Source organism: Epinephelus moara, chromosome 18 (genome assembly GCF_006386435.1).
Source record: "Epinephelus moara isolate mb chromosome 18, YSFRI_EMoa_1.0, whole genome shotgun sequence".
NCBI classification, from domain to species: Eukaryota; Metazoa; Chordata; class Actinopteri; order Perciformes; family Serranidae; genus Epinephelus; species Epinephelus moara.
Window position 1 is genome coordinate 22,876,579 of NC_065523.1, and position 130,516 is coordinate 23,007,094.

The 130,516-nt window shown below is 41.4% G+C and overlaps 4 protein-coding genes across 7 annotated transcripts; 3 read left to right on the forward strand and 1 right to left on the reverse strand.

Annotated features, from left to right (window-relative positions):
• Positions 1-1,890: 1,890 nt before the first annotated feature.
• LOC126405781 (guanine nucleotide-binding protein G(o) subunit alpha-like) lies at positions 1,891-15,604 on the forward strand. Its single transcript, XM_050069708.1, has 10 exons — positions 1,891-1,975; positions 2,923-3,058; positions 3,148-3,239; positions 3,343-3,435; positions 3,724-3,884; positions 8,045-8,173; positions 12,955-13,081; positions 13,203-13,274; positions 14,448-14,535; positions 15,236-15,604. Exons 1-10 carry the CDS (start codon positions 1,937-1,939, stop codon positions 15,424-15,426), a joined length of 1,128 nt encoding a protein of 375 aa, XP_049925665.1. The 5' UTR covers positions 1,891-1,936; the 3' UTR covers positions 15,427-15,604.
• A 306-nt stretch (positions 15,605-15,910) lies between these two features.
• LOC126405785 (neuropeptide B-like) lies at positions 15,911-17,602 on the reverse strand. The gene is made up of 2 exons (XM_050069714.1): positions 17,259-17,602; positions 15,911-16,296 (listed from the first exon to the last, which is right to left on the reverse strand). The coding sequence occupies exons 1-2, from the start codon at positions 17,514-17,516 to the stop codon at positions 16,168-16,170; spliced, it is 387 nt and encodes a 128-aa protein (XP_049925671.1). The 5' UTR covers positions 17,517-17,602; the 3' UTR covers positions 15,911-16,167.
• Positions 17,603-19,857: 2,255 nt separating this feature from the next.
• Positions 19,858-25,968, forward strand: LOC126405779 (B-cell receptor CD22-like). The gene is made up of 10 exons (XM_050069704.1): positions 19,858-19,978; positions 20,057-20,407; positions 20,495-20,752; positions 20,891-21,145; positions 21,478-21,565; positions 24,753-24,810; positions 25,090-25,214; positions 25,302-25,352; positions 25,433-25,483; positions 25,667-25,968. Exons 1-9 carry the CDS (start codon positions 19,924-19,926, stop codon positions 25,470-25,472), a joined length of 1,281 nt encoding a protein of 426 aa, XP_049925661.1. The 5' UTR covers positions 19,858-19,923; the 3' UTR covers positions 25,473-25,483; positions 25,667-25,968.
• Positions 25,969-38,287: 12,319 nt separating this feature from the next.
• On the forward strand, positions 38,288-73,309 carry rnf213a (ring finger protein 213a). Of its 4 annotated transcripts, none has more exons than XM_050069699.1 (69): positions 38,288-38,422; positions 40,441-40,559; positions 41,518-41,672; positions 42,339-42,998; positions 43,134-43,340; positions 43,461-43,685; positions 43,772-43,950; positions 44,048-44,215; positions 45,368-45,573; positions 45,690-45,979; positions 46,066-46,325; positions 46,421-46,633; positions 46,738-46,930; positions 47,022-47,077; positions 47,636-47,810; positions 47,893-48,054; positions 48,160-48,258; positions 48,347-48,469; positions 48,652-48,835; positions 49,015-49,188; positions 49,338-49,490; positions 49,578-50,197; positions 50,348-50,507; positions 50,599-50,816; positions 50,966-51,103; positions 51,213-51,377; positions 51,790-53,077; positions 53,176-53,357; positions 53,465-53,620; positions 53,716-57,330; positions 57,426-57,550; positions 57,945-58,061; positions 58,142-58,266; positions 58,345-58,467; positions 58,557-58,624; positions 58,856-59,009; positions 59,094-59,235; positions 59,331-59,522; positions 59,629-59,759; positions 59,842-59,999; positions 60,100-60,306; positions 60,549-60,736; positions 60,880-61,000; positions 61,122-61,222; positions 61,304-61,486; positions 61,585-61,751; positions 61,893-61,995; positions 62,093-62,207; positions 63,027-63,234; positions 63,842-64,032; positions 64,149-64,271; positions 64,382-64,492; positions 65,515-65,757; positions 65,847-65,922; positions 66,017-66,051; positions 66,151-66,251; positions 66,360-66,516; positions 66,711-66,882; positions 67,415-67,509; positions 67,652-67,903; positions 68,745-68,877; positions 69,210-69,293; positions 69,379-69,559; positions 69,799-70,000; positions 70,087-70,164; positions 70,250-70,447; positions 70,703-70,792; positions 70,880-71,058; positions 72,435-73,309. In XM_050069699.1, the coding sequence occupies exons 2-69, from the start codon at positions 40,460-40,462 to the stop codon at positions 72,589-72,591; spliced, it is 16,110 nt and encodes a 5,369-aa protein (XP_049925656.1). In that variant the 5' UTR covers positions 38,288-38,422; positions 40,441-40,459; the 3' UTR covers positions 72,592-73,309. The 4 variants fall into 4 exon arrangements, with proteins under 4 accessions (XP_049925656.1, XP_049925658.1, XP_049925659.1 ...); XM_050069701.1 differs by having other exon boundaries at positions 63,845-64,032; XM_050069700.1 differs by having other exon boundaries at positions 38,420-38,557.
• The last annotated feature ends 57,207 nt before the right edge of the window (positions 73,310-130,516 follow it).

The window sequence follows — 130,516 nt, forward strand, 5'->3', positions numbered from 1 at the left end:
GCCGTATGTTAATAAAACAAAGCATGCGTAATTCATTAACATATTCAAAAAATTTAAGGTCACTTAAAGGTGCTTTTAGGGACATTTGAAGTGGTCATAATGAATTTTTGGCAATCCCCATGCACTGTATCATGCAGGCAGTGTGGTGACAGAAGTATTGTCATTTTAAAAAGTAGCACGGTACAATAAATCAATACTCCATTAAGAGAAAGGCCCTGCATTCAAAATCTTACATCTTATCTTAAAGTCTTAAAAGTGAAAGTATTAATTTTGCAAAAGATATATGGATATATTTAAATATTATCACTGATTCATTAACATGTAGGCCCGCATGTAACCAGCATTTTAATGTTTCCAAGGTAGCAAGGGTGTGAGTTTCAACATATGCGTAAAACTTCAGTTAATAGCCTGTGCTATTATTTGCTTAAATCACTACAATCAACCGGCCTGTATATGGGACAGGCCTTTAATTCCTTTCACACAAAACTGTTGCTCTGCAAAGATTAGGAAATTTAATCAAATTGTTTGTTTAAACCAGTATGAATATTACTTGTTTAAAAAAGCTTCAGATAATATATCAATTATGAATCATTCATCTGATCTAGCTCTGACAGACAGCACATCAGAGAGGGAGTGAGTTATGGCACCCAACATACTGACACAACACCACTTTATCCTGTTCAAACAACACTCACAACTTGGATTAATTTTTTATGAAAAACCTTTTTTATCTGAGGACCCTTATGCACTAAAGGAATATGAATAACATACAGGATAATGGAGGAATGGACACATAATTTGAGGTACCTAACAACCCAGTTTTATACATGTGAAGAACTTTTATAAAAATTAACTGCTTGGCAACCAGACAGGTGCCTAATCGAGACAGGCCTGTATTTGTCAAAATGTGTAGCCACACCTGGCTAATAAAAGGGACTGGACGTTTAATTGAAGTTTTACAGTCTTAAAAGGGTAATTTGGTGGTCCTCCCCTAGAAACTTTTGTGCATCATATACTTAGTTTTCTGCATTCTGGTGAATTTTTATGCACCAAATTATGGTGTAAATGTCTTTCATTTTGTCAAAATTAAAGTCCTTTGCTTCTTTCTTGTTTCACTGGGAAAGACAAAAGCACATATAGCCTATATATACATATATATATATATGAAGGGAGACATGTCCCCTAAGACCTCTCACCTCTTATCTAAACCTATGCAAGACAGAGTAATTAGAAGCTTGTTATACTGTAGTAGGTGAATCTATAACAATATAGATTTTATAAAGTGAAGTATGTATGAAATTGTTTTGAAAAGTAAGCTGTCAGATTAAATGTCATGTGGTAAAAAGAACCTTTCTCTGAAAGGCAGTTCAGAAGAAGCATGAAGTATTATTGTAACAGACTGTTCTGTATTGTTTGTCCCTCTTGCGTTGCCGTAGGGCAAAAAAAGGTTTTGGGGTGACGGTCCATTGTTTTAAGCATGGTTTTAAGGGGCTCATACCTGTGTAAAAGTGTTGGCCGTGAAGGAGACGGTGTAAGAGCTCCAACAGCAACCGCTGCCTATTCTTTTCCTTCACACCCAAAACTCTCACACAAGCACAGCCCATTAAAACCTACTGCCCTACGGCAACTCAAGAGGGTCAAGCAATATGTTACATTATAAAATGCAATGATTCAACTGTTGTGCTAAGTAAGTTAAATAACATCTTAATACGGTACTGTAGGCCTACTTGTTGAGTGAAATTGTGGCCTTAATTTAAAACAAAAATACATTTCCCAGCGTCCTCTCTGCATCAAACTGAGAGCAAAGACCGGTGTACAGGTAATGAGCACGTGCGCCTAATTAAGCTAATTAGCACTTCCGTTGGTCGCTAACTTTGTTTGCTAACAGTTCAGACTGAGACTCAACGACACCAGCGTGCAGAGCAGGAGCAGAGACATGTTTTGCTGCCTTCATTTACTGCCAGTCCCACTGCAGGTACAACATTCATTCAGTTGGTGTTATAGTCACATAAAAATGAGAATTTTGTCTCAAAATAATGTTATGAGAAAGGGTTGTGTAAGGGAAGTGCATATTTATTTTGTAACACTGGGTGTACACTCCTCAAAACATACTTTTATAGAAAGGCTTTTTTAACTAATTCTGTTGTGTCCAATTTCTGTCCTTATTTTATCAAATTTATACTTTATTTATTTTAATTATACACTTTGTTTTTTCTGGTCTTAGCCCATGCTCAAAGTTTCATTGCTCTTTTTATCTTGATGGTGTATACTTTTTTATTTGTCTCATAAAGCACTTTGTAACTGTTTTGAAAAGTGCTATACAAAAATAAAGTAAAGCAAAATTACTTATTTATTTAAATGGGTGGTAAATAGACTGGGGATTGTTGTATATTGGTTGTAAATAAATTTGGGAATTTGTTGAAATAATATGAGGTAAAAGAAGAAATGTAAGAAAGGGCAAGGGACAAAAGTTTTACTTCTACCTACTCCTTTTCGGACACTTATCTTTGTCTTGTTTGTTATTCTTTTTTTCTTTTCTTTTTTGTAAGTTTTATGACATTTTAGATTACAAAATTGGTGAAATTAACCCACCATTATGGGTGAAAAATAGACAACATAGTTTCTTATAAGCCAATCATCAAATATTGACATTAAAATTACATTTCTGTATGCTATTTAGTTTTAAATTACTCCTCTATGCTATATTTGAGTGCTGAAGATATTATTTTGATGCTTAGGGAAATGAGGAATGTCGTCTACTGCATTTTTAGTCAGTGTTGCTTTTTAAAACTCTCAGTAAACATCCTAATCATTTATGAAATGTTAATATTAGCAACGTAGCAATAATTAGCCATATTTTTTTGCGGCCAGTGCTTTACAATAGTACTTATGCCTCCCTGTGAAAATTGAATCCTTCCTCAGATCTGCTTGGGAATGTGCCTGCACCAGGATATCACAGAAGAGGGTAAAAAGGCTAAACTCCAGAGCTCTAAAATAGAGCAAGACCTCTGTGAACAGGCCAAGACTGAGACGAATGTGGTGAAAATCCTCATGCTTGGTAAGTTTAAAGGCACTGACATGTCTGTAGTTTCAGGTTTCACTGAAGTGATTTTAAAGTGAAGCATCTCTCTTGTTTGTGTGTGCCAGGGGCTGCAGAGAGTGGAAAGAGCACCCTGATCAAACAGATAAAGATAATCCACAGTCACGGCTTCTCCAAACAAGAGCTCAGTAGTTTCAAGGTATTGGACTGCAGCGAAACAAATGGAGGATTTGTTTTAATGACCTGAAATATTAAAGTTATGAGTCAATGGGACAAAAGGTTGACTACCATTCCCTCTGCAGCCTGCAGTACTAGACAACCTGCTGACCTCTATGAAGTTTGTTCTCCGAGGAATGGGGATGCTGAGGATTAACCTCGCTAACAAGAAGAACAAGGTGAGAAGGGATGATGCGCTTTTAGATTAGGTTTCATTAAATCTGCTTTGTGGTAGCCCAGTTTTCATGCAGCTCCTCACTGTCACACTAGATGTCAGTCTTCATCTGTAGACAGTACACATTGTCAGTAGAGATGACTGATAGAGATTGGTGATCATTATGTTGGAAGGCACGACATATTTGTACCTTCAGACAGTGCATCACCTGTACTTTTGTACTTTTTACTTTGAGTATAAAGATGTATATGTATATATAATGTCCTGTCCTGGTTTGGTCCATTTACTGCAGACGCACGCCCGCTCCATCCTGTCCTGCAACCAGTGTTTAGGGGACGACCAGGAGCTGCTTCCTTTTGTAGCTCATGCCGTCTGTGCACTTTGGGCCGACCAAGGGGTGCGAGCAGCTGCAGCCAGAGGTTACGAGTTTGAGCTGAATGACTCTGCACTCTAGTGAGTAGAATGACCTCAAGTGATCTATCAATGCTGCCCAATTATGATAGACAGTGGAAATGTCAAGGGAAATTGCCCAGTAAGATGCGTGTCGTCACAGTTTATCAATACAGAGCAACGGTGAAACAAGTGCTGAGAAAAAACTTGTCTTCAGGAAATGATTCATGTGACATTTGTTTAATGGGAGGCTTAATTGGGTCCAAATTTAAAAAGCACTGTTTGCAGATATCCAGGAAGGTGGGAGTTAGGGTGGAGCAGATGAAACAGACTTGGTTAAGGAGTCAGTTTTCTTGTTGACTGAGTAAGAAGTCAAACAGCATCATGTGAGGAGCAGGGAGAATTGTGACAGAGGTTTTGATGAATCTGTAGCATTAGTTTTTATTTAAAACTTTTAATGTAACTGTCATTTATCACAGTACATCTCCCTGTCCGATTATGTCCACTTATTATCAATCAGAAGTTATTGAAATACAGCCAGCATGTTTTTCCCAATTTTATCTTTATGTGGGCAGAACTGTGTTTTTTCCAATTGCTGTCCTTCAGCAGTGTGCTCTTTGAATTGGTCATCCTAAAAAATGAAAAACCCAAACAAGCAAAAACACCCATCATGCACATTGTCATGAAATCCTACCCCACTTCTCCGCATGGATCCTTTGTGAGTGTGGGTTGTATCATTGGCTGAAGTGTGGATCATTAACTTGAGTGTGGAATACATTTGGTAAATGGCAGTATTATTGTTCTGCTCTCTCAGTTTCAGGCCAACTATAAAGTGTGATTATTTGTTTAAAAACTCAACCTCTAACACACTTTACAGTTCACGTGTAAAATAACTGAATTTAGAGATGTTTATGTTTGCACCAGTCAGTGTTTCATATTGCAGCAAAATCAAAAAGAGTGTGTGACTTCCACTTTCTCTATTCATTAAAGCTTAATTCATGGTCCATGGACAGTTTTGAGGGCCATTCTGGGAAATGTAGGAAATCACAAGACATAATTTGGCACCTTTTTTAAAGGTCCAGTGTGTAGCGGTGAGGTTGCAGAACTGAAACTTCTCCAGTGTGCCAAGCGTGTAGGCAAACTACAGTGGCCGACACAAATAGGCAAATGGCTGTATTTAGAGCCACTGTTTGATTTATCCAATCTGGGCTACTGTAGAACAACATGGTGGACTCTGTGGAAGAGGACGGCCTCTGTATGTAGATAAAAACGGCTCATGCTTAGGTAACGAAAACACATTTCTTATATTCAGGCGATAATGAAAACATAGTTATGACTATTACATAGCATTTCTGCTAATAGATGCCCCTAAATCCTACACACTGGACCTTTTAATGGGAAGCAGTTTATCTCGCAATAATCAGTGAAGACACTGAATGAACAGAGAATTCACACAGCAGCTGTGTACCCCATTAATACTGATCTATGCCTTAGTAAGCTGCAGTATTTCCCTTTTGAGGGTTATCGTCATTCAAGGTATCTGCTACTTATTCGATTGACTGAATGACCCACTTATGTTGCTCATATTTAGATGTCTTCTGTAATTTAGCTGATGCTTAAATTGCTGGTGCATCGCTTACAAACTACAGCACAAAATTCTGTTTTGTGACTTATCGTGGTGGTTGCATACAGTCTTTGAAATGAAATAAAGGTTGACTAATTTATCTTTTAAATAAACTTTGAATAAATAGACTGAGGACAAGGTCTTATCTCCGAGGCAACAGGGAGGAGGTCTGCCGAGTTAAAAGGTACTCTAGCTGGCCAGACTGAGAAAGATGATGTGACAGCTTCATTATCGGAACTCGATAAGTTTGGGAGCAGGAGGATGATATGAAACTCAACTGACTGCCTTACAGTATTCTCACTCTGCCGGACCCCACATTGATTTCTCCCTCCAGTAATATTGGATTAGACTGTGTCGTGACACACTTGACTTCCCCGGGACCTGAGGGCACCTCAACGTGTAAAATGACTTCTCGGACATTAGCTTAGACACGAACTGAACTGTTAATGTAGCTAGAAAGAAATGTGAAGTTAGAGGAAGTTAACTATTGTTGTAAAATGTGTGTTTTAGAAATCCATTCTAATCAACATGAGCTTTATTAGGTTGAAGTCACAGCTGTTGAGAAATGGACATTGTGGTTTGGAAACCAGCATGAAGAATGACATGAATCCAGTCAATTAGTGTTTGTGTTTTTAAACGAATCAGGGGTAGCTGTGGGATTTTTTAATCGTGACCCTATTTTCCCACATTTTTTGTTCAAGTGACTAATAAGAGCAACAATATTTGAAATTGCACCAGTTTGAGCAAGAGCGCTGCAGCCAACAGCAGCAAAACGGACAGCAATATAACCATTCGAGGCGTGTGCACAATCTACATTTACGTTCACTAAAAGTGGAAGTGAGTCTCACAACATCATGGAAGGGATCCCTAGTGAGCTTTTTTGTTCAAGAGTAAGCAACAGCCCCCAAAATCGACATCACTTCAGTAGTCTCCACTATGGTTTGTCAGCCAAAACAAACAGTATATCCAGAAGTCAGCTGCTCGTCTTCTCACACACTCCCGCACCCGTGACCACATTACCTTCATCCTTCATAACCTCCACTGGCTCCCCATCCACCAGCGTATCCAATTCAAACTCCTCATCACTTACAAAGCTCTCCACAAACTTGCTCCTCCTTCCTGTCTGAGCTCCTCCACCGCTATATGAATCCAATGTAATCTTACTATTCAAAGAATTAATATCACCAAACCACCAGGCTCCATTTGAATGACACTAATTTTAGTTTGTACAGAGACAGCATATTTTTAACATGTAACATGTGAGTTTAATGTTTCTGTCAGCTTTGAATGAAGTATTTTTTTTTATGATAGAATTACTGTTTCTTTAAATTGAGGATGGTGGGTTAGGCGATAGCAATTTCGGGGCTGTTTCTGGTTAATCAAAAAGGATCTTACTCTTTGACAGAAAGGTCTGTTTCTGTAGGGATCCTTTCCATGATGTTGTCAGACACTCAGAATAACAATTTGAGCCTGCAGTGGCAAAAACAAGCACTTTTAGTGAAGGTAAAATGACATTGCAGCCTGTTTCGCAGCTGCTGGCTACAGCCCTCTCACTCAGTATCAAAAACTTTTAGACACAAAACTCTCATTAATAGGGACCAGGTTAGAAGATACTGTATCAGTATCAACCGTATCACTGACATAAAATCATTGTTGGGAATCGTTTGTGTAGTCTACAACAACACAAGTCACACACAACAGACCTGCAGCCAGTAAAGTAGGCAAAGATATTTTCTAATCTGTAGGTCACGTAATGGCACATACTATACTTTATATACACTCTCATCACATTGTCAGACTCATGATGGACAGTCCAAAAGAAAATAAAAAAATCCATGCAGTAGAACGAGATCCTATTCTTTAGTTGCTAATGTAGTCTTCACCCATTTGCCTCGAGCAGAGATGAGGCGCAGACTACAGGGGCTTGCAAAATGACCAGCGCTCACTCAAGTGACATCTCTTGACACTTCCTCACACAGCTCCCTGTGGAGACACAATACTTTATACAACTTCTTTCCCCATATGCAGCAGTACCCCCTAACACCTATAAACAGACTTTGATGTGTAAAATCTGTGCAATTCCTCTTTAACTTCAGTGTTTCTTCTCGACTGTAATGGAAGTTATATCGATCAGGGAGACTATATATTAGAAACGCCTCTCAGTTTAACACATTACAATTCAACAGTCTCCAAAATTAAGTAAAATCAACACATCTGCAGTAAGTCACAAAACCCACCAAATCAGTTTCAACAAAAAACGAACATTTTGCCCTCCATGGAGGTGGAATTTGGTGCAAGGCTGTTGTCTTAGAAATTAGTTTTCACTTGTGGCAACTGGGTGTAGAAGTAGCTGAGTAATAGCTTGAATCAAAAAGAAAGAAAGCTTGTGCAGGTGAGAAGTTACTTTTTACTGCCCAGTTTCATTAAACTAGCTCTCAAAGCCCAAAGCCTCTATATGAAAACCTCAAGCATTTGCTGTCTTAGTGTGATATTAAAAGGAAATCTGACAAAAGCAAAATCTGGATGCGTATCTTCTCATAATAGACTTTCGATAATGTTGGTCTGATGCTTCTTCTTCTCCTTCCTATTCCCTCTCCAGTTTCTTCGAGAACATGAGTCGAATCATCGCTCCCAAATACGTCCCCACCGAGACAGATGTTCTGAGAGTGCGAGTGAGGACCTGTGGAATCATTGAGACGCAGTTTCAACTTAATGAAATGATCTTTCGGTAAGACTTATTAAACTGGCAGTGTGAATTCAGCAGTGGTTGCAACATGATATAGTGCCAATGCCGTATATTGAGTTAATAAAGGTAAAGGTTTTATTAAGTCACACTGGGTTCTCAAAAAGCATATTATACAAAAATACATTGCTGAATATGCACTGTTAATATTAACACAATATTTCACCTGCCTTCACTTTCAAAGGACGGTTGAACTCTTTGCTTTTTATACTTAAAAATGAACAGTAATTATAAACTAGATATTAAGTCTAAAAGCAACATTTAATGCAAACTTGGGTGGTATAGACATCACTGCACGCACAGTCAATGTGTATACATGGCAACCACGTGTACACATGCAGTTTAACACAAGCATGCTGTTACACACACACACACACACACACACACACACACACACACACACACAACACTCGATGTCAGACTGTAGGCTTTACATTGCATACTAAGTGTGTTTCAATATGTATCTGTAGACGAATAACAAATCAGTTTTGGTCAGGGATGCTTCAGTCTTTCTGATACTTTATTGATTGCCTTATTGATTCTTGATCAGTTTTCTGTTTGGGGAAAAAAGTTTTCAGCATCAACGCATCAATTTTGTTTTGCCTTCACACAGGCAATAGCTGTGGCTGGAGGCATATTTTCAGGTTGTCCGCCCGGCGGCCAACAGTGAACTGTTTAGAATTTGGGGGTCGAAGATCAAGGTCACTGTGACCTTGCGTATGTCTAATTTTGTGAACATTTTGTGTCAAGAGCGCCTTGAGGGAATTTTTTTCAAATTTGGCACAAATGTCCACATGGACTGATAAGAATTTGAGGATTGAAGGTCAATCCTCAAGATCAAGGTCACTGTGACCTCACAAAACATGTTTTTGGCCATAACTTAGGAATTTATTTGCGAATTTTCACACAAATGTCTAATAGGATAAAATAATGACGTGATGACATTTCTATCTGACAGGTTAAAAGTCAGCTTCATAGTGACATTATGTTTGGCAAAAACACTTTTCTGGCCATTATTCAACGTCATAACTGAGAAGCAGAAGGGGAGACATTTTGTCAGATACTGAATCTGTGACACTGATGTTGGGTGTCCATCTTAAAACTGTGCTAATGGTATAGATCTTCTGTGCAGCTGGGGGGAAGATGGGTGTGAAGCTTCCATGTTTTTCACAGACATTGATGTAAACTGTAATTGCAACTTGCCAAGTTCGTGGAGGCATACAACCAATAATTGTAATTCTAATTATCTCTGAGTCTGAACATAGTGTTGATGAAATGAGAATATTTGTACAGCCTTCAAATTCAGTGAGTATTTCTTAGTCAAATGAAAAACGTGCCAAGACTGTCTTGATGGTGCTAATGCTATTGTAACACAGGATATTGACCCTTGGTAATGGACATGCTGCGCAGTTGGTAAGCAGTGTCACATGTGCATAGAGTGTCAGATACAAAGCATTTGTGGAATTTATAGTGTTTTTTCCCCCACCCTTACTTGAAATGATAATTTTATAGAAATTACCACCAGCACTGATGCCATCTTTGTTTGTGAAATGAAGCCATGCTTTGAACCATTTCTTCCTCTGTGTCGCAACTCCTTGTTGCAGGTTTCCAGTTTATGCGCATGAGCTTGATGTCATTGTTTGGCAGAAAAACATGCCAGCATCAGTAAAAGCAATTGCTAAGCTAAGATTCCAATGGATCAGACAATTTAATACCGGTTCTCAACTGGAACCAGTTCCCTATTTTTTTGGTTGTTTAGCAGATTTGTGCCTTGCACCGCTGCCTTTAAAAGGTTTTGATTATGTTAGTAATTAGCTTGCTTGGTAATGAGGAGCAGCCTGTAATAAAGATGGCTTTGGAGCTGTTAGGTGTAGTTGCTCAGTTATTTTTATGGTTATTGTTCTGCATGTTCGTCCTTTTATTGGACAGTTGACAGCATACAGACAGTCAAGAAACAGCAGGAGAGAGATTTTATAATTCATAAGCCTGTAGCACAAAATATCGTAACTTCAAATTTTAAATAAGTACATTTGATTAAATGTTGGCTGTAGTGACAACAACCACATTTTACCACTCTCTAAGTAGATTTTCAGTAAAACTTGTGATGACTGAGAGGCTATGGAACTGATCAACAATAAATAACTTTGGGAAGTGGGTGTCAATAATGTCAGTATGCTCAATTTCCAATCAATGGGTTAAACACAAAACCTATTCTATGGTGCATTGAGGACTTGGACTTAAATTTATTTTCCATCAGAGTTACTGCTCATGGAGTTGTCATACACTCTTTAAGATGCTGTCCTAGAAAGCAGTTTGTTGAGCCTCCAGAGACTCGGCCTCACCACCAACTCTTGAAGGGTCCCTGATTGAAGCTGAACTCTTCTGAGCTGCAGGAAGCAGCTGCCTGGGCATGGCTCAGACATGAAATATTGATGGCTTGACTCCACCTGGTTATTCCAGGAATAATAACACAAATATGGAGGAAGCGTACAGAGTAAGCAGTCATTCTTGATTCCACCTGTGCCTTGTGCTACGACTGCATTCAGTGTGTGGGTCATTATAAGAAATAGAATCCATACAGACCAGGACATCATTAATATTGTAAACACTGTAGCTTCTTCAACGTTAGACCTGCTTCAAAGTTAGGACTGCACAATGAATCAAATTATTATCAGAATCTTAATATGGGCAAGTTCAGTATCCAAATTTCAGGACCTGCATTTTTTTGATAAAGGTTAAATGTGTTGGAGCATCCATGACCTCCAGCATGCACTGGGGCAGTTTGCAGCCGAGTGTAAGCGGCAGGGATAAAGGTCAGCACCTCCAAATCTGAGGCCATAGTTCTCTGCCGGAAACTGGTGGATTGCCCTCTCCAGGTTGGAAGAGAGTTACTGCCTCCAGCGAAGGAGTTCAAGTATCTTTGAGTCCTGTTCATGCCTGAGGGTAGAATGGAGTGTAAGATTGATCAGAGATTTGGTGCAGCTTCTGCAGTGTTGCAGGCGCTGCACTGGTCTGTCATGGTGAAGAGGGAGCTGAGCCGGACAGTGAAGCTTTTGATTTACTGCCTCATCTACGTCCCAACCTTCACCTATGGTCATGAGCTCTGGGTAGTACCCGAAAGAATGAGATCGCGGATACAAGCAGCTGAAATGAGTTTCCTCCGTGGAGTGGCTGGGCTCAGCCTTAGCGATAGGGTAAGGAGCTCGGACATCAGGAGGGAGCTCAGAGTAGAGCTGCTGCTCCTTCGCGTCGAAAGGGATGAGCTGAGGTGGTTCGGGCATCTGATCAGGATGCCTCCTGGGTGTCCCACTGGTAGGAGGCCCCGGGGCAGACCCAGAACATGCTGGAGGGATTGCATATTTCATCTGGCCTGGGAACCCTTGGAGTCCCCCTGGAGGAGCTGGAAAGCGTTGCTGGGGAGAGGGAAGTACAAAGTACTTTGCTTGGCCTGCTGCCCCCGCAACTCGGCCCTGGATAAGCGGATAAAAATGTAATGGTGTTGCAACATACCATTATAAATGAAGCATTGTGGGGCTACAGAAATGCTCCTGGTGAAATGCTAAACTTTCATTAAAGGACATTTCATCATATGATATTCTAGATGTTCAAAAGGCATTTGGGAAAACAACTGCAGTGTACTTAAAGCATTTTTTATCACCTTTGCCAATTTTCAAAGCCGGAACTGCACAGAAATATTTGATACCTCATAACCTACCAAAGTGTAAAGTTGTGTTTTTATTGCTTATTGTAGTGGTGCAACGTCTTTTTGTTTTACTTTCATGCTGAATACAGTCAGGGTGTAGGTGGTTCAAGGTCATCAAGCAACATTTCCATTCAGATACCACAGAACAATAAGCCAGCCAAAATTGCGCAACATTGAAGACCATGTAAATATTATAACTGTCCATATGCAGTCTGTTATTATGTTCCCTGCAGCACTTATAATACTATAATACTAACAGACATGTTACATAGAAGCAGTTTATGTGGCTTTGCTTTCCATCTCCTTATTGAATTATAGGCATATGATTTTAATATGTTCTCACGCAATTGTCATACGCATGGCTAAAACAGCATCAGACTGAGTCAGTCTCATATGTCTTGAGCTGATTTCACTAAATACCTAAATTCAATAACGTTATTTCCTCAGGTCTTGTGAGGTGTATCAGGTTACAGGTCTGATCTTGCTCTTCCACTAAATCTGAAAAACCATAAAAGCCTTCTTACGGTCATGAGTGATGGTTTTCTTTTCTGCAGCTCAGAAACTACAGCCGTCAAACACCACAGTTAAGGCTTATTGTCCCCCGGCTTGTTAAATCTGACTCTTGACCCAGGGGATAAACGCTTCATTGCCTCTGACATGAGTACTGCAATCATGCACCTGGAGACTGTCTGGCCCAAATGGGAACTCATTACCTGTGTCACCAAGACCCTCGACTGCACTATCGTGCCGCACCATAATTTGAAGTGGATTGCCCCAATATTTGAACTGGGTTTGAATTAATATCATTATTCAATATAAAGGATATCACCCTAGACTGAAACAGTTTTCTGATATTTCTAATAAACTCATGTGACCAGTCTCTGGAGAGTTTAGCACACACAAGCGCTCCATCATGTCTTTATAGATTAAGAGTGATTTAAGGTGTAAAACACACAGTGAATCATACTTTTCTCTCTCCTTTGACGTACGGTCTATGTGAGCTGTTGTAAGCAACTCACTGGATGAATAAAGCATGACTGGATTGCTTTTTGCTTACTGACAGGTTGTATGATGTCGGGGGCCAGCGCAGTGAGAGGAGGAAGTGGCTCAGCTGCTTTGACTGTATTCAGGCCGTGTTGTTTGTCGTGGCCCTCAGCAGCTATGATATACAGACGGAGGAGCCTTCAGGGGTATGGTAATTTTTGTGATGGTATAAATCAAATTTGATACTGTGTGTTATTACTTGGCAGGAAAGTCACTGATTTTAGCTGAATGTGTTGCCCTCTGCACCTCTACTTCATTTTCCTTCAGAATCGCCTGCAAGAAAGTCTCAAACTTTTTACATCCGTCTGCACCAACGCAGTTTTCAGCAGCGCCTCACTGGTAAGTTTATTCACACCCTGGCCTTCTTACAAGGGCTCTATGCAAAATTCAGAGCACATGAGTTGTCTTCTCAACATGAAGGTGGCTGAGCTGGTGGTGAGAAGCTATCGATGCTAACTCAATAAACAGGAAACAGACGTATGAACCAGACTGGCTTACCACAGCCAACCACAGAGAAGTGTGCCTTTATTCTCAGCTCTTGTTGCCCCGTCTGTTTCAAAGCTCATCTAAATGTGTGGAGGTGACGAAGGCACTGAGGGGCTTTTTCGGTAATCATTCATGCCAAGCAGACGTGACACAAACTGGGTATGATTGCGTCTGACAGACATAATTAGCATACAAAGTCTAGCTGAGATGTAGGGCAGGTGATGTGTGTTTAGTAAGTTGGCTGTGAGCACTGTTTAACACCTGGTGTAGTGACTTTTATTTATTTCATATTGTGAGTTTCTCGGGCTCTTTGTATCGGCATGAATACCTCACGTGTTGGTCAGTAGCATTTATATATCTGTGCTTGATTAACTCGAGGCATTTAGGGGCAAGGGTTATCTTACAGATATTCTCTTGCATCATTTTTAAAAATGTTAATTGTGTTTCCAATGCTGGACAGTGTATTTTGCTTCTCTATTAGCAGTGTGAAGAGATTTGCTTTAAATAGAGATTACGCATTATTATGCATTCAAGGCAAGGCTACTGAAAACCAAAATATATTTGTAGGTATTTGTAGGATTTTCGTTTTTCACCGAGTGTGGTTCATTTTTGTGTAAAGTGCCAGTAGTGTGTGTTTTCATGGACTAGTCTGATACACACGTTGTGCATTAGTGTGTTTTGGCTCTAGAGGTGCAGTTTCAGCCGATGGCTCAGTGTAGAGCAGGACGCTTGTATGTATGGAGGGTATTTATTCCCTTGTGAGTTAGGAGATCCACCGTGTCCTCATTACAGAGGATGTCAGGATGCTCTGTGTGTGATATACAGCAGTATGGAGATAATATTTTATTCATGAGGCTCATGCAGTCTTTTCATAATTTTAAACTGTTACTTAAATGTTGTGAATGTGATACATGAGTTATGTTGTGAAATTGTACCCAAAGTCATCGACTAGAGGGTTATTTGACTGTTGTCACTGTGGATTTTCTTTTTTAAATTTACAATTCTGGTGCTCTATCTCTCCTACAGATTCTGTTTATGAACAAAACCGACCTTTTCCAAGACAAGATCCTACACTCTGGAAGACACTTGAGATTTTACCTGCCTAGTTACAAAGGTACTTTAGAGAGGATTGTTTTACGTTTTATGACGCAGGTAGAGCTGTCAAATATCTGTGCGATTTTGAGTATGGCATACTTTTGCCTTTCTGTTTTGGGCAAACCAAGACAGTTCAAATAGTTATTTAAACAAAGATGATAGATTTTAAACATATTTAGTTATCTTAGTATCTTAATAGTAATCTTGGGAATCTCACATTTACATTGCAACTGCCCCAGTGTTCTGACCCCAAACTTGAGGAACTGCTGACATATGCTATCAGCTGTGTGCAACTCTGGAGTTCACAACTTGTAACTCAGAGGTATATTTTAAAATTCTTAATACCTCATGGAATTGGTTGTGTGTGTCTGTGTCTGTTTTTGCTGGGTGGTCGCTGCATCCTCTGTGTCCGTTGGGTAATCAGAATTCCTTCTGGCCAGAGAGCATCAGAGTATTCACATACAGTCCTCTGTTTGTGTGTATATCATTAATTCTGGCCAGATCATTGTCATACATATTTCACACTCATTCACAACAACTGAGTACTGAACTCTGTGTCATGTTTTATTTGTGTGTTTGAGGATTGAGGAGGAAAACTTGTGTTGAGTTTCTCACCGGAAGACCGTGTCTTGCTTATCAATATTTAATCAATGAATCAGACCGACTGTGTGCAGTTTGGACTGTCCTTAACACTGACTCCTCACTTCACTGAAATCCAGGAGTCGATGGTGACGTGGACGCTGCAGCCCACCACATCGCTGCCATGTTCTCGTCATGCAACAGCCGCCTGGACAAGCCCGTCTACCACCACTTCACCACTGCCACAGACACCGCTAACATACAGGTTGTCTTCCACATGGTCATAGATCAGGTTATGAGTGAGAATCTAGCGGCTGTGCAGCTGCTGTAAACATCTCCTGAGGGCTGTTAGGATTGTGAAGTTGTGTTTTTAGTCATCCAGCGCTGGACTTTTAGTTTTATCACGATTGGTTTCACCATTTTAAAATAACTTATTTAAGCAGATGATGATGTTCTGTTAAGATGCACTTTCCCAAATTTATTTTAAAACATTTTAAATAAAATATTTATTGATAAAGCTGCCTAGTCCTTTTAGTGCCATTTGTTATATCTTCCATTTCAAAGACGATATCCATGCAGGAGTTTTTATTTATGAGCTGTTTAATGCATGAATGTTAACTGTAACTTGGAAACTGCACCAATTTTTAGTTATGTTTTTAAGGTTGGATTCATATACATTTAAATCATCCAGAACTGAATTAATCCCCAAAAGGATTGTTCAAGTACTGATTACGACATATTAGCTTGCAAAAGGTGCAGTGTGTTTTATCAGTATATGAGGAAAAGTTTTTCATTCAGTAATTTCAACAAGAGGCTGCAATGTGATTAATTTATTAATGAAAACTCATAAAATATGTACAGTCATACATTACTTTTACAGCTTAAAGATTTAAGACACGTTTTTTCTTAAAATCAATAAATAACCTGGTGAAATGGTAATGAAAAGTATCATATCTTCCATCTAGTGCAACATTAACATTGAGGTTGAAGTCTGAGAAATGTACAGTCATTAAAAATGGCACACTTTCAAGAAGTAGGCTTCATCATCCAGCCCAGCTGTCGGCTTCACTGCTCAGTCTGCTGCACAGTCTGCGGAGTCCAGAGTGAGGAAGATGTCCGCTTTGCACTTAAATGAACCCTTCGTTGCCTGGAAGAGTTCACAGCTCTGCAGGTTTGGTGTGATGTCTTTGATGCAAACAGGCTGTTTGGAGAGAGACAGACAAATGATTTTGTTACCTTAGGAAAAACGTAACCTTTTAAATTCTGTACGCTTAAATCAGACAAACTGTGATGTGTGATATGTGACAACCAAATTCATTTACTACCATAGTTTCCATCCTACATTTCAGAGAGAAATACTGCACTTTGTACTTGAGACAGTTTTGTATTTACTAGTAGTTTGGTAGATTAAGGTTTTAAAATACAAAACATGAAGTGAGTTTATAAAATTGGATGCACCAAGAAGGATTAAACTGCCCAAAATTAACCAGCTACATTATTTTTCAGTAATAATACATCAATATAACACATTATTTTTGATATGGAACAAAAACCAAGAAGGTCTTGCTGTTTGTAGAAAATGCAGACAATCAAGGAAAAAATGCTGAGGCACTCCGTCTTCAGGTAAAAATATATAAAGTAACTTTAACATTATTTTTGATATCCTAAGTACATTCTAAATCATCTAACATCTAAATCTTCAACGTTCAGTGGTGCTGACTGGACAGCTCCTTCTGACTGGAGTGACCATGAGTCCAGGAGGAGGATTTAAAAATAAAAATAAAACGCAAAAAATAAAAGAATATATAATATAAATATAAGTAATATTATAATTTTATATATATTATATAAAAAATATATAGCGCTAGAAAGAGGGGATTCACTGCAAAAATAAAACAAATGGTATTACAAACTAGCCCGAGTTTATGCCAAACTCATGAGCATAAAAGTTCAAAATCTGACATTTCAAAAGCAAAATCCTTCAGTAACTTCACCTGTTTACAGTCTGTGTTCAAGACAACCAAATGTTGTTTTGTACTTTTAAGGAAAATTGGATTTTCAGGTTAAACAAATCATATTAAACTCGGATAATGCGCTTTTACGCTGCGTAATGGCACTCCCATCCAACCCATAACGCCTTGATAAAACACAGTGATCACTGACCATCGTCTTCAGGATGTAACTCTGCGCAGTGAACTCAGGAAACACGTTGTTAGTCGCCAGCTCTTCGCCGTCTGACGGCTGCGGCTCGGCTCTCCTGATGTACGGTGACCTCCGGATTCCGGACAGCAAGCCGGACGCCCTGCCCACTGAGTAGTAGCTCGGACCGGCCATCTGCTTGTACCACGCCTCCGTCGGACTGCAAGCCACCAGCACGGAGATCACCACGATGGGGAACACGAGTTTAGCGGGCATGTCCATGTCGAGCACTGAGGCTAGGTCCTGTGCAACTCTGACTGACTGGTCCTCCTCTCTGTCACCGCGCACTGCTCCGGTCTTTATATGGACCCGTGATCAACGTAAACTGACCCAGAGTGTGTGTTTCACACACACCCACACACACCTCAGAGAAATTCACTCCTCCTGGCCAATGCTTTTGGTTTATCTGTCTATCATCAACATTTTAAATAAAAAGTTGAACTTAAATGCATCAAATTTGTGAAAGCACTTGTGAAATATTCCAGTTAAAGTCTGATAAATCTTTATGCATTTAACCTGAGTTAAAGGAGCAGTGTGTAAGAGGGGGATTTGGTGGCACCTAGTGGTGAGGATTGCAGATTGCAGCCAGCTGAAACTTGTGGTTAGGATTTCTTCAGTGTTCATTGTTTAGAGCAGCGGCCAACTGGTGGGGGTCGTGGGTCCTTTCTAAATTGATCACAAGTGACTGCAAAAGTTTGGAAAAAAAAAAAACACACTTTATTTTTAAGTACAGTGGATTTCCGACACAAAGCTTTTACTTTGAAGTGCTGTTTCCTGCAGTAGAGTGAGTGAAAAAGCTATTAAACATACAGAGCAAACTAGCTCAATGACATGGCTAAACGCAAGTGTGACGCTGAATATATTAAACTGTTTGGACCTTGAACTAATGACTAAGGAGAAATCTGGAACCTGTGGCTGGACTGGTTGGGAACCACTGGTTTAGAGGGTTTTTGATGGAAGCTGTATTAACTGCGGAGGTGGTGATGCAACATGGTGATCTCCGCAGACGAGGACCTGCTCATGATTCAGATATAAATGGCTCATTCTACGGTATTGAAAGCACAGCAATTCTTTTTTTCAGGTGATGACACACTGAAAAAAACAATATACTGTGTTCCATTTCTGCCAATATATCCTGCTAGCACAACCTATTAAGTCTAAATTAGGTCTAAATGAGCATCCACCATTCATTAAAATGTTGTACCAGAAGGTGGCTACTCTGCAGTGGGCTATTTATGATTATTTGGTGGCACGGTGGTGCACGGCTCCTGGTTTGAACCCAGGGTGGTGGAGCCCCTCTGTATGGAGCTTGCATGTTCTCCCCGTGTCAGCGTGGGTTTTCTCCGGGTACTCCGGCTTCCTCCCACAGTCCAAAGACATGAAGGTGAATTGGTGACTCTAAATTGTCTGTAGGTGTGAATGTGAGCGTGAATGGTTGTCTGTCTCTATGTGTCAGCCCTACAATAGTCTGGCGACCTGTCCAGGGTGTCTCGCCCAGTTTTCTCCGGCTACTCCGGCTTCCTCCCGCAATCCAAAGACATGCAGGTTAATTGGTGACTCTAACTTGCCCGTAGGTGTGAATGTGAGCGTGAATGGTTGTCTGTCTCTATGTGTCAGCCTTGTGATAGTCTGGTGACCTGTCCAGGGTGTACCCCGCCTCGTAGTTTAACTTTGTAATGTTGGCAGTGAAAGCAAATGAATTAGTTGGCGATTAAATTCTCTATTAGAGAGCTAGGGAGACAAGCCCCCTCCCCATTGAGGTCCAGCAAAATTCAGAGGAAATCGATGTATGAATCGATGCACCTTTTTTTTTCTATTTGGTGTATAGGCTACACATTTTTACGATTGGAGAATTTAAGAATCACTTTAGGTCTACAACATAGACAAATGTTATTTTTATTTTCTATTGTTTTACTTTGTCAGAGCCATAGGAAGCCATTGGAGAGGGGCTATTGAGCTGCATGTGGCTCCAGAGCCGCAGGTTGCCCCCCTCCCCGCCCTAAATCCTACACCCCGGACCTTTAAAGCAGAACAAAGCAGGAACTACTGGAATAAAACATGAGACACTTTTCATTTGAAATAAACTTAAAGAACACCTAATGTTGCCGTTAAAGTTCTCAAACATGAACCAGTCAGTCTAAAGCTAATTCTGAATTCACAGTATTCTTGTTTGTCTTGTTGGACGGTGTCATTTTTTGACTACAAAATGGAAAATATATTTAAAAAAATGCCCAAACACTTTTGACAGTAACAGTAACAATTGGTTGTGCGTTTTTCTAATGTGACTGTGCTGTGACCACAACAAAGCAACAAAAGACTTCCAGGCATGTACACAAGACATATGTTTTCTCTACACAGGGGGACTGGTTTCACACATTCAAACAGCAAAATCTGAAACAGCGCACTGAGTCTCTGATGCATGACCTCATTTCCACCTTGTATGGGCAACTCAGCACCTTATTTTTTCCATCACAGGAAGCTGTGTCAATAGTACGTAGATTAAGAAACAGATGAAGACAAGACAATGCTCTTTCACTGTGTATTTTGAAAGACCATCAATGATCCCAGTGAAGCTTTTTACACACGTTTAACAATTAATTGAGGATTAACTTGATTTGTGACTGGAAACATGCACGTTGAACCCAGGAACTTGATGTGGACATTGATGCCACTTTTTCTGGCTGGTAAGTACTTACATCTCATTTAATGTTTTATTAAAATGACACAATCTTAAAGGGTGTTAATAAATCCATCTCTTTCAGGTGCTCTTTGCAGTCAGTGGAAAGTGGTGTATCAGCAGCAGCATATCTGTGCAGTGAGAGGCTCGTCTGTTGTCATTCTTTGTTCATTTTACTATGCTGACGAGCTGAGAGGGAAGAGATTCATGTGGGGTATTGTAAAGTCTCATCTTCTCAGTGGTCGCTTCATTTCTGGCAGGAACCTGGGAAAATTCAGCTCAAGATTTCAGTATATTGGTGACAAACGTCACAATTGTTCTTTAAAGATACACCAAGTGGAGCATAATGATGCAGGAAAATATGCTTTCACATTTATAACAAACTCCAAAGAAAGCAAATGGCCTGGTCCATCTGGCTCAACATTAAAGGTTGTTGGTGAGTTTTCTTTCTCATATAGTTGTCAATCTGCTCCACAATTCAGTCTGTGGAGTTTGAAACTGACGCAGCCCTTTGCTCTTCTAGATTTGAACATTTTGGTGACTAAGCCTGATGGGAACAGAAGAACAAAGGAAGGCGACTCTGTGAATCTGACCTGCATAAACAGCTGCGATGGTGGTAACCTTTCGTCTGCTTTCACCTGGTTTAAGAATGGAGAACTCATAAATGAAGGACCTGTACTTTATTTAAGCAACATGTCCACTGCTACCTCCGGAAGCTACACTTGTTCTCTAGAAGCACACACAGGAACAGCTTCAGGAGTCGTAAATATTGATGTTGAATGTGAGTATTGGACTCAAAATCAACACTTTATAGAATGAGAAAGAAATGAATACAATAAAATTTAGATAACAGAAATTAAATCTGCCATTTTGAGGGTGTGCCACATGATTTTTCTGACAGTAAACAGTCTTCCTTCAGATGGCCCTAAGAACACTTCAGTGTCTGCTAGACCATTGACGGAGGTGTGCGCTGGCAGTAACATCACCCTCGTCTGCAGCAGCCATGCAAACCCTCCAGTGAAGATCTATACTTGGTTTAAAAGAAATAATGATGATATAATGGATGTCGAACACAAGCCTGTGTTCCTCCCTGGTGCTGGTGGTCAGTATTTCTGCAGTGCCACCAACAAACATGGAAGTCAAAACTCCTCTGTTGTGACTGTGACGATCAAACGTAAGTAGATTGCTACTGTTTATTACCAGTTGTTTAGTGAATGCAAAATAAACCATGTGTTATATAGAATATACAGAATATTTTTGTCTGTTAAAAACTAATTGACAAGGACATGTATGGATTAGGGATGTTATGTGAATTAGATCCCAGAGAGGTCAAACAGGAAGTTAGACCTCTTATCAACAGTTTTAAAAGAAGTAGTCAGAACATTAAGATTAATTGAATTAATCGCCTTTTTTATGTCACATTGATTTAACACAAAAACAATCAAACAAGAAAAACAAAAAATCAAGGTATTAAAACTGCTCTAACACGCTGCCTTTGTTTCACAGCATGTTGGATAAGATTTACCAGAGATGCACTTATCATTGCTGCTTTTGCTCTGCTTCTGATTGGGACCACTGTTATCGCCATCAAAAGGTAAGCTGTAAGAACCATTTAGACGCTTAACTTAAGTAAAAATATTAGTATTAAGTCCTGCTTTTACATTCTACTTAAGATAAATTAAGATAATCCTTTATTCATCCCACAACGGGGAAATTTGCAACATTACAGCAGCAACGGGAGAGTGCAAACAGGAAGCGTCAGTAGAAAAAAAAAAAAAATACAAAGCAATATATAAATAGGTAAAGTAAGTAAACTGTACAAAAACAAAGAGCAGAACAAGCAAACAGTATAAAACACAAAGCAATATCATAAGGAAGCATCAGAAAGAAGCAGAATATGATAAAGAGACAGACTGACTGACTGAGCCAGTATAGATATTGCACAGTTTAACAATACTGATATCGAACCTGAGTCATTGTCGGAAGTGAAAAATAAAAGCAAGCTATTAAAATAAATAGGCTGAGTGGCAGAATTTATTTTATTGCACTTATAGCTATTTCACAGTTGCTATACAGATACAGATATTGCACGAGTGATGACTGATTGTCCGTAGATTTAGTATGTGTGGTCTGAATAGTCTGACAGCAGCAGGAAGGAAGGACATGCAGTATCTCTCCTTGAAACAATGTGGGTGAAGCAGCCTGTCACTGAAGGTATAGTGACCCACTTACTAAAGATGAGTAAAAGTATACAAGTATAAAGTATCTAAGTATTATCAGAGAAATGTATTATGAATAATAAAAAGTAAGTTATTGATTTGTTATTTCTGATAGATGTATTAGCAGCATTTAAATGTTAAATGTTTTTGTGTAAGTTGTCGAGCGTCAGCCACAGAAAGGTCTGCCTTCTAAGTCTGCCTTCTCTACTGCATGAGTAGATTGTTTATATCTATTAATGGATGAGAGGCTTGTGCTCATGACAGTGCGAGATATAAAAGCGTCCTCTTCAGCTGAGCTGTAATGTAAGCTAGCTCAGTGGTGCTAGGTGAGCTAGCAGTAGATGCACACTTCTTCTGCACGGTGATACAGTTGTCAGGTGGAGACTGGTGGAGAGAAAATAGCTCCTGCATGAAGCAACAAGGTCTGTGGATTACCTTTAGTAAGTAGGTCATGATTTCTGAAAAACAGTTTTTCAAATGTGTTTTTTGGTGCCATATAGTTAAATTAAGTACAGTACTTGAATCAGAGGTGTAAATATAGACAGTGCAGGCAGTATGGTTGCACCAGGGCCGGTGAGGTGGGGGAGGCTGTAGAAAGAGTGGGCCCTCCAACAATGTGGTTCTCATGAGTGATTGCCACCTAAACATTTGCATGTGCTCAAAGAATTCTCATTAAGATTAAGAACATTTGCTATATATGCCCTTAAAAAAAAGGCAAACCTGACTTTGTCATGTTTTTTTTGATTGCAAAATATCCAATACCATCTATAACAAAATGATATGTCTATTCCAAATAAACTAATAACCTGTTAAAAATTAATTTTTGTTATTTTCTTTGGTTTTTTGTCATATACAGATATGCAGTGATGATTGTTGGGTAGTCTGTATGTTGATGTTATCCAATGACAAGTCTCTGATCATGTGACAAGACGATATGTGCACAATAGCGTGCACTATGGCCTGTCGCAACTACCTTACACCACTGACTTATAATATAATGAGAAATATAATGAGTTACTTTCCACCACTGCACCCATCTATCTTAATATTACGGCAGTTTAACATGTCGGTTTCAGATCAGGACCACACTATAGCCCCTTTTACACTACCAGATTTTCCGCGAATGTTGGGCCGTTTTGCCGGCAAGCTGCAAGCGTTTAGACACACAGAGCTGGATTGGCGAGTTGGTCCGAGGTGCCCAGTTTTCCGCTTCGTATGGTATACATATTGGCGGAACCCTTTTAGTTTAAACAGACCAAAGTGGCCTTCCGCAACGGGAGGGGCTGTTGAAGACTTGTGGGAGGAGCTGTTGATGACACCACACGTGCGACCCACTGGCGGTGGATAAACAGGAAACAGCTGATAGCAGGAATTAGCGAGCAGCTAGTAGCAAGAGGGAAACGCACACCTGACAGACACTGTAAAGATGAGCAACTGGGGAGACAAGGAATTGCGCACCCTCCTTGCCCTCGCAAATGAAGACACGTTTTGTTACTTGCTCATGCCCCCCATTGCCCCGAAAAAGGCGCATTCTGTATAAACAAAAGGAGGCAGGCGGCATTTTGCCACACTCCCCGATTTTGTTCTTATACTGCCAATGCTGAAAGAAGACTGATTGGGCTTTCCTGCAAATTTGCACAATTCCTATCTAAAAAGGGGTAATAGCTGTGTCTCAGTTCAGGAGCTGCAGCCTTCGAAGGCTGCATTTGAAGACCAATTGCGTCTCATCAGCGTGACCATGACTGTCCCATTTCATAGGCTCCTTCAAATGCAGCTGAGAAATGCAGCCATCTTTCACAGAATTTGGAGGGGGCCACTGATGAATCCTTCATGGCCCAGCCTACCCCAAGATGCATTGGTGACGATTACATATTAAGTTAACTAACTAGCTAACAGTTAACTGTTGTTAGCATTACTATTAGCTAAAAGCACACAGTTTAAACAATCCTAATTTTATAATTTAACCTGAAAACAGTCCTCCATCAGCCTGAAATACATCAAACAGCTGCGACTCCGGCGGTTAATCATGTCCTCAAGTATTACATTTAAGAAAATATATATAACAACAACTTCTGGGTCCATGATTTAGGGCTAGCTGACTTACTAGCTTACTCCTTCTTGCGTCAAGCATAGCTGGTTGCTATGTAACAGTAATGTGAATCGGTCGGGGCAAGAACAAGTGGTGATGCACCCAGGATATCCTCCACAGACCAGACCGACTCATTTCGGAGACTGTTTGGTTTGGCTGATGCGGTCTTCAAAGGACGTGGCCGATGTGGACTGCGAAGGCCGCATCCTTCATTGGCTGCAGCCCCTGAATTGAGACGCAGCTATTGCCCTCAGATTAACTCACGTCCTTGTTACAGCCCACTGGTGTCATATGAGTCCTGTCAGCAAAACACACTGTGGATCAAAAGCATCTTCTTGCTTTCGCTAAACATGCTCTGATGTGGCAGATTTTATCACAAACCACAAATACAATCCTTGTAATCATTCACTGCTCATGAGTCCATTAATTGTCTTATCCCAATGATCATGTCATGATTCTACTTATTATTTCAGACTCCACAAAAAAAGGACATGGACACCAAATACAGACTGTGAGGAGGAAGACACTGAGGTGACCTTTTCGTGCCATACATTTTATACAGAACTCTGTAGTCTATATCACAATTAGAGCTGCCAGTTGCACAGAGGTTGCCTACAACTGATTAAAGCAGGTGAAAGGCAAATCAAACCCACATCCGTAAGTTCCTGCTGACTGACAGATACCATGATGGGCGTCAGATAAGAGAAGACAGGCTGTTTTTGTTGTGCGAGTGAAACAGGAACTCACAATAGGCACATAAAGGCACAATCTGATGTTAATCTTGTGTTGTTTCTTCACAATGGTATGCAGGATGCAGACTACGTCAACTGGCTCAACTGTGACAGTCAGTCACAAGAGGGAAATCAGCGTGAGGGACAAACAACAGAAGTCGTCTATACAGCTGTATACTTCAACAAGAAAAGAAAGTCAAACATGTAAGATATTTTTACACTTCACGTCATCCATTGTGTCACACATGTTGCATTTGAGGCACATGTACCGATTGACTGTATCACTTGCAGGGAGCAGCAGATGGACGACCCTAATGATGTCATTTACATCACAGTGTGCAGGTAAAGCTCAGGAAAGACTTGCAGATTGAAAGAATGATTACTCACATCTCAAGTGCAAACTTTTTGCCTCTCTTTTTCAGGAACCAACCGCCAAACCCTTCATATGTTGAGCCTCCCTAATGAAGCTCAGCGTAAGTTCAATCAGGAATATCCATTAACAATTCTCTCTCTATCCCACTGCCACCAATTCCTCCAATCAGCTGACTATGGGCCTTCCCTCGCCTAGTTAGCCAATCAAACTTCCACAATCTCCGTCAGTCATTCATATTGCTGCTGCCAAACTTTAACTCTGTTCTCCTCTCTGCTCCTGTCAGCTGTCATTTTAGGCAGAATCATCACACCCTCCTCCACCCCATTCACCTCCAGTCACCTTATCCAGAGCCCAGGATGAGCTCATCAACAGCCCGCTCCTCTTCACATCCAGATCCTCAGCTCCATCTTCATCTCATCTCACTATTACCACCACCAGCGTCTAGAATCCACATGGGGGGGTTCCCTAATCTACTACGTCTTTACCGCCCTCCTGGAATATACGTCATCACAATGGGGTCTAATCGCCAAAGACATTTCACATTTCTCATACTTATTTGCACATGTAAATAAATATTCTTGTCTCTTAGAATGAGTCTCTGCTGATTGAAATGAGTGTGTCATAGTGTCTCAGCCCGTTCTCGTTCCCACGTCATCAAATTCTGAGTCTTTGTCATGCTCTTTTAATTGTAATTCAGGAGGTGTTAGTTGTTGAGGACTGGTGAATGGATGTCTTCTGCTAGGTTGATCTGGGAGGATGTACTGGAAATCGCACAGAGTGAGACTCACCCGAGGTGATGACAGGCCCCCCAGATGGTACCTAGAGTGAGATATGGGAGAGGTATGCATCAGATTGAATAAGAAAAGATGTGGGGAGAGGGGAAGAGAGGATGAAGGAATGTTGGCAGGGATGAGGTTGGGAGGATGATGGATGAAGGAAAGGGAAAGGGAGGGTGGGTCAAGAAATCTACAGCAAGCAGAGCATGATGGGTTGACCAGGTATACGTAGGTGTGGCAGGTAATTAGAGGTGTGGTTGAGGCGTGGCCCTGCTCCAAAACCTAAGGTAACAAACTAACTTCATTTGTGGTCTCGTGGGTGACAGTCTTGTTTCGTTTGACCCATCCACCTCCCTTACCTACTGTCCTACATGCACTTTCATGCTCTTTTGCTACGTCTGTTGCTTTCAACGTCAAGATGGGTTTACATAAGAGGGAGTTGAAAGCCTGGTGTGTCCCATAAAGAAGCTAAAGGGTGTTCTGACATTGATTTCTCACACCAAGGGGCTGACAAAGCATCCATATTTGATGACCGATGGATGAGATTGAGCTGAGTGTTTTGAGGGTATTTGGTTAAATATTTCCTTACATTTTACAAATGTGTGAGATGTAATGCACATGCATTGCAGTAAATATAAATATTTCAATCTAGACAACAAGACAATGACACACTGGGACACTTAAACTTTTTAACTAAAAAGAAAAGACACCACCAAGAGTCATTAACCAAAACAGAGTTCAACATAATCTCATTTGCAATATATGCATAAGAGACGCCTATAGAGGGTACACATTCACAAAAAGCTTTAAGAGAATTTAATTAAGAAAAGAAATTGGCTTTTGGACAGTAAGTCTGACATCAGCCTCTACTCTTGTACTGTTATGTTAGCTGAGTGTGTAAGAGGGATGCATGTCTTGGCATCAAAAGGTAATCCAATGGGAAATTTAGATAAACACGCTGGAAAGGGAATAAGTGTTTTGTGCATCATTTTGCTGCAGTGATTTTGTTGTTGGCTGTGTGTGTGAGAGTTGATGAAACTTCTTCAGGGACTTATTCCTAGTTCAATACAAAGGAACGACTGTGAGCCTGAGACATGATGCCGTTTGTTGTCTCTTTGTTTCCCTCAGTGTTACAGGAGGGTGACGTCTGCCGGCAAACAAAATGACTATCAAATGATCAAACATACATCAAGGTTTCATCAAAGGGGAAAAAATGATTTGTCTTTACTGCATTTTGTTGTAATTCTTTCACCATGCCTCTGGGTGTGCACGCTCACACGAGCTGTTAAGTTGCCTACTGGTGCTGAGTGTTTTATAAATCACATAAACTTCTTTTTTGTGCTTTTGGCACTGAATGTTCATTTAATGTCTGTAGTCTTTAGTTCCTGAGCTTCTCAAGAGTCTAAAATTGTGTTCCCAGCTGTAAACATACTGACAACTACAATAAGTTACACAGGTTGTAAAAACTGGAAATATGTGAAAGAAATAATTAGGTGAGAAACTAAGTGTTATATTGGACAAATGAGAGCATAACAGAAACATTGTTCAGGGAAACGGTAAAACATATTTGCTTGCAGCGGTTTAGTGGTATTTCTTTTAATTGATGCACGAGATACCAGGTCTGCTCACTGCATACAGTAATACACAGAGTGATGCATCTAAGTCTTCACTGCATAATGTTTAAACCCTTAAGTATTCTTCGGCAAGTATTCTTCACCAAGAAAATGAGGTGACTTCACTTGTTTGTAGTAATCCTTTAGATAACTGAAAGAAAACTGCACTGCTTTAGTGTCACACTCCTATAACATTGTCGGTTTCATGATGGACAGTATTTAAAAAAGGAGCAAAATCAGTTCAGCAGAATCAAAGATGTTTTTTTTTTTATTTTTCCCACGCATTCTTCATCTGTTTTAAAACCTTGCACCTACATTACCCACAATGCAACTTGACCACTGACAGTTTAATTGGAAATTTGGGTTTGTTATTGTAGATAAAGGTAGCCTCTAGCACGCTATAGCATGGAGCTGCTAGCCTCCAGCAGAGATGAGGAACAGGCTACAGAGGGCTGGTAAACTCACTTCTTCCTAACTCCACAACACCAGAATTCTCTCATGTTTAAACTTGTATTGATTGATTGGTTAATTGATTAATTGATCACTTGCATGTGCCCAACCCTCATGGGTTTACAAGACACCTTTACAATGATGTTGCAGTAACAATCTAAAGTACATGCTATTTTTACACTCCAGTCTAGAAACGGAATACTCTGCCTTCTATCCTGGTGCTGGCAAGAAAAACTCCACAAAAAAGGTTCCCTTTCTTAGACAAAACAATTTTTTTTCATGATCATCCAGCCAAAACAAATCAACATAAATAGAGGTCACTTTACTGAAAAGTACATTCCGTGTGTCTTCATATACAGGACAGCAAAACAAGAAATGAACCTCATTCTCTTCACCTAAATTACACAACAAACAAATTCTGTCCTCCTCCAGTCTCTAAGGCTAATGGTAACGTTGCCGAGTGCAGCTGTGCACATAGGGATCTTTGTCTTTTGTTTAGATTGTACTTCACATAAGATTCTACACTACGCATTCTTCAGCCTCAACAGAGTGCTGCAAGGATGACGTTTTTTTTGGTGGGCTGACTAGGAAGTTAGCGTTGCCAATGTTGCTTCAACAAAAAGCCAATGGGATTTTTCCATTTTGGATTATTGTAGAAATCAACTCTGTGGCAAACAAAAGTTCATGATACTTACATGTTATATTCAGTGTGATAATCTTCACAAGTAAACCCTACTTTTATGATTTTTGAAGCATAAATACAATTACCAGAATTAACGTTAGGCAATAAACAAACTACAGTACGGTTGCATGACTTCGGCATCGCCACAACAAGACTGTAAAGCTGTGTTTGGTGTAATGACGTTCTGCACTCTCATTTACCAACTTGACATCAGCCCCCATTTTTAAGAATTCAGTGGTGGGGAATTTACTGATGTAGGCTACTTTGTATTGTGGAACAAAATGTGAAAATATCTTAAGCTTGTGTTAATCATGGACAGTGGTTTGGAGGGTACACACAGGTATACGGGGTATACCCATCTCTTTTTCTGGCTGGTTACAATGTACCCACTTATCAGCCAGAAAGCCAGTGGAATATATGGGAGAGTGAACCAACTTTTTCCTCAATAACCTGCACATTTACCTGGTAGTCAGTGGTGGAATTGTTCATTTTTAACGAGGGGGATGCAATGTAGCTTTGATTTTTTTGCGTGCACACATGATCAAATATGACAGCACAGATGTGCAAAATTAATCAAGATAAAGAAAAATGGCATGACCTATACCTGCTGCCTTTACAAAGACAAATAATGCAGTAGTATTGCTATTGCAATACAGACAAAAACATTTTAGAGTATAAATAAGAGTAGTTCTGAAATAGCTGTGAAAATTAATCTTAGAGTCACTCTTATCCTATAGACATTTCCTTCACCAGTTATAATTTCTCCTTACCTGTGAAGCCTTGGGCTGATAATTTGTGTTGCTGTCAGGTCCCTGTCCTGATACCTGCCTGGTTTCTCCCTGTCCCTCTTCTATCTATTGCAATAATATAGATAATAAATGTGCAAAGCAAAATTTATAATAGAATTAAGAATAGTAGTGGTGACATAGCTGTGGAAATTAATCACACACTTGGTCACTTTTATGCTATAGATATTTTCTCTCAGCCAGTTATAATCTCTCCTCACCTGTGACGATCCTGCATGTCATCATCATCCTTGCTGGTCTCTGGTCCACTGTCTCCTCCCTGACCCTGCTCTTTCTATTGTAGCAATAAAGATTAAAAAAATATGTGCAAAGCAATAGTGAGCAGAAGTTCTGCGCAGAAATTAAGGAGGAGTGGGTTTAAAACACGTTATCACATGTTAAAAACGAATTGAACGGTTGTAACAGCTATAAAAAGTGCAGGTGACAGAGGGCACAAATACGGGAAGTGCGGGGGACGTGTTCCCTGTGCTCCCCCCCTCAAAATACGTCCGTGCCTGCACACAAAGATTCTAGATTAACAAGGGGGATGCTTTTTGGTCAATTTTCTAACAAAGGGGATGGCATCCCCCCTCACCCCCCCTCAATTCGACCACTGCTGGTAGTACACCCACCTCATCAACTACCACTACACCACTCTATGACCAAATCACAGCCATGCTGATATATAGTACAACAGCACTCCCTCTTGTGTGATATTGCTTAATTAAAAACCCACTGACTTCATGACAATAAAGCCAGAGGTGCAAAAATGCTCAGTCAGTTCTGCATTTTAGGACTCATTCCTTCACCACTTTGCTAACGCTGACTGAATCATCACTTTAGGCAGTTTATCAGACTTTGTTCAGCTTCTTCTGGAGCCAAAAAAACGCTTCATATAACTTTTTTTCACATATGCAGGAGTTTTCCTAAAGACTTAAATGTGTAAAAGTGGTGGACATAGCTAATGTCTTGTGATGTAGATGTACACAGATATTACAATTTGGTTTTAAGCTCTAAGTTACCAAACGTAAACATGGGAAATTAACAAAACAAACAATTTAGTGCAGTCATTAGTGCAGCAACACTTTGTTTGTACTGCTTAATATCAAAGTACCTGTGACAGTGCTTTGCTAACAAGAAAGCAACATCATTATCGTGTGACATATTTCCTCTACGCAGGGCCTGGTTTCATATACCTACCACTCAGGTTCAGATTGAAGCCGTACATTGAGTCTGTGGTGAGACTGACCTGATTTCAGAGTTTGTGAAGCTTTACAAGACAATCCAAAACTTTTTCATACAGGAAGCTTTGCTCAGTAGACCTAGAAGAGAAAAGAAGTTGGTAAATTCAAGCAGAACTTTGCTCTCTTAGATATGAACATTTTGTTGACTAAACCTGATGGGAACCTGATGGCTGTGAATCTGACCTGCTTAAACAGATGTGATGGCGGTAACCTTTCATCTGCTTTCTCTGGTTTAAGAATGAAGAACCCATGACTAAAGGATCTGTACTTTATTTAAGCAACAAGTCCTACACAAGCTCTGGAAACTGCACCTGTTCTCTAGAAACACACACAGACACAACTTCAGGAGTCGTAAAAATATTGATGTTGAATGTGAGTATTGGACACAAGGTCAACACTTTACAGAATGACAGGGAAATCTTTATTATTTATATAATGAAAATTAAACCTGCAGCGTGGTGTCTCTGAATACACTAGACTTTTGTTTTAGAGGACATATCCACCATGAATTGATACATAAAGATTCAAAGGGTCAAGACTCAAGGGTCAGTCCATGGTCCAGTCTTGTTCTCATAGCCTACATGCTCCCCTTGGGTGATGCCATCCTTCCACATGGTGTTTCTCTCCACTGTTATGCAGATGACACTCAGCTGTACCTCCCTGTTAAACCCACTGACCTCAGCATGCTGAGTTCTCCACAGGACTGTCTTTATGATATCAAAAATTGGGTGTCTTTAAATTTTCTTCAGCTCAGTTCTAAGAAAACAGAAATCCTTGTAAATGGGTCACATCATATCACGAAACAAATACTGCCATCTACTGGTCACCTGTCACAACACATAAAGCCTGTTGCAAGAAATCTTAGTGTCATGTTTGATAATAATTTATGTTTTGAACAACATGTCACTAAGCTTGTCCAATCATGTTTTTATCACCTCAGAAAACCTGCTATAAGAAGAACTATTTTAACTTTCAGAGATACAGAAACTGTCGTACATGCTTTTATCTCTTCATGTTTTGATTATTGCAACAGCCTTTATTCCCGTCTTAATCAAAAAACCTTGCAACGACTTCGAATTGTTCAGAACTCAGCTGCAAGGTTTTTAACCAAAACCAAAACTCTTCATGGCCTGGCTCCAAATTACATTTCAGACCTGTTAGTCCTTTATGAAACTCTGTGTGCCAGAGGTCTTCTGCTTGTCCCAGAGTCCAGACTGAAGACCAAAGGGGGCAGAGCTTTTGCAATCAGGGCCTCGAGGCTGTCCCAAACCCCCTGCTTTAGATGTCCCCCATGCTGAGACAAAATCTGAGCCCCTGCTTGAAAACTTAAATTTGAAAAAAAAAAAAAAAATCATTTTCACTGTTTAAGGGTCATTAATTGAAACTGTCATTTTTAAATGAGTAGATTATGTCGTGTAACATATTTTGACTTTAACTTGAGCACTTCATTCTTGTGCTCTCGCAAAGCTAACAAGCTAGCAAGTTTGTTATCACACAGAATATTCGACAGCATTTAGCAGACGTGGGTTTATCATTGCAACTGTTGCCGTCCTCTGATTGTGACAACTGTTTTTGCCATCGTAAGAGAAGCTACATTTACATCATATCACTTTTATATCTCTCATACAGCAATCACATGATGATGTTTAATAGTCTGTTCGTGTTTCAGACTTGAGAAAATGAAGGACAAAGCCCTAGAGGCTGACTATGAAGAGGGCTTGTAGGTGGCACATTCATTATATCGACTATTTAAAGCTTATTATGGCTCTACTGTGCTCACTGAAGGTGAATTTCAGCTGACATATCTATACTGTATACTGTATGTATACCGTATTTAGCTGTTGGCAGCACTGAGGTGGTCGACATGTAGAGCAGAGTATTATGAGCAAGTTAAACCCACATGACGAGGCTGTTTTTGTTGTGTGAGTAAAAAGTGCATGGAGTAGTTTACAGTAGAGAAAGAAAGGTAGAACTGAATGTAATAGATGGATATTGTTCTACACTAATTCACCATTTATTATATTCAGAACACAGACTACATCAACTGGCCTGTTTTCGAAATCAGTGTGAAGGAGCACTCATATACGCAACTGCTGACTTGAGACTAAATTGTGTCAGACTGGAGAAAGTCAAACATGTGAGATAGTTTTTTAATATTTCACCTATTTTTCAATAATAATTCATGTTGCATCAGAGGCACATGTACTACAGCAGGCGGACTCTCTTGATGATGACAAAGGTGTGATCTACAGCACAGTGTACAGGTGAAGGTCTGCGAGCACTCAAACATTTCATCAATAATGGCTGTCTCAAGACAGTGCAAATGCTTTATTTCCTTTTTTCATTTTTCATCGACCAACTTATAACAGCCTCCTGTCTAAAACTCCAGCCCCCCCCGAGAAAACCTATAGAGAGAGAGGGTAAAAAGTGTCTTTAATATGTAAAAAAAATCACAGCAAGACTACAGTTAGAAATGGACAGGTTTAATGAACAATCGCCCCCTTTTTTTTCCTTCAGTGGAATTAGTAGTATTGTTTTGTTGTACATCTCTTGTGAATTTTTCAGTAGATTATAAATGATAATATGCTGATCTAGTATCCTAGAAGGCAACATCACCATTGCAGATGTATTAATTATTGATGAATATGGACATGAAAAGATGTGAAGTGTGAATAAGTATGTCGATATTATTGCAAACATCTCCTGTACGTGTGTGTTTTGTGTATTGTCTTTGTGTTACGTGTACTTTAAGGTATATTTTAGTGTTAACAAATTAACTCCAGCCTCAACTCTTTAATAGTAACCTGTTAGATTATGTCGGTAAAGGTAATCTGGTGAAAGACATGCTGGGAATTTGTGTTTTTAAATGACTCATTTTCATGTTTGCAATGATTCTGTAAGCTGTACATTGGGAATTCAATAAATGTTTTTAGTGTTTAGGGTGTCACTTAATTCTCTTTTTGTGTCTGAATTAGTGTAGAGGAGCGCCTGTGAGTCAAGAGACCCCACTGACACATTGTCACATGATGCTTTGTTGTCTCTGCTCTTCCCTCAGTGTTACAGGAGGGGAATGGCACCCAAAACAGTAAAAATTTGTGGGAAAACTGCACTCAAAGTGAATGTGAAACAAGTCAGCTCATGACTCATTAAGGTTCGGTCATGTTGCTCTCTGTGGATGTGACACTCATTCCTCTTTGACATAGTGTGGGGGAGAGAATGGGAAAGGGGCCCTTGAAAAGCCTGGGATGAAACGTTTGGTTTTGTTTGCAATGTTTTAATTGGCTCACAGAATCAGTGACTTCTTTCAAATCACTTCTTAAAACCCATTTTTATAGACTTGCTTTAATGTGATGTCATCTTCTTATTTCATTTTATTTATGTGTTATTTGTTTTATTTCCTGTTTATTTTGTTGTTTTATTGCTTAATGTTGTTTCTGGTCTTTATATTTATTTATATGGATATTTTGCATCTTGCATTTTTTTGTCCTCTTGTTTTACCTTTATCTTAACTCTTCCCTAGTTTTGTCTCGATTATATTTAGTAGGACAGTTTGGCTTTCTGTTGCTAAATTGCCTTCTCAGTATCCCGTGTCTGCTTTTGCTTCGTTTGTCAAAGCACTTTGGAAACTGTTTTTAAAGCTGCTATACAAATTAAGTTAGTATTATCATTACTATTTTATTTCTAAATGATTAATGCCACAATTAAATTAAAACTGGCTCTATATATACATAGGTTGAAAGACTGAACTTTGTAATAAAAAATATGTGGAAGCTCTCTAAGGCCCCTCCCACCCCCTTAAAGGATAAAATGGTTTAGTCCACCCCTGCTCTAGGATTCAGCTCTAAACTCAACCAGAGCTGAGTGAGTGTCAGCTGGAGCTTGGATGTAGCCTGAAGGAAGGAAGGAAGGAAGGAAGGAAGAGAAAGAAGGAAGGAAGGAAGGAAGGAAGGAAGGGAGAGAAAGAAGGAAGGAAGGAAGGAAGGGAGAGAAAGAAAGGAATAAAGAGAGAAAGAAAGGAGGAATGGAGGAAAGAGAGAAATAAGGAAGGAAGGAGAGAAAGAAGGAAGGAAGGAGAGAAAGAAAGAAGGAAGGAAGGAGAGAAAGAGAAAGAAGGAAGGAAGGAGAGAGAGAGAAAGAAGGAAAGAGAGAGAGAGAGGGAAAGAGAGAAAGAGAGAGAGAAAGAAAGAGGGACAGAGAGAAAGAAAGGAGGAAAGAAGGAAAGAAAGTAGGAAAAAAGGTGCATGGCAGGGTGGGGGATCCACAGAGACTGCTTATTGATGCCCTGCTCATTTAATGTCTATAAGCTACCTGCAGTCTGAGGGCTGCTGTGAAACGGCGCCCTGATGACAGCACTGATGGTAGCACTGATGATAGACGAGATGAGGACTGAAACGTTTGCTGCTGTTTTTAGTCACTTTTTATTATTTGCACTTTGAGCACTCTTCTTTTTGTGAACGGATGTCTTAAATAAATTGACTATTTTGGCATTGATCTCAGCCTGTGGACATTTTCGTGGCTGTCCAGCCCAGTTGGTGTGCAGGTGTCTCCTCTGTCATCCTATATAAGCTACCTGCCAGTGAATGTAAGCGGCCATAAAATAGCCTTGACATGCTTCTTGTGTCTGATACAATATCCTCCGAACATCTCCTCTTACTCGCAGGACTCTCTAAACCTATTGTTTATACAGGTTGCATGTGACTAGTTTGAATACCTGTGGATCTGACAGCCTGAATGTAACACACCCCTGATCTGGGAGTGCAGTCCAGGTTACCATGGTAACATACTTGCACAAAAAGAACCCGAAACCCTCACGATTGGTGTTTCAGCAGGATAACTTAGGTGACTGATGTTTTAGAGATGTGGAAGTCTTGCTACAAATGTGTGGTTAATGTGAAAACTTGCATGGTCCCTGCACTCCATGGCACATTCTTACCCAAGCTTCCAGATTTGTCTGCCCTCTGTTGACAATTTAAGAGTACAGCATCCTGAGACAAGTTCATATCGAGCCCCCGTTACTCCAACTGCACGATGCAGAACACAACACTCCTCAGTGGAGAAGTGGGTGTCATGTGAGAGCTGTGGAGAGGAGCAGCTCATAACTGGATAAAAGGTCAATCCCACAGGCATCACAGCATGCTGAGTGTAACTGTAAACATCTGCAGGTTGAGCATGTTTCACTTTACTGAGAATTGAAACAGGATAGTGGATCTGTTGCTCGTACATTAGTTTCTATTACAGATTACCTTGAGACAGTGTTACGCAAATGTAATCTTTGTCCTCTGCTTTCACTCATTGCTCAGCCTGAATCCATGTGTAGCTTTAAAATGACAATGAAACAAACGGTAAAATGTCCACACTGAAGCACATCATGAAGGGGGTTTCCAGTAGGCTGCAACTATATTTCTAACGATCTGCTGTGTGTGTCCTTACTCAGAGTGAAAATGAAAGTAAAATACATCCACAAGCTGTATTTCTTTGAGGGCCTGAATGTGTTGTGATCATTTAAATGTGACCAGTGGCTGCAGCTAATAGACTTTAAGTTAATTTCTGCATGCATGGTTATGTAAAAAAATGTACTTAGCCTATTGTAGACTACTGACGACCCTTGTTTAACACAAAGAGAGCCAACCAGTGGTGTAGTGGAGGGTTTACCCACCATTTTTTCTGGGTTTTTACAGTATACCCACTTATCAGCCTAAACACCACTGGAAGATATAAGAGAATATACCCACTTCCTCCTCGCATTAAAACAGTGATGTGCTTTTTATGCCACAGGTCATCAAGCTGTGTGACAGTGCTCCCTAAGGGGTGCGCATACACATTTGGAAACTTAACTTTAGTGCTTTAAGACACATTTCTTTATAAAACAATAAAAAGACAAAAGGGAAATCCCACATTGTATAAATGTGTAACTAAATCACTCGGTCATGACTCCCTGTGTATTCGCCCATCACACTTTTCAGTGGTGACAATTCATAGTGAGAAAGCAAATGTTGCCTTGTGGATTGTGCCATGACAGATAGCTACTCTGTTCTTGCCTTATAAAGCACTTAAATGTCACTGTATCACAGCCTAAATCAAAAATATTGATTAGAGTGGGTGTCAAACTCATTTTAGTTCAGGGGCCACATACAGCCCAGTTTGATCTCAAGTGGGCCAGCACCAGTAAAACCACTACATAATAACCTATAAATATCAATAACTCTTTTTAGTGTATTTACTTTATTTTATTTATAAGGACAACGCACATTAATCAGCATTTCTGTAAATGTGTCAGTGTTAGCCAGCTGGCTAAATTTCAACTGCAGTCCTTTGGTGAGATGTTTTGAAACCAATAACAGGATAAAGTTCACAGGACAAAGACAGCATGAAGACAGCAGCATGCAAAGCAACAAGCAACAGCAGAGCATCAGTACAATACAATAACACAACAACAACAAATGGCATGTTAGCAAACAGACATGCAAGCAACGTGAAGCACCAACACACAGATTAGCACCACATTCAGACATGCAGAGCAGCAATCGAAAGGACACATAGATAAAACACAATAGTTATTATGTATGGACAAATGCACCGACACACAAGCCATGGGGCAGAAAGTTAGTGCAAAGATTGTGAAAACGTTCATCCATTTACAAAACAAATGATGAACAGCCCATGCTAAATGATGTGCAAAGTCTGATACAGCTTCTTTTGTACTGAAGCTGCTGGCCAACACTATCCATCCATCATCCATCCATTTTCATCCAATTATCCAGGGCCGGGTCACGGGGGCAGCAGGCTGAGCAAAGCACCCCAGACGTCCCTCTCCCCAGCAACGCTTTCCAGCTCTTCCTGGGGGACCCCGAGCCATCCCCAAGTCAGATGAGATATAGTCCCTCCAGCTTGTTCTGGGTCTGCCCCGGGGCCTTCTAAAAAAACAGGATGTGCCTAAAACACCTCCAATGGGAGGCGCCCAGGAGGCATCCTGATCAGAGGCCTGACAATATGTTTCACAATATTCAATATCTTAAAATATGACCACAGGAAGTAGTCATTGTTATTTCAGAGGGCGGTATTGTGGTCAGGGAGGAAAAGCCTGTAAAGTCATCTAATGGGCCGGATTGGACCATTTGGGGGGCCTGTTGTGGCCCTCGGGGCATATGTTTGACACCCCTGGGTGAGGGTGTTATTAGAAGAGGTTCTTATTAACCACTTGGTTACAGTAGCCTAATGAGAATCCTGATTAGTCACTCCCCACACCTGCGCATGAGACCTTGCCCTGTCTTGCCCAGCGTAGTAAAATAAAAATATGGATATGACTCATGCAGAAAGTGAACTTTATTAGTTGACGCCCATTTCTGACAAAACGAAACTTTAGAAGACATGCGGAAACGCAAACACATCGGCTCCACACAGCCGGTACAGCGACAGGTCCAGCAGACATGACCTGTGCGCTTTTCCTTTACGCACCACACACGAACAGCTCGCGACACCGCCAGCTCAGGTAGGACTGCTAACATGTTTGCTTTGTAGATATGGAGGCGACAACGTCAGACTTTACGTTATGACAAAATTAGCAATAAACTAATCCTATTAGCTGGAGGAGCTATCTGACCTCGCTGTCACGGGACACCTCCGAGTAAGTCTGACTCAAACTGGGTTTAAACGCCATGTTCTTTGGGTGACACCTGTCATTGCACCTGCACAGTTTATTGGTTTTCTGGAAAGTGTGCCAGAGAGCAGACAGACGCAGCTAATGCTCATGCTAGCTAACGTCACTGTTACGCAGAGCGAGCGAGTTTAGCTAGTTAGCTAACGCGCTGCTAAAACGTAGCGAGGACATTTATTTAGTAAGAGCTGTAACTACAGTGTTAAATGTGTTGCTATACAACAGTAATAATGGCTGCTGTGTGTTTATTTAGGCGGTATTCTCAGTTTAGCTGTTGTGAGGGTTAAATGATGGTATATAAACAGGTAGTGACGTCATTTCCTAAGGAAGCATGTGATTGGCTGACCTGTGGAGCCAAAGATCTTTTCACCAGCAAGAGGAATCACTCGGTACATGAAAAACGTCGACCCACTTCCCAGTCTGCACTTTTTCCATGTTATTCTAATTTTACCACAGATCAGAAGTGATTTACATTATACTTCTTTTACAGTGCTGTGTTACAAGTATTCCAGATTTAAAATAGCACAGACGACTGTATAATTAAGTACACTGACAAGCCTATTTCCTGCTTTTTTTGTGCATTTTCCCTGCATATCAATAATAACACAGTAACATAGACCTGAAAATATGTTTACACACACACATAAAAAGTGTGATTCTAAGTGCAAAAGAAAGATGGGAAGTATTTAAGTATGCACAGAATGAAATGTGACTGATTTTTTTCACTGGCTCTGTTAGGCATGACAAAACAGATTCACAAAAACACTTTTGGACAAAGTGCAAACAAACAAATAAACAAACAAACAAACTTAATCACACTCAAACACCGCTATGGGTTTAAATGCTCGAGCTATTTATTGCCTCAGGGTGTAGCCAGAAAGCCAGAGTGTTTCAGTGAAAAAGGGAGCACAGCAGTGTTTAACTGAATCCCCTTTCCTTGTTTTCACAAATGATTTTTAATAAGCAGTGATCATATTAAGACACGTCATGCTATAACATCAAAACCAATCACATATATAAATAACTCTGCAGCTCAGAATTGTAACTCATATTTTATGTTCACTGCATGTGTTGGCACTGCTTGTGTGTGTGTGTATGTGTGTGTGCAGTGTAGGTGTGTTCAGAGTGTGAATGAATGATACCCTATCCCCTCCTTTATTGTCTATTTATTACTTTTATGATGAGTTCTGTTTTAGTCTGTGCATTGGATTTTGTTGTATTTATTTCCCATGACAATAAAAAAGGAATTGAATGTATGATCAGCTTTTACTAGTAGCTGCAAACTTAGGCGTGTCCACCAAATAGAAAAGTAGTAAAGATAAGAGGGCATCCTGCCGAGCCTATCTGTCCTTTGCACCCTTGGAAAGGTAATTATTTGGTGCCGCCACATGTCTTAAATATTCTATAAATAGGCAAGTTTATTTTTTCTACATAAGAGCTCTTCTTTTAAGTAGTTTAAAGCCTCAGGCTAGTGCAATATTCTTTGAGGAACTCAGTGTATTATAGTGCTCAGTGAGACCTCTTAGTTTTTCCACCTCTTTGGCTGCAGTGACTTGGTTATTGGCTGTGAGTTAGCGGGACTGAAGTGGGTGTGCAGTGCTCCACTGCTGCATGGTTATTCCTATGTCAATCACTCAGCCTTACTAAGTGTTTATTGGTCAGTGTGTTGGGCAACACTGCTCAAAGTCCATGTCGGTGATAGAAACAGCTTTGTTGCGGGCGGTTGTTATGCACAGCTGAAAACTGTCATATGAGGCCTCATGAGAGGGGAAATTGAAAGTGAAAGGAATCTTCCTCAGGGTGGGACCTCAAGGCACACTGCAGTTCAGCCTTGTTTCTTTCTTTCTCTGCAGAGATAACTGAAGTGTGAAGATGAAGTGTCCTGGTTGTGGCCGTGACATTTTGGAGAATGATGCCAATTTCTGCAGCAAGTGTGGCCACAGGCTGTGTGTCCAACCTGCAAACACACAGGGTGAGTAGAGATGTGGTTTAATATTACATATTTGCATACAGGGTTTCATGAATGATGTTCACACAGTGTATAAAAGAATGTTGTTTTTGATACAGCTATCAGAATATAATTTGTGAGACATCTGGGGTGTACTGTGCGTTGATGAACAGTGGTTCTCAACCTTTTTGTGTGTGTGTGTGTGTGTGTGTGTCAAGGACCCCTAAATTAATAAGGTTTCATTTCAGGGACCTGCACCTGAAAAGGTTTTGGCTGTTAGATCTGATTAAGACCAGAATTCTACAGTTGATTTGAGGTATTAACTGTGGAGGAAGTGAAACTTACCAACAGAGTCACTGGTATCACTCCTACTCACAGTGGGTACTCCTCATTTTTTGGGAATCCCCTGGAACTCCTTCAAGGACCCCTGAGTGTCCTCAGACCCCTGGTTGGGCACCACAGCAACAGAGGACTACCCTATCAATGCCATTAACTGCTTGTGCTTAACATAAAAAATGAAACAAGTTTGCAGCCAGATGTTCATGTTATTCTCTTACTGTACCTCAAGATGGCAGCATCTCTGCATCATCTGTCCACATGTTCGCAGACAGCAGGACAGGTTGTAGTTACACAAGCGGCAAGATTACATTTGAGAACAAGGTCAATATTGTGATCTATAAAGGGCTAATGGGGAAAATGCAGACTTGAGCCATGTGACTAGGGTTGTAGTGGTATGAAATTTTCACAGTATGATAACTGTCTCAGAAAATATCACGCTATCACAGTATGTGATATTACACAATTATTATCAATATTACTATTGTTATTATCAGTCACAATGACCCGTAAAGGGATGAAAATAGAAAGGTTTATTTGGTTGAACAAACACTACCAAGTGCAGGCAGGTGTGACAAAATGCTGTGAAGTACGAATGCTTTGTCTTTGGGTGCAGTCTGATTTGTACACCACGTCTTTATTCCAGACACTGGAGATCAGCCTAAATCCTTAGTAGCAGACTCGGAAAGTGCATCTGAGAAATCAGTGTCACAGGAAAACGACCCACCTGCGGACGGCACAGACCCCAATAAATCCACCAAACGACCGAACGATGAGACCACCAGCAACCTAAGGAAAAAGGTTAGTGTAGCTGTCAGTGTGTGGCCTCGCTTTTCAATTTTCTGTCTCTATATATGAGTCTAAGTGCAGCTGCTTTTGGTGTACAGTGACTTTATTACTCTCAAGCAAATGTTATGCAAGAGTTATGTCCAAATGCTATCCAGTCTTTTCTATAATTTCGTATTGCTACAATCAGCTCATGGGCTGCAACAAAGGAGGGCGATGCACACCAAACTTAGCAATGATAAACAGAAATTTATCAAAGTGAGTTACAAATAAGGATAACCGTGATAAATACAATGACGTGCGTTGCTTAATGTGAGGGGCATGCTGTAAGTGTAAAACAAAAGGTAACAATGCAACAGAAATAACAGTCAGCTTGGTGAAGGGACCAGCAGCACACTGGCGTCTGGGCAGAAAAGCTTAATCCTGCAGTTCATTGTACTCGGAAAAAACAACCTCCAACGCGAAAATTGCAATTGAACGTGTATGAAAGTAGGAATTCAAATTTGGAAACTCGGGCAAGATCCACCAAGCCCAACTTCACTGACATAGAAAAACCGGCGCACACAGTAAACCATAAGCAGAATGACCTTTTCACCTTTCTGTATTTAGACTATGACATGGTTTCATTTAAAAGTACAGCAGGATTTGTAAAACGTATCTTCTTCCTTCTGGCTTTAATAGAAAAAAAAGAGGAACAGGAACAAAAAGAAGAAAGACGGCAACTTGTCAGCAGACCAAGAGCTGTCCTTTCTCTCCCTCGGAGACAACCAGGGGAAGAAGACGCAGGATGGAAAAGACTCCTCTGACAGTGAAAGCTCAGGTAATGCCATGGATGATGCACCAGATTCACTCCAAGACAGGCCCTCCTCACTAGAGAACCAGCCTGGTTCTGTAGCCGCTAACATTCCTGCTGCGCCACCTGAAGACGCACAAGTTGTTCAGAGTGAAAAGGCTGCTGCCACAGAAGAAGCAGCGACTGTGATGCAGTCTGAGGAAGCTCCAGGTGACCTGGGTGAGGGAGAAAGCAATACACCAAAATCAACTCAGGATCAGACAATCGAGACAGCTGACACTCCGACTCCCATCTCAGAGGACGGCACGAGTACGACTTCTCAGGCAGGTTCAGGCAAAGGGACAAATCCCATTAACCCTAAAGATCAAAAGACTGACACGAAAAACGTAAAGAACAAGAAAGACACGGCACAACAGCCTTCATTGGACCAGAATGCCAACATGGAGACAAGTGTGAAACAGACGGAACAAAGCAAACAGAAGGGGAAGAGCCAGCAGGAGCAGAAACAGAAGCAGACGGCAGCAGCTAGCCCTCAAAAATCATCAAAGGTAACACAAACTAAAATGTATAAACAGTTTTAACAGGCGCCTGTACTTTATTCTTTTAGTAAAGAAAGTACATCTGTTAATTTTCACAAGTTTAACGTGTATATTTAACATGTATGGTTAATGCTGCTTGTGCAGGCTGACAGCAAAGGCTCCACTGGGGACCAGGAGAGGAAAGCAGGAGAAAGCAACAAGAAAGACACGGCCAAACAACCCGCGCTGGACCAGAATGCCAACACGGAGACAAATGTAAAACAGAAGGAACAAAGCAAACAGAAAGGAAAGAGCCAGCAGGAGCAGAAACAGAAGCAGCCTGCAGCAGCTAGCCCTCAAAAATCATCAAAGGTAATACTGACTAAAATGTCCGAAAAGTTCTGACAGAAGCCTGCACTTTCTTCTTTTAGTGGAGAAAGCACGCAAGCTCAGTTTCATTGTTAAGATGCATGTTTAATGCTGCTTGTGCAGGCTGACAGCAAAGGCTCCACTGGGGACCAGGAGAGGAAAGCAGAAGAAAGCAACAAGAAAGACACGGCCAAACAACCTGCGTCGGACCAGAATGCCAAAATGGAGACAAATGTAAAACAGAAAGGACAAAGCAAACAGAAGGGAAAGAGCCAGCTGGAGCAGGAACAGAAGCAGACCGTACCAGCTCAACAGAAGATGGTTTTTGGCCCTCAGTTATCATCAAAGGTAATACTTACTAAGATATATGAATTTATTCTTTTAGTAGATTAAGATGCATATTTAATGGATAATGGTTAATGCTGCTTGTACAGGCTGACAGCACAGGCTCCAGTGTGGACCCGGTGGAGACAGGGGGGGACATGGAGGTTCAGCAGTCTGGGGGCGAGGAGGACTCAACCGCAGCACAAACATCAGATGATGAATCGGGAAGTAAAGACGGCAATAAAGATAACGCAGAATCCAGTACCCCAGCTGGCCAACCACCCAAAACGTTAGGAAGCTCCCTCAGTTTGTTGTACACATTTGCTTTGGATCACAGCCATGTGGTATATTTGCTATATCTGTATGCATTTGTTTTTGCTTTTTAGGTTGACCAGGAACAACACCATCGCCGCACGTGACAGACTCACAATTTACTTCCACGCAGTTCTCTCAAAGGATTTTAAGTTTGCTCCAAATGAAGATCGTATCTTCATCAGGGCTGGCAACCGCATTGGGAATTGGCAGGAAGATACAGTTGAGCTGTTTGTGAGCAGGTACGTAATCTTGAAACAATTGCCAGTTAAGGCTCAGATGGTAGTTTACTCTATAGGCAAATCAGATAATTCTCCAAACTTTCTTTGGGCAAGAAGAAAATGTTTGAGTTCTCTTTTTTTCTTTCTTACATTTTTAAACATACACTTTTTCTCCACACAATCACTGTACACACACATACAGTGTACAACACATATGATGCTTGTTGTGTGTTGATAAACTGGCTTTAACACATCTGTGATCCTCAACTTGGGGTTCAGCTGCCTCCCCTAGTGGCAGATGGAGGGATGACTGGGGCTTTTGATGTGTTCATTGACAAACTGGGGAGTTATTAAAGGAAAATTGTGTGAGATTTAGGGGGATTTAGTGGCATCTAGTGGTGGAGATTGCAGATTACAACCACCTTAAACTTATTCTGGTTAGAATTCTGTTAGTGTTCTTTGTTCGAGGGATTTTTACCATGAGCTGTATTATCTGCAGAGGTCTCCTCCTTTGCATAACAAATGGACCTGGTGATTTAAATTGGTAGAAATGCTGAATAAAGCAGTTTTGCGTTACAAATCATTGTTTCTCAGATGCTCTTTGGTATATTGGAGACGGGCTGTTGGCCCAGCACCTGCTAATGTGTGCTCATCTACTCTGATACCTTCAGATCCACGTTTAGGAAGTTTTTACCAGCAGCCAAATTATCTGCAGAGATCTCTTCCTCCTCTTAACAAGCGGACCTGGTAATTTAAACCAGTAAAAACACTAAAATAAAGCAGTTTCATGTTAAAAAAATATCAGTGTTTTTCCGGTGCTCTCGTTATGGAGCGGCTTCTGACTCTACAGTAGCCAACACAAAAACACTAATGGCTCTATCTAGAGCCAGTGTTTGGTTCATCTGGGACCATTGTAGGAACATGGCAATGCAACTTGAAGATCTCTATAGACAAGGACCTGCTCCCTATGTAGACATAAATGGCTCATTCTAAGGTAACAAAAATTCGACAGTTCTTATTATCAGGCGATTATACACTAAAGAAAACATTCTTACTATAATATATTTCATTTCTGCCACTATGTCCTGCTAAATCCTACACACTGAATCTTTAATATCCTATCTGACTGACTAAACACCATGTACATTTGACTTTCTTTCCCTTTTCACGCAGGGATCTTGGAGAACACGGCTTTCTGGTGGAGGGCAGTCTGCTGACACTCAAAAGTAAAGCTGTATCTGTGTCGATACCGTACAAATACATTGTCTATAACAAAAAAAAGGGCAAATATGAGTATGAGTTCATATACAAGCTGGATGCTTCACAACACCCGACTAACAGATGCTTGTTTGTGAAGTCCCACCTCCTCAATGAAGAAGGTAAATGCAGCCATCTCTGAGGCCATTTGCAGTTACATAACTTCCTGCATGGTAGCAACCATATTCTGATCATTATTCTGAAATCTCATATTAGTTATGTTTTCATTTTGTAAAAGGGGACTGGCATCAGTATGATGACATCATCTGTGCCGAGCCATCCAAGAACGTGCTCAAACGCATCAAAGAAAAGATCTGGCCTGAACAAAGGAGGGATCTGATTCAAGGCAGAGAGATCGCAGGGAAAGTGATGCTGGAGACCATATTTGATCTTCTCAGGACCTGGACCGCCACAAATTTCAAAAGTTTCCTCATCCAGCTGGACCAGTTCTTTCAGATTTATGGCGACCCTTTTGTGTATGAGGACACCCATAAGAAATGGACCTCCTTAGACTATGGGAAAGAGGATGTAAGTTTGTAACTTTGTAAACGTCACACAGAAGCAGTAGAAACACCATCTCTAATGACTACTGTTTCTTTGGTTTCATATCTTAGGTGAGGAGGATGATAAAGGAATTCATGCTGACAAACGTGATTCCTCAGTTGGTGAAAGATGGAGATGGCAAGATGCTCTTTATCCAGGATTCCATGAGAGCTGCTGTTATCATGCTCTATGTATGCAAACACCATAGTATCAGACTGAATGAAGGTGAACTCCATCGGCTCTGCACTGCACTGTGCCTGCCCAGCCTAAACAAAGATGAGTTCCTTCAGTACTGGGCAGATTTTACACAAGATGTCTCTATTCTTAAAAAGTAGGTACCTAAGCTACTCATGAATAACCTACTGTTTTATTTGCTTTAATAAGTCATTTTCTTTTCAGATGCTCATCAAATTTTCTTTGTTGCAGTCTGACAGTTCACTTGGTGTCTCTGATAAACGCTGTAAAAACAACAGGAATGCCCCGATGGATTCTGGTCCTACCGCTCCTCCACCTGCTCAGAGGCAACATAAAGCCCTTTGAAATGCCGTCCTTTGGAAACTTAAAGTACGGCCTATCCTGGGCAGGTTTGCAAGGCCTGGAAATGAACGCCTCAGCATACATGAGCAGTCAAGAGAGGAAGTAAGAGTCCCCCTACCTTTGCCAAAGTACAGCTTACACAAAGATCTTCCATTAGATGGATATTACATATGTTCACTTGTTCTTCTGTCTCTTCTGTTCTTCAGGGCACTGGTGAATCTGATGAAAAGCCACAGTCACTTGATGAACGTGGATACACTTTTGATGCGATCCTGTTCGTACTTGATGCCACTTGACGGACTTATGGAGTGTATCATCAACATCAACACTGAGCTTTTGGACATACTTCAAGTTTTCACTTATAAGACTCCTGCGGATATTACAAGCAGTAATGTCCAGGTGAAGTGGAAACAGTAGTTGAAAATAATACATTTCATGCATATAGTACAGAACATTGAACAAATTAATGCTCTTGAATCTTGCTTCACAGACAGTATCTGCCATTCTCTCACATATCCAAGAAAACCTCATTGAAGAAAAATACAGGTAATTTGAGTTAGACGCGTTTATCATATATTAATTGTAAGTGCTATATCGTAGGCAACTGGACTTGCTTGTGTTTCTTGATTACCATGACCTGGATGACTGAGAATCTTCACCGACATCAATACTTCACTGGCAAACTGTAATTTCTACATCAGTTACTCACTGCGTGTTACCTTAAATATTCTCTCATGCCTCAACGTTTAATGAGAAATCCAAAAAAACACGAACATTCTTCATGAATTGAGGTAAACGGGGACTGCGTTTATAGTAGTGTAGTGTAGTGTTTGGGAAGTACTGAGCATACAACTTGATAAATGAGACTTGGATTATATTGCACGAGTTGTATGAGAGTTTGTAAACGGATGTTTTGATATAGTTTTGCTGCTGACAAATTGTGGTCCCCAATGACGTTAATTCATGAAGAATGTTCGCCTTTGTTGGATTCTTCGTTCACAGTGGAGGCATGCAAGAAAAACAAAGTTTTCTTAATGAATTCAAGGTAGCATTTTGTGGATGACATATACTTTTAATCCACCATTCTCTCTTGTTTTATTGTAGTCCTTTTACCGAGGTTTATAGGAGAGAATGCCTTGCAACAGCAGTGAGACTGTTAGAGACGCTCTGCAAAGGAGTCAAACCGGCATCCTATACCCAGAACTTCCCTGATATTCCTGTAGCGTGCATGAATCTGGTTGCATCAGTGTCAGACTTTATTCACTCTAAAAAGCAACAGGTATGTAAAGTGAATCTTGTAAGGCAAGCTGTTGGTATTTCAGACAGAATTCTCAAATACTGAACTAAAAATTCTCATTTAGGAGACTCCAGAAGGGGAAAGAGAAGACCGAAATGCAAAAGACTTGGTGATCTCTCAGGCGATGGTCATCATGAGAGACTGGATCAGTGTGTCCTTCAGACAGAGTCTGCTCAAAAAGGGTTGGTCATCCATGTTACGAGATGAGACCAAAGCAGAGATTGAGGTGAGCAGCTTTGTTATGTTTGGAAATACAACACAAAATGTACATACAGATGCTCATTGGTAAAGAAAGCTGGAAAATGGTTAATTTGGTGATTGCCTTTTACAGATTTGGAATAACATCATTTCTGTGCAATTCAAAGATGAAGACTGCACAAAAAAATGGAGACAGACATTCACAATGGATTTTGAGGGCAAGTACAGACAGGTATGTGATACATCTGTTGCAGACCCCTGTTCTATTTTGTTTTAACTATGACATGTTAGACATATCTCATGTGTCTGTCTGATTTTAGGAGTCTGCTGTGGATCAAATTGAATTCTACTGCACAAAGATAGAGGAACTCAGTGAATCCCATCCACACATTGCTGCTAGTATTGAGAGGTGTGCTCTTGAGGCCGTTACATCTTTGTGCCAGGTACGAAGTGTTCTCATTCACTTTTGAACTATGCAAAGCATGTAAATACATTTACATGTATTGATGGCATAGGTTATAACAGTCCTAGCCATATTTAAGAACTATAACAACTGTATACTAGATTCTCTGCATCTATTTAAAATACACACAATAATGTTTATGGCTGTTTTACCTCATTGCAGACTAAGTCTGAGGGAAGGCTGTTTGAGAGGCTCAAGATAAATTGGAAGTTCGGGAAACTCATCTCAGCGATTATCCAAAAATCCTGGCCGAAGGATCGTCAAGGAAATTTCCAGGAAGATGAAGAATTGGTCCTTCAGCACCTCCTCTCCTGGACTGCCGCCAAAGACATTTTCCAACTGCATGGTATCTCCTTGGGGGAAAAAAAATCATTAAAACATGCACACACCAAATAGAAAAAATCATTAGGTTAGGAAGGTAGAAAACCAGGCCTCAGTTTATGACTTCATGGCAGAAGCAGAAGAATTGTAATTATTGATGTGGTTTTGGATAAAAACACTGACATGTAATTTCTGTCATCGCAGGCGCAGACGAAAAGCTGATTGAGAAGCTCTCTCAAGATGCCAGGGACAGAATTGCTATAGCCATATCATCATTCACAGCCATCAACAATCAACTGGTCCACGGAGACATTAAGATCAGCCTGCTCAATATCATTTTGGACAAGAGAAACGCCTTCTTAGATCTGCTGAAGATTGGTAATAACAGTCTGCTTGTTATCACATATTTCCAAAGAAATTTGTTCAACATTTAATAATGAATAACCCCAGAATGTGTGCATTTCATATTATGGCGTGCACTGGCCTATTCGAAATATTGACTTGTGTGTGTGATTTGAAATTAACAGATTGCCTCTCTGAGAAAGAACAATACAAGGATAATGCCAAAATGAGGAGGCTGTTGCAGTGCAGAGAGGATGAAGTGAAAACTGTGTACCATGAGAAGGAGCTTGTGGACGTCTTCTTAACAATGAGCCACAAACTTGAGGAACACATGACAGGTATTGTGGATAATCCATCAGTTTGTTTTGATCAGGCAATTAAACGCCTGCTTACATAATTTAACACATGCTTTATTTTTATGACAGTTGACGTTGCCGACATGGACGAGAGACAGCAGGTCAACGTCGAGATTAAACCCCTGAACTATTTCATGGAGGTTCATCCATTTGACCGAGTTCCTTCACCCATGGCTGGTATTGTCACCTACTTTGATCTGAGTGAAGATACCAGACACATGGCAGAGATCCTGTTCACCTTCAGGGATAGCTATATATTCAAAGTGTGTTGGGAGAAACAAGCCAAACGCGTAGCCACTGAAGAAATGGAAGACGAGAACCCTGACCAAGATGAAGTAGTGGACATTAAGGCAACACCAGAAATGATACATGATGGCATTTTCGAGCCTTGCTTTGCTGATTACAAAGACATCTACACTTGTCTGAAGAATGGCAGCATAAGGCTTGAGGAGGTAAATCAGCTCTTCAGAGATTACAAGGGCAAGTACGACGAGCTTGCACAGGACCTGGACATCATGTGCAGGGTCGATAAATCCATCGACAAACAGTGGATCTACAGCAGGGTTCAACAGATCGAGCAGTATCACGAACTTCATCTAGCTGTGGCTTCAGCTCAAATTATCATGATGGTCAAAGAGACTCTTCGCCTTCAAGGGGACTTCAGGGTTCTGGAGACACTCACAGAAGCTGTAAGTGGCAGTGTTTTAAACAAAGTATATTGCATCCAAAAACATTGCACATTATGTGAAAACTCATCAGGCTGAAAAGCTCCCTGTGCGTACCATAGGTGCATTAAGTTACTGAATTGTGTTGAACTTTTGACTCCCTTCTCCTTTCAGAATCATGCTGACTTTCAGAGAGAGCAGCTCAACCGCATTGACAATGACTTGATGCAGGCAAAGATGGTCCTGGTTGACATCACCGAACCTCGCAGACTGTGCCTACAGGAGCTGGGACTCAGAGGACACTTTGTAAAATGGGTAAAAGATGCACTTGAAGGTAAGAATAGTTATCTGCTGTAGTCACAGTGGTACTTTATTTAAAGGCTCACTCAGACAACTTACTAATTCTATTTTTATTTTTTTTAAAGATATCAATGAGTTGAAGGTGTTCGTTGACCTGGCTTCCATCTCGGCGGGAGAGAATGACATGGACGTGGATCGTGTCGCTTGCTTCCATGATGCTGTCCTTGGCTACTCTTCAATGCTATATGAGCTCAAACCAGACTCTGGTTTTCCTGTCTTCAAAGAGGTGCTCAAGAAGCTCTGGAGAGCTTTGGAGAATGACAACAATCTACCAAAAAAACTGGTAAGAGGACACCTTGCTTATACTTCTACTAAAAACACTAAAGCTTACAACCTCAAACTTCCAAACAACCAGGATACTTGGGTTGACCCTGACAGTATGAAATAGAAAATGAATATTTAAATCACAGTTAATAATCATCTTTTTATTAGCGGGACAGTGCACGCCATTTGGAATGGCTGAAGACCGTGAAGGACAGTCATGGGTCAGTGGAGCTGTCATCTCTCTCTTTAGCATCAGCCATCAACAATAAGGGGATCTACCTGATCAGTGCACAAAATGTGAAAAAGGTAAATAACAACATCCAACATGATGACATCCCTATATCCAGGCAGCACAGAGGTTGTCTCTGAGAACAGAGTTCTTACAGTGAAAATGTATTTCTGTTTCTCAATCCAGTTGAACCTTGAAACCGCCCTGAAGCTGCAGATTCCAGAGGAGCATGATGAAGGTCAGCAGATGCGTGGCTATTCTCTGGAGGACCTGCGGGAGCTGCAGAACAAGCTCATGCTCATGTCTGGGAAAGGGGATCAAGGGCAGAATGAAGTTGATCACTTTGCAGAGGTATACTGAAATGTTTCCCTTTTATACAATTAACATAGGTTGCTTCGTTTAGCAAAGAATCCAAAATGCTACTCCTAATTCTACCAATGCATCTACTACTACTTCTGTATGTACTATGTAAACCTTGACAAAAACCACAGAGATAAAAGTAATTAAAATAACAATAAAATACCAAAATAAAAGGAATAATAATTTATGGCAAAAAAGTATTTTCTATCACATTTGAAAGGTAGAGAACTAATATCCATTATCACTAACAGTGATGAGTGTACTTAATGCATGAAATGCAATGAATATGGACTCATCCTCAATAGCTCAGTGTTTGACAGCTAAAGGATACACAGTATGCCTCTTGATTACACCGTACATACAAAAAAGGATTCATAGTTGCATCTGACTGTTTATTTTTCAGGTTTTTGCCAGTGTTCAAAGGCTAGCTGAGGCATTCATTGCCCTCTACAATGCTGGGAATCCTCTGTTCAGACACTGGGAAGCACAAATCCACTGCTGTTTAAGCAGCGAAGAACCCAGTATTATGATGGACTTCAACCTAGACAGTGTTCTTGGTGTTGTCATTGCGGAGGGCAGCATAGAGGAGCAGCTTCCTGACCTTTGCAGGAAAATGGAGAAATGCCTGGACTATTGGATGAATTTTGTGGACAAACAGAGGTCCCAGCATTACTATCTGAACTACTATACGGCTGAACAGATTGTCCACCTCTGCAGCAAGCTGACTCAGCGAAATGTGATCAATGTGGAGGACCAAGTTCTCATGATGCTCTCCTTTGTCAAGCCACATTGCACAGCCTCAGACTTGAGGCAGGTCTGGCATGCACTCCAGTATGACATCCTCACTAAACCACAAGAGCAAAATGAAGACATTGAGTTTCAGACTTTTGTTATGGTGCCAAGAAGTGAGCTTGGAGGTGCAGACTTCGACAGTGAGTTGTACTCTCAGCTAAGTCTTGTGGAACAAGCAGATGGTTTGCAGAAATTTGATCTGATATGGAATGCCTATATGAAAGACATGAAGAACTATCTTCCCCACATCCTCGATATAAGAAGTCTTGGAAGACTGCTGGAAATACTGGCCAACAAAGAAGATGAGAGTGACGGAGACGAAAGTGAAGAGGACATTTCTGATAACAACACTGGGGATTTCGTACAGAGGAAGCTACCTCAAGGCCTGGCCATAGGAAATCCAAACCTCATTGTTTGCCCGCACGATGAGGTCTTGACATCTTGCATCTCCGTTTACATGAGTAGCAAAGACGAGACACTTCCCACCTATGATGAAGTCCTCCTGTGCAACTCATCAACACCATACGAACAAGTGGAGCTATTCCTCAGACGTTGTCTCAGCACAGGCTACAGGGGGCAGAAGATATACTCTCTACTGTATGGAGATCTGCTCTCTTATGATGTGAGCTCCAAAGTTGAGAACTTTTTTCAGCGAATGAAAATGCGGAGCAGGAAAGACTACAGACTTGTTATCATCTGCAGCTCGGAAAGAGAACATGCCTACCTTCCTTCAGCCTTCAGCCAGTACAGATTGCACATGGTCCCACAGGAGCCACTGGCGAGGATCCAGAGGTACCTTCACAACCACTATGTTGTCCCAGCAGATCAAGACAGTGCAGCAGCTGTATTCAAAGACCGACTGTGCGTTGGTGTCATCTCATCCAAAAGGGCTGGTGTTGGTTAGTATTTATACAGTACTCGAATATCTGAAATTGATGAATATTTCACTCCTAAAATGATTGATATGAATGATAATAACCTTTTTTTTAATTTGCAGGTAAATCTCTCTACATCAAGAGGCTGTATGAAAAACTGAAGCACTCAACCAAAAAGCCGTCAATGATGAAATGCATCCCCTTGATCGAACCAAATGTTGATGAGAATGTTATCGTTCAGTCTCTGTTGAACACCCCCAAGAGGAAAGAACTCATGATGTTCCACTTTGACATCACATCATCGGTAATAATGAGTCTCAAGTTAATACATAGCTTATTGCAATATAGCCTTATTATTAGGATTTGTCTTGACAGCTTGGTGTTAATAGACTGTTTTATATGATTGAAAAGGTGCAGAGAGGTCTCGATGAGTTTCTTTTCAAGTTGCTGATCCTGCGCTATTTGATGGACTCTGAGGGAAAGACATGGAAGTGCAGTGACAAGCACTTGTATGTCATTGAAATTTTAGAGCCGACTATCATGTCAACCAGAAATGCTCCACGACAGGTATGAGTTTACAAGTTTGGCACTGATGCTGATCATTTGTAATTGGATTTTAAACTGTTGCTAACTCTGTTGTTTTCATATTTGTTTCTGCATAGGCTCAAAATGTGAACAGCACGTTCACAGACGTGTTTCCAAATATTTTCTGCCGATCACCGAAAGAGGTGCTAATGCTAGAGATGAACAAGCAAGAAAATCCTACCGTTGTAAGCACTGATGACCCACTGATGGATGATAAAGAATTCAGGAGTGCAGCCTTTCAGCGGCCATACCAGTATCTTACACGATTTCATAACCACATTGATCTTGACGTGTTCACATATCAGGGGGTTGAAGGGTCTCATGTTGAATGTCTTCAGATGTTTCTCATGTTCTGTGGCATTATGGATCCATCCTGGGCAGAACTGAGAAATTTTGCATGGTTTCTGAACCATCAGTTGCAAGACTGTGAGACATCCGTTTTTTGTGATGCCACTTTCACTGGAGACACGCTTGCTGGATTCAAAACCTTTGTGGTGGACTTCATGATTCTGATGGCAAAGGACTTTGCCACTCCATCACTCAGCATCTCAGACCAGAGTCCTGGCAGGCTGCAGATGGACTTGACTAATGTCCGGGATGAAGACCTGGCTCCTTTCCTGATCAGAAAGAGATGGGAAACAGAACCACATCCATACATCTTCTTTAATGATGACCATGTGTCCATGACCTTCATTGGTTTCCATCTTCAGCCCAATGAACAGAACTTTGTTGATGCCATTGAGCCCACCTCTGGAAGGGTAATAAAAAAGAATGTCATGACAAGGGCGTTGTATGAAGGCCTAAACCTACAGAAAGTACCTTTCAACATCGACTTTGATCGCCTTCCAAGAGGGGAGAAAATAGAGCGAATCTGCAATGTTCTTGGAATCCAGTGGCCTCTTGACCCCGATGAAACATATGAGCTTACAACTGACAACATACTGAAGATGCTGGCAATCCATATGCGGTTCAGGTGTGGCATCCCTGTCATTATCATGGGAGAGACAGGGTGTGGCAAGACGAGACTCATCAAATTCCTTTGTGAGTTGCGGAGGAGTGGAGTGGCTACCGAGAACTTGAAACTGGTCAAGGTACATGGAGGGACAACTTCGGAGATGATTTACACCAAAGTCAGAGAAGCAGAAGACATAGCTGCTATTAACAAGCAAGACTACGGATTTGACTCTGTTCTTTTCTTTGATGAGGCCAACACTACTGAGGCCATCAGCAGTATTAAGGAGGTTCTCTGTGACAAGACAGTCAAGGGCGAACCTTTGACACCCAACTGTGGGTTGCAGATTATCGCAGCATGCAACCCTTACCGAAAACACACAGATACGATGATTGAGAGGTTAGAAGCTTCTGGCCTTGGATACAGAGTTCGAGCTGAAGAGACAGATGAAAAGCTTGGGTCTATCCCTCTCCGGCAGTTGGTCTACAGAGTTCAAGCATTACCACCAAGCATGATCCCTCTCGTGTGGGACTTTGGACAGCTCAACGATCACACAGAGAAAATATACATCCAGCAGATTGTGCAAAGAGTGGTTGAAAACAGAGCAATTGATCAACGTTACATCAAGTGGATCACTGATGTCCTCTCAGCTTCACAGAAATACATGCGGACAAGAAAAGATGAATGTAGCTTTGTCAGCCTGAGAGATGTCGAACGTTGCATGCAGTCTTTTGTTTGGTTCTACAACAACCACGTCATGTTCTTTGCAGAGCTTGAAGACTTTGAGAGTAATCAAAATGCAGAGAAGAGTGAACGGCATCACAGACAACCTGAGGTCAGAGATCCTGTGCTCTGGTCTCTGGTCATGGCCATAGGAGTGTGCTACCATGCCTGCCTGGAAAATAAGGATAAATACAGACAGAAAATCAGCAAAAGCCTACCATCACCATACAGCCCAATAAAGGTGATGCAGGAAATCACACTCATGCAAGATTTACTTCTTAGTGGCGTGCCAATGGGGGATACTATTGCAAGAAACAGTGCCCTCAAAGAGAATGTCTTCATGATGGTTCTCTGCATTGAGCTAAGAATCCCTCTCTTCTTAGTTGGAAAACCTGGAAGTTCCAAATCCCTGTCTAAAACTCTGGTGGCAGATGCAATGCAGGGCCAAGCTGCTCATTCGGACCTCTACAAAAAGCTCAAACAAGTCCATTTGGTGTCCTTCCAGTGTAGCCCTCACTCAACCCCAGAAGGCATCATTAATACGTTCAAGCAATGCGGACGCTTCCAGGAAGGAAAGAACCTGGATGAGTACATTTCAGTTGTGGTTCTTGATGAGATTGGGCTGGCTGAGGACTCTCCAAAGATGCCACTGAAAACTCTTCATCCACTGCTAGAAGAGGGATGCATTGATGATGAGCCATTACCACACAAGAAGGTTGGATTCATTGGCATCTCCAACTGGGCTTTAGACCCTGCAAAGATGAATAGAGGCATTTTTGTCTCCCGTGGTGACCCTGATGAGAGGGAACTCATTGAGAGTGCTAAAGGCATATGCAAATCTGATGCAATGGTTTTGGAGAAGGTCAGGGATTTCTTCCAACCCTTTGCAAGAGCCTACTTGAACATCTGCCGCAAACAAGGCAAAGGCTTTTTTGGCCTTCGTGACTATTACAGCTTGATTAAGATGATTTTTGCAGTGGCAAAAGCTTCTCAAAGACGGCCAACTGCAGAGGAAACCGTGAAGGCTGTGCTGAGAAATTTCAGTGGCAGGGATGAAGTGGACGCAGTTAAGGTCTTTACCAAACGACTGCAGATTGCACCCAACCTGGAGAACATCAGTGCCATTGAGTTTGTGAGAGAAAACATTCAGGCAGTTGGACAAGAAGAAGAATGTAGGTACCTGCTGGTGCTAACAAAAAACTACGCAGCCCTACAGATCCTGCAGCAAGTCTTCTTTTCAGAAAGTGGTCAGCCAGAGATAATCTTTGGATCCAGTTTCCCGAAAGACCAAGAGTATACCCAAATCTGCCGCAACATCAACAGAGTAAAGATCTGCATGGAGACAGGTCAAACAGTTGTGCTGCTAAACTTGCAGAACCTCTATGAAAGTCTTTACGATGCCCTCAACCAATACTATGTCTGCTTGGGAGGACAGAAATATGTCGACCTTGGACTGGGAACCCACCGTGTGAAATGCCGGGTGCACAAAGACTTCCGACTAATTGTCATTGAGGAAAGAGAGGTGGTGTACAAACAGTTCCCAATACCTCTCATCAACAGGCTGGAGAAACACTACCTGGACATCCACACTGTCCTTAAAACTGAGCAGAAGAGGTTGGTGGATGAATTGGAGAAATGGTTGAGAGTTTTTGTGTCTCTCAGCAGTCAACACGCAGCAGCAGCAGCAGCTCAGGTTTACAAGTACCAACCACCAGACGTCTTCATTGGCTACCACTCGGACACTTGTGCTTCTGTGGTACTTCAAGTAATAGAGAAGCAGAAGGACAGTTTGGAGATCTCAGATCCTGAGAGGAGAATACTGGATGAGGCTAAACTCATTCTGCTCAGATGCGCCACACCAGACTCAGTTGTGCGGTTGGACTGCACAGGCCTTCCCAAAGTGGAGAGTGAAAACCTGGCCAGGGTCTACTTTGAAGAGCAAAATAACAGCTGCTTGGCACACTTCATTCTTGCTCACACAAGGCAGGAAGTCCACTGCTACTCCTCCTTCACAGAGGTAACTTTAAGCTTGTGATACAATACTACTTTCAAATATATCCTGAAGCTGTTAGTATTAGGTTTTAAAGCCCTGATTGTAATTTTAAACCATAGGTGACAACATTCTCCAGACTCCTGACAGCATCTGACCTGGAACCTTTGGAGCAAGTGCTGCATAGTGTTGAGCTTCTCTCACTCCAGCAGTTTGACACAGAGCACTCTTTCCTGAAGAAGATTAGGTTTGTTGATATGTTGGGGAATGTATTGTTTTACACTTGATAACAGTTATGGCCCATTAACCTGAAACATTTTGCTATTCTCACACAGTAAACTGCAATAAATATTGCTATAAAAATAATTACTTTTCATGTGAATACTTGTATGTTTGGTTGTAAGAAACAATACTAAAGAGCCACAGACATAAACTGTCTTTTCAGGGGGCAATTATATTAAATTTACAGTTTATTGCGGTTGTTTTAGAGCTTTTCAAATATTTTGACATCTGTATTGTTAAAGTAAGTTTGTAAGTATATACTGTATGTTCAAAAGCATGGAATAATTATCAGCAAGAATGACTCCTGGGATCTTTTTGTATGATCTCAGTCTAAAGATCAAATCCCTGTTTTCTTGTAGAAACATCCTCACTGCTGAAAATGGAAACCGCAACATTGGACCCTGCAACAAGATTCTCCTCATTCAGAGTGATTTTGATGAAGCCTCTCATAGTGCAAATCTCATTGCATCTGCAAAGTAGGTTCAACATTTCCTCTCTGCTGGGTAATGCACCGCTGTGTGCTTTCGCCATATTGAATTTTGCTGTTCGTTTGTAGGTATTCATCCATCAATGAAATCAACAAGCTAACTCAGGAGAGCATGGGAAGCAGGGTGTTTGTGTACTTTATCACCAGACTGCCAAGAATGGAAGGTGGGACCTCCTACGTCGGCTTTCATGGAGGTAAGACTACACCGACTTTATTTTAAATGTTTTATCAAATTGTGTGAAGAATAATCTGAGACATGTTGATATTTACAGGCCCTTGGAAATCAGTTCACATTGATGACCTCAGACGGTCAAAAGACATCGTTTCAGACATCAAAGCCTTGCAAAACATGACGATCTGTCAAATGTTTGAGGCAAAGACGAGTCGGCCTGATGGTAATTAATCGATAAATAATTGACAGCAAATAATAATTTTTGTCTACATAAAAAAAGTGTGGCAGTAAAAAAAAATTTTTTTTCTTCAGCCATGGAGGTGGATGACATGTACACTGAGAATGAGCAGGAGGAGGCAGAGGCAGAGGCAGAGGAAAATGTGAGAACAAACATTTATTTCAGACACTTGCTGCTGTGGGAGAACCTCATATTTACAGTATTGATTTTTCAGCCTCAAATTGAAAATCTACATTCATAACATTTGCCATATGTGCATCAATTTTAGACAAAATTGTTCCCTCCACACTATTTTTTCTGACAACAATAACATATTCTTTATTCTGCGCTGCTTGTGACACTAATTTTTAACCAGCATATTATCCCGCTGCAGGGCTGGGATAACGTTGTGGACACTACAGCACTGGTGCGGAGCTGTGTGCAGAGTGCAGTAGGCATGCTCAGGGACCAGATGGAAAGCGGCTTCCGCAGTACTCAGAGAGTTGAGATTCTGCTGATGCTCCTCAATGACAATGACGAAATAAAAGGTACTAACGGCAACTTTTTTTTCCCAGTGTTTTTGTTGTTGATACAGCAGGGCAGTGCTCAACATGTTCGCTAACTCTTGTCAGGTGAATTTCTACAAACTGTGAAGAGGCATCTTCACTCATTGCTGGCGACTAACGAGGGCAACGCCTTCTCAGCCATCAAAAGCAACTGGGTCATGAAGGAGGCCTCAAACATTGATGCCTTGCAAGAAGGAGGCACCTTTAGGTGAGTGTGTCAGCTGCAGAATAAAACATTTCTATGTTTGCCTTTATGTTCCTTTTTTTTGAACAGCACTGTCAACTTTTTGGGGTTCATGACAGGCACACCTTATGGAAGCGTGTTCAGGCTGTGGTGATCCCCCTCTTGGCACAACTGGTTTCAGTCATTGACCGTGACCAGAACTTGGACATCCTGCTTGATAGAAACTGTGGTGAACATGTCAAGAGGCTGTGGTTAGACATCTTTGGCAATGTTAAGCTGCTGAAAATCCCACGCCTAACAATGGACCACAAGTAAGTGGCACTTTACATAAAGGATGCCAAATTCCTGTACCTGGTAAGATTTAACACTATTAACTTTTGCCCATTTTAATGTTTTTAACATTTTCTCTTTTCACAGCTCAGAGACAAGAACAATCCTTGTACAGAACTACATTGCCCAAAACAGGAATGTAAGCTGCAGCATGCCCTTCAGCTGGAGGATCAAGGACTACCTGGAGGAACTCTGGGTTCATGCGCTTCAGCATGAAGGTAATAGCCTGTCATCAGTTACTCTCATAACTGGCATGTCACCACCATGATGTTGTGTGAATTAAATGTATATGTCTGTTAGGCCACACTCAACAAGAGTTTGATGAGTTCTTTTGGAAGACACCACTGGGACCATACATTATGAAAGCAGACCAAGAGATCCAGACAGAGTTTTTCCAGCGCTACCTTCAAGACTTCATCTACATGACAATGAATGTGACTTGTCAGGAAGATCTGCAGGTTGTTTTCCTGTAATCCTTAAATCATACTTTGATTGTAATGCTGCATCTGTGTGATGGTGTGTGCACGCATATACTAACGCACATTATTGCTTTGCTAGCTCCTCTCTGGCGCTCTGAATTGTTGCGTCAATGAGCTGCGATTGCAGCTCAATGCTACGGATATGCCGACATCGCTTGCATGGGTCCATGCTGCTTATCACGAGTTCAAGAACAGACTGCAGAACCTCTCCAGGATGATCTGCATCGAGCCCCAAGTCACCCAGCACCTCTTGCAGAATCATCATACAAGAGACGGGGTTGAACTGGTGAGTCTGTAAAGACTGTTTAAGTATTTAAATAGCACTTCAATTTTTGTGAGACTAAAACACCAAATTAGTGAATCTGGGGCTTTTATTTTCACTTTTGCTGGTGAACGTGTTTACAACTGTAACCGACAATCCTGCATAGTCTAACTTTAAGAGTAAATTATGTTTGATAATATCTGATATTTATGTTGCCCTTTTATTGGCCTGTGATGTGTAGTGATCATATTACCCCTCTATCCAAGGTACTCGATGTGTATGCTGCCTTTGCATGTGTGGAGTACCTGGAGCCTCAGCTCCTGAACACAGATGCCCAACGACAAGCCTGGCTCAGACAGGTCAAAAAACTCCAGGTTCCTATTGAGCTGATCTGCTCAGAAGACAGTGTGAGACGCTATGGCGAGAGGAGCAAGGCGATGGTCTGCAGAGTCCAGTAAGTCAAGCTTTACTAAATATATTGAAATGGTCCAGGTGGGACTGTTGTACTGTTTATGCTGAGGTTGTTAGGTTGTCTTTAGAAACTACTTTAGCTGCATTGACTTGGATGATTATTTGTTCGTGTTTCTTTGCTTTTAGAGCTGGATGGAATCGCATATTCACCCTCTCGCTCTTTGTGGAACACATGCTGTTGGGCATTGAGCAATTAGAGAAGAAGCTGACGCCTTTACTTTTGGACCATACAAGAGGGCTTTGCCAGGTTGGTCTTGGTTCTTTGTACTAATCTGAATCTTCACGACTTCAATAAATTACCTTTAAAGTATATCCACAATAATGCCGCCATCAATAAAGAAACGTATTGCGTCTGCTCTCTCATCAAGATACTGGAAAAGAATTCAGACCTCAAAACTCAGCGGTCATTTGAGGCAGTAATCGGTTTGCTCAAAGCTTGCAAAGATGGAGCCGTTGAGCGCATCTTCAAGTAAGAAATTTTTATCAAAATCTCTTCTACTGTAATTTCCCTCGACCCTGTGTCTTCACCTTGCGTGTATGTTTTTTCCAGGTTTGGGCTCAAACTATGCCCAGTGTGTATGGGAGACCCACAAGACCCGCTCTGCCTGTCATGTGACCACATCTACTGTGTAGCCTGTATCAAACAGTGGCTGATCCCCGGTCAGATGTACTGTCCCCTGTGCATGCAGCCAGTTAACGATGACTTCCCCATGGTCCCTTCAGATGCCATAAGGTTTGTAACTGCATGTCGATACAACAACCGGATTGATTACATTTGTGTTCCTCATAAAAGGCGCATATCATTTATCTTGTGTCTCTTGTTTTGTGCAGGGTTCTCGTCAACCGACACGCTCAGTTCAGGAAGCAGTGCAACGCTTTCTTCATTGAACTGGTGTCCACTGTGTGCTTCAAGGACAACTCTCCCCCCTCTTCGGCTGTCATTCTCCATCTGCTGTCCTTCCTCATGGTCGAGGCCAACACTGTTCCCATTCTCCGAAGTAGGAGGCTGCTCTTACCCAAAATTCACTTGTGTGTGTGTGTGTGTGTGTGTGTGTGTGTGTGTGTGTGTGTGCAATCATGTCTCTGTTTATACGTGTGCTGTCACCTCTGACGAACCCTTTCTTTTGTATATTTACCAGTGAAACGACAAGTGTTGACAAAGGTGCTCTCTCCGTTTGATGACTCTGTGGATAAAAATCCAGTGGTCCGGTCAGTAGTGCTCAAACTCCTGCTGAAGTACAGGTGAGGTGCTATGGTTACATGTAAAGCCTACTTGTGTATGCCTCAAACATTTTTAGCTGTGTTTCTCATTGTAGTATAAATTGTACTCTTTCTAAAGCTTTGATGAGGTGAAAGACTACCTGCAGCAGCATCTGGTGGCAGTTGAGCAGAGCAACATCTTGGAGGAGACGGACAAAACTGAGCTCTACTTGTTGTACATCAACTGCCTGGAGGTACACATGAATTCTGACTCTGCTGTATATTTGAATGTTTTTGATTTCACAGTCACCATTTTATTTTATTTATTAATTTTTTTTCCAGCACTGACAGCTATGCCATTGTTAGACTATGAAGTCTTGATTCGTAAAGATCAATAGGTCATAGGTTTTATGCCCTGACAACAGAACAGTCATTTCCACATTGTTCTTTAAAAAGTGGTATCAAGTGCTTTATACTGCCATATATGTTTTGGAATCTACCACACTGAGGCCGTACGGTCATATTTAATTGATTAATATAAAACACAAAAAACAAAAAGAAGTTTCCTCACCTGCAAAAAGCCACTAGATCCTTCTTCCTTCTGTTGATCCTTCTGTTGCCTGAGGCAGCGTATGGTACCCGCATGGATACTATAGACTACAAACTGGAGTTCTTTTGTCAACAATGTATTCATTGTTTACATGGCGAAAACAAAATGTTGCCACAACGGTGACTTCAGGGAAGCAGGAGGATTGTCCAATTCTGTTGTTTGTCCTTCATTACTGACTCTGGCAGTGGCCATGGTGTCTCAAAAAGTGTAGCTTCAAGCTATTAGTAAGCTAGACTGTGTCATCTTGGAAGTGTTGCTTGTTTTTAATTTTTTCCTCGGATGTGTGCGAGTAGGCGTGGGCAGAGAGAAAAAAGAATACTGGGAGACTGGCATATCCTGCTTTTGATTTGACTGAAATTGAAAGTTCATTTCGATCAATTTTTGATTTAGGATTGAAATCGTGACACAGTTAGTTGTGATACAACTTGTTTTCATCGGATATATTCACTTTTCATTTCTCTAGGACTCCATGTTTGAAAGGTTGCAGTTCAGGTCCGTCGCAGACCAGCAGGTGTGTCTGCAGGATGAAAGTGCCTTCCTGACCGACTACCTGCAATCACATGGTCAGTCTGCTGAAGCAGCCACTGTGGAGTATCTACAGCAGTTGGCCAGAGTGCGTATGGACCTGGATATGGCTGCAAGCCTCATTATGGAAAAACTCAGAACCGCAGGTATGTAATTTGGATGAAATACAGTATGAGGGGTCGTGCTCATTGTTTTTTAATGCGCACAAAAGCCAGAGCGATGCTGTGACTCGCAAGCGTTCCCAGGTGCCTGTTTTTCAGTGCCTGATGGCTGCGCCCTGAAATAAACAGGGTTAAACTTTTGGAATGCAGCAGCGCACTCCACATCATGTGACAAGAAACAACCAATCACTGCCGACAGATAAATTTCTGTTCTTCTGTAAATATCAGTCTGTGGTAAATATGGAGAAGTAGTTGATCATTTTAGAGCAGGGCTACTCAGAGCTTTACATCCGTCCCACAGACAATACTTTAGGCCTACACACTTAGAGAACAATGCTTGTTAAAAAAAATCAGATCTGCACTCAGGATTTCAGGTAAGTAGACAATGATATGGTGCTTGTTAGGGTCGCTTAGCAACCTCAGACGCAGCCTGGCTCTGTGTTCTTGAAAGTTGGCACAGAGTAGCACCCAACGCTCGACCTTGCGTTCTCCAGGTGATTAAAGACGCGGCATGTGTACGGGCCCCAAGTGTGATTGGGTTTTAGAATGCGTTCATTTTACTAAACTGTACTTCCTCTCTTTTTAATCACAGTAGAGGCTGGTCAAAGTGGAACCACAGCCTTCCTGACCAGTGTGGTGAACTTGTGTAGGCGCAGTAGAAACGACTGGTATCGTGTCTACTTGATCCGTAAGATCTGCAGCCAGCATGGAGTGGAGTTTGTCCTGAAACTCCTCAAAAAGGAAGAAATGCGTTGGCTCTTCCCTGAAGAAGTGCTGCAAAAGGTTCAATTACCCACATTGTGATTTTCAGTGTTTGTGCTTTAATAAAGGCAAGGTTGTGCTCCAGATGTAATGCTACGAGTAACTAAAGAGTGTGGTTCAATTTCCATTACACCCAGAGTGAAGAAGCCACCCCAACAGACCAGTATCTTGTGTGTGGGGAAGACTACAAGACCATCAGAAATGCTGTGGCAAAGGGAGTTATGGAGGGCAAAATGGATGGACTGGATGAGACTTGCAAGGTAACGTTACATCACTTTCTTGTTTGTAACCGAGCATCAAGTCAGGACTCTGCTTTTGTGTGCGTGTCTGTGCGTGTATGTGGGTATCTCACTGCTCTTTTTCTTCACAGGGGTGCCAGTGCTTACCACAGTGTACAACAGTTTATCTTCTATTGGCACTGTACAGAGAAGTCACCACTCTCTACAGAGAAGCCAATGCCAGCTTCCATCCCAAGCTTGAGGTAGATCTTTACAATGAGACCCAATGAGGTGCTCTGATATAATCGGTCATGCTTGTTTACACCCATTTGTGCAAATGACTATCATCAAGACTTGTTCTGCATTCATCCAACTTGCTTGCAATTGACCTATGGCTAAGCCACGCCTCCTCCTCTCACTCAGACAAACTATCAACATTCAGTGACCGGTGCTATGGCAGGCGTCACAGTACACGGCATTTTGCAGGAGGCAATTGATGATTTTTGGGGACATAATGATCAGGTGTCATTGAGAAGTAACCAAAAGGGCCTAAACTACACAATGGAGGGATATATTCATCATTTTATTGTTGAGAAGGTCGATGAAAAGCTTAAATTACAAACCAAAATTTACAGGTCACAGTGTACGCTTGTGAACCGCATCTCGTTGCCGTCGTCATCAAAGACAGCAAGTTAAAGTGCCACTGAAGTTTTTGGCTCAGAATATGAAAAAAGGATAACGGCCTTTTTACCACCTTTACCAAGAGTGTCTCTCCGTTAGTTTGGTGCTGCAGTACATTGAATCATTCAGCATAACATTTGCCAACCTTTGTTATCTCTGTCATTACAGATAAATTAATGAAGCTAAGCTCCAGAAGTTAACGTTAGCTTAACTAGAGCCCTTTGGACAACAGCTAACAATGATGTACAATCACCAAAGTACAAAACTAGAACAAAATAGGCTAATGAACTCCCAGCAAACAAGGTGACGTGATGAACAACGCAGCTAGGAGCTAAGGTTAGGCTAACTTTAGCTAACGTTAGCTAGAGATGTTAAAGATAACTTTATATTTCTTTCCAGCAAAGTGGCAATATGTTGCCTCAAACACGATGTTGACTTACCTTAAAACAGATGTACACATCCTTGTTAATCTTATTCACGTTGAGTTGATGTTGTGGTCTAACGTTACCGCTCAACTTTATCCATAGGAGACACTTTCCTCGGTTGAGATGTGGTTTAAAGTGTAAAAGTACATATCTATATATTTTTGTGTTTGTACTCACAGCAATTGGAAGCCCTGATGGGTTACATCGAAAACTCAAAAGTCCTCGCCAGCCCGCAGATGAAGGCCTTTGCTAGGGGTCTGGTGACCAACAACCTCGAGCTGTTGGGTGTTCGTCCGGGTGCATCTGGTGCCCGTTGTGTGTTGGTGGACTTAGCTATTCACCTGGCTGCTGTCTTGCTCTGCGGGAACCAGGGGATCTTAGCTCCCCTGCAGCAGCTGGCAATGGCTCCTGCCAGCATGCAGGTATGTGTACAGTCAGCCGTTGTCAATGTTGGAAGCTAGGCTTTCTCTTTTTTTTGAAGTGAATTGAATGTTTTCATCTGTCGGTACAGGCCGCCTTCTTGCCTAGCATGCCGGAGGACATGTTAGCAGTGGCTCAAAAAGCTATGGGGCATTTGCAGTGGTACCGTAAGTCACAGACAGGAGAGAGAAAACGTACTCTAAAATTTGAAATATTGTTGAAAATTCTATTTAAGTAATTTTTTATTTACTCTTACCATAGTTTGTCCAAATGGTCACCCCTGCACCATTGGAGAGGTATGTTGCTTCACTGTGACCCATAAAAACATTTGTAATAAGTCTTATTTTCATACTCTTAAGAATTTATTTTCTAAAATCTTGTTTCTTTTTCTCTAGTGTGGCCAGCCCATGGAGAAAAGCCATTGTGTGGACTGTGGTGCTGAGATTGGAGGAGACAACCACAGGCCTGTGCAAGGATTTCAAGCTACCAGCCTGCAGTAAGTGGTCTTAAAGTTAATTCGGGAACAAATTGTAACACAGAAGAAAATCCATTGTGTATTTTCTTTTTTAAAATTTCTGTTTATTTATTCATTGTCCTCTCGAAGGGGTGACCGCACTCAGACAGGCCACATCCTCGGCGACCCCAGCCGCAGGGACAATCCGGACATGCTGGACACAAAGAGCATTTCTCCTGTTCCCTTCACGATGGTCCGCATGCTCACTCACATGGCCATGCTGCTCGGTGCCTGCAACCACCCACAGGTAGCTTAAATTATGAGAACAATTCCAATGTAGATCCTGTCTTCAAGTAATATATTCTTATGTGTTTAGAGGTGCAGCAAAACAAAAATGCTCACAAACAACACAAGCTATTATTCAAGTGTTAGAGCACTGTTAATACCCTGCTCTTAGAGAGGGGGAGTCTGGTCGCTCATCCACTTTATTTGTGTTTCTAGTCCATCTCTACAATCATCAAGCCACCAGTCCCTGACACAGGTGCTTTTCTACTTGCGCACCTGCAAAAGGACCTAGAACATCTCATCAGGTCCCTGGGTAAAGGCACCGACGACACAGTCAGCGCTGTTCACCTGCTCATCAGCAGCCTCATGGTGCCCAAACAACAAACATGTAAGGACCAACAGACCTACTATAAAACTATTAAGTGCTGTGTGGATATTTATAGAAACATAACAATACCAAAATGAAGTTATTTGAGTTTGAATATCAACAGCTGTGTTTCCTTTTTCACCTCTATTTTAAAGGTCATAAAAACATGTTTCTAAAGTTTATTGCACCTAAATCATCGTCTACCTGTTGCTGTAAAGTTGTAGACTGCAGGGTAGTGACAGAACATAGGAAAGGGGTTCCCTCTAGTGGTCAGAAATTGCATTGCGTTCCTTTTGCAATTTATGTACACACATTGGATGATATAAAGATGGATATGGAGTCAATTTAGGTCACTTAACTCAACAAATGTGGGAGTTATGGGTCAGCACTGCCCTCTGCAATGCTTCCTCTAGCTTTCTGTATGATCCAGGATGATATGGTAGTGTGATTACAGTGGTAGCTTACTATAGCAACTTCGTTATGTGCATTTTTTTAATTTGTTTTGAGACTTAACCTTCGACTATGAAACAATTAAACTGGTCTTTCCTTTTAGGGCCTGCTCCTTATGACAATGTGCTCTCCACCAAAGAGGCTAGAAATGGATGGGAGATGGAAGTGAGCAACATCATCATCACACCTCAGTTGAAGGTAGAAATACTTTTTTAATAATCTACTTGTTCTAAACTGGAACAAATACAGCACATATTTGAATTTCAGCAATTAGTTCTGCCTGTTTGTAAGAGATCTGCACCCAACACGGTGTCTTCTGCCACCTCCTCCTCCTCCACAGCACTTGGATAGGCAGCTAAAGGAAGTGAACACATTCATCCGGGCTGACTCCCGCATCTCTGCCAATCCAATCATGAAGCTCATGTTCGGAGAACCTCGTCTCTTCCTGGCGTCACTTCCCCAAAATTCACTGATCCATGGTTCGGCTGTTTGGAGCTGCAGGGAGAAAGTGTCTCTGCTGAGTCTCACCCACATTGTGGAGCAGAATGACGGCAAAGACACTCTGCCGGTGCTCTGGAGATTTCTGCATAGGGTAAGAAAACGCTCCACTTTTGCAAAGGAATCCAGTTTCATTAACCCTACTGTTTAATCACAAATTAAAAAAAGAATACTTATTATTTAAAGGCATACTATCCAGAGATTGTTGGTTACTGGTTTGTGAACAACATGTTCACAGTTGTCCCCTCCTCTCTACACTGAGTGTGTGCACTCTGCAAGATCCTACTGTTGGAACGTTTCATTTTTTGTCACAGAAAAGCCGATACTTAAGCAAGTTAACTAAGCTAACTACCAGCACCAGCCTATTCATCAGAAAAAAAGGTCAACTTACGTCACTCATGATCCCCATCCTCTCCTCCAGTGCACGCCAGAGGAAATAAAAGTGAAAACCAACCCAGATTCACTCTCATTTTGAAACAAACTTTGTCCTCTTGGCATTTCACTGTGCTATATTTGCGTTTTTTTGGCACCGTGTCTGCATTTTGTTTTTGCCTCCTCTCAAATACGTGCTGATTACACTTTGGCACCCGGTAATTGCCTTTTTATTTAGTCCTCACCTCACCTTTGTGCTGTTTTGGCTGGGGGCTACATGCCCAGAGACATCCTGAAAACAACAAAATAAGAAGAAAATAAAAATAGACAGGTAAAAGGCAGGACCTCTGCAGATAAATACACTGCCACAAACTTTTAGGGGGTCATAAGTGATGATTGAGAGGGATTACTTTTGTACGAATCTATACATTTTTAAAGAAAATCCTGCAATCCTGTTAAGAAAACTGAAAAATCATTGGAGTAACCCAAGAATATACAAGAGATGTGACGTGATGTCTGTCTGAACGCACCACTGAGGCAATTTCTTATTTTTATTTTTTAAGGAAGCAGAGGTCCGACTGGTGAAACACCTTCCTGACATCCTCACGCTCCAGAGAGATCTGGTCAAGAAGTTCCAAAACATCACCGATCTGACTTGTGGCACCATTGCTGAATTCCTCCAGAGTCAGAAAGCAGGTACTGAAACTAACTGTCTGCGCCAGCTTTTTCAATTGCATGACTCACTCACACAAGAGATACAAAGTTCCACGCATTTCCTAATTACCTCTTTCTCGGAAATGTCATAGTAAAATAGCTGGCAGCGCACAGTTAAAAACCCTGCCTGCCAAGGAATGAGTTGTTTTAACCTGGGAGGAGACAATGATTGAGTATTCTTAAAAGAGCTAAATCTCTTCCACACGTGAGATGCCTTAAAATGCTGTAGTCGGTCCGTCCAACGTGCTGCAAGTCGTGCCTCTGAGGGACGTTTGTGCACTTGGGATGAAATTTTGTTTTCCTTGTGTGTGCAGTTTCGCTGAAAGCCTGGTATGATAAATACATCAAAATCTTCCTGACAACCTGGAATCAGCTCCGAGTGTCGTTGGCAACGAACGGTAAATACACACACACACTTAGTAACACTAACACTGGCCCTGTCCAACATCGTGATCTGACCTCAAATGAAATGCTGTCGCTCAGGTGAGATCAAGATCCCGGTGGATTTCTGCCAGAAGGACCTGGACGTCAACAGTGACTTCAAGGTGCTGTTGCCGCGGCGACAAGGCCCGGGCCTGTGCTCCACAGCCCTTGTCAGCTACCTCATCGCCCTGCACAATGACCTGGTCTACTGTGTGGATAAGCACACTGGAGAGGAGACCAGGTGGGGGCGCTCATGCCACATTTTTCTCACTTGCACATGTTTGGCTGTCAGAACACAGTGTGTGAACTTCTTCCCTGAATGTGTATCTCATTTGTGTGCTGCTTTTACTGAGAGATTGTAAAAAGGTTAGAAAGATAACTTTAGAATTACCAACTCATAGCTAGAAAGGTTAAAAACAAACAAACAGATGTACTCTTATGATTCATAGACACTGTGTCTTGTGTTTCTCCCTCCCCCAGCTACAAAGTGAGCCCTGCAGATCTGACTGACCTGCACGTGATTCGGTACGAGCTGGAGAGGGACCTGATGCCTCTGGTTCTGTCCAACACCCAGTACAGCATTGAGAGAGGCCAGGAAACCCTTCATGAGTATGACCTGCCCAAGATCCAGCAGCAGATCGTCTCTCGCTTCTTACAGGGCAAACCTCTCATCACTCTCAATGTGAGCGAACTGAGAGCACATGCAAAGTACAGTTATGACACCTTTTTGTTGGGAATACATGTTAAAATACTCGCTCTTTCCCACAGGGCATTCCAACACTTGTGAACAGACATGACCGCAACTATGAGATTATCCTGAAGGATGTAAAAGCAAAAGTCCAGCAGGTAAGTTGTGACATACAGCACAGTAGGTAGCCCAACTGAGCATGCTGCTGTAGAGATGATATGACCCATGTCTGTGTGCCAATAGGAGCCTCTTCAGACTCTCACCCTGTTCGCCGTGGCTGGGGAGCTGCACTCCTACAGCGAGGTGTGCGAGGCCTTGTCCACGCTGGAAGTAGCCCTCGGTTTCCTCGCCATGACCGGGGGAGAGCCTCACATGCAGCTGTCCAGCTACCTGGAGGAGGTGCTGCAGATGGGAAACCAGATGGCTCCGCATATCCTCAAGGTCGGCCTATCTGGGACACCGGTTATATTATCCTATTGAAGTTCTCTCACTTCCAGAGATGTTTCTTTGTATACAAACAGTTTGCCAAATCTCCCCCTAAGAGCAAATTCTCTTGTCCGAGAGTAAAGTATAGTATAACAGCACTAAACGTCAGAGTATTGGATTTAAAATAAACGTGGTTTTAATTAGTGTCAGGCCTTTTTTTATTTGCTACACATGAGAAAAAACTTCATGTTCTCCCTGTTTTGTTCACAGGCCCTGAGCATGTGCTGTCTGAAGCACTGTGTGGCTCTGTGGCAGCTGCTGGCCTCACTCAAATCAGAAAATATGCTGCGGCTCAAGAGGGTAACACATGGCTACCAGTATGGTGAAAATGGCATTATTATCATCATTATTATTATCCCTGTTTCATGCACTCCCTGTGTTCTTCAGGATCCATTTGTGGAAGTCTCAGAGAAGTACAAACAGGCCCTGAGTGAGGACGAGCACAGGCTGCTGACTGGCTTCTTTTCTAAGAGCAGTGCTGACACATTCCTGCTAGAGATGCACGAGTTCCTGGTGCTGGTCCTTAAAAAGCCTGATGCACCTGACACCTACAGGCCTGACTGGAGGTAACACTTCTTCTTCTTCTTCTTTTTTTTCTTTTTTTTTAAATAAATAAAATCGACCCTTCCCTAAGCCCTGCCCCTCATAGTTGCGTTCAAGCTGTTGGAGTAAGCATGGAGCCACACTGTAACTAACTGCACTCCCTGAAGAAATATTATCATATTTTTGGAAAAATGAACCAGTGATTCCAGAGAGAAGCAGACAGAGGGGTCTACAGTCTGTGTTTAAAGGATATATCCAGGATGTCAAACTGACTCAGCAGCAACAACAGGTTAAAAAGACAAAGATAGTTAGACGCTAAAGCCGAACTATAGGCTACAGATCACAGTGTAAAAGTGAACCCCCACACCACTGCTGATCGACACAGAAGACAATGAATATAAAGGGAAACTTTGCTAATATTCAACCAGCTGTGTGTCATCGCAGTGTGTGCAGATGAACAGTGTTTGGCTTCCCTTCACTGGTTCCTGTACAGCAGGGTCGGTCTTTTTTTCGCTGTTATAATCATTAAAAAGCAAAAGCAGCATGTGTATACATTCAGTAGGCTATATCTTCAGTAGCTAGCTAGCTAACCCTACACTTTGCAGGGTTTGATTTTGGTTTTGGAACAGGGAAGAAACGTATATCTTTTTCCAACCTCTCCAGGTAACCAGTATGGGCGGGACTTAGCGAAGGGTCAGTTATTGAAGACCCAGAAATGCTGACCAATCGGAGCAGGGCTTTTTGGGAGAGGTGCTTTCAGACAGAGGATGAATACAGGTGTTTCAGCACAGACAGTATGAGGAAAATTAAATGTTTTTGGAAGATCAGAGCATGTAAACATGTTCTTGTAGAAACCCAAAATACAAGAATGAATCTGAAAATGAGCATTATAGGCTCCCTTTAAAACCATGTACAAAATAAAAGACAGGAAAAAAAGGAGAAAAAACACTGCATGCTGTGCTGTTGGTCTCAGTTGAAACAAAGTGGTTTCTGTTTGATTCATTTTGAGCCACCTTGGCGGGATTCAGTGTGTTGCATGCAAACAAACCTGAGGTTAACTTTGGTCAGAGTTGGCCTCCTACATATTACATTTGGTTGTCCTGGAAAAGCCCGGGACAAAAAGTTATGTTGTACAAATTTCTGTTATTTGATTGGGCGCAGAGACAACCCATGAAGGTGAAACACTGTGCCTAAGTAAATACTGCGCTATTAAGTAACATGGCTATTAGTACAGTATAAACAATTCAAAATGTACCTCTCATCCTAAGCCTCAGTGAAGTGTGCTAGGTCTTTTAGCTACATAGCTTCATTTTATTCAGACTGGTAGTTGTGTGTGTGTGTGTGTGTGTGTGTGTGTGTGTTAGATCACATGTGTAAAGTATCTTTTGTCTCTTAAAAGCCTGAAAGACACACTGGTGTCTTACATGGAGCGCAAAGACCTGGACATCCCCCCTGATGTGGAGGAGCTCTTCCCAGAAGCGATCTGTCTGTCCCAGTATGTCGAAGCCTGGAAGTTCATCATGGCCTTCAAACAGGAGCGCAGCCAGAGACAATAACGTCAAACCCCGCAGATGAAGTTTACAATCATGGTGAAGTGACAGTATTGAATCCGTATGAATGTGTGATATGTTCTGTGTTTTACACATATTTATGCAGAGACGTGCCTTTTTTAGCACAAATGGTAAGCTTCACAGTGCCACAGAATAAGTGTGCAGGATTTTTTTTTTTTAATTATTATTATATGATCTTGTTTTGTATTTTCTATTTTCCTGAGCACCAACATGTACGATTTCCGTACAGTTGAAAGTCTTCTTTCTCGCACTTTACTTGTAATGTGAATAAGTCTGTCTCGAAGAGGCAGAAAAATAATCTGAATTCTACTCAGGTACAAATGTGGAATAACTAGGGTCTGAAAATAACACTGACCGAAGTCACTTTATCAAGTATAATGTGTCTTTTCTCTTTCTCACTTTCTCACTCATTTTCATTCCTCTTTTGAATCAGCGTTTATTCATGTTTTGTTGTGTCTTATGCAAACGTTGCACTTGCCTTTCTTCCACTTTTTAAAGTCACTGTCCAGAAATTTTCTTCAACTTATTTCCCTTTTACATTCCAGTTTTTCTTTCTTTTTTTTAAACTCATCATGTATTGTTGAGCGTATTTACAGAATACAATATACCCTTATTGTCTTACTTGTCCATTTAGTATAAGTTTTTTTGGTTAAGTGTGTGTGGTAATTCAAACTGCTTCCAATAAAGTGGAGCTGTCACCTTTTGTGTGCTTGTTCGTGTGTTATTTAATATAGGGTAATAATACATAACAGTACATCCATGTTTAAACAGGGCATCTTATTCACGTCATGCTGGTGTGGCAATAGCCTCAGTGCTGCCTCCCCTTGGTGTCCAATAACAGTAATATTACAAGAATTTGTCTAATTATTTGTCGATAAGTTACAGCAGTAGAAATACATTTTGGTGTATTGTAAATGCTTCCATCTGCCATCGCAGGCAAACTGGATTATTCTCTCAGTCAGCTATAAAGTCGCCTTAAATCCCGTACTCATAGTGGAGTGTGACAGTAGAATATTTTTGCTCAGCAGGGGTTTGGCAGCAACTTCTATAATGAAATGTTGATGTCGTGCTCAGATCCACCTCCTGTGAGACTAACATCATTTATGGCTTATGCAGATGCCATTGTGTCTCTTGTCATTTTCCTTTCTTGTGTGAAGCTGCCATTAGCTTAAAGGGTACTGCCTAAATTACAAAAACAAAACAAAAATAAAACACATTTTATCACTTATATCTCTTGGTATCTGCCCATAGAGCTAATTTTGGTTTTACTTTGCCAGATTTTGTGATATCCATCTCTGACATTTCTGTTGCTGGTCCCTTATAATTCTCTCTGTGTGCAGTTGTAAAGAGAGAGTCTTTTACAGTTGATAATCAACAGCATTACCACTGTGGGTCACAACTAAATGACTCCGTATTTGCATATTACGTCACTGCCTAAAGGCCAACAGAGGCTATCGTGATGGAGTGCTCAGGAAATGGCTGCCTGCCCTAAGGTTACGTGACTTTCTGACCCTCTGTTGGTGGGAGCTCAATGTGTTCCTGATCAGGCTGATGGAAATGATAAGGACAAGACAGCCACAAGACTGCTGCTGGACGGCTCCTTGATTCAATTTCCTCGATACCAAAGCAGTGTTTAGCATAACAATGACAAATGGAAGCATGCGCCTATGAAAGTAAACCATGCCAGCGACCACCCTCTGGGAGTCTGCACTTAGTATCCATAAGAGGAGTCATAGACTGTCGGGCTTCCAGACAGTTTTTTTTTTTAACTTTATCTCAGCGGCATGCTGATGCATCTATTAAAAACCTCTTACCATACCTGTAAAATTAATCTAAAACGCCTATCCAAGGCATACCCAAAGTAAACTGAAAGCTGTTCTTATTCCATGTTTAAGTACATGTACATGGATGGACTCTGAAGTTTTTCCCTGACAGTCAGAATCACTGTAACTGTGACTGTCATTGAGTAATAGAAGTCTGAATACACTAAAAAAGATTCTATTTTTTAAAAATCTCTGCTTGAATATTTTCTCGAAAAAAAGATGCCACAGATGACAATGATTGGGACTTATTGGCAGGAAAACAAAGAGAGACCATAGCATAAAATCTAACCATGTCTAAATTTAAAGCAGACAATAATATAATAAAAATTTTACACAATTTTCTAAGATTTTGGTTAGACGCCTTTCAAAGAAAGGGTAAAATAATGTACTGAATGTAAGAGTTAAAAACACATCAATCAAAGCAAAAATATCTCTTGAGGACCATAGCCTACCACATATGAAAACACTTTTTGAAAACCTAAATTAATAACAAGACTGAGTTTTTTCCTCTTAAGACAAATGAAGAACCACCTGTTTATCATTTATGTGCATTTAAAATGGTCTATGTTAGAGATAATGGGCCTAAAAGCCCATCTTGTGATCAGGAGTTTCACTGGCTGCAAGACCTGTCTGTCATCGGACCAGCTGCATGCTATTGGCTGGCTCTACAGAGTGAAAAAAGAGGCAGGCTTTTCTCCCAACACAGGCTCTCATTGGCTATTGTAGGTTTTGGAGAGGATATGGAAGCTCCTATTTGCTTAAGTAAAGTGTCAATCAAAAGGTCAGAGTTCGGTCGCCATTTTGAAATCTTGTTATCAGGGAAATTTACATGCAAACTGAGGATACTGCAGACAGTACCTGGAGAAATCAAAACATTTGAAATGATGCAACAGCTGTCCATGAATATCTATGGTTGCAATGTTGAGTTTGGACTCAGTATTCAGTGCATGGGTCGTCTGGGCCTTTGCAAATATATAGGGAAGGTGGATTATGATAAATCATCATAGGTAAGTATGAGCTATTTGTTTGCTTGTTGGTTGTCTGACAGACACATTTAATGTACCTGCTGCAGTGGTTGTACCTTGAAATGATCCGTATTAATCAAATTGCAAGGATCGCAGCTTTCTAATGATATAAGTCATATGGGTCAACCATGTAAACCCAGCAGTTGGTTACATATTGCAATTATCTAATAAACCATACAATGGCCACAGCAATGGTTATTCAGCATACAACCACAGGCCTCATTTAAAAAAAAAAGTTTCACAGGTAAGAAAAATCCTTTTTTCCTGTTACAGAAGCTATTCCTAAACTCATATCTGTGTCCTGTCTTAGACCCCCATATTATCTTAAGAAATCATATTTATAAGTGTAAATTTGATTCTTAAGTCAGCACTTGTCCTGTCATGCTTGTAGCTGTATCTATGTTTAGAATGAACAGGTAGGCCAGTGGTTCCCAACTGGTGGGTCCTGGTCCAAAAGGGGGTTGCGAGTCCATTCTGAATGGACCGCAAGTGACTTGCAGACATGTCAAGTTTGTAAAAAAAAAAAACATGTTATTTTTAAATACAGTGAATTTCTGGCACAGAGATTTGATTTTGAAGTTCTGTTTTTTGCTGTAGACAGACAACTACTTGACAAAGACAGCAAAGTAGCTCCACTGCATGGCCAAACACAAGTATGACGCCGGATGTATTAAACTGTGTGGACCTTGGACTAATGACTAAGGAGAAATTTTGACCCCTGTGAATGGACCACTTGAGAACCACTGCAGTAGGCTAGTCAAGATGGAAAGCTGTTCTATCAATGGTGCTCACTTGTCTCTGGCTAGCTACCTGCTATCATGGACAAAAGACAAGTGTTCAGTTTTAGCTACAGGGAATCACTAATTGTTTTCCAAAATCCTATCTAATTAATCAAATTCAAAGTTAATCCTCTTGGCCGTCAGTATATGCCCATGAATATGTGGTCTGGGAAATCATCTTAAGGTTTGGATGGCCTTTCAGTCATTATGTTGGTGTGCATGTTGTTCCCCATCTTCATTGCCATTGCCATACAGACCTAACAACAGTGCTTCTGCCATATTTGGTGGTTAAATGGAATTTAGGACAGGGTCTATGCCATCCGAACTTGTAGTGCCATGTAATAGATAAAGTCCCATCTTCGGATAAAATTGATTTTTTTTTCTTAGGACACCTAAAATCCTAAATGTCATCCAAGCTAAGATGACAGGATTTTGGACTTTGAAGGTTTCTGTAATGAGGCCCTTGATATACAAACCACATTATTTGTTTCATGTCTACAGACCAAAAACCAGATCTGCCCTTCCACCAGGCTAAGGTGATGCTGACATGTGCCATCTACCCATGTACCCACTGCTCATTAGCAAACCCAAAATGTGGAAGTACTGTACATGGGGTTAATAAACACACCCACAAATGGGTCATGAGGCGTGATTTGCACAACCCGGTCCTGTCGAACAAGCCTCACTGAGCAAGTTCAATCACTTTCACTTCCACTTCTGTAGGCTTCAAAGCCACCATGCCAACAGCACAAAGGGAAGGATACAAAGAGGCCAAATTCTTTCCCCTGCTCTCTGTTTGTTTTTTGTTTTGTTTTTGTCTTTGTGTCTTGATGAGGAGGAATTAGGGGCAGAATTACTGTGCATCGTGGCTCACATTTAATGATATTCATGGTTGATGGACGGCTGGGATCAGGTCACAAGCATGGGGGTATTTATGATTAACAGAGCTGGATAATGATGTGCAGAAATTGGTTTGCAGTTACAGTATGTTGGAGCTGGATCATAGGCATTTGGTCTCTAAATAAGAAGTTCTGCTGGGCCATTAATGCATCAGGACTCCATTCTTTAAAGCTTTAGTTAAATGAGACGTGACACTAACTTGAAACCAATAGTAAAGACTAAGGGAAATCTGACCCCTCTATTTAAATGATCTGGTTTTGCTTTAAACCAGTGATTCTCAGTGTTTATGACTGAGCGCCAATTAAGAGAAAAAAACTTCCAAATTAAACTGCAGACTTGCTCACTGAACTAACTTTCGCAGTGACAGAATGATGCTGATGACAGAATGTAGGGCTAATTCCTGCGACATTCCCAAACTTTGAGACGCTTGATAGAAGTTTGACTTAATACCCACTGAAGACCCGCTCCAGTGAAAATTAAGTTTTTTTTATCTTGTCAACATATCCTTATGGTGTTTTGTTTAATATATTAAGACATATATTATTTGTGAAATATGCAGTCAGACCAACACATTCTCACTCCGACCTCATCACATATCAGTGTTTGGTCATGGACTTTCCACGTCCACATAAGACGTGAAAGGTACCCTGGGTGCTTTGGTTGTTGACGTTCTGGGAATCCATGTCAAGTTCTGCCTGTTACATGCATTGTCATCTTTCAAAATAGATTTACCGTTTACATACAGTCTTGTTCAAAATAAACGCACTACGTCCCTACAACACTGCATATCGATGTTTTTTTCCTTCAACAATTAACGCACATGGTAAGGTTTAGGAAAAAAGAACAGGGTTTAGCTTTATAATCTTATGGGACATAAACACCGCTCTCCCAGGTGAAAGCTGGTGTTTGTTGGATCCATTCACCACCGCTCCCGCACTCACCTAATCTCACTTTCACCGCCTTAACTTTGGTTCTTGTTCCGCCGCGTTTCTCCCTGATGATACCAGGCGCCATTAAACTGCAATGGCAACCAGCCACATATCATGCCAATATTAGAAGACTTCAGAGTGAGAACTACTTCGGAGTGAGACAAAGTTTGTTACCTTAATCCTAAGGAACCAATCACATCAACTTGCAGGGTGAGGCTGTCCATCACATGGCATAACGAGGGATATTAAAGGAGAAGCCAGGCTACATTTCGATGTCTGGCAAGTTAGGTTTCAACTTCACTTCAGCTTGTCAGAGCAGGCGTTCGGGAACAAGGCTTATCTGACAATAGCAACAAATTATTAGCTGGCAAGCTGAAGCTCGTGGTATCTCTTACTGTTTACAAGCAGAGGTTTGTGTGTTTGATGAGCAGAGTCAAAGATGAGCAGGTATAGAGTGGCTGAGCAGTGGGACTAAATTGCACATTCCAAAGTCTGTGCATACTGAATGAGGCAAATGTGTTGAGTCACATCAAAGGGCCCTGACACACCAAACTGACGATCAGTGTTGGGCCATCAGTGAGCATCTGTCGCACTGGTTCTGCATTGTCTGCTTTTTTCGCGGCTGATTCATGATGTTAAATCAACATTGATGCACGAGAAGAGAAGCAGAAGTGAGCAAAGCAAAAACAACAACTGCGGTCAAGAGGATGTGAGATAGAAACAAACTTGTTATATTAGGTAAGATTATGTTTTTAGCTGCTGAGCTCTTTAACAGAAACAGTTTGTAATTGTTATTGTTCGCTCTGCTAACTGGCTAATTAGTGTTTTAAATACGTCTTGTCGTTCATCCGTTTTCCCTTTTTAAATGACGAATACAGACTACCCCTGCCTTCTGGCATAGAGAGTGATTTCCTCTCATGCAGGCGTAGAATACATGTGGTAGTTGGCCATTGGCTGTATTCTTTGAGGGGTGTTCAAGTGCAACTGTTGGCCTTGGTGTGTCTGGGCCTTAAGCCATTTTAAGGCATGGAGAGATTTTTTTGGATGAGTTAAACTGGACCGTGGATGACAATATAATGCATGCATTTCATGTTATGTTTAGGGCCACACAAAATGCTTCTGAGGGCCGCCACTGGTCCACAGGCCAAACTTTGATAAACTATGTTTTTTACCACATTTAAAATGAAATAAATTTTTACTCATGGCGAGTTGGTTGAAGACGCTTGGTTTAAATTTGTCCAGCAAACCTTGTAACAATGTAATCCTTTGCTTTTTCCCCACATGGTCCCTGATACTCTCTCCTCCGTGAACTGTTAAGGAAAGGTAAATAATGTTACGAATAACATTTAAAAAATCAGCAGTGTTAAATCTAGGTCAGCATTTTTAATCAATTAAACTTGTCTTGAGTTACTCTATTGTAACAATTAACCCTTTGGAGATGCCCTATGAACTTCACAATCCAGTTAAAATAATATAAAGTTCAGCTTTGAATCGTCGCTGTGCCTTGATCTGTGGAGCAGCTTCACGCTTAACCCTTTGCAAAACAGCCACAGATATTCATCAAGTTTACACCTTGGGTGATCCAATATCATCTGCAGGCTCTGTCGCCAGTCAGGCGCTCTCAGCCAAAAGGGAGCTAAGATTTTAATGATTGTGGTATGAAATCAGTACCCTGAAATACCCCGGAGACCTCCGAAAGCGCACCAACAGGCTACTGTATTTTCTATGGGGCATTACACATGCTTTACTGGCGGTGTGGGAAAATGTTTTCTTTAAATTAGCCCTTCAGGGTGTGCTGCTGTTATTGCATTATTATCAAATTAGTGTATTTTAATTACTACGTCATCTGAAATGTATGTGCCAGTAGGTCACAGTGGGGTGAGAGCAGAGAGCGTGTCCAGACTCTCAGGTTGCTCAGCCTGCTGTGCGACGCTGAGATGACGGAGAGAGAGAACCCTCAGTGAGCACATCTGTGAATTATATTAGCTAATTGTGTGCACTTCTCCTTGCACTCAACACTTGGGTTGTCCTCCAAGCACAAGGAAGAAATTAAGAGCACTGCTGCCATGTTGTTCTATTAAATACGTGAAGAGAAAATACAATTACTGGTTAAGTGGGAACATACCACATGGGATTATGAGAGGCACAGCATTTCAAGATTTCAGAGGGAGTTGATTTTTTGCAATGCGCATGACCAGGTATCCCAGCAACACTGTTGTACGATGTACAGATGTACATGCAAACAGAGGGCAGAAAACAGACGACGTTAGTGCAGAGAACATTTAATAAAGATTTCCTTGCATTTAAAATTCATGTGCGGTCAAAGAGATCATCAGCTCTGAATTAAGGCATCTTTGTTTGGTCATTCTGAGTTTACCTCTCTATCTGTTTGATGTGAACTACAGATAAATAATAATTAAATCTTTCAAAAATAGCATTAGCAATTTAAATTATGGGCTTTCCTCAATGGAAAAAATCTGTTTTTGCCCAGTACTGTGTCTCCAGTCCAGGTGGAGCCTGCTGCAAAACTCACCTTGGGCAGAGAAATCTTAACTGTACCCGATTCATGACAACAGCTTGAATTTCAATACCAAACTGTCTGCTACAGGCAGACAGCTCAGCCTTTGCGTTCCATAACAATAAAACCACATATTGAATCAGATTGTTATGGTAAGATGAGAGGGTGTTTGAGAAGCCCAGAAATATGTCTAGCATTTCCCAAATAATAAGAAGAAGCAAAGGCAAGACAGGGTTATGTGTCAGGTACTGAGTTACATTTACATTGTAAGAAGCTCCTGCTGCTCTCACAGACTTTTGTTTTGGGGGGAAAAGGGCACTGTGAAAAAAGGTAAAGGCGCTGGACACAAGCCAGAATTGCTAATCCGTGCATTTTGTTTGTAGGGGAACAATTTGGAGCACTGTCACAAGGCTGGGTACAAATGATCTAATGTTACAGAATGGTTTCTGCTGTGCTTTAATACCATGTCTTGTCTTGTTCCCCCAGACATAGGCATAATATTTGGGGGTGGGGGGCACAGGGGACATGTGCATTTGTCCTTCCAACCAACAGAAGCATGAAAGTACCAGAAAACTTTTATTTTAATTAAATGCTAGAACGTGACTTTAAGTTAAAAAGCCAAGCATTTGCTGATGTCATTCTTCTTCCATCCATCAATCCACCCATTTTCATCCACTTATCTGGAAGCAGGTCGTGGGGGCAGCAGGCCAAGCAAAGCACCCCGGATGTTCCTCTCCCCAGCAACGTCCTCCAGCTCCTCCTGAGGGACCCCAAGGCGTTCCCAGGCCAGTTGAGATATGTAATCCCTCCAGCATGTTCTGGGTCTGCCCCAGGGCCTCCTACCAGTGGGACGTGCCTGGAACACCTCCAGCATCATGATTAGATGCCCGAACCACCTCAACTGATCCCTTTCAACGTGAAGGAGCAGCTGCCCTACTTCGAGCTCCCTCCGGATGTCCGAGCTCCTTACCCTATCTCGAAGGCTGAGCCCAGCCACCCCATGGAGGAAACTCATTTCAGTTTCTTAACTGTGACCTTATTCTTTCGGACACTACCTCATGACCATAGGTCAGGGTTGGAAACTATATGGACCAGTAAATCGAAAGCTCCACCTTCTAGCTCAGCTCCCTCTTCACCACAATGGTCCGGCGCAGCGCCTGCATCACTGCGGACGCCGCCTATCCTCACTCTCCATTTTACCCTCACTCGGGAACAAGACCCCAACACACTAGAACTCCCTCGCTTGAGGCAGTAACTCTCTCCCAACCCAGAGGGGGCAATCCACCAGTTTCTGGCAGAGACCCATGGCCTCAGACTTGGAGGTGCTGACTCTCATCCTGACCGCTTCACACTCGGCAAACTGCCCCAGTCCATGCTCCTTAAATGTGAGAATTTGCTGCTTTTCTTTGACATACATGACAATAAATGGAATAGTTTTGTATTTTTGGACTGTCAGATAAAACCAGTGTGACATGATCCCTACTTATATTTCGCCTCGTGAGCAGAGCCACTGGGAGTTGTTAAAATGACACCAGGGGCAGCCATTTGCGTTGTGTCTTGACGCAGAAAGCGTCAATGGTAAGATGGGTCCGGCGGTTAGGTTTAGGCAAAACTACTTGGTTATGGTTAGGAAAATATTGCAGATGACGCTAAAAACGCATGACTTTGAACGACACCATTGCGACTGGGAAGGAGGCGGCATGTCGATTACATAAAACAGCCGACTTTGAGTGGCACAAGCACCAAAATCGAGGTTGTTGCTTGTTGTTCTTGGTCAAAGTTCGGTGTTTGTTGGACCCATCCACCTCAAGTTTAGTGATTGCCCACAATGAGCAGACTCTCACACTCTTATTACTTCTCCAGTAATGACATGGATGGGTGACATTGGAGTTGGTGGAAAGCCCAGTGCATCTCACACAGACGCTAAGCAGTGCTCTTGGCGTCTTTATAGTGATTACACAGAGCATTTTTCACTGTTTTCTGACATTTTATGGACAAAACAATGAATCAATTGGCAAATCAATAATTAAACTAATTATTAGTTGTAGCCTTACATGTAACCTCAAAAGCAATGCTTGCAATCTGCCATAAAACGGAAAGAAGGAGAAGAAACTATGCGTGGTTGAAACAGGCAGCACCATGACATTCCACCATAAAATGGAGCATAAAAAATCTTTAATTATTGATTTTAATTAATGGTTTCTCGTCAAGGACTATCACTAATCAACATGACAATGTATGGCAGCTTTTGTTGATGTTAGATTATAGATCCCTATCATTCAAGACCAATTCATCTGAGCTGAATTGATATCCTGTTTACGCTAGTCTGGATGTTTTGTTGACTTTTTTATGCAGTTACATTTTTAATAGTTGAGATTACAAATGAACTTGAACTAGAACATGCACAATGGCACGTCTATACCCATCTTGAACAATTCTTCTCCTAGCCTGTCACCCACAACCCTGCAACACCGACTAATAAGCTAGGCTGGCACTCAGGCAGATGTTAATCATCCTGCTACCGGCAGATCTTCAGCTGTTCCAAGAATCAGCACTTCACCTCATCTGTTGAGTCTCTGCACCAGACACCACACAGAGGAAAGGATTATAGGTGGTGCTTACAGCCACCTACCTTTCTGGCCTTTGGCAATCATGTCCAAATTTGACTGAGGAGGACTTAGTGGACCTGTCAGGTTCCCACCCAGGTTTTGCCTCTCCACTCTGATTATGTGTGTGTCCCTGAAAGCCCTGTTTCTCTTTTCTGCCAAGTGATGGATGGCTGTTCTTTAAAAATACTAAAGTGCTTGCCATCTTTATACATTTAAAGTTTTAGTCATAAATGTCACCAAATTGTTGTTATGTAAGATTTCCAAAAAATCTGACAGTGTAGCGTTCTCATTCTTGGACCGGTTTGAATTTTGTAACATAAATCAAACAACAGAGTATCAGTTTACATCAAGGCTGCGAAATGCCTGGAGCCTTTACAACATAAAACTCTCCTTTGAAAGAGTGAAAACAGTTGCTGCCTGGCACACAGCAAAGAGTGTTATATAATACAATTAAATACTGTTCTCTCCCTCCTCTTTGTCCCCTTGTCTTTTTCCCCCGTTTGCTTTCTCTCACACTCTTCTTTTTTTTACTTTCTCTCTAGCTTTCTTGCATCTCCCTTCATTCATTCTCCTCTCCCTGATGTGCTTTGTTATCTGACGGCCTTTGGCTGTGAATAGATAATGACTGTGCGAGAGGTTTTGTTTACCATGGATACCAAAGGATTAGAGTGATTACTACTGGTGCCAGTGTTGTAACAAGCCGGCTTGAAGCCTTCCACAGTGTATGGAGGTGCTGACAGTTATCCTGTACAAGATTAGAGAACTTGGATTATGGGTTGTTTTTCTCCACCTGGTGATGAGAGAGTAGAAGAAAAGGCCAAACGTAACAATGCCAACCCCCCTCCCGAGGAACAGAGTTGTCCCGGGTGAAAGTAAACCACAGCCCCCATATTTCTTTTGAACATTGGTTCATTCTTCAGTGTTATGTTAGCTGTAGCCCATGGGGCACAGTCTTCGTTGTGGAAATGACGTCACTTTCTACCTTGACCTTTCACCTTGGTATTCCCTGATGCCTGTGGCGGTCCACAGAGGAAGATGGTTCCTCTGCCTCCAACTAAGCTCTCCTGTGGTCAGGGCCCACGTCGGTGTTCAGTTTCACAGCCTCTCTCTTCTTGGCCCCAGCACAAATACACAACACCCTCTCCGATTGCACTCGATAATATTTATCCTCAATTATAATTCCACAGATATGGATTCTTGAGTGGAGTACAGTGGCAGCAGACAAAGCAGAGCGGCCTTGAGCCCCCGACTAGGCCTTGCTGAGGTGGGTTCCTGCGTGAACCCCAGACAATTCGTGTTCTCTTCAGCAGTGGGGCAAAATAAGCAATGTAGCCATTAAGAGCTCCGATGCATTGGAGAAACACTTGGCTGTATATTTGTCCTTGTGTTGAGTGCATGCATTGCGATAGTGAAATGTGAAACCAGCTACAAAACACACTGAGTGTCACACGTGTGGGGTGGTCACAGTTAAAATAAATGAATCCAGCTTCTTGTGAGCTGCAGCCTCGTCTGCAATAACCCCCCAGACTAGGTAGTGTCAAAGATAAGTGTATTAATGACTTCAGTTGGACAGAACGCCATAAACCATGAAGTTGTAAATCAGTCTCACACACAGGTATGAGAAACATGCCTGACTGCAGAGACTCTCTCGGATTATAGATAATAACCAGGTGATTAATAATTTCCAGAAGGGAAACAACATTGCTGCATTGTTGGTTTTGCATGTGCATACCTGCAAACATTTAGGTTTCGGAATACATTCATTCATTTTCCGTAACCGCTTATCCTATTAGGGGTTATGGAGGGGCTGGAGCTTATCCCAGCTGACATTGAGCAAGAGGCAGGATACACCCTGGACAGGTCGCCAGACTATCACAGGGCTGATACATAGAGTCAGACAACCAGTCACACTCACATGCACACCTACGGACAATTTAGAGTCACCAATTAACCTGCATGTCTTTGGACTGTGGGAGGAAGCCTCTTGCTGTGAGGCAACAATGCTAACCACTGTAAGCAGGCCTCTCTGCCAGTGCATTGAACTGGGTTGTGGGTTGTTGGGGTTGCGGTGACAGATGGTTGAATTGTATGCAGTGTGTGGATTATTTGTGTAAATTGTGTTTCATGAGAAATTCGGCAACTAGGGTAATGTCAGACAGACATAACGGTTATGGATTCAAGTATGACGATTATTGATAGGTTTCTCAGGAGGAAGAACAAAACTGGAGGGCGCTGTGAGATGGCCTTGAAATCAAGCAGGAATCTCCAGGGCTGAAAATTAGATCAAAACTGAGAATAAACTGAGAATTAAGTTAACAAACTTCAACATTTACTTCCTTAGGTTTAGACAATGAAAGTACAGGTTTAGTAAAAAAAAAACACCATGGTTTCGAATAAAATAAATATGTTTTCGACTAAATTTACGTATTTACGTGGTACTGGATGCAAACAGCAGTCTCCCAGGTGAAATTTCTGATTTTTTTTTTGTTTTCCGCTCCATGCTTCAATATGAGAGCAGACAAAGACAACAACAACTCCATACCTGATGGGAACTTCAGGGTGTGTTCACACATGCTCTGTTTGGTTCGGTTAAGTCAAACTCAAATTCGTTTGTCCTATAAGTGCGGTTTGTTTGGGCAGGTGTGAACACAGCAATCGCACTCGGGTGTGCACCAAAACAACCAGACCGAGACCATCTTGAAGAGATGGTCTGTGGTGCGGTTCGTTTGTGGTGAGAACGTGTTCTGATCTTGATCTGAACCAACTGCAGTCACATGACACATTGTTTGGGTTAAACATGAGCATGTTACAGTCCTGGAGGATTATTAATGTGCACCTCCTCCTGTACTGCCTTAATATGCACATTCAGCACATCCAATGCATCAAAACATTGTTTTCTAGTTGGAGCCGCGCCTCGTTTTCAAACTGTATGGTTTGACTAAAATGAACAATGACAGCAATATAGTCCACGATGAGCAGCGCTAAAACCAACCTGCGTAGTTGTCCCTCCATTGTGACATTAGAAAGTGTCGCATTTATCTTGCAAGTGTACTCTTCTTCAACGTTTTGTTTACTTCCTGGATTTTTCCAGCATGGAAATTCTGACCAATCAAGAGCAGCTTTCATTTGATCTGGTCCGTTTGTAAATGCTGCCGTGAGAACACAAACCAACTCTAGGCAATTACGCAACTTTGTGACAGAATCCCTGATGCAGGCCAAAGCAAGACAACTCTAGTTCTGAAAGCACCCTCAAAGTCATCAACATACAGCTATTATTGGAGTTGATATAAGGCTCAGCATTTTTAAGTAGTGATGAATGAACAAGATTGCGACAGATGTGCTACATTAAACTCAGTGACCCAAAATATCATATTAGCTAGCAGCTCTTTACCACATGACGTCAGGCTAACCTGTGATTGTGAAGGAGGCTCATAACATTGCATGTATTTTGGGTAAAAATCCAATCTATGTTGTACATAAAGAGCAATATTTAACTTGGCCCTTGAGGGAGTATATGCATCCCATTTCCTATGGGCTTTATTGCCTCAAACTGTGGCACCCCATATGTCCTGAGATCATCCGTCTCATTTCTGGTCAGCCAGCATCCAGTATAAGCTGGAGCTCTTATTGAGGATCAGCCTGTGATTTGTTGGTTGTCTTGGCTATTAGAGATGGCATCAGAGGATTGAGGATTTTCTAGCAGGGGAAGTAGATGGAAATAATGAGGGGAAGGAGCGGCTGCCAGCCCCTGCTTTTTTAACCTGCACACACATAGAGAGATCTGTGTGTAATATTGTTGTTACTGGCAGGGCCTATTTTGGGCAAGTCAGCACTACCCTGTGATGCCCAGGAACGACATGCGTGTCATTTCCTGCCAGGGGCAGTCATTTGGTTATTACTGCTGCTCACTGGCAGCTCGCTCATGTTCTGTCTCTGATTTCCAAAATGAAACATGTATATTTTTCTTCTGTCGACAGCAGCAATATTTCCAGGCAAATCACGATCGCGAATCATGAAGGTTCGGGGTTTTAGAAAACTTCAGTTTATAATGAAACGTATGAAATGTCTGAACCCGGCCGCTTATAAATATGCTCCTGAAGTGCCTCTGGCTTTGAAAAATAGCCTGTTTACTCTACCTTGTAATGCCCCATAGGTTGGATTTCCAAACTGTATACACAAAGCTTGCACAAACAATACAGACTAATTACAATGTATCTTGAGTTACATGATATTTAGCTGGTGATAACAGGAAGGTCACATGTAATTAAATGTTATTAATGAGCATACTGACTAAAATGAATGTTGTTTGAACGTTCAGTAAGTATATCAGCTCCACCTTCTTTCCAAATATGATTTGCAGAATTCATTGGCCTGATGGGGCCACTGTCTGCTTACATTACGCTCAGCCATTGGAGAGACAGAAAAATGGTTTATGTAAAGTCTGAGGCTCAGTTCCTAGTGTGTACAACACACACCGGCAAATCGTTTGGTAGGAAATGTAACTTTAATTGTTTGATGTTCTTTGAAAAATTTGATTTTAACAAGGCCATTATGCATTTGTGTGAAACAAAAGCAGCAATTTTGTAAACTTTGATGGTTATGACTGGTAGATTTCCAGTACCTAATTTAGTAATAACGCCTTTGATTAGTTATGACACAACAAAGTAATTGAAAAAGATCAAACCCAAAGTTTTAAATCCACTAAATAACATGTAAGCCTCGACTTATTCCACCCAGTTTGCTGGCAATTTATTTCGCTTTGGTCTCTCGTTATTAAGAAAAAAAGAAAAACAAAGGGGATTGGCACAAAAAAAGCAAGACAGAGCCTTGATGTTTTTAAGAAGCAAGAGGTCCACCCTCACAGGGCCCCACAGCTGAGCATCAGTATTCCACAGTCATCAGATTGTTGGCTTGGCTGATAGCACAGCCGGTGATGTGGGCTGTTAGCCAATGAAGGACTAATGGCTGAATTACTGGCCACAAGCAGCTGGGCCCATCAACCAATAGACACAATGAGGGTATATGTGTTTGCACTCTATGCACTTTTAAAATCATGATGATGGAAGGAGTGAGTCGGTTAAAGCAGTGCAGCTCTCTGTGCTGTAGCATTACGTGGTGTGAGAGGAGACACGCTGTGATACAGAGGGAGAACAGCTATGAGACGTCAGAATACACTCAAACTCTTCATAAAGGGGAGGAAGGATCGTGGTAGTCTCTTGACCTCAGGGTTTCAGACTCAGCTAAGAGGTGGATAACAGTGATAAGCTCATGAAAACAGAAGATACCATACATGAAGTGTGCGTACGTAGCTCAAGCCAGAGGTTTGAAAACTCGTTTCTGCAACTAGGTATTATGTATTTGACACGCTAAGCTAGCATGTCAGAGTTGTGAATTATTATCCCGAAGCAGACAGAAGCGCAGGTCATATTGCAGTTTGTGTCTTTATCCCCTCTGATTAATTGAATAGACTTTATCAGTCGTGCCACGGCTCTGTGCAAACTGTTAAACTCCTCAAGGCGGAGAAGATGAGCAGTGTTGGAGGAGGAACAGGTGATAACCTAGGATGGCCTCCCGCCCACGTAGATATCACACAACTGTTTCCTAACTGTGAGATAACCAAGGTCAGCTCAGCCTGCGGAAGACAACTTGTTGTTTAAGAGGAACGAAGACGTTTCAATGGGGATTAATTGTTGTGTGATTCATTAAAGCCAGTGCACTTATTAAGGTTAAAATCTTAAAAGTAAAAAACACACTTATGGATTACCATGCACCTGCGTACCCTTGAAGTGGCATTGTACGAATAAGAAATAGTCCAATAGCCAATACTTATATTGGAAATTGATTTGGAACACTGTCATTTTAAAGCCTTGATTTTTAGTGTTTCGGCTGTCGTCATCTTGGATTTTATGTGCCAGAAGTGACCATATTTGGGCAAGGGGGTGGAGCTGTAGAGGAGCGAGGTTTCGATCTGATTCATGGGTTGCGGTGAAGAAGAAGCACACTGATTGACTGCAGACATTTTGTGATATCCAGAAGAAAATACAACATCTATACCATACTGTGCAGCCCAATAAGGTTCCACATCATTGGTTATGACTATCAGATGTAATTTCAGTTTATCAGCGTATCATATATCTGCCGTCAAAGTTTGTGAGATTTGAGTTTAAGATTCCACAGGGAGGGGACGAGCAGTTTGTCTTCAAAAGGACATTTAGACACATCCTTTTTTAATCCTCTGGGTCAAACTAAGGTTACTCAGCAGCTCTCTGAGTCAGGCTTACCATGCCAGACCTTGACTTTGGACCAAAATCTGGTCAGCCATGTAAATCTCCGACATACATTATGCAGATGATCTAAAGAACAACATGAATAAATCTGGTAATGGGCAGGATGGAAGAGAAGGGGGCTGCTGAGGGGAAAAAGTGAAACAAAAATCAAGTAAGTATTTAATTTCCTTTTGAACTTGTGGAAAAGCCTCAGCGTGCGCCTGCTTTACGTCACCGTGTGATGACTTTAACACACAGCCTTCATCCTCCCTTTGGACTCATCCATCTGAAGGTCTTTAGTGCAGATAAGCAGACAATGAGGGATCAAAGGTCATGCTGGAGAGGTGTTTAAAACACACCATGTCCCTCACTACGGAGCAAGCGCTGCCATGAGGATAGACACAGAGAGACAGGGGCAGGGTCATTTCTCATGCGTATAAGATTAATGTCCACCATGGCCCTCAGTGCAGAAAAAGGATATTCTGTTGATCTGTCTCCACCTTGCAAACATGTAAATCTGTCATTTGAATATAAAAAAAACCTTAAGATCTTCAACAGAGTGTTCCCATATGGGACGCTCCTATGAGTTCAGAGGAGCTATCGGAGATTTATACCTTTCCATACCTATACATCTCCTCTCTGCACTTCTTATGATCTTCATCCATGATAACAGACAGTTTATCTCCCCATTTGTTATCGCTGACAGGGCCCATTCCTCCCAGCACATTAAATAAACCTCACAGCTCTGTTGAGTTTCTGCAAAACATATGAAAACAAACAAAGAGTATATGTATGACTCTGGTGTGAGCAGCAGAAAAAATATTGTTTGGCTGTTTTGGGAAAAAATAAAATTCTTTTTGTCAATGATCATAGATTCTTTAAATAGCTTTTTTCTTAGACACCATTGCTGAGTACCTTAAATTTGTGGAACACACACCAGAAATGTGTTTTAAAAAAAGTATATATCTCTTTTTGTGTGTGTGTAAAAACCTTCCCTGTCTTGAATGTCTTGAGTCTTCTCACACTTTAAGGTAAAGAAAAAATGCCTTTTTAACCCTTTCAGATCACATCCCCGGACATTTGTTTGCACATATTTAACAATCTATGCCCAAAATATTACAAAAAACAATTTCATTATCTTGTGTCAAATCCAATCATGTTTTCTTCCTGTAAAACAAAATATGATGTGTGCTTACGTAAGCCTGTACCAATTTCAGCCAATAATATCATGACATCCTCCCAGCAATTAGTCTGCAATTTTTAGCCACACAGTTAGTTAGCGGGGTAGCAACAGCATGCTTCATCAATGTGTTTTCATTTTCCCAAAATACCATGGTTACAGGGCGCAGGCTAAAATGTATTCACTTTGAGGAAAGAAGAATGGACTGCTTCAGCAAATAACCTTCATGAAACATACGATGTGCTTCGTCTCTGACAGATACTCGCTTACTATCCTGTTAGCTTAACACCTTTGGGCCTCACTGTTGTGACGCACCCTCTTTTTAATGGTCAAACCAATGTGGCTGAGGTCTAATTCATTCATTCATTCATCTCTCCCATCTTCCTCCTCCTGATCTCACGCTGAGGGGTGTGTGTGTGGAGCCAGCAGTCTGCAGTCCACAACCTCAGAGGCTAAAAACATGAAGCCAGTGCACAAGTGCCAAAAACCGCAGTTCCTCTAATGGCCACTTGAGGCTGCCTCCAAGAGCGAGTCAATCCCCATAGACCCCTTTGTTAAAATGCCCAACTTTAGAGCAGAAATAAACATGTTTCCAGCTGGGTACAAAAAATAGTTTTGGTGTCTACAACTAATTTCAACATTCATGACAACTGTACAAGGGGGTGAATTTTTTTATGACTTTATATTTTTATATTTTACTAAAGCCCAAATTTGTGCATTATTAAAGGGCGGGGTCAGTTGAGTGACAAGCTGTCTGCAAGGGGTCGCAACAATGTGTGAGTCAGATCCACCTCTCGCTCTTCCACAGCTCCACCCTCTTGTCCAAATATGGTCACGTCTGGCTCTAAAAAACCAAGATGGCGACGGCTGAAATACCCAACTCAAGGCTTCAAAATGGCAGTCCACATAACACGGGTGATGTCGGGGTAGCTACATCCATTATTTTATGCAGTCTATGGCTGGTACTGTGCTAAACTCTAAGCCTGCCCACTTTTTAGCTGTCCAATCAAATGCAAAAGATTTGATTCAATTACCTCTTGTAACCATACACCAATTAAATATTCCTTTATTCTGGGAAATACAACAAAGTACAGGAGCTAAAGATACTCTTGACTTAAAGTAATCTTTTGTAGCCAGTTTTCTTTATCTGTTCTTGTAAAATCTATAAGATAAAACTGGATAAAAAGAGAGCAGCTGCCAACATGCCTCCTTTTAATGTTCAAGGCCACAAATTTGATAGCACTAACTTACTGGTTCTACCCTTGATACAAACAGCATAATACTACCACACAGGCAGCACACACACACACACACACATACAGAAACACAAAACAGCAGTAATTTGTGTCTTATTACACACACACACTTAGTTATTCCCACCCGGTGGCTCATATTCCAGTAAGCGAGCTTCTATTAACAAACCAAAAAGACATTTTCTCTTGTTTTTTCAGAGCCTTTGTCCAGTAATCAGCAGAGATGTGGAAAGGTTGTTGATACTAATGCTGTACGGCAGAGACTTCCGACGCGCTGCTGATGGACTGTTTGCTTGGACAGTTCTCCTGCGATTGAGAGGTGATGATGGCCAGAGGGAAGCTGTCAGTCAGAGCTGGCCGGTGCTGCCGGTGCTAACAGGTGTGAATGTGTCACCGTCTCCATGTATATAGCTGAGCTGGATGGAAATGCACATGTTCAGCAGCTGCGGGGAGTATTTGTGTATATGTGTATGCTAATAGTGGGGTGGTGGGGTTATTCTCTGAGGGGAGGAAGCCCCGTATCCCTCCCTTTATTTTTTGTGAGTCTGTCGGCACTGCAGCTCCTTAGGGTTTCAATGTAGTGAGCCAGTATGCCAGCTAGATTCAGCTCCCAAAGGTGAAGGCACTATAGTCTTGGTTGTGTCACGTTGTGTGTCACCTAAACAATATAAGTCAGTGAGCTGTGACGACGGCTGGCGGCTACTGGGAAAGCCAGCTCGACTTCCTTCGTGTCAGCCACAAGGCGCTTTGAGTTTTCAGCGGATTTTTGTAATATGGCTGAAACTTGTGGTTTTGGAATAGCCAGCCATATTATCTACTGCACTGGCTGAGCTCACAGAAAAAGCAACTTGAGCTTTATTCTGCGCAGATTGTGGTCCGTGGCTCTTTGCTCGTTAGTCTAAGATCCAAATGCAGTGCTATTTATGGCTATAAATAGCATTTAAGCTTTGCTGTACAGGCCAGTGGTCTAAATGAAAAATAATAAAGCCATGTTTGATCAGACATGAGTATTTTTCACCACTCTTGCACAATCCTTCATACTGCAGTCAGAGGGTGATTTCAGGCCACTGCATCTGACACCAACATAGCCACAGCAACACAGCGATACACAGCATTTGCTCTGCTTTTGCTATGGAAACAGCCAGTGGTATACTGACACAGCATCTCCCTCACCCAGCGGTCTGCAGCATGACTCTGGATCCCAGAGACGTCAGCCTTCCTAATCATCACATCATCCTGAGGAAGATGGAGGACGCCAGGGGATGATGGCATGCCTGCTGTGACAGCATGGGACAGCATGAGGTAATCTGTCCTCTGGGGAACTCCTCCCTGTGCTCTGCCCTGTAGGGCTCAGCAGGAGCCAGTAATAGGCAGTGTCACAGAATGACTGTGGTCTTTTTTTTTTGTCTTTGCTGCTCATGTGTAAACCACTTTCATTTCTGCCCAGGCGTTACCACTGGCATCCGCCAATTTTTTGCATCTTTGACGTCAATATTTGCTCTTTGATACTATAAATGGCTCATTTGGTTTTTGCCAGGGCTGTTGAAATTCATACATTATGCTCTGTCACATCCCAGACAGCCGAGCTAGGACACGTAAACTATATAGTTTTGGTTGCGTAAAATAAGTATGTTTGACAGCTCAAGACATTTGTCTAGTTTCATAACATACTGGCCAGCCAAAAGTCAGATCAGTAAATTGCATGTTGGATAGATTTGCTCTCTAAGCTCCCTAAAGACTGTATCCTCCAATCCATTCCCTGCAGCATTACCCCGTTGTTGTCTAACTATTAAATAAGACACAGGTACTTACACGGAAAAGCTTTCCTTTGTGTATCTGATGTTTTAATCTTTATTTTCCATGGACCTTGAAATTCCAAAGGCTTTCACTGACAGAAAGTATTCCGCTTATTTCCCCCCAAACATCTGTTAAAGTTAACCTTGATGAAAGTATTGGCTGCACATTTAGCTATTGTTATTTCTCTTAGCCTTTCGATGGAGAAAATAATGATCTGTGCAAAGCGAGCGCCGTGCGCCCAGCAAAAACTAATGGCATTGTTAAAGCAGCAATTAAAACACCTCTCAGAAACAAAACAAATGCAGAACATGTCTAGTATGATTGGGAATTAACCTTAGCTGTATTGTTCTAGTTGCAGGAATGTGTGAGACAGACAGAAAGAATGTAGGAAATTGGGGCCTTGAGGCTAAACTGTAACCACAGCGTGTCCTCGCTTTCATCTACAAGCCTAAGGTGCCAAACACTCACCTTTATCCAGCCATCAAACCAACTGAAGAAATGATCCTTTTTTTTTTATAAAAGGCAACTCAATGTGCCTGACATAAATTGATATACACTGAAACAACATTTCTAGCATACATTTTAATTGCATTTTCCAGCATTGGTGCACAGGTTTAATTCTGTTTTTCAGGGGTGAGTTAAATGCGGTGTTGTAAAAACTTTATAATTTGTATCAACAATAGAGGACACACAAACGCTCAGCACGCAGTGTGATATATTGGCTTGTATTGAACCATTTAGACCTTTGATTAGTATCCATGCTTAGTGTGCCAGTGAGTGTGTGAATGCATAAAACCCTTTCTGATTGAGTTTAACACCATCAAAATATCTCCCTTTCTTTCCACAAGAGGTGTGATTTTAACTACGATTAAAAATTGACTCTCAGTTTTACTGCCCTGCTGTAGAAAGTGCTCCTCTCCTGCAGTACCCGTGCTGATCTAGTGATGGCAATCTGGCTCCATTCAAACAGGTACACTCACACCGCTTGACAAGTTTTTAAATGGGCCTCTGTCCCAGCATGTCCAGTCCAGGAAAAGGAGAATTACAATAGGTTATTAAGATGTATTGACACCAGATGTGCCCTGCTCCGCTGTTCTCGGGCTGGAGCGAAAAAGTTCAAGCACTAATTGGCCATCTGACCAGCCAACATGGTTCATAAGCAGTCAATTGACACATGAACATATGAATATATACATGTATGTATGTATGCACACATGCAGTCTCTGTTGCAGGTTTCAAGGTAATACACACTCAATTCATAGAGTAGGCAGCATAATAACTGAAACAATGCAGAAAATAACAGTATAAAGTGCATTTATATATTCATGTTCTACACAGAGAACCAAAATTATTACACGTTTGATATATGACTTTCATCAGACACATGTATGTCACTTTTATCTAGGGAATCCTTGGCATAATTACAAACAATACACAAGAGAAAATGACTAAAATGAACCCAATCTTGTTATAATTTTAGATGATTGATGAGACTTACTCCCATTTACATACATGGAGAAAGTAAATATTTGAAACATCTTTCAATAATATGCAGTCCAACTACTGTAAAGTACATCCTGAAGAAACACCACCGACTTTAGTTAAACCCTCTTTGACACAGTTTTTAAGCTTTAAATTGTTTCTATATTTTTGGCCACTGATTGTGTTTTTGTTCCTCAGTGCTGCATGTTTGAGTGTGTTACCGCCCCTCCACACACACACTCTCTTGTAAACCTTGGCTGTTTCTATAACTGACGGCCGTGCGTGGGGTCAGGGGTTATCAGCAAGAGTCCTCCCTCTCAGATGATGTCACTGATAGCCTCCAACAGACTGAGTGAGCTCCCTTTAACATAAACACAAGCTCAAAACAAAAGTCCCTGCCATGACACGCATTTAAATATCCCCCCAGGCCGTCTCACACGTATTTGTGTTTGGGATGTGTTCATTTTGCATAATGGTTACTGAGGTCGTCCCTCAAACTGCAGTCTCTGTCTTTGATCACTGCTGAGATTATACCTGTCAAAGAATCCTTTCACACCGCTCAATTGCTTCTCCAAACTGTCTGGCCGTCCATATGAAGACTCCTTATTGTTCCAGACCTGCAGATGTGTTGCAGTTGTTAACTGCTCACACTGGACACACACAGGCAAACAGTGGATGTCTAATCATTGTTAACTGACCGAACATCTTCACTGTGCTTTGGCATGGATTGTGTGTGCAGCTGTGTACATGTTCAGAACTGAACAGAGGTGGTTGTGTTGTTGTTGGTAAACAGGACTAAACTGAACATGCTGTTATAGCTGTTACACGCAAAGCAGCACCTCTACAAAGATGTCTTTGTACTTTTCTTTATGTGCTTTCTTTCTGTTCAGTCTGTTATATTGAGGCAGCAATTATAAAATATAATTTGAAAAAAAAAAAGTTGCTATTCTACGACAGGCAACCACGCACCACTGTCCAAAATATCCATTAGCCAATGTAATTATAATCATAAATAACGTTAAAAAACTGCCATTATAATTATTTAGAGGTTCATGTTTACAGTTCTGTATGTGGTTTGTCCAAGTGGTGTTGCCGTACCCTTCTACATATAAGTGTCAATATTTTATGGTGCACAGCATGTGTGATTTATGTAGACAATAGAAGCTTTCATTTATTGCATAACATACTGTATAGCTTTTCTTGCTTATGATATATAATATAATATAGTAGGATATGAGTTTGCACATTTAAAAAAAATCAGGGTGGGGGTGGATGTCTCACATTTGGTCCCACTGGCCTTGGATTATATAGACCTCTGTGCAGTACTTTTGAAGAGTAATAGAAATTGTGCACAAAAAGGAGGCTGAGTGATGTGATTAACTGTAGCTATTGTACATTTATTTTTTCTAAGAGTGTTACTAAGGACTTTCATTTGATTATACAGTATGTCTTTTTGGATTTCCTTAAACCCATACAAGTGAAACAATCTGACAATAAACCACTTAGGCTACTGTTAGAATATTGTAGGATCTGGTCATGTACATGAACGCAACGTTCAGGCCGCTCAGCAGGGCGCCTTTTTATTGCTCGTAATACGGGCTAAAATCATTTGTTCAACAGTAGTTGAAAACCTCCTCAGCTTCTAGCGGGCAGGAGGGGGCTGAGACTTGGCCAGTGTTAAAACGGCAATGTGGGCCCAAGGTGCCATTAGTGGCTGTGGAGCAGCTGGAAGTGATTCCAAAAACATGGCGAGGAGGAGGCAGTTTAAAACCACATGGTTTCAACTGGATTTTCACACTGTTCTTGGCAATTTACAACTAATGGCTCTCGCAGCCTCGTTGTGGCTTTGTTTGTGTTCGTCAGAAGAGAAAACAATGATCAGCCGAATTAAAGATGTGCAACCTTGGTTTAATGCACCGCACGGCGGTGTGGCTACTGTATCATAGGTGTTAATGGGCTTATGGAGGGTATATGATCCCACATGGAGAGTGAAGGAAGGCCATCTGCTTCCTGTCTCTGACCCAGAGAGAGTTTGTTTTGGGTGTCCAAAAGTGCAGCCTTGGCTTTGTTGTAGGTTCAGCACAAGCCAGATAGTTTGTTATTTTTCTTTTGAGTGAAATACTTGTGTGTAATCCTCCCAAAAAATATGAAAGCTAACAATAGTATGTTACCAGTAAAGGAAATTAAATCAAATTCAGCCAGGACCCTTATTTTTCAGTTTTGTGTCTAAGTGATTAATGGGAACAACAGCTTTTGGAATTGGTCCATTATTGAGCGAGAGCAGCGGCCAGGCTGCAATGTTAATATCAGGGCACGTTTGCATCGTCAGTTTACATTTACCAAAAGTGCCTGTTTTGGCCACAACAGGCTCAGATTGTTATAAATGTCTGACAAGATTATTAAAAGGATCAATACAGAGACAGACATTCTTGCTGGAGAGTAAGCTCCTTCTTTGTTTAACCAGAAACAGCCCCAAAATCACTGTCATCAAACCCACCAGACTCCATTCAAATAAATGGCAATTTAATCGTTGTTTAACACACTTCATTGAAAGTCGACAGACACAAAATAAAACTGACAAAAACCATCTTGGTTCATCTTCCCACTCTTGTAACAACCACCCACTCTGGTTTATTTGAAACAAACCTGAAATTCACTCAGGTAGATGTGAAAATATGCTGACTCTATTCATGCTAAAATTGCTGTTTATTTGAATGGAGTCTGGTGCATTTGGCAATGGCGATTTTGAGGCTGTGTTAGATTGTTTAATCACTGGTAAAAAAGTTGTATGCCTTCAAATCCCTGCATGATAATGTTACAGCAAGTCATCAAAACATAAACTAATGGGGATGAGTAACGTTAGCGCCGCTGCACTGTCTGGAAACGTGCATGGAGTTCACTAAAACATGTTGCTGTTGATCTACATCATAGTGTTAATGGCTGTAGGGTACTGATTAATTAATCATATCCATATTAAATGTAATAGTGTCTCTTATGTGAGTTTAAAACATGCTTTCCCAGCATTTAAATGATTGGATACAGGTTTTCCCCCTCTAACTATGACTAAACACTAACCGTATTTATATCATACATAAATTTGTCTGTACACAACATATTTCCACAAGTTGTCATCAAACAGTTAACTCCTGACAGCTGCAGCATTTGCAGCCTGTTGCAACCACACAGCCAGATTGCAACCGGTAAAACCACTGATTTCTCTGATAGGATTCCTGTGCATAATCTCATAGTCTTGTACGAGTGGAAAGCACCTAAACAGGCTCTCATTTCCAGCCTTTTGTGCTTGGCTGTCTCTCATACAGTAGAGTAGGTAGACAGGCTTGTTTAAAAAGCCCACCTGAATAAACTTCCTGTGCTATCTGCCCTAATTATGGGATTATCCCTCAGGAATTCTTATGAGCGCAGCAACACACAGGGATACACACATATGCACAAAGAAACACATGTACCCACACACTGTTTTGTTAGTGTGGTACGGAATTTGCAACACGTAGTAACACTAAGTGCGAAATAATTTTAATAACTGCTCTAAAATTGCATGTAAGTGCAATGAAAGTGTTTTAAATTACAAGGCAGTTGGGCTAGTTAATTATTTTCTGGTAATTTCTTACGTAAAAAAGAGCAAGACGTCGACAAAATACAGCCTGTTGGATGGAAAATAAGTTTGGACTCATCCTTTAAACTACTATGCTCAACCTCTGAATGCACCCCAATCTGCTGGTCAAAACTAAATGACCATTATTCAGTGTTAAATTCACCGGATCTAATAGGCTATGAGTTAGATTGAATTTATCAGATTTGCGATGTTATTATCCAATCTAAAACAAGAATATTTTCCTCTCAGTTTGGCCCGACACACAAACAGGCTCTCCACTGTAGATTGAAACGAGGGCGGTGCAATGTCCAACTAATCAGCTTGTTGTTTCCATCTCTTTGAAAATAAATGGCCCTAATAGCACATAAATGTAGCCTGTTTTGTTAATAGCTGAACTGGCCATTTCATCCACAGATCAGAGAATTTTCTCGGTATCTGTGTGATGTCTATCTCGCATGTTTGCAGTCCATTTGCACAAGGTTACAGTGGTTAAAGATTCAGAGTTGTGCGTTTTAAACATTGTTCTCTGTAACTCAAGAGCTCAAGCTGTGCCAGCAACTGCGTCGCTAATGATAACTATCAGATCTTAGATCCCAAATACTTCAGTGATTTCTACTCAGGCCATTAGGCTTTTAAATCCACTATGGAATTACCTCGACATATGCAAACATATAAAATCTATTGTTTTCTGCTCCACATAAATAGAAGCAATTTTATAGATTGCTTGAAGCGCACAAGGGCCCACACATGTACATGCACAACACAAACACACACACATGCATATACACATAGGTTTCTGGTTCATTTCTTTCAGTCCCAGGTCCACTGTGAACACTTTTCTTTTTCCTCTGAGTCTTTTAAGCGTTAAAACGACTGTGATGCATTGCTTCATTGGTGTCTCTCGCGAGGGCTAAGGACCAATGAGCTTCTGTAAGAAAGCACTCTGTGCAGTCGGTGACAGACAGCAGAAAAGATCCACTGAAAATGATTTAAAACCAGATTTCTTTCACTTCACATCAGGCCTTTATCTTCGTGGAGCTCAGACCGCCAACAGTGTCTGACTGCTGACCTGTTGCATCATCTTGAAGGATGCTTCGAGAGTAAGGCTAATCCTCAGAGGCCTCTGCTGTAACCAGACCATATATTTCTCTCTCAGAAAAGCCATGCTGATTTACATTTATGGACCATGGCAGCCTTACTGTATACAGTCCCACCGCATCAGTAAAAAAACAGACTTCTTTTCTAAATGTGCAAATGTTTGTATCTCTTGCTTCAAGCCTTTTATTGTATCCCTGTCAGCACACATGAATCAGGAAAGTACAGAAGATCTTACTGTAAAATTATTAAGATTTCCAAATTAAAATTATACTATTTAAAAGTTTCACCCACATTTTAACAACAAAAGTCATGCACTCTGTATATACTTTTATATATGGCATTTTCCATAGATGGAACTAGATCTGCAATTCCTGTGCAAGATTGACTCACATTTGCACTCATTTGCAGTTGAAACAACATGCTAATAAATTGGACATTGCCACCCTAGTTTCAGTCTACACTGGAGAGTCTGTGTGTGTGTGTGTGTGTGTGTGTGTGTGTGTGTGTGTGTGTGTGTGTGTGTGTTACGCCAAACTGAGAGGAAAATGTTTTTAGATAGCATTATAACAAATCTGATAAAAAGTATCTAACTCATAGCCTATTAGATCCGGTGAATTTAACACTGAATAATGGTCATTTAGTTTCAACCAGCAGATTGGGGTGCATTCAGAGGTTGAGCATAGTAGTTTAAAGGATGAGTCAAAGCTTATTTTCCTTTAAACAGGCTGTATTTTGTAGACGTTTTGCTCTTTCTGTAAGTAAAACACTTAAATCAAATAGCCCAAATGCCTTCTAATTTTAAAGCATGTTTCATCAGACTTGTATGTAATTTTAGAACAGTTATAAAGTATTTTTTTAATTAATGTTAGAAGATGTTGCCAATTTCGTACCACACTTACAAAACTTGCACACACTTTAGTTGAAATTATGTTTATCTATTATGTATATATTTAAATATAAAAAAATAAGAAATAGATAATTTAATTGAGTAGTTTTTATAGTAGGCTATATTTATATATATTTTATAGCTTATATAGAAAAAGCATGTAAGTTTGTTTTATATGGCTACAAACTATTTCAAAAAGTAAAAAGAAAAAAAGAAAACCATGACACAGATGGATTTGCCTTTTTGATGACATTTTCAGCAAATAGCACCATTTTTAAATTAATAATATTCTTTTTTTAATCATCTATCATTGAACATAGGTATATTTCCAAGGTGGCAATCTGAATCACTTGCAAGGGCCTGCTCTCACTATGGGCCCCTCCACCCCAGGGGCCCTAGTGTTATCGTACTGCCTGCACTGTCTATATTTACACCCCTGCTCATATACCAGATGAATATGTAACAGAAAAGTCATCCTGTATACTTACAGGTCAGGTCTCAGGTCTCAGGTCCTGAGCACTGCAGATACCAAAACAAAACAAAACAAAATAAAACAAAAATTTAGCACCGTTTCTTGGTAGAAATGATACGTAATATTAATTGAACTATATTTTCATTAGTTTATAATCACCAGAAAATAAGAATTGTTGTGTTGTCGTTACTTTATAATTAGCCGTTTATATATCTACGTAAGGAGCAGGTTTGCCATGTTGTTCTACAGTAGCCCAGAATGGACAAACCAAACGCTGACTCTAGATAGAACCATTTGCATTTTCATGTTCTTGCCACCGTAGTCCTCCTAACAGTTTGCAGTTCTGCAACCTCACAGCTAGGCGCCACTAAATTGCTCACACTAGACCAGTGGTTCCCTACTGGTGGGTCGCGGAATTACCAGCACAGAGCTTTTATTTTAAAGTGCCATTTCCAGCTGTAGAGTCAATGACTAACGGACAACTGCTTGACAGAGACAGCAAACTAGCTGGAACACATGGGCAAGGGAAAGTATGACGTTGAATGTATTAAACTGTGTGGACCTTGAACTGATGACTAAGGAGAAATCTGGACCCTGTGGCTGGACCAGTTGGGAACCACTGCACTAAACCTTTAATCATAAACTTCTGAGTATTGCACTTCACTTGTCATGTACCTGGGTTTGAAATGATTTATTTGACCCACATAAAACAAACCTTTATGTTTCACCCTGAGGAAAACATTCTTTTGTTTTGTTATTTGGGTACATTATAAATGTTGTCCTTGTGGTAATGGTTGAGGGAATGATAATTATTTTTGAGGGTTGGTAAAATTGAGGGTTAGAGTTACTTTGTTCTACATTTATGTATTTTACACCGTCTGCCAGGAAATGAACCACTTCAGATTTGAACCACTCGCACAAATTGTGGACTCATAATCCCATTTTGTTTGCACTGTGACTGCAGCAGTGTGTTTGTAATGTACAACACAGGCAGCCATTCCTCTGAGACTTTCACCCAAATGGTAACCCATATAATAGAAAGTATTAAGTGCCAATGATGCAATCTACCCTACATATTCTGTGTTTACTTTTGGTCCTGACTCAGAGATATGTGTTGTGCAATGTTAGTGTGACCTATAGCCACTTTTATGGGAAATACGTCAGGTTGAAATACACCAGAATTCCCTCCTATGTATTGTATTGTATGTATGTATCAACTGAGGGGTCTGATGACTGAGGATGGGATCTGAAGTATTGCTTGTGGGAGGTGGAGCTGGGGGTGCGTGGGGGAGTACGATGGGATAGCAGTGTAAGACATGTGTCCGTCATGCTGGCAGTTTCCTGGCCTTGACTAGTGTCTCCACCACCTGGGGATGATGGGATATTTACAGAGCGTGTGGGGCGGATGGAGTGAGACCAGAGGGCGGCCAGGCGCCCCAGCTCCTGCATCTCGCACGCATGTGCAGGAACTTCTGTATTTTTAACATGTGATGTGTTTGGGGGAGTGTATGGACGTCCAAATATTTTCCTAACTGATTTTCTGTCAGCAGCTTTCTCCAAATTATGCTTCTGATTCATTCTGTCATGGATGAAAAGGTCCTTTCAGTGTGAGCGCAGGCTAGTCCCGACCAACCTGAACTTCAGACACAAACTCTAAAGACTTCTTACTTTTAAAGCTTTACTAATTCTTATGTAATACTTTCTTAAGCTGATGATAGAACTTTTCACTCTGCTTGGTTTATATTCACTTACATTTCGACCCCAATGAAAACACTTTAAACAGTAAACTAAAGTCCTTGACCCCACTTTCCTCACTGGCATTAATACAGATTGCCACTTGCAGAACACACACCAAGCTCCATTCTTTCACTGCCAGCAATGCTCTCTGCATTTGATTGTTGTTGCTAGGCAAATCACAAATATTCAAACATTGATTTATTCAGCCACATGAAAAAAACCTCCTTAAGCGACGTGTAGGCAGTAAAGATGACAATCGGCGAGAAGTGCTTTATGGGTGTGTGACGTGCGAGAGCCAGGCGGGGGGATGTATTTCACTTTAATTTCCTCCACGGACGGCGGCTGACTGCCCCGGCAAGGCACACTCAAGGATGTTATTGCTCCACTTTCACAGTCTGATACTGTACATGATAAGGAAAAATAGAGTCTCTTGGCAGCGAGGGTACAGTGTAGGAATTTTACGAGCTGCTGAAAGTGTCACTTTAACAGATATTTTAACTTGTAACATTATATCTGAGAGAGTGCTTGTGTTCAGCGTATACTGTAAAAACTAAACTGCTGATATTATAAATACAACTATTCAAATTATTATTTTCCTATATAAAAAAAATAGTTTTGAGGGTAAGATTTGAATAATTAAAAGAATAAAACTGACTTTAACCTGCACTCAATGCATTTTGCCGACAGGATTCTCATGGGATGTCCTTGCAGGCCACTGATGTTTACGGTCTCTGTGTGATTTGGCAATTAATGATGCTTTCAGCAGCCTCCATTTCTGGTAGAGGAGAACAGAGGGGTCATGGCCTCATGCCTCCTCCATGGATGACTGAGCCTTCGATTTACACAACAGGCTGACCTCTCAGACTACAGGAAGTCAGACTGGACTTTTTACTATACTTATAGATATAATGTAGTGATAATAGATATCTGTCTTCTGCACAATCTGTTTCTGTTTTGCAATTACAAGACTTTTTTTTTTTTTAAATATTTACATAAGCTCAGACGTGGAGTATTCAGATCTTTTTCTTGAGTAGAAGTAGTGATACTACAGTGAAAAAATACTCTGCATTCAAAATCATCAATACATATACTTACAGTTCCAAAAATAAAAGTACTTATTATGTAGAATGGCCCATTTCAGACTTATATATATTTTATTATTGAAGAATAATGATACATTTGTGTGTTCATCACTTTAATGTTGCAGCTGATAAAGGTGAAGCTATACTTTAAATTTATCTACTGCTCGGTGGCTTAACCTAAAAGAATATTTTGTAACCTATTTGCAAATTTAGATTATTGATATAAATAAACTGAGTCACTAAAGCTTTAAAATAAATGTAGTAGATTAAAAAGAACAATATTTACATCTGAAATGTAGCGGAGTAGAAGCTGTAAAGTTAAGTACAAGTACCTCAAAATTGTACTTAAATACAATACTTGAGAAAATGTATTTACATCCCACCTCAGTATAAGCTGAACATTTAAGTATTTCCTGCCTGGTGTGATATATTTTTCCCCTAAATAAAATTTAAAAACTTTACGAGCCTTTAGGATTTTGACACAAGGACTGCATTCAGGCTCCAATTTCCCACCAAGTTGTTCCCAAGCAAAAGGAAACAAACAATATATTGTGTTTCCTCCTGAGACAAACTTTACAAGCGTTAGTAGCTGTTGAGCTAACCTGGAAATCTGTTTTTTTTTCTCAATAGAAAATAGGTGTAGCTGGGAAAATGATCACATCTGTTGTCGTTAACTGCAACACAGAGATACCAGTTGTGCCACCGGTTTAATACGAGGGCACGCATGTTGCCAGCCACGCGGGAGTATTAGCCGGGACACTGAGTAGTGAGTGTAGCAATTAACGCCCGGTGGAGTGGTGTTGTCAATGTTATGAGGTGAGTGACATGAGGCAGACCATGACTGTAACAGGTGGAAGCAAAGGTCAGGAGGGAGCAGGTTTCTGGAGGAGGCCATTATCAAGCATGGAGGGCGGGAAAGGAAATTTAATTTCCTTAGTGGCCACTGTTAAACTCATGTTGGCTACCTGCACAGTAGCCAGAATTTACCAGACTACCAGGGTAAGTTTGGGGTGAGGGTGCTCCACTACTGCATATTGTAGCTCTTTTAGTTGAAATCAGTATTTTGTGTGGCTTCTGTTAGCCCCTTTACAATTTTTTTTAACCCCCAAACTGACTACCTGGTGGTAAACATGGTGGATTCCCCAGTTTCTTTCACGTTTATAGCCCAGGTCAGAGAAGTCTGAAATGCTGGATTGGTCTTCACAGTTCTCCAGAGACGTGTATGGCTCTTTTGTCCAGTATGTAAGCTGCAGTCCTGCCCTGCGTGTCTAGACAGAGGAAGAGGGAGAAATATCCGCCAGCATGTACTGTAAAAGGACTCATTCTAAAGGGAGGGAGTTTAATTACTTTTTCCTTCCCGATAACCTCTTATTAACTCTGACATTTACTCTCTCTTGCCAAAAGTGAAAATAGAAGACGTACAGTAAATACTTCATTTTTTTTGGAAAACAAAACAATTGTGGGCAACGTTTGATTAATGTGCTAGACGTTTGTCGACAAGCCGCAGCAACTTTTGGTCACCAAATGTGACTAAGCTCACTTGGTTGGAGCGGGAGACAGTGAATGTGTCATCTAAACATAGCGGCGTACAGAATGACATAAAATAAAGAGCCTTGTTGAAACCTGACTTTTTTGCCTTTTGGCCAATGAAAATATCAGCTGTTACTATTTAAGCCGATTGAACATTTCCAAGGTTTTCATGAGCTAACAGTAAACGCAGCTTTGCTTTTCCTCTCCATTAGAGAATGCATTATAGTAATGCATCAGTAATGGAGCCAATAACTGCCTGATGAGACTGTATTTCTTCTAAACAGAGCGAAGACAGAGCGCTAAATCAAAAAGTTAAAGTATTACTTGTTCATACTGTAGCATCACTGGTGACGTCCTCTCACTGTGTGGCCTCCGTATATTAAAAGACCACGAAATGAACCTGAAAATAAGAAACACAAATCATAGCTGATACAGTAAATTAGGTCAGAACTAATTTGATCTGAATGTGTCAGTGTTTTCTTCATCCCTGTCGGTAGTGTACAGCTCGCTCAGCCAACCCAGACATATCAACTTTCAGTCATTACAGCGTTTTAGATGACTGACAGACTGAACAGGCCTTGTCCTGCCTCCTCCCGCCGTCTCACTGGCTACTGAGCATCTCCTGTCACCAGGCCTCGCAGTGTAAAACCACCGGCTCGGCCGACGCGTCATGACTGGCAGCGGAGAAAAAATAAACAGCTCTGGATTATGATAATTGGTTGGTCAGCTCCAGCTCGAGTGCAGCACTGAAGACATGCTCAATTAATCAACTGTTCTGCTGAAACCTTTTATAACAGGCACAACAATAACCTTTTAACAGATGGGAGTCATTTTCCTTAATTAAAACAGAAATAAATACTGCCTTATGACAACAGAACCACTCTGGTTGTTACACACACTTCAGCCATCCCCTTAAGATTTTTCTTGCTAAGCCAGGGGTAATCAAGTCAATTGCAGTGAGTGTCTTTTTTTTTATGACCTTGTGCCTGTTATCTTAATTGGACCTTAAATCTCATGGCGCTACCTTTAAAATATACAGAGACAGACGAGACATGGAGGACTCAGAAGGGAAAGTTACGAAACATAAAATCATATTTGACAAAGTGTGATATTACTGTAGCATTTACAATGATGAATCTGTTTTGAGCTAAAACAAAAGTGATCACATGTGTATGACAGCTGTGGTGGCTGCATTTTCCATAGTTTAACACAATGTCCCATCTGATCATGTATCTTTAGCACAGGTGTGTGAACTGTGGACAAACCTAAACTGTCACTTTTAATGAATGGGACAGTTAACATCAAAAACAAAAACACATATTTTTCCTCTTACCCATGGTGCTATTTATTAATCTAGATTGTTTTAGTGTGAGTTGCCGAGTGCTGGAGATATCAGCCGTAGAGATGTCTGCCTTCTCTCTAATATAATCGAAGCAGATGGCACTCAGCTTGTGGTGCTAAAAGCGCCAAAAAAATACATTTGAAAAACTCAACAGCAATGTCTCTTTCCAGAAATCATGACTCAGTTACTCAAGATAATCCACAGACCTTGTTGTGAGCAGTTTCATCTTCATTTCACTGAAGATTATGTTGAGCAACCAGGTCATGATTTCTCAAAAGATACATTTGGGGATGAACTATCCCTTCCAGCAATCCTTGGGTGAAGACTTAAGCAATGAAATACAATGAGTCTATGTTATTTTTTGCAATCAACCTCATTGACATTTCCCACAGTAGGGCCCTAGTACTAGGAAAATGCCATTCGACAGTTCAGAGTTGCATCATCGGGAAGAATTCTCTCAGTACTCAGAGAAAGTTATGTCCTATAAATACAATAGCTGAATGCAGAATTTTTAGTTCATTTTGTGTGCACTACAAAACCTTTAAGCTCACTCTCGGGGTGGAGCTGATGGCACTGAACCACATTCATACCGCCACACCAAAACAATGAAATGACTCTGTCTAAAAACTGCTCAAAGCTTAAGAGTAGGATTAGCACAAGCAATTTATTCACATTACTCATCAGAAGAGGTGGATGTTCAGTGTAGCCTTAAATAAATATGGTTGGTGATATTACTTTTTAGCCATGCTATGCTGTAGGCGTCATGTCCCCCTAGGGATGACATTCAATAACTTAGGGCCTTTTCACACCTAAGTCGTTTGGTCTGGACTTTCCAGTTTGTTCCGCAGGTGTGAAAACTACCGCCGGACCACAGTCCAGACCAAACGGCCGAAATTTGGTCTGGCCAAAAGAGGTGGTCTCAGTCCGGACCAAACGGAACCATGGTCCAGTCCCTTACTAGTGTGAAAGCATTTTATTGGATGGTACGGACTTTTGGACCATTGACAGGAAATTCTGGCGCCGGTTGTTCATTTCCGCCAGGAGAGAAGTCAAGTCCACCATCAAAAATGAGCCGTCTATGGTCACTCACCTCGACACTGGTCGCTCCCAAGTTGGCAGGGCTCTCAGCATTGCTAACAGTGCTAGCTGTTTCCTCCTCCTCCTTCCTGCGGGCGACGATGACATTTTCACACAAGGTGTAGATTTATATTTTGTTTTTGTACGAGCCGCGAGTATTGTGCTCTACGTTGATGCTGCAGCTGATAGCAATTAGCATATTAGCACATTTTCCCCCAAAATACAACATGCTAATGTTTTTAGCACAAGCCTATGGCATTTTACATTGTATAAATTAGCCTAGTGGCTAGTGGACTTTTCCTGTACTCATATGAAGCCAGGGACAACAGCAACATTTAACAAAGGTAATGTTACAAAAGGGACAACAGCAACATTTAACAAAGGTAATGTTACAAAATTCTGCTCCATTACAGCTAACAAGGTTCACAGACAAAACAACTGTCTTGAATAAGTTAGCCTAGCGACGAGCAGATTTTCTCTACTCATACGAAGCCAGGATAAATCACACACAAGACTTAAAATGTTATTTTTGTGGGGGCTTTATTGTCTTCACAATTTATTGTTTATTATCTGTTGAATTAAAGTAAATAAAAACTTTGAGGTCTGTTTCGCCGTGGCGTGTAGGTACATTTCTAGGGAGGTGCACGCCAGACTCTGGCATAGGGTACGGCGTCAATTCGAAACAGAAGTAAAAATCCTGTGTTAGCACTGCCACTGAGATCCTATTAGCCTGCTGGTGTTAGCATTTAACTCAAAGCACCACTGTGCCCATGTGGGCCCTACTGAACTATACCTCACACTGCAAGCATGGCAGTAGACTCTTACTCTTGTTATAGTCTATTAAGCATTCATTCATTCATCTTTCAGTGAATGAATGTCACGGAGCATTAAGGGTACTTTATTCACTGATAGAGCTCCTCCATCAGTGTCAAAGCAGTCTTGGCTGTATGCATGAACTTGTGTTCTAGCAGAGATGTGAAAACATTCTATCCAGGCCTGTGAGGACTTGTCACCACAGCCGCAGTCCACAAACTGGCTGCCCACCAGCAGACAGGACTGGTCAGTCTGTGGAGTTCGCAGGCACATGTTGATAGCTGTCGCTCCCTCTGTCTGGGTGTCATATATCAGTCTACTTTTCTGTCTCACTCACCCTCACCCTCTCTCCCCCTCTTGCTTTCTCTTTTCATTCTTTCTTGTCCTCACTCAATCAACTCCTATCCCTCTCTGTGGTCCAATAAAAAAGAAAAAGGCACTGTGTCACTGAAACCACACTCAGTCAGACAGACTGTAGGGCTGGTTTGAAAGAGCCTCTCTCACCGAGTCTATTTCTCTTCGGGGTGACCTGGACTGCTGGCGCTGGGCTAGTTTAGAGCGGACTTTGGGAGGAGACAGACTGTAATCTCACCCATAATCCATTTTAATCAACAATAACACACTACCTCCAGTCCCAGGGCGAGGCCACAGAGCCTTTCTGAGACCCAGATTTACATCTCAGTGAGGCAACGCTGAAATATGGCTCTGATTTATTCAGGTTTTATTTGGCACAAATTGTCTGAGTTACAGATCACATAGCTCAGCCCTTTTCCCCCAGGCGTTAATAGAAAGTGCTCTGAGTTGTGCTTAATTGCAAAAGAAGCATTTCATCCATTGTCGTCTGCTAGTTTCGGTAGCAGCTGCTTGACGTATTCCTGAAATGACATTCAAGAAATAAATTACTTCTGAGAACTTTAACAGACTAAAACTAACTTCAGACTTTAAGTAACAGGAATTAAGGAATTTAGGGAAACATGTCGACCTGAGTGATGTTTCATGGAAACTTTTGGGTGTCGCAGGGAGATTAATGCTGTATTCCACGTACTAACATCCCATTCACTTGAATTGAAATAATTATTATTATACTGTATTATAATTTTTCTATAATCTGCTGGGTTGCTTATGAGAAAAAACCCACATTCCTTGTGTTTTGATTGTGATAGATTCAATTAAGGAAATATGAGCTGTGACTAAACTCAGTGACAATTTTGTTGTAAGGCAACCGTTCAAATATGGAAACTAACATTTCTTGTCAAATCTTGTATCCACTTAAAGAAAGAAAAAGGTAATATAAATTTCAGCGACCTCTGATGAGCACATTTGTCTTCTGCATTTATTTCTTCACCCAGTCAATGTGTCAACAGGCCCAAATATTCAGATTAATGTGGGGTAGGCAGGAATCTGGGAAAGGAAAATAAATAGATGAATAAATAAATGAATTTGAAAATTCACCTTCCTGCTGCAGCTCCTCTGACTCAGTTGATCTTATTTCATTGTAGAGCTGCACACAGCACATTAACTCAGACGCTCCTTGCCCCGCCTTTACTCTTTATCGGATCACAAGTGAGACAAGAATTGGCAAGCTAACGCCAGCCACCCCACCGTTCCTTCATCTTGCTACCTGCCACTGTGGACTGCTTCCACAGGAGGAAAGTGGGCAGTAGTTTGGGAGACAGACCTTCGGTTTCTGGCTGTAGAGGCTTGAATATGGCCAGGTGTCCAGCAGCAGTGCCAGGTCTAACCTGTCAACTGATCTGGTGGGGATTTGCACTGGTTGAACTTGTCTTGCTGCGGACCCTGGTTGGGGGTTTGTCCCTGGAGCTGCTGCCTGCTCTCCTCCTGTGGATGTGGTCTGGCGGTGGGGAGTGAGGCAGAGGACACACTTTGATTCAAGGCTCTGGCTAACTTTAGCTACTTTAACATGAACATTAAGTTGCAGCAGTGAGACTTTGGCTTTGGTTACCAGATGCAAATTTGTGTTTTATGTCATTTATCGTCAGACTCCCTTTTAGACTCTCCTTTCGATAAGTCTGTTTTCCTTTTTTGGGTTGCAGTGTAGGCAGTTGATGCCAATGCTGGAATATCAGCTTCCTCTCCAGAATTCTCTGCCATTGAATCAGCCCTCTCGATAGGAATGCCCTCTGTCTGACAGACAGGTAAGCTATACAATCATTTCACTGGGCCTGGATAAGATCATTAGATGGGCTGATTGCAGGCCTGCGACAGCCACAGATACAAGATTTTTTTAATTTTTTCAGAGCATTTCATTTATTGATTGCTACCAGGGTGTAAAGAGAACTTCAACAAATATAACGGAAATTAGTTGCCTAGCCTATCTTTAATCAATAATGACAGAGTGATACTAAATCAATACAGATAATGCTGTTGGTCAGATGTAACTGTGGTTGTAACTTTTGATGGATACTTGTTGTTGCAATAGGAGATCACCTTAAGATGTGTCTGCACTACCCCCCCAAAAAGCTAATAAGTGGACCTTTTAGATTATTTTTTCACACAAATCTATATGAATCAAAACCAAATATAAGACTGCATAAGTCCTCATCCTCTTTACTGTGACATATTTTTAGACCAGACACAGCATGACTCTCTCAACAGTACACAGAGTTAATTACACTTGCTGAAGTTGTATCCTTCCCCATTACACCCCTATTACTGGTCCCATCCAACCCTGACAAGCGCCCTCTTTGTTCAGCAAGTCTCCTCCAAGTGACAGGATGTGTTAATATCACTTGGTTGATTGGATGCGATAAGTCTTGCACGCTGCTGATTTTTTTTTTTCTTGTGTATTCAGGCCCAGTGTCCAGCAGAAAGCTCTGCCTGCATCCAAATCTCTCGGCTGGCTTTGAATTGGCCTCTTTGTCCGTCCCTGCAGATCCAAATCATCAAGGCCAACGCTGTGCCCTTGTGCGCTGTCGCCATGGGAACGGGGACCGCGGCTGCCAAGTTTGCTGTTTGCTTTGGCTGGAAATCAAAGCGCGCGTGGAGGTGGGGATGGATGGGGTAGAGTGGGAGGTGATGTGGCTTGACGTGGGATGGTAGAGGTGATACAGCGTCTTAAGGTACACCGTGGCTTTGTCCCCTTAAACAGGAAGCCACAGTACACTGGTCCTCCCTGAGGAAAGAGATCAGGTTTTCCTGACCACCTCTGCCTTGTCATCAACCCAACATGCTCCTCCTGATCCTGACAAGATCTGCATGTGTCACAACCTACAACATGAGCCCACCCCCTGCAAACCCTACCATACCCCCTGCAACTCAATTTGTTTACTTTAGTGCACATGACTGGACTCCTTGAAAACAGATACAACGTGCTGCTCTAAATGTGACAATATCAACCACCTCCAAAAAAATCAATAAAGCCGCTGTTCACAGCTCATAGGCTCAGCAGATCGTGTTACACGGCTGTAGCATGATTCTGTTGCGAGTGACAGGTACGGTTTTGTTATCGTAGAGAAGGCTAATCACTCCTGAAGCAACTGAAAGCAAACAGGCTATTATATACCAGAAAACCACACTGTTGCTGTTTCATTCCCCGCAGGCTCACCAGGAGAATTCCTTTTACAGAGTACGGATCATTTATGTGCCAATTCATCAGGTGCTGAATTTGAATTTATCGCCAGCTCCGTTGTACAAATAAAGTTATCTTGGTTTGTAATTTCTGTGGGCGCAAATTCATATTCGATGGACAAGGCCATTTATCACTGTCAGAGCCACGACTCACTTAAAGCCCCTTCACCAAAAGAAATCCTTGTTTTGACAGGCGTTCTGCAGGCAGACCCAGTTGAAGCTGGGACAGGCGCTGTAGGGGGTCTTCTGGCTTACATGGTTCTGACGTCTCCGGGCCCTCTCACATTCAGGTGTAAAACCCCCTCGAGCAGCACAGCCAGGCTAACATTGCCTGGGACTTGCAGCGCCACAGTGTCTGCTGCAGCCCCCGAGCCTTACCGCCTGCAACTAAAATAGAAGCAACCTCACACCAAGACAGGGCTTCACAGCTAGCATCTAAAAATCTGAATATTCAAAGGATTTGCAGCTCATCCATCATTTTTTAAACAAACCTGATTTGGCTTTTGCAGTTGCATAAGTGTATTAGGCGAACTCAATCATGAATCCTTTTCTAAATGTCCATAACCTCTTTCTTCTCTCTTTTTTTTAATGGTGTCATTCTGCTGGTGAAGGATCACACAGATGCCACAGTCAAAGCAGGTTTGCTGTAGCTCTATGCATGGGTGGATTATGAGGGCACAGATATGCAAAAGGTCCCACTGCCTCTCCTAATTAGGAGCAAGACACATGCACTCTGTGGTGACTTTACTTTACTTTGTAGTTTTTATGCATCTTTTTGTGGTTTTGTATTCCTTTGGGGAAATTTTGTGTCTTTTTGGTTGTTTTGTGTCTCTTTGTAGCCATTAGGTGTCTTTTTGAGGTAATTTTGTGTCACTTTGAGGGGATTTTGTGTCTTTTTTTAGGTAATTTTGTGTCTTTTTGGTCATTTTCTGTCTCCTTGTGATTGTTTTGTGCCTCTTGCTAGTCATTTTGTGTCTCTATGGAAATTTTGGGTCACTTTCAAGCAATTTTGTGTGTTTTTTTTAAGGTAATTTTGTGCCTTCTTCAGTTGTTCTGTATCTGTTTAAGGACTATTTGTGTCACTATGAGGTAATATGGTGTCCCCTTGAGGTAATGTGTAATTTTGTGTTTCTTTGTGGTAGTTTTGTGTCTCTTTGTAGTCATTTTCTGTCTCCTTGTGTTTGTTTTGTGCCTCCTGGCAGTCATTTTGTGTCTCTTTAGGGTCTTTCTGTGCCTAATTAAGGTAGTTGTGTGTCTCCTTGTGGTTGTTTTGTGTTTTTATCCGGTCAGTATGTGTTAATTTGGAGGTGAAGGCCAGGAGGCCCCTGACACTTTGGGCCCCTGGGTCTGTGCCTGGTAGGCACTTTCACTAATCCAACCATGGCTGTATGTTGATAATGTTCAAGTCTTCTGTGGCAAAAAAGACATCGTCCATTTAGCATTTCGAATATTCTTTTGTCCACATGCTGTGTGAAGGTTTCTCCAAATTGTTGTGTGAAGGTTTTCTACAGGGTACAGGTGGAGCCCTTTTGGGCCCAATATCCCAGATGATCAACAGATGATTCCCCATGCCATTCACCTCTGTTTCCTGCTCAGCAGCACAGCGGATATCAAAACCACACATGTTCCTTCAGCGCTCTAGATTCCCTGTCTGGGAATGGCCCCCTGAGGGTCAAACCTCGGCTTCTTCCTCCTCTTCCTGCTATTTGCAGGTCAAAGGCGATGGCCTGTTGGCGTGGTGTTTCCCACCACAACTCTATTGGATTCACGCTGAAAATCTTCATGATGGAAGAGCAGTGGCAACTCTTGTGCATCAGAAGGCGCCAAAGCAGATAACATCTTGTTGGGGTTAATGCAAAGGAGGTTGTGTTTACTAAAACAAGCCGAGACACAAGCAGAGAATTTATAACCATCAACTGACCCCAGGAGGAACTGAGCACATGTAAAGAAGCCAGATGGGAGGAAAGATAGCGAGATCTGTCTCATTGGGCCTTATGGGAAGTTACAGGATGCAATAGAAAGGATACAGCACGATTGTGGTCTTGACAATATGAGTACAACACATTCTCTGAAAATGACTTGAATAGATTGTTTAACAGATGAAATCAATCTGAAATAACCTCCCTGAAGACTATTATGAATAAGGAGAATTTGACAGGATCTCAGAGCATTTTTCTTGGGCCTCATTAGTGTCATGACTGATTTCCCCTCCAATATTGAGCCCAGGTCTCCTTGAGGGACCCCTGTACCATGGAAGCGGATCTGTCAAGTGGAGTGATGATGATGGGAGCCTTTTGACACATGTGTACTTTTACAGTGAGAGGGCATGCATAATGCATGTGGCTTTAACCAAACATCGAGCGCCCGACTCTACTGAGGTGTTATCTGGTGTGTGACTTGGGCTCTCTTCCTGAGTGGGATGGTGTATCAAATTCCTGGAGGCCCTGCTTCCTCCAGTGTACACATGTAAATACTCCCAGGCTGCAAGTGAATGCACACACACACATGCATACAGATATAAACAAGAATACATTTCCCAGATGATGAAGCACCAGATGTTGTGTTGCAACATCCCCATTTTGAGTTTAATTGGGGGACAAATTATCTTTGATTCAAAAACGATTAATGCAGGATAAGGGATTTTCTACATGAACAAAAGTAAAGGCCACTAATAACTTATTTTCCATTGCATATTAGCACCTTAGCAAGCAAACCAACAACTCTGACAGATATCAGCTGGATTTTTTCCCCCCAAAGAACACACACTTTAGCTCTCCTTAGATGCTAACTAAAAAGATGTTCATGGTAGGAAGAGGGGATTTGGAGCCTCACAAATTTCCACCTTCTGGCCATCTTACAGCCATGTCTGGCCTCTCCCCTGAGCCCCAGCGGAGGCTGCGTGGGCTAACTCCAAGACATCTGGCATGATAGTATGTCTGCACTGTCAGGTTAAGTTTGCAGACACAAACATAGAGATACAGGCTAATTGTTAGAATAAATGTTTACAGTGACATTTTGTTGTCATTTACCATGAAACGTTTAAAATATGAGGGTCCCTTAAAGGGTAGACCAGACAGAATTTACATGTTATGTAATAACTGAGGCAGCTGGAGGCATCTGGTTCATTGCAATAACAAGCGGCAACGTTTTAATGATGCTTACCAAGTCCAAAGTTTGCTTTGCATTTCATATTCACACGGCATGCCAGAGACATGGTGTGAGTGGAGTGGGTAGTTTTTGGAAGGTCTTTTTTCCTCAGGACTTCATACATTAAATAACCATCTCTAACTCTGTCCTATACATTTGTGCAAACTTGTTATTATAGGGCTATTAGTGAAAGATTATTGACACAGCCACAACAACCATTAGTTCACACAGAGTTCTCGTCATCTTTAAAGGAGCTGTATATAACATTAAGAACATTAATATAAAGATATGGTGGCGTAATGGTGTCCTGAACAGAGAATAAAGTCACGCTCCCTCTTTGTGTGATGTAATACAAGTTTCTCTGTTCTTTCAATCTGGTCTCGCTCCTGTCGCGTCAAAAATTAGCGCTTGGTCAGTCGCCCTCAGCGTCAGATACGGATAGGCAATGCACCCTTTAGCGTCTGTATTGTATGCACCAAGCTTTTAACGCACTCCAATGTAAACCCTGCTGTGTCATTATCAGATGGTCAGAGCAACAAACGTAGTATAAAGAGCTAGACAGTCTGCTTGGGGCATGCGGGAGAAAAGGTTAGTAGAAAAAGGACAGGACTTTGACCCAAGAGACCAGTGTTCTTGCCCTGTGTAAAACTATAAGTCAATGTTGAGTTATTTTGTCACGAGTCTTTCATCAAGTGAATTGTTGGTCACTCATTTGTCATGCGCGTCAACTCACGTGCAACCACAATCATTTCGTAGCCCAAACCAAGTAGTTTTGCTGACTAAACCTAGCTAATGACCCCTTCTTGCCAAGATACAACACAAAAGGCTGCCATCAGCATTATTGTATTAATAGAAAATATGATGAATAGGGATGAGATCACATTTTATTTTTTTTGTTTTGTTGTTGTTGCAGCTTTTTCTGCCGTGCAAGCATGTTAGTGCTTGTGAGTCTCTGTGTGTGTATCCCACTGGTGTTATTTCTTCCCCAAGCATGTTCTGCCCAGTCTGAATTGGGAAAAAAATGCATCCTGCTGGGTAGCTAATTGATGAATTTACCGCTGATAATGTGGTCTTGACCCACAGTGGTTGTGTGTCATTGTTGCAGAAGCATAACGCCCACCCTCCAGTTCTCCATTAGCTCTGTCTGCACTGTTGCTGTTATTTGCACTGTTAGCACTGTTAGCACTGTTAGCCATCTCAGCCACCTCTTTGTTGAGAGCTGTGTGCAAGCAATCCCAGCTCAGACTCTGACACGTTAAATTGATCACGCAACTTGATGCCAATACTATAAACCTTAATCACGTTAAAGTATAGTTGAGGTGCACAGGTTTAAAGAGTATGGCTGTCTTTAACTGAGGGTCTGTCATCAGGGCCTCTTATAAGCCACGTTCACCCCGCAGCCATCCTGATTACCAGAGTTTTTTAAGTTTTGGCTGAAAGGGAATCGCACCCAAGGTGCCTTCCAGGGTCCATTTGACTGGCTTTTACGCTCTATGTGCATTTTATGACCGCATTGTGGTTTCAGCCAACTGTGGGCCTTCCCTGAAAATGAACCTCTGACTGCGAGGTGCAGACTTATATCTGTGTGTTTATATCTGTCAGAAAAAGGCCAGACTCAGCACCGTGACTGAGGCTCCTCTGCTGATGTAAAAGTTTTGATACTTCTCTGAAGCGTGGAAGTACCCTCCAGCCAGCTCGCTCTGATGGGGTCTGGGGGAGTGTGGATGTGGAGATTGTGCAAGTGTACCCATGGTGTCAAAAATAAGCTTTTGACAAATGCAATTTCTGTGGCTTGATGATCTCTAAGAAAGTGTTAAAACCGCAATATATGCTGCAGTGATGTGTAAATGGGTCCAGAAGGCAAGATTCTCTCATGCTGTTATTCCTTGGTTTGCAGTGTTATGCCTGACTATATTTTTCTTTATTCAGGGCTCTTTCCATTTGTCCTTTTTAATCATGGGAACTTCCCAGAAACTATTTCAGAAGCTCAAGCTGAATCTGAATTTTCTCTGCAGTTTGGTTTTTGTTCCGTAGTTTCTGACCCATTGCATACTGTCTGTAATAGGCCCCATTCGTTTAATATCACCAGACAAATGACATCAGAGCTTTGCCTGTTTAATTTAGTACATGTTTATTTAAAGGTCCAGTGTGTTGGGGGATATTTGGCAGAAATGGAATATACTGTAGAATAATATGTATATTTTCTTTAGTGTATTATTCCCGGAAAATCAGAAACATCAAGCAGGTCCTCGTCCATGGAGTCCGATAAGATACGGTACGATATGATTCGATACAATATGATGCGATGCGATACGATACGATACGATACGATACGATACGATACGATACGATACGATACGATAAGATAAGATAAGATAAGATAAGATATAATATACTTTATTGTCCCCCAAGGGAAATTCGTCTTGGACTCGAGCTGCACAAGTATAGCTGCCTTACAGTAATAGTCCAGAAGAAATGAAAAGCATACACCATAAAAAAACAAACATAAAAACACATACTACATCTAACAGCATTGCACATCAGCCATACATATATTGCACATAACATCAGCGCACAACAGAGCACCATGATTAAAGTGCAACACAACCCCTATGCATCATTTCAAATCGTAATTGAGGTTGGCAAAAATGAATTTTTAAAATGATTCAGGTTAAATTTGCACATCCTGTATCGTCTGCCTGAGGGCAAAAGCTCGTACTCAGTGTGGAGAATGTGGGAAGAGAACAGCCTGCTCATACAGTGTGTGGAGGGAGGAGTCCGCCATGTTGCGGTGCCATGCTTTCACAGTAGCCCAGAAAAGACAAACTGAACACTGGCTCTCAATAGGGCCATTCGCATTTTCACGGCAGCCAATGTAGTTAGCCGCCCCTCTGCGACAAGTTGAACAGCATCGTAAAAACACAGATTTTTAATGTGAAACTGATTTATTCAGTGTTTTTACCAGTTAAAGTCGTCGGTTCTGTTTGTGTTGGAGAGGAAGATATCTCTGTAAATAATTTGGTTCCAGGTAAAAACCTCCTGAAAAATGAACACTGAAGGATCCTGAGTTCACGCTTGGCACATGGGAGAAGTTTCAGCTGGTTGCAGTCTGCAGTCCTCACTGCTAGATACCACGTAATTCTACACACTGCTCCTCTAATTGCCAGTTACTCATCAGTTTTATTGACAATTTAGAGCAATGGTGTTCTGTAAATGATGTTTCATTGGCTTTCAGTTCTGCCAGTTTTCTGCTAAAATGCTGCAGTCACCTAGGAAATCAAACCTTATGGCAAAAGCAAGTTATTATCTATTGCAACATAGAAAGTTAATGCTAAGGACAGGCAGATATGATTAATTAAACACATTCTATTCAATTTGAAATGTGTCGCAAAAACGCAGATAATGGACAGGTGACACTGAATTGCAAAAGGAGAGTATACAAAGTTCAGTATATGATTCACAGAGCAAAGCTGATGCTGGCTTCACCCAGCGTTGTGTAACACGGTAAGTGCAGCACGCTCTAAGTGTGTGAAGTGCCGGGGCTGGGGCAGCTTCCCCTCTCATTTACAGTAGGTTGTGTGAGACTATGCAGAGCGCAGGTCCAGGCCTACAGCTGCTTATTTATTATGGAGCAGTCACGGCAAGCAGACAGGAGCGAGGGCAGCAGCCAGGAGGGGTCCTCCAGGGGCCTGGCCCGGGGGCCAGCACAGTGTCTGACAAAAGCATAAACATAGGGGACCTCCAAACCCACAGAGCTGCACCGCTGCCAAACACCACCCACCGTACTTACCGCCACCGTCACACCCGTTACATTCACCACCACCGTTTCAGAAACCTTGCTTTCGCAGCAACAGTTTGTTTTAGAAACGAGCATTTTGGGCAGCAGGAACCTGACACTGCTTATGTTATGATTTCGTAGTCATGTACTAATTAAGCATAACAGGAACTGTGCAGTATTGGCTCTGATGAAACACTGAGGACGATGGACAGAAAAGAGGTCCAGTTATTCGGCGTGTGTTCATTCAGACCTCAGCAACAGACTTGGTTTAAACATACACTGTCTGCATAATCCAAGCCAATGTACACCAGAGAGTGAATATACACTGCACTGTACTTCTGAAAGTCATGTTTTGACTTTTGACAGAGACTTGTGTCCATCTGAATAACATCAGACCTCACTGAATTCACTGAAATTGAATAGATGCAACCATCTGCATGGGTCTCTGGAGCTGTTTAAATTATGATAACGGTCTCATTGAGAAATTCTGTTGGGACATTGGGTGTCTTATCACTCTAAATTGTTCCTATGCCTGTCATTGGTGCAGCCTGTACTGAGGTGCGTGGGTGGACATATGGAGGCCTGCAACTTCTCTCCATTCTGTACATTTGGTGTTTCCAGAGTTGAGCCCTGCACTAGCTCAGACAGCGTTTCAACACCATGGAGCCTGTCTCTGCTGCAGTCAGGCCAGCAGCTTCCACCCCCTCCCTCCACCTATCACTTCCGGAGAAAGAAAGAGAGATGTCTCAGCTGGACTGGCATCAAAGGGAAAAGGAAAAGAGAAGCGGAAGAGCTTTGACGCATCTCAAACTACTCTTGTGGAATCGCTTCAAAGGCAGACCTGCAAAGATAGCTGCAACCTCTTTGATCGAGTCAATGCAATTCCGTACCTCTAAGTGTCTTGAAAACAAATCCTCTGACAGAGCATCTTTAAACCATTTGCCTTCATCTGTTTCTGACCACAGCGTTGTCCTCAAGGTCTTTCTTCACAAACATGAACAGACTTTATTAGATTTGTTTTTAGCCTTTCGATGTTGAGTCGTTGCCCACTTTGGAAACAATAGATGACGTGTGTTTAGTCTGAGGTGCCCAGCCTCGGGATGATGCATTGTTAAAATGCATACCAGCAATGAAAACACAGTGTTACAGCTGTTGCAGGCATCTGATTGGTTCTCTGTTGACAGCCAGGTTTGAAACGGCAAAAAAGCATACTTCTGCCAATATGTGTGAGTAAGAAAATGAGGTGGCACATTTTTCTTGTTTCTTGAAGCCAATAGATGCCAATGAAGAACACACCATACTGAAAAAAGATACCTTCAAATTTAATACAGCATTTCTGCCCTTTGTGAGGCACCACGCTGTTTTCAGGAGAATCCCTCTTGTCAGTCACGTCATATGTTTGGATGGTTGTATTCCTCCCCTACTCCGGTGGCCTGGTCATGCTTTAACAATGAGGGCTGACTGACTCCAAGACACACAAACGAAAGTGTTGGAATGTATCTCATGTTGTGGAGGGTTACTTAACGGGGAGCTAGCAGGCCGAGAGGTGTCACGTTATTTAATTACGCGCAGCTTTCAACTTCTGTCTGCCCACGAGGCCACCACTCGCCTTATTCTGATTTAATATGGTTACTTTTGCAGAGAAAATATGAATATGAGCTTTTGTTTGCATAACTTTAATTAGCCCTTAATTAATATTGTCATCTCAAGAACAGGCCTCAAATCAGGCTGGCAAATTAAGGCGACAGTGTGTGTGGAATGCGGCTCCGTTTTCAAGACAAACTGACGTGAGAGACAGCAGACAGAGAGGAAGAAGTCCGCTCAGTATGAAAACAGAATGAAATAGACCCCGGCCTCACGCGTGGTATTGCTAACATGACAAGACAACATCTGTTTTCGTAGGGCCTCCAGGCTCAGCCTCCAGACAAAATTATGTTTTATTAAGGAACTAATATTTCCTTCTCAGTGGTGTTGGAGATGGAGAGAGGTTTTGTGTATCAGAAACTGAAACTGCTACGTGTTGAAATTGAGGGTTACCTTGGTGATGGCCTTGTCTTTGTCATTATAGAAGTCGGTGAAAACTGAAACCATGTCCCACTGAGGGAAATCAGAATTTGCTTGTTGGAGAAATCACACTGTACCTTTGCTCCTTTGCAATTATCCAAAATTGAAAGGATAGGAGATGTATACATGCATAATATGCTGGAGCAGCATTGGGAAGGAAAGACAGAGTAAACTCCAGTAAATGTCAAGTGTGTAAATAACTCCTGTGCTTGATTTTGGGTCGATGGGGTCTCACTGCCACCTCACATTCTCATTTCCAGACACACAAAACCAGAAGTAGTCTCCAGGGCTGAGTGAACACCACATGAAGGCTGTCTTTGTCCTCTGTGGCTGTGGTACCGTAGCTTGCTAACACTGCAACCCTGGCCTGCGAACAGCAGTGTGTCACCCAGGAGGTGTCAGCCCAAACGTGCCAGTGACTCTGACTTCAGCCATTTTATTTTACCACCATGTTTGTATGTGCTTGCGTTTACATGCTTCTTTGTTTGTGTCGACTGGTTTAGATGTAGATAGCTGGTCTTGTTTGGCCTTGGCTGTCTGTGTGGGTGTGTGTGCTTCTGTGGAAGCATTGGAGTCACTCATAGGTTTGCCCTGCTCTTAGCTCACTTCAGAAAGGCAAGGTGGTATTGTATTTATGAAGCAAGCATGACATTTTCTGCCAATGACACTCTCCCTTACCGGAGTTATAAACAGACTCCAGAGAAGGCCACCTCCTATAATTATTCGCTCGCTTGAACCTGAGTGAACAGAGAAGCTGCTTTCTCCACGCCAAGTTGTTTGCATTTGCATGAACACAAGCATGTAGACATGGGGATTTGTACGCCAAATTGTGGCTCTCACACGCTACACTATGCATACACTAACACACACAAACAAACCTACCGTACTTGCGAGTGGAATCATTATTTCCTAAGGTGTATGTTGTCTTAGTGTTTTTACTGCTTCAGTCCTGCCAGTGTCATGCTTCTATAAAGCTGTCAGTGTCAGTGTAGGCCCCTGCAAGTCTGCTGGTTTAAATCCCTCTTAAGGCAACAGACTTGTGTTTCTGTCGACCTGTTTATCAGCTCAGGTGAACTGCCACCTTGCTGGGTCACCCAAGTGCTGTTGGCCCTGTTTGCACCATGTTTCTAAGTCGTCTAACTTACTTTAACTCATGGAAGCTGCAGGTTTAACACCTTACACGATATGATGATTATACAGGTAACACAAAGCTTTGAAGAATTTTAGGACGAATACAGAAACGATGGATACTCAGATTGTTTGCTAAAAGCATAAATTAACACACCCACCTACTGTCAGCAGGTATCTTAAATTACCTACCTTGTTTTGGAGCTTGTAATAGTCACAGACTGTGCTGCATTCTATCGCCCATGTCTCAGTTTGGCATGTAGACATAAGGCTGGTGGGAACCACTTTTTCCAGAAGTCACATGACATGTTTCCAGTCTACTGGCAATGCCAAACCAAACGGCCAACCTGCATACACTCTATACAGTACATGCAGCTGGTTGAGTTCCAAAATATTCTGGGAATGGATCCACCAGAGGTGCTGTGTGTGTGTGTATGTGTCCATCTGTCTGTGTGTGGTGTGTGGACATGTGCGTGTGTGCGCTTGTCATAATGAGTATGAATGTACCATGCCAACTTCCAGTGCCCACATCCACCTATCCAGCGCGCTGTAGTGCAGTACACATGTCCTGACCGGGCCAAGCCAAATAGCTGCTCACTCTCCTATTCTCCCACAGCCTCCGAAGCCGGACCAGCAGACAGCAGACAGGCACGCTCCACCTCTTAGAAAAAACAGATGCCAGATACCACAGCACACCTTGCTCAGGGTACATAACAGTGTACCACAATGTACCGCAGTGTGCTGGAAGGCTCATTGGACAGCTTTGGCCATTTGGTGGGAGGTTTTATTGAAAAAAGTAACACAAGTGCATTTCTTTTTTTCACAATGGACAATGGCCATGGGCAAGTTAAACCCATGGCAGCCTTAAAAACAAAGCAAGTTTATTCAACAATAGCTTGACATTCAGTTTTTTTCTCTTCCACAGGTTTTTGATAATTCCGTCATGTTTTGAACTTCGGTTGAACCCAATCACTGGAATAAAAGTTGGCATTGTTTCTGTACAACATTTGCCGATATGTTGAAACTTTAAATTTCAACAACATTGTGCTTCACGTGTGGTTATATTTAGGCACAAAAAACACTTTGTTATGGTTAGGAAAAGATCATGATTTGGCTTAAAATACCCAGTTGGTGCCACCTTTACTGTTAATTGATCATGAAGAGTGGTCTTGGTGTGATGCCATCCATTAACCGCTCCACCTCCTGATGACAAAATCAGCACATTTACACGTAATCAGTTCTAAGTCACATAAGAAATGTTGCTATGATATGTATGAGACGTACAAACGTATCCCTGGTTTGCAGAAACATACAACATTCTTTCTTCATGCCTGGGCTGGGAGTGTATTTACTGACACTGCCATTCAGGAGCAATCGCCATTGCTTCAAGTATCAAATGTAACCAGTAGCATGCAGTTGAAGAGGTCAAAAGTTTGAAGGGTCTCTCTGCGACAGTGATAGGCGTGCACAGGACAACTCTGGCCTCTCCAGAGAAAGCCCCAAACACCTGACCTTCCCACAACATTCAGTAGGAGCTCAGATTGTAAGGATTTATGGGAGAAGGTGAGAGGCTCTGGCATAGGCTCTGCCCTATGACCGACCCTCAGGGGTCCTGCTCTCCCTTGTGTGTTGACAGCGTTACTGCGCATTTGGACCCCTGAAAGATTGGGTGTGCTTTTCTCCCAATTGTTCTGACCCCTATAAACTGTGGCCTGGCTACCAATAGGCTTTTCCGCTTGGAATATCTCACCCTTAAATGGATCTCTCAGGTATAGGGGCCTCTCAACGTGTGCCTCGAGTGGGCTACAGGAGCCCCAGGACTGGGTTCATTAACTCCGCATTGATTGCTGGAGCTTTGAAAAACGTCCGGCAACGGCAAGGATAATATGACTCTATGAAAAGCCATTGGGAGTCCCCAAAGACCAATTATGGCACAGACAAGTAGGTTTGTGAAGGTTTAAACGTGGGCCTTGTATAAAATCCACATTGCTCCAATTTGAATTATGAGAAGTCTTGTTTGAGTAATGATTCCTATTACTTTAATATTATCATAACAATGAGGTGTTTATTTTGCATGAACAGTAACTTTTCAGCATTGTACAAACAAAAGTAAAAGGTCCCTTGCTTTTGTAACTTTATTAATTAACAGCAAACAGTTTCTTGCTTATCTTTGCAACAGTGATACCAATACTTTTCCCAACAGAGGCTCTTGGTCAGAACTTAAAGTTACCAGTTATATTTTGGGAGTAGCTTGCTGTTTAATGCTGTATCAGGCCTGTCCATGCTACTGCCTGTGGAGACCGGCTTAGGTGTGATTGATGAAGGCCCTAATGCTCTGGACCCTCCCAGGTGAGCGGGCCCTCAGAAGTGTAGTGCTTCAAGACGCTGTGCGATAACACTGGAGCTGTCCTCCTTGCCACCGTCCTGCTAGGAGCCTCATTCATCATGAGTATGGGATACTGCTCACTTCACGGCAGGGCTCGAATATGAGTCGACCCTCGTTCCAAGGGTGTTACGGGGGAAATACGGGAATGGCACTCCCAACGTGACTCAGCTTTCAAAAGGGCATTCATGTTTTAATCAGTGCCTTTGAATTATGAGGTAAAGGAAATCTCAAAATAGACACACCAACTCTTCCAGTTCCCCTGACATGATATCAAGTTGTTCCTCTAAAACCATGCAAATTCTCAAAAACCCTTATTGCTTTAGAAGTTTATACTTTACACTGGAGCGTATCGCAGGCCGAGATGAGCTGAGGTGAGCCAGGTCCTGCCACAACCTCCCAGGAACCAACCCACTCTTCATTCCTTCAGACTTTTTGTGAGAGAAAGCAGTGTGGTTTCCAGGTCCTGATGGGCTCGCTGGCAGATGGGACTGAAACTTTCACTGAGCACCTCTGTTCCCAATTCCTCACAGAGAGGCAAGGATTTACTGCGACCACCTGATTGTTTTTGATACGTCTTTACTAGTTTACCCAAGGTATTCCCATGTAGCAATTATTGTGTGAATAGGCTCATTATACACGAAGGTCAGCCACTACTCCAGTTCAAAGAAACGCCACGAGAAACATCACGTTCCTTTTTGCTCTTGATTGCATTACAGTTACATTGTAACTTACATTGCCTACACTATATTAACATATTTCTCCTCCACTGTCTTTGTTGTTCAGCACTTGTACATGTGAGATGGGATGCTTGGTCTTTGTGGTACACTAGTTGTCCCACCCCTCCTCCACTGTGATTGGATGGCTGGGTAAAAAGCGACAGTGAGAGCGCTGCATTTTACTCAAAGCTGAACATTTTTCAACTCTTAGTACTCAGAACAGAATACATGCTCCTCCTCGTCACTCTGCTGGCACTTTGAAACGTTGTGTAAATACATTGCACTCCTATTGCAAAAAAAATAACAAAAGACATTAACCTCTTTTTGGCGAGTCAAGATGAAGCCATTGCTACAGCTAAACTTGTGTAATTGTTGGTTTTTTGTGTTGGTAGGCATTCTTCTTCTTTCTTGGCATATAATGGCAGACTAGAACACTTGTAGGCATTAATGCTGCTCTGTCAGGTCCGTAAGAATTGCATCCCTGGTACCACCGGTGCTGGAGAAAAACAAGTAGGTAAGAAATAAGGATAAAAATATCAACAGTATTCATAATAGGCAATTAATTCCACTTGAATTTCAGCTTTGCCTTCATAGTCTGACCTTTCTTCATTATAATATATGGCTCTCTGTAAACAGCGACATGGCTGTTGGTTGTTGAAATAAGTGTTGATCTTGGTGATGCATTTGGTTACCACAGCCCTTTGTAAGCACAGGACACATGTTTCATATTCCTCCCCTTTAATTAGGCTGGACTGGAAAATCTGACCACACTCCTTGTTTTGTTGGTGTAGTCCTGTGGAAAGGTGTGCGGTGGGCCTGAAAAATTAATGCATGTGCGGCATCTCTCTCCAGTACCTGCAAGATTTATAACCAAGTATGTTGGACTCACCAAAGTGGTCAGACTTTTTAAAAGCATTTAAAACAAGGCTTAATTTCAACATCTGACAGTTGGTTACTAAGCCAGTTACCACCAATAAACAAAACACACACTACTTTTCTTTAACTATTCGGAAGGTCTTGAAAATGAACCAAAATATTCTCTGCGGTGACTGCCCTGCCTAGGTTTGAATAGGGCAGTTCATGTTTAACCACAATTTACATTTTACCAGAACTATGCCTAAATTTGTGTTACACCTCTGAACAGAAAAGAGTGTGTCCAAATGAGTGGGTGGCTGTATCACACACACTGGTTGTCATCAGACTAGCAAACAGAACAAGCATAGTATTTGGTGGTTCTGTCAATTAATATTTTCAAATATGCACTATGCATCTTTTCAGTATGTGTTTGCTAGGACAGTTTAAGTCAGGTAAAGGACTAAGGAATTCCTGTGTGCTTGGTTACATCACTTTTTGATATGTACTATGGATTACCTGAGCAGATAATCAAATGACAAGCATTTGTGGATATTTAGTACCTGAAATGGGCAAATGTCTGTCAGAAACACAAGTAGAGTCAGCATCCTTGGACCTTGAGAGTTAACGTGTACAGCGAATCCCCAAGAGAGATGTTCCAGTAAAAATGAAGATGGGCAGGGTTTCCCGTCTTGGACAAAAATACACAAAAATGACCCTGTTTTTTTTCTGTTAAATGAAATGTTAAGAATAGGCCCCTTTATGAGGCTCTGTAACCTTGTTTGTTTTCCCCAGAAATTCAATGCAGATAAAATTGGTCGAGCAAACAAAGAAAATTGTAAAAGTGGAAAATAACAGGCTTTGGTAAATAAAAAGACAAACGGAACAGCAAGTCATTCTGTCTCAACAATACTGATCCCTTTTTTTCTCCTCCTCATTTTCTACAGGTTGTTAGGAGTCATACTGCAGGAGTATGGGGTACCGGGGTTGCTGCTATGAGCTATCTGGTCCTTGTATAACCAAAGTGAGAGCTGTGTCCACATCCATTTCCGATGGGCACTGTCCTCTGCCAGGGTTGTCCCTTGTCTCCAATTCCGTTTGTGATATTCATGGACAGGATCTCAAGGCGCGGTTTGGGGAAGGAAGGGGTCCAATTTGGTGACCTCAGAACTGCATCTCTGCTTTTTGCAGATGATGTGGTTCTATTGGCTTCATCACACCGTGACCTTTACACTTGGGTGTGAAGCAGTTGGGACGAGAATCAGCACCTCCAAATCTGAGCTTAGAATGGAGCATGAGATGGATGGGCGGTTTGGCACGGCTTCTGCAATAACATGGGCGTATCACTGCAGACGCCTGTCGTGGTAAAGAGGGAGCTGAGCTGGAAGGCAAAGCTTTCAATTTCTGGTCCATCTACGTCCCAGCCTACACCTATGGTCATGAGCTATGGGTAATGACCGAAAGAATGAGATTGCGGATACAATCTGACATCTGAGGTGTAACAGGTGGTGTATTCCATGTTTTATGTCCCGGTTGCTTTGGGACAGACAATTAGCTTACCGGAAAGCGCTAAACTAATCGTCGCTGGTTCCAGTTTAGCACTAGAGGTCACACCCATAATTCAAGTTATGCAAATTATCATGGGGGCAAGAGATGGAATACTATTTCCATCAGTTCATCTGTTAATCCAATAATAAATTTTCACAGCACCTTTGGTTTATAGTTATATCGCCATTGTTTTAAGTGTTTAATCTGATTTGTAATCACTATCATTAAAAATGTTTGCTCAATGGAATTTGATGTTTTCGTAATTTTAGCTGATTAAAAATCTCAAAGGTCAGCTGCACTCTTCAGCCTTTTTTTTAGCTGTGCACCTACATACATAGTGAAGGCAGAAGAAGATGGCTGAAATTTTTTTTATTTTTTTTATTCGAAGTAGAAATCATTTTAATGAAATGATTTTATGTTGCATGGCCATCATTGTAATCCATGAAAATATGAAGAGACCTATTGGATTTCCTTAAATAGAGACAGCGTAGAAGAGCATTTGCCAGCTATGTCGACCAAGTGCAAATGTTTATTTTAAAAGAGATGTTTGAATATTGTTTTATTTCCATATACTTGTAGACTTGGCTCAGCAGGTGAGTCTGTCTCTGAGACATGTTTGAATTGAGCGCCTGGATTCAATTCACATACTGTAGGAGTCTATACCGGGACAATGTGAGTAAAAGGAAAGCTGTGATAAGAGAATCTGTGTCACCGTATCCAAGTAAAATAAGCGAAAGACTGGCATACTTTATTTTTGAACATGGTCATGGAATATCAGGTCTACCCAGTGGAAAAATACTGCAGGTCAAATCAAATCCAGGGTGTCACTTCTTTAGTCTTCCTAGAAGTTTTGGGAAATTTAAGTTAACTTTTCGTTATGTTTGTACAGGATTGTGTTTCATGTGCAATAAAACACCTTTTGGGTGACTCCAATAAAATATGAATTTCTTGAATGTGTGTAGCAAAGTCTGCTGGCTCAACTAAAATTCTGACTACATGGAAGATTGTACAGCTGGACCAAAGATTTTAAATGAAACTGCTACTGCTGGTCAGCTGTGGGACACTTTTCATTTTGACCTTAATCTTTTTAGCTTCATGGTATTCTTTAAAATGAGAATTAATAAGTTAACAGTCTAATCATTATCAACCCTGTAAGGATGATGATAATAAATCAAAAATATAGAAATGGGGCAACCCTATACTGGTGAAATCAATCAGTCAATCATGCTGGTAAAAGCCAGTGAGTGTGACTAAGGTGAGTTATAACAGTAGCCTTGTGTCTGGACGCTATAGGAGGGACAGTTTTCTATTCCTTCTTAAGTAAATACTACATATGCAGTGGGTATTAGGCTCCATCACAATCCCTGGTTATTTGGCAGGCTGTTGCTAATGGAAGCATGGCTTGAGTGAACGTCACAAGCACACGGCTGAACAAAGAAGCCCTTTCTGTTGGCCAGAAGGTGCTGAAAGGCAGGCTGAGGGTGGCAGGTCTGTGTGGAGCACCACTATCATGCTGGGCTTCATATACTAAAGCTCATAGACAAAGTTGAGACATGTTATCGCCACTCCATTGCTCCGGACCTCTGCTGGGGGTTAGATCAGTTAGTTATATAATATGTTGTCCAAAATCATGAAAAAATAGTCATAGTATAGTATGTTGTCAAAAATCATGAAAAAATAGTCATAGTATAGTATGCTGTCCAAAATCAGGAAAAAGTTATAGTATAATATGTCGTCCAAAATAATGAAAAAAGACATGGTGTAGCATGTGGTCAAAAATCATGAAAAAAGTCATAATGCAGTATGTCGTCCAAAATTGTGGAAAAAGTTAAAGAATAATAAGTTGTCTAAAATCATGAAAAAAAAGTCATAGTATAGTACGTGTTGTTGTATGTTTTTACTGGACCTTTGAGTCTGTGCAAATAAAGTTGATTTGATCTGATTATGTCCAAAATCATGCCATCCAAAATTATGAAAAATGTCATAGAATAGCATGCCTTCCAAAGCCATGAAAAGAAAGTCATAGTATAACATGTCATCCAAAATCATGAAAAAAGTCATGGTGTAGCATGACGTCAAAAATCATGAGTATAATAGGTTGTCTAAAATCATGAAAAAACATCATAGTATGGCATGTCTTGTGTAGCATATCTTCCAAAATCATGAAAAGAAGTCATAGGATAGCATGTCATCCAAATTCATGTTGTCCAAAATCATGAAAAAACATGATAGCATAGAATGTCTTGTATAGCATGTCTTACAAAAATCATGGAAAAAAGTCATAGTATAGTATGTCATCCAAAATCATGAAAAATAGTCATAGTATAGTATGTTGTCCAAAATCATGAAAAAAGTCATGGTATAGTATGTCGTCGAAAATCATGAAAAAAAGTCATAGTATAGTTTGTTGTCCAAAATCATGAAAAAGAGTCATAGTATAGTATGTCGCCCAAAATCTTGAAAAAAGTCATAGTATAGTATGGCATCCAAAA

Coding starts and splice junctions, on each gene's coding strand:
- LOC126405781 (XM_050069708.1), top strand. CDS start 1,937: ATGTTTTGCTGCCTTCATTTACTGCCAGTCCCACTGCAG. Junction 13,082..13,202: donor AGACGGAGGAGCCTTCAGGG/GTATGGTAATTT, acceptor ATTTTCCTTCAG/AATCGCCTGCAAGAAAGTCT. Junction 13,275..14,447: donor TTTTCAGCAGCGCCTCACTG/GTAAGTTTATTC, acceptor TCTCTCCTACAG/ATTCTGTTTATGAACAAAAC.
- LOC126405785 (XM_050069714.1), bottom strand. CDS start 17,516: ATGGACATGCCCGCTAAACTCGTGTTCCCCATCGTGGTGATCTCCGTG. Junction 16,297..17,258: donor GTTACATCCTGAAGACGATG/GTCAGTGATCAC, acceptor CTCTCCAAACAG/CCTGTTTGCATCAAAGACAT.
- LOC126405779 (XM_050069704.1), top strand. CDS start 19,924: ATGCACGTTGAACCCAGGAACTTGATGTGGACATTGATGCCACTTTTT. Junction 20,408..20,494: donor CTCAACATTAAAGGTTGTTG/GTGAGTTTTCTT, acceptor TTGCTCTTCTAG/ATTTGAACATTTTGGTGACT. Junction 25,353..25,432: donor ATTTACATCACAGTGTGCAG/GTAAAGCTCAGG, acceptor TCTCTTTTTCAG/GAACCAACCGCCAAACCCTT.
- rnf213a (XM_050069699.1), top strand. CDS start 40,460: ATGAAGTGTCCTGGTTGTGGCCGTGACATTTTGGAGAATGATGCCAAT. Junction 43,686..43,771: donor GCCCTCAGTTATCATCAAAG/GTAATACTTACT, acceptor CTGCTTGTACAG/GCTGACAGCACAGGCTCCAG. Junction 65,923..66,016: donor GGGGCATTTGCAGTGGTACC/GTAAGTCACAGA, acceptor CTCTTACCATAG/TTTGTCCAAATGGTCACCCC.